At 37.9% G+C, this 144,179-nt stretch overlaps 1 protein-coding gene and 1 pseudogene across 3 annotated transcripts; both read right to left on the bottom strand.

The window, feature by feature from the left end:
• Positions 1-14,007: 14,007 nt before the first annotated feature.
• Positions 14,008-15,581, bottom strand: LOC119231347 (beta-enolase-like; annotated as a pseudogene).
• Positions 15,582-68,504: 52,923 nt separating this feature from the next.
• Positions 68,505-131,312, bottom strand: CFAP95 (cilia and flagella associated protein 95). 3 transcript variants are annotated; one of them, XM_037494414.2, is made up of 6 exons: positions 130,994-131,311; positions 108,928-109,036; positions 103,754-103,872; positions 102,815-102,883; positions 88,624-88,681; positions 68,505-68,835 (listed from the first exon to the last, which is right to left on the bottom strand). In XM_037494414.2, exons 1-6 carry the CDS (start codon positions 131,140-131,142, stop codon positions 68,647-68,649), a joined length of 693 nt encoding a protein of 230 aa, XP_037350311.1. In that variant the 5' UTR covers positions 131,143-131,311; the 3' UTR covers positions 68,505-68,646. The 3 variants fall into 3 exon arrangements, with proteins under 3 accessions (XP_037350311.1, XP_054545118.1, XP_037350312.1); XM_054689143.1 differs by lacking the exon at positions 68,505-68,835 and adding an exon at positions 72,143-72,225 and having other exon boundaries at positions 130,994-131,312; XM_037494415.2 differs by lacking the exon at positions 68,505-68,835 and having other exon boundaries at positions 88,625-88,681; positions 102,793-102,883; positions 130,994-131,312.
• Positions 131,313-144,179: the final 12,867 nt, after the last annotated feature.

The following is a 144,179-nucleotide window of genomic DNA, read 5'->3' as shown; positions in this document are numbered from 1 at the left end:
CCTCTCACAGCTGAAGCAGCCCATTAAACACTGATAGCCATTCTCTGCTGCCCAAAGTTCTCCCAATGCCTAGCTCGGCTAATGGCACAAAGACAGCACACCATCAGTCCTGGCTCTGTCAAAATAATCCAGCAGAGCTGATCACAAGCTGAACATAAATTTTGTCATAGGACACATGCCTAGTGAGGTGCTTATGACTAAACTGTTTATAAAACACTACTGCAAATAGTATTCTTAATCACATGGGATAGATAAAAATATCCCTTACTATTGTTGTCTCCTACCCCTTTGAGCAGGAGTCAGTGATGTTTCCCAGCAGCTTAGAGTCTGGCTAATGGTGACCAATGTGGGAAGCATCCCAGGTATCGCCACAAACTGGCCTGTATCCCAAGGTGCTGGTGGGCTACTAGCATCTTCCGAGAGGTGATCGGGCAGACTTTTCCTGTTCATTCTGTCCCCTGCAGCAGTCTCCCCCATTACCACCTCCAACCTGCCCTACAAGAACAGATGCCTGCCTCAGTGGCCCTGTTTGCATTTAGGTTCTCTTCTGGCTAAGATCCTGCCCTCAAGACCTTGTCCCACTGCTCCACATACACAAAACCACTGACTAGGGAAAGCAAGCCCAGACCAGAGTCCTAAGTAGTGATTTTGGGGATAAATACTCTCAAATCAATCCTTCTAGACTCCTCACCATATACTGTCTGGACACAATACACACAAGACCTCAACCTAGGGAGATTTTGTCTCCATCCCTTACATCCAGGCCCTAATATTCATGGGGTCTGGAGCAGAGTACACTGATGGCTCACATATCTTGAGTGTAACTATTTAAAAATTACACATTAAGTTATTTGACTGTATAAAATAAGTCTATCCTGCCTTGACAAATACATACCTTCATAATGACATTTATTTTTTCATCAGCTGTTCAACTAAACCACACTTCAGATTTTTGTATATTTTTCACGATGTCAACTCATATTCATTCCAAATTGGGTAAAATATTAAGATATAATTTATTCAAAGTATACAGCTCCAGTATATTTAATCAAAATGTTAGATTAAATATTAAAATAAAGTTTTTTCATGATTTTTGAATTTTATTTCCTCTGACATATTCAGGTGATCTATTAAAATTAAAAGGCAAGATACAAATTATAACTAATGAATACAAAAATGTTAAGTTAAACATTTTTAATACTGGAACTATAAAATTTGCTGTTTTTGAAATATTTTAACAAAATTTAACCTATTCAAAATTCTAAGATTCAAATCAGTCTATTTGGTAAGGTAAAGAATGATCACATTTCACACACATGTTATGCCTACATTTACATACAGACACATTTAAGAAAAATGTTTTTTTACTCTTTCCAAGCATTCTGCAGTTGCCATGTGCAACTGCTGCAAATACTACAATAATTTTTGATTATCTTGAGTATAACAAATTTTAACTTGAAGAGAAGCAAGAAGATGAATATTTAGCAATACTGGCAAGTAACAAACACGATTTTTTTGTAGTCAGGCTGTCTATGGGGAGTAATTTGACAAGTTAAATTGTCTTTTTTTTCACTAAGTGTTTCTGCTATTCAATTCCTCTCAATACCCTAAAGTCTGTCTCTAAAGTCATCAGTGGCAATCCACAAATTGTCCTGGCATTCAAATGTTGTCACATTTTGTAACATTTTAAGACCAAGGGGCATGAGATGTACAGAAGCATTTCCCTTGAGGGCTGAATAGTGTAAGTCACAAAATGTGTTTTCCATTATGAGTCCGGCTGTATACTACTGAGCATCAGGTCTCAATCCACAGAGCCCCTGCTGCCCACATTCTCCTAATACATTCACTTGTGTGTTTGTGGGTTCCTTTAAAGCTTATGACCCAGAAAAGAGACCCCTCTTGCCTAGGTTTCTTGCCAGTTATGAAAGGGGTTGGCTTAGCACAGAATAGGCTCTCGAATACAGCTGGAGAAATGTTACATAAATTTTAAATATTTAATATTGGAAATCCTGCTTTCAATCACGATGAAGTAATTGCAACTAAATTTATACACCCACCACAGCTTGTAAACTAAATATACTAAATAACTGTTTTTGATATTAAACAAGAGGATGCATAGTCCTGAGGTTTCTGAGGAAAAGGAAAAAAATGAGGTGAGTTGCATGGTTGCCCCAGCTTTCTGTCTGGAGTCATTTTCTGGAAGCATGTAGGGAGGGGGAATCCAAACAAATACAATAGAACCACTGAGTTGAAAAGACAGAGATTAAAGTTCAGGAAGGCAAAGGCAACTGGGATCTGTATGGTAAAGAAAGTTCTCCAGAAATTTGCCCAGGATTCCTCTTGAATAAATTGCTAATATTAAGTCACGAGTGTATAGAGTGAAATTCCTCTAAGTCGGTCTTAAAGACTGGGAAATTGTAAACTGAACAATTCCCAGAACTCACACAGGATTGGGAGATTTTGAAGATCTGATCAGTCAAACTGGAGAGGACTCAAGATATTTGATAGAAACCCCAGAAGTGTCATACCATAACAATAAAATAGTGTAGTCCCAGATTAAATTTTACTCCAAACCTGCCCCAACAGAACTTTTAAATAAGTCTAAAAATAAAGCTGATCAGAATTAGTACTTACTAGAACAGAGTCTAATACTTTTAGAGAAAATCCCCCCACATCCCAGTATTCAACACCCCAAAATTTACAGTGTACAACATTCAACAAAAAATTACTAGGCATAAAAAACAGAAAATAAATAAATAAAATAAATTACTAGGCATAAAAAACAGAAAATAAATCATAGAAATGGACCCCAAAATGACATAAATAATGGAAGTAACACAAAAAGATATTAAAGTACTAATTTTCATAAAATAGAAACATATTTAATACTCTATTTAAAGGCAACTTATTTCGGGTGTCCCCTGGTGGTGCAGGCGGTTGAGCGCCACACTGTGAAGCTGTCTGCAGCCTCTGCAGCATGGGTTGATCCCTGCCAGCTGGCGAGAATCTCACATTGCACAGCAGACCTCTTCTCTCTCGCCCACTGCTCCCCTTAGCAGTGTATTTCATCAGTCTGCCTGTTCTGTTCCCCACTCTGTCTCTGGTGAATCCTCTCACCTTCCCACGCATCTGGCCTATACCCCGGTTCTTGTATAAAATAAATAAATATATCTTTAAAAAAAATAATTTAAAAAAATGAAGGCAATTTATTTCAGTAAAGGAAAGGATACTATTTTAACAAGAATACCAATACCTTAATTTACTTTTTTTTCTTTCCAAATTATGTTTATTAAAGTAAAGTAGGTTTAGGGGCCTCCCTGGTGGCGCAGCGGTTGAGCACTGGGTTGTGAAGCTGCCCGCAGCCTCTGCAGCACCGGTTTGATCCCCGGCTGCTCCCCGGCCACGGGAGGCGGGTCCCACATGGCACGCAGACCCCTCCTGCCGCCCGCTGCTCCCCTCAGCAGTGTACTTCGGTCCTTCTGCCTGCTCTGCTCCCCGCTCTGGCTCTGGTGAATTCTCTCACCCTCCCACGCTTCTGACTGTACCCAATGCTTGTATAAATAAATAAAAATAAATTTAAAAAAAAAAAAATAAAGTAAAGTAGGTTTAGCTCTTTGTATGTGCTATAAGGGTTATAGTTCTAACTTACTTTTTGAAAATCAGAGTTTTTCTCTCTACCCCACAGGTACTGACCTACCCTGTTAGGTAGGTACAAGGGAGCCCCCAGGTCCCCTTCCTTTTCCCCATTCCTGGTGTAGCTATTGAAGCCCCAGCCAGCTCCATCTCTGTCTGGACCCACCAGCTGGGCCACCTTAGTCCAGACTCTATTTCCCTAACCCCATATCAGGCCACGCAGAAGCCATGTAGCAGAAGTCTCATGTAGGAGGAGAGGACTACCCCTAGGCCTCTGGGTGGAGGGAAAAGGAGCAGAGACCTCTGAGGCCTGACAGCCCCTGTAACATTTTCCTAGTGAGAAGCAGGTGGGTCCTGGCCATGTCCCCCTACACCCACAGGGAGATTTACTCTGGCCACAGGCACCTGGAAGCAGGCCACTGTGCCAGGACCCAGGTGACAAGGGTTTCTGGGACATTTTGGCTACAGCTACCACCTAACTGAAAGAACAGAGGACCTCCCTTGCACACTTCCATCCATCTTTGGAGCTGCTCCTCAACTCCTGCTGTAAGGAATGGGATTCTTGGCCAGTAAGAAGTAGATTTCCTCTTTTGTATAAATGGCAGGAGAAGTTACCTCCTTTCCTCTGATGTATATGCTACCTCTGCTTCAGTTTCTTTCTCACCCTTTTTGTCTTTGATCCTGGAGAAGGCCCACCAGATTTTCCTTGTTTTGCCCCAGGGAGGCGGGGTATTCATATCACCCCCTTTTACTTGTATTAAAAAAATATGGGTTGAAAATGTAGTGAGGAAATATGTACTTTTAAAATTAATGAAACATTTAAAAGAAATGAAAAATAAAATCAAGGGTTTTGGGTATGCTGAGTCTTCTCAGATCAAATGGGCAACTAAATGAGGCAGTTGAAAGAGAAAAACAATATTTAGCTGTGGGTGTGGCATTAAGTAAGCATAGAATGTTCCCAATTGCAAAAGGTTCTTGCAATTTTCTCAATCAATTGCATTCTCTAGGTAAGAAAACTGAAGATCAAATGACTCACTTAAGGTTTATCAGAGGCTCACTAAGCGTTAACCCTATATTAAATGATTCAGTCATAGTTCTCAGTTGTCTGACTGAAAAAAAAAAAAAAAGAAGCAGAACCCAGCCATTCTGCTTCCCACTCAGCCTCATTCTCTCCTTCTGACTTGGATTGAAAGGTTTATTATGTGTAGAGAGAAAAATAAAGCCACACTGCTGCTGCAACTTTTTGTCCTCTGGGGCAACTTCACAATTTTATGATTCTATATCATTACCACATCTCTTATTTTTTAAGACTGTTATCTAAAAGGATTCATTGTAAGATCAGGAGGCAGCCAAAAACAAAAACTGTTATTGGCTCCCAAATGGCCAGGGAGTATAGTAATATATCTTTATCAGAGGAGATAAATAATGCGAAAAAAAGAAATTTATCTTCCAGAAAGCAATAAGCTTTTTAAAAAACCCACCAACCCAGTTTTCTTTCAGTTCTGCCAGAATCTATCAAATATGGCACCTTAAATTGGGCCAAATTTCACAGATACCAGGAACCACAAGTGTGATGTTTTCTAAGATGCCATACATCTCCAAAAGCACATCATTTTGCTCCAGCTTCCTCTTCTGTGGAAGCTGTTTAACTTAGCTTCTTGTCATTTCTTCTCAGAGATTCCACATACATCTCTAGTTCCAGTAATGAACCCTTTGTTTGAAAGTGCAAAAAAATACATTATGTGAGAATTGAGAGAGAGGGAGAAAAGGAGAGAGGAGAGAGAGGTCACACACCATTCTCAACACCCATTCTTCTTTTCTCTGCAAAGCACATAGAGTTCATTCATAGATAGGCACACCAATTTAGATCTCAGTGTTTGGGGGCCTCCCTGGTGGCGCAAGGTGTTAAGCACCACACTATGAAGCAATCCGATGCCTCTGCAGCATGAGTTTGATCCCCGGACCACCCGGGAGCAATCCACATGGCAAAGCAGACCTCTCCTGTCTCGCCTGCTGCTCCCCTCAGCAGCGTATTTCAGTCTGTCTGCCTGTTCTGCTCCCCGGTCTGACTCTGGTGAGTCCTCTCACCCCCCGCGTTTCTGGTCTGTGCCCCAACTCTTGTATGCATAAATAAATAAATCTTAAAAAAATAAATCTCAGTGTTTGGATTACCCTTTGCTCTCCTTCCCCCCTTATCTAGAAAACATTTCTTGCCAAAAATGTTTTAGATTATTGTGCACACATAAGTAACATGCTGGTCACCCAAAGAGACGAGAAACGACTGCTTTAAAAGAGAGTCTCCTGCACTGCTAGGCAAACTGGTCAACCACTATGGAGAGCTGTGTGGAGTCTGACCTACAACATAGAGCTTCCATATGATAGCAATTCCACTCCTAGGTATTTCAGAAACATCAATTCCAAAGAACACCTGCACCCCTATGTTTATACTGTTTCAATATAAGCTGAAACAGCCCATCCTAGATGACTGGATCAAGAGATATACCATGGATTACTCAGCATTAGATACATGCAATTTACATGGAGCACTGAAATCATGCTCGAATAAGCCAAAAAGTACCGGATACATAGCAGGACTAGCTTTAAAAAGAATAACTATAAGGAAGTGAATTCTATGAAAGAGACACTTTTAAGGAGTCAAATTGCAATTTATGGGATAAATTTTAATATTTTTAAATTAAATAAATATATTTAGAGAGTTCCTAGCTAACTATTAGACATATCTAGATCATTGCCTAAATTTTAAATCTTATGTTAATAGCAAATAAAGCATTTTATGTTTCATTTCATAAGTATTTTATAAGTTTTAAAAGCACTTTAAAAGCATTTTAAGTATTTTTAAAGCATTTTATAAGTTTTGACTCCCTCCAAATTAACAGTCTGCCTTACTGATAACACAAATCTATGCTGTTGTGGTTGTGGTTGTTTTGAAATACAAGTGGAGTCTCCCTTTCACAATTTGTTACTGAAATTTGCTCCTTCTCCTGCCTCTCTCTGAGTCCCAACAGATGAAATAAACACTGAATGTAGTCCATATGTTATGAGTATTTTTACACCACCACTGAGACAAATCAGATTAAGCACAAATTTTTTCAAAAAGGTACCATAAACTCTAGGATGTTATTATTGATTTGTTGGCCAATAATGAAGCAATGCTGGTTTTAATTAGCTTCTCACTGAAGTGTGTTCTATTTCTAAAAGACAAGAGATTCATTTTCCAACATATGTCTCAATACTTCAAAAATCCTGCTAGAAATTTACCTTTTGATTTTAAATCTGCCTAAATGACAAATATTCTACAGTTTGCAATAACCTCAGGAATTTTCATATCTATGATATGTGTGGCCTTTATATTTAAATCTACACAACAGTGTCAATGATTATGTTATTTTCTTAACTGAAATCCCATTTTAAGAAAAGAAACTGATCCAATATGGAAACAAAATGCATAATTTTTTCCACAAAGAGTGGACATCTACTTCTTGAATTTATTTAACTTGGAAAAAGGTTGCAAACTGCGGTGTCATTCCTGGTAGGGCATTTTAGCATTTCCCTAAAGTTATTAAGACTTAACATAACATTTTATAAAATAGTAATTCCATGCATAGCAACATTTCTCTCCAGAGAGTGAAAGTCAGTTGCCTAAATTGACACAGCTTGCTGATCACAGGAAAAAAATGGACTTCCCAACTTTTTATGTAGTTTCAAAGTCATATAAACAGAGAAAACAGGAAAAATAAACATTCCTTTCACTTTTTATTCTTTTGCTCATGACTACTGTTTTGAACCCAGATGAATTTCTATTTTCTTTTTACAACTTAATTTTTAAAGGAATTTTAAAGTACTCATTAATATATGTTCGATGATAACTTCAAAGTTTTAAAAATTATAACTGATGCTGTTAATTTTAGGTACATTAAAGCCAATGTTGTCTCTGTTTTTTAATTCAGAATGACAGTTTTTCTGTTCTTCTCCTTAGTTCAGATGTAGGTTACATATTTATTCCCATCTACTTCAGCATCTCTAAAAATTAATACAAATGTGGGGAGTTTTAATTGTTCATAAAAATTAATTTATATGCAAACAACTTATAATCTATTTTAATTCCCTAAATTTGCATTTTTACATATCAGATTTACTTGTGCAGCAATAAAATGTGAAACCTGATTGCTTAATGCTTAAATATTAGGCTACAGACCTAAAAATTTTTTCTTAGAACAAGTGTGGATTCAAAGAAGCCTATTCTATGAATGTGGAAAAGTGTTCAGAAGAGAGCCAGCGTTCACTGGGGCTTATTCAAAGGTGAATAATGACAAATGATATAAAGGTGACATATTGCTGGCAATTCATTCTTTTCACTCAATTTCTGCCATGACCCATGGTTTTCACTGTGTACCTGTGTACATACCAAAATGTAAATAATAGGGTGGTATACAATTGTGTTTATTGTCTTCCTTCTTACCTTCAGAATGCAATTTCAAAATAGCCCCTGAGAGGCGAGGCCCTTCAGACAGATTTAATGATATCCTGAGTAGTAATCATTGTAAAATTCTGATACCTCATGCCAGTTTTCAAGAAGAGGATCATAGAATTTAAAGCTGGAGGGAAGCTGAAATTTATTCAATTTTCCTATTCATTGTACAGGAAAGAAAGCTAAGGCCGAGAGAGATTAAGGGCATGCCTGATGTCACATAGCTAGTTAGTAACAAAGATAGGAAGATAACCCAGGTATATGGTTTCCTAGACCAATAATTCCTCCCCAACCCCTCTCCAGGATTTCATTTTAACTTCTGCTTTGTATCTTTCATGTAGGCAATCCCTATGTTCTGATACTATAGCCTAGCAGATAGTTGCTGTATGACAGCATGATAAAGGTGAAAAGCTTAAAGGGGCAGCACCCTGATCTCTGAAGCACAGGATTTTTTCTATTCATCAGACACCATGATCAAGTTTTTCAGCCTCACTGAGCCTGAGTGTCCTCAACTGTAAAACAGAAAAATAAGGGCTGGGGGCAGTGATGACCAATGAAGCGATGTGGGGAGAATCCACATAATGGTATTCAATAAATACAATGTGAAGACCTAGAGGTAAAAGAGTTCAGTGCACTAGAGGAAATGAAATTGGTTGGTTATGCGCTGGTTAGAATGTGAGACTTGAGTTTGCAGAACAGGCAGGAGCCAGTTTATGCCAGGCCAGTTTAATTTATTTGTCCTAAGAGCAATAGAAAAATGAAAAAAATTTAAGTAACAAAGTGAAACAATCATGTAAATGACTTCTTCAATGAGGAAATCAGATTTTTAAAAAACTTTGTAGGCTTCTTTCAGTGTTTAAATAATTCATTCTCTTTTCCCAGAATCCATTTAAATCATTCCTCAAACATAGCCATTCCTGACGGGATGTTATCTTTAAAAAAACAAAAAAAAAAACTATATAGGCAAACTGATTCTACTCAAAATGACAGCAGGGACCACAATCACAGTGATGGAATGGGGAAAAAAGTGGAATAAATACATGAATTGCAAAACCACAGTTAAGATTTCCAGCATTTCATTATTAAGAAAAGATAGAAATGATTGGGATAGAAACCAGGGTGAATGATTGAAATGAAATGTAAATATATCATACTCTAAAACTGTGAGCCTATTAAAATCACCACACCCAACCTGTTTGTGAGATGCAGGCCGCTCCGGAAAGCTGGAGCACCACTAACCAGCTTTGCCAGATAAGCCAGATCATTCCAAGCAAATGGGGCCCTCAGTGGAAAGAAAATATATTTGCATTTGCCAAAAGTGATGCCATGCCCAAAAAACTTTTCCTGAACCTCAGCCTAGAATTTGGCTCTGCTAGTGCACCCCAAGGCTGAGCCTCGTGAGTTAGGCCAGTTCCTATGCACTTAGGGTCAGGAAAGACACCAGCTGTTTATATAGAAATCTTGTGAACAGGGGCCTGCACTGTCAAGGGATCCCAAAATTCTGTGGGTTTTGTTGTCATAAAATCTATAAGCTATGTTGTAGGCGGTTTTATTTGAACATCTTTGACACACTTAAGAATCATAATAAGACAGAGAGAACCAGCAATCATTTGTTCCTACAGAGTATTTTTCCTTCTAAAAGGCCAAGGCTTCAGAATTTGAAAACAATGATCTCTGGGACAACCATTCCCCCTTAAACTGAAGATTTTATTTTATAAAATAGAAGAAGTTATGGGCTTTAACCAAGGGGGGTGGCAACAGATGGAGGGGAAAGAGCTGAACATTAGGAAGCCTTCAAATAGAAATGGGAATAACTGGGGCCTCCCTGGTGGTGCAAGGGGTTAAGACACAACCTATGAAGCTATCCACCGCCACTGCAGCACAAGTTTGATCCCTGGCCAGGAAACTAACAACATGGCGCAGCAGACCTCTCCTGATTTTCCCACTGCTCCCCTCAGCAGTGTATTTCAGTACATCTGTCTGTTCTGTTCCCCACTCTGTCTCTGGTGAATCCTCTCAACCCCCACACCTCTGTTCTATACGCCAGTTCTTGTATGCATAAATAAATCTTAAAAAAAAGAAATGTTAATAACAAAGAGTCCTTCAGGATAACAGGCATAAGGGAAGCAAGCAAGAACTCTGCAATTTCTGTAAGTTCTAACTTCTAGCACCTAATTGTATAAACCACATAGGCAACACATAACTTTTTAAACATGATGTATAAAGCACAAGTCTATTGCCCCCAAATTTGGAAAATACAGAGAGATGAAAGTGAGAAAATATAATACCAGCACTGAAATATTATCACTGTTTAAACTTTGGTACCTCTCTTCTCAAATTACTGTTGTTCTGGCTCTCTATTTTCTCTTCATATATAACTATACACCCATGATCTCATGTTTGTAATATGTAAATTTGTATATTCACATATACTTTTAAAATAGGATCATATTGCACATATCATTTCAGATTTTGATTCTTAACAATCATGAACATCACCTCCTAGAATAAAAGATGAGTGTAAAGATTTTGCTAATTCGTTGCTGTTTCAATAGCATCTAGAAGAGTACCTTCATTTGGGCAGCTAACAAATACCTATTGACTGAATAGTGAGTGACTATTATTCCAGGTCAATCAGATATGGATATTTATGCATGCAGCATATTAATATATAATATGTATGGGAAAACATGTACAATTAACATTCTATCACTGTCATCTGCATATACTCTTCCTATTTATCTCAGATCAAATACTGAGGCTGTTTCAAACCCACTTCAATCTTCCCACTTACCCTCAAATCCCAGCTTTTTTTCCTCTGACTACCATGGAATGTTATTTACCTCTTCTTGACACTTAGCTCTTTTCATTTGTTTGATAGATATTTCAGCCTGTTTCTATCTCAACCCAGTGCAGCTATAGGATGATCTTCACATCTAGTTTATCTTTGTGACAGTAATAGCAAAAAAGTCCTAAGCATATATTAATGATTTTATTGTGTCAGGGACTATACCAAGTTGTATAGGTGCATTATATGATTTACAAAGTATAATTGTTCACTTTAGATGTATTAATTTGCTAGGGCTGACATAACAAAATGCCACAGACTGGGTGGCATAAACAAAAAAAATTAATTTTCTTACAGTTGTGGAGGTTGAAATGCAAGATCAAAGTGCTGGCAGGGTTGGGCTGCTCTGGGGCTTCTCTCCCTGGCTTGCAGTGGCTTCTTCACAGATCGCCTCTTTGTGTATGTGTGCTCCTGCTGTCTCTATGATGCCAGTTATATCGGATTAGGCTCCTTCACAATGACCTCATTTCAATTTAATTACCCCTTGAAAGGCCTTATCTCCAAATATATGGTACTGGGTTAGAGTTCAAAATAGGAATTGGAGGAGGAGTGGAGAGAAGCATAATTCAGACTTTAACAGTAGGTACTGGATTATTCTCACTTTTACAGATAAGTTCTCTGAGTCTTTGAAAGGCACGGTGACTTGTCCAAGGCAAAAATGAGCCTTGCACTCCAACTTATACAATTTCAGAATCTGTGCTCCAAAGTGACTGTTTCCCCTGTAAACTCCCCTCTCACTTCCTATCACAGTTCATTTGCAGCAGTGACTCATACATATAGTAGATACTCAGTGGGTTCTTATTGAGTGAATAAATTAAATGCAGATAATGCAGATGTCCAAGTGGCTTGGTTTGGGGGCAGGAAAGTGAAGATTTAGGGACACAGTCCTAGTGGCCCATCTAATCTTCTATTCAATAGCTGGACACTACAGACAAAATTAAGGGCAATTTAGAAAGATGATTCCAGCCCAAATAAAAGCAATGATGGTAACAAGAGTCTCTCTTCAGACAATAATGTTTGGAATAACAAATAAATACAAAATCTGGGATTTAGAATAGGAAAGGTGAAAGTGACAGTTAAATCAGAAAATAACTGCAAGTGAGAGTATTTGGGATATTATCAAAAAGAAGGCAACCACAGGTTAATGTCTAGAATCCTGAAGCTGTGAACAGAAACTGCTGCACTATCAGAATGAGTCTTCCTTCGCAGTAAGCAATGGAGAGATTAAAATAGTAACAAAGCTCTCTCCAATTTTCCTTGCTTTGAAACGGTAGCAGACACTTTAAGTGCTCCACCCACATCTACTTGGCCCTAACCAGTCAGTCTGACTTTTACATGCCTGCCCAGCATGCCTCAGGCTGTGGGCTTTCTCTAACCCCTGGAGTCTGCTCTGCTCACGTGGGTAACAGACCAGAAGTGGTAAGGACTTAAAAGGAGCAGCCCTTATCCATCCTCTGGCAGGAGCTGGTGGATAAATGTCCCAGATTCCTTGTTTTTTCCAGAAGAATAACTAAAGTTGTAGAGAGTTTACACTATGTTCCAGAGACCCCCCAAAGTTTCAATCGCCCCCAATGGGAAATTGCTTGATAATACATTATTTATTGGCTATCTTATCTTCCCAGCATCATTTTCTCACTCTGGCATGAATGTTTCCTGGACTCACTTTCCACATAAATTACTTGCCCTTAAATTCTTGTCTCAGAGAACTGATTCTGTACGAAGAGGTAGGCTCATCTAATCCAGTAACTCTTTATATTGCAGGCTCCTACACAACATCTCTGCATGGAAATGTTAGCAGAGAAAGACAGTTACGGAACTAGTGCCTTGAAAATACTCACAGAAGATGAACTTTCCCAGTAAAACTCAGTAAAAATGTTTTTTTCCCAGTAAAACTCCCTCCTCTTTTAAAAGATAAAACCCAATTTGGGTCCAATATACAAAGGCCTCAATCATAACGTAATTTTTTTCAATATAATTTTTTTTTAAAATAAAGGTATGCCACTAATGGATACACAAAAATGTTCCAGAGACTTAAAAATCTGGGAAATACTGGGTTAACCAAAGTCAATCAGGATTTTTATAGCAAGAATTCTTCTGACCTTCAGTTTGCTATGGGAACCTAAAATACCTGACGAACGCATATGTGGAACAAATCGCCTCCAAGATTACCTGTCCATGAGCCCCCGAGGGGCTAGACGTCCATACAACACACAGGAAACCCTTCCACAGTGCAGTCTTGGCCTTTCTCTTTGGTCTTATCTCCCTCTACTTTTTTCTTACCTGCCCCATCTGCTGTCCATGCTGCAACAACAGTGATTCTCAGAAATTTCCAAACACATCAAGTTAGTTCACACCTCTGGAGCTTTGTGCATGCCAAGACATTACTTCCTTTGGACTACCTTCTCTCCCAGCCCACAGCTTATTCATCTTCATGCTCCCAGAATTTTGTGTGGAACTCAGAACCTACAGAGCAGGCACTTGTATGACTAAATCCAAGGAACATATGAGTGAAGTGAGGTAGACGTAAGGTAAGTGACGCTGGGAAACTCATAGACCTTTGACACCAAATCAGGGATAGCACATAGGCCTCTTATGCACAGTCCATGTTCACTGTACCTTCTCTGACCATATCCTAGAAAACAGTGATATTATTCAGGAAAGTTGACAAGACTTTAATTGTTGTGAAATTCACATGGCCTAAAATTTACCTTCTTAACCATTTTTAAGTGTATAATTCAGTACTGTTAAGCATATTTATGTGACTGAGAAACCAATCTCCAGAGCTCTTTTCATCTTTCAAAATTAACACTCTGTACTCTTTGAATAATGACTCCAAATTTGCTCGTCTCACTAGCCCCTGGCAGCCACAGTTCTACTTTTCATATTTGACTATGAAAGCCAAATATGAATTTGACTATTTTAGGTTCCTCATAGAAATGGACTATACTGTATTTGGCTTCTTGTGATTGGTTTATTTCACTTAGCATAATGTCCCCAAGGTCCATCTATACTGTAGCATGTCACCAAATTATTTTCCTTATTTTATTTCACTAAAAAATCTTCTTTGGTTGGTACCAGTGTTTAAGAGGAAAGAGCTTAAAGGTCTGGATCTTTCCTGTGGGGTCCTGAGTCCTCCAGCTTCTAACTTGGCCTCTGGGTTATGAAATTTGCATCCAGCAAAGACAGCCTTATCTCTGAGAGCCTCCTCAATTCTAGTAAGTTGGCTATTTTTGACCAAACAATCTGAGCAGCAGTGGGCACCAGTCTTGATCTGTCCCAAATAGAGCTCCACAACGAGGTCAGTGATGAACATGTTCTCATTCTCCCTAGATTGGTGGCTCACCATCAATCCCCAGTCATTAGACTGAGTCAGTTTGCAGGTCTGCATGGATTCAGTCACTGAGCCAATGTGGTTGCTCTTTAGCAGCAGGCATTTGCAAGCCTTCTCAATGGTCTAGGCAGTCTCCTTGGGGTTGCTGACTGTGAGGTCATCCCCAAAATCTGGATGTTGACCCTCAATAGAAATGAGGTCCAGATGGCCCAGTGTTTCTGGTCAAAGGGGTCAATGGAAACCACAGGATAATTCTTGATGAAACTCTTACACAGCTCTCCCAGCTTTCCTCCAGTGATGTGCCATGCGGGGTTATCAGGTGACTTAATGTCAAGATGACACTTCCCATTTCAAAAGAACCCAGATACCATCAAGTCCATACCAATTACTATCTTGCATGGGTAACCAGCCACCTGGTTGGCAGTCTGTAGCAGTTTCAGGGCATCAGGATATTGGATGGGAAACCTCCCTCATCACCAACAGTAGTGGTGTCCTTCCTATACTTTTTTTTTTAAGATTTATTTATTTATGCATATAAGAGCTGGGGTACAGGCCAGAGATGAGGGTGGTGAGAGGATTCACTAGAGAGAGTAGGGAACAGAACAGGCAGACTGAAATACACTGCTGAGGGGAGCAGTGGGTGAGACAGGAGAGGTCTGCTGTGCCATGTGGGTTGCTCCCTGGCAGGTTGGGGATTGAACTCATGCTGCAGAGGTTGCAGATTGCTTCATAGTGCGGTGCTTAACCCCTTCTTGGTCTTGATGACACTCCTTGAGGTGATGCTAGACATCAGCACCAATGTGCATAACTTCTTTGAAGGAGCTGGTTCCCACAGAATCATGAACTCATTACCAGCAACTTATTACCAGCATTGGAGCCCCCATTGACATTGAAGGCAGGGACTAAGAGGACCAGATCCAGGTTCCTTGAAAGATCTGCAATGTATTTGCAGAGGGGACCATCTTCTTGGCTGCTCCAGCTTTGCACACAGTCAAGGAAACACCCAGGATGGCATTGCCCCAAACACGGACTTACTCTCAATCATAAGTTTCTCAACTTTTTCTTGATCCACACTTATTTTCTTTTCCAGTAGACCAGGGCCAAGTCTTGTTGATGTGTTCCATGGCTTTCAGGACTCCTTTCCCCAGGTGGTGAGATTTGTCCCCAGCTTCATAGATACTGGTAGAAGTTCTGCTAGGCAGAAAATTGGCCCTTGGCAGTATTCTCCACTGCAGGGTAGCCCAGGAATCCAGGTTTTCCTGGGCAAAGATTTTCTGCATGGCTGGGGCTGTGATGATGTCTTCTCTGGGTTTTTGGATGACCTCCAAGTCTAGGTGGTAGCTGGGACAGGTTCAGTACATTGTTTTTTTAAAGCTGAGTAATATTCCATTGTATACAGATACCACAATCTATTTTTTAATTGAGGTAACACTGGGTTACATCATTATTTATGTTTTAGAGGTACGACCTCCCCCTTCAGGTGTTGTTACCACACTCACCATCAAAACACCCACAGTCCATCCCTATAGTCCATTGTGTGCCTTCCATACTTTCTTCTTTCTTCCCCTTCCTTTCTCCCTCTGGTAGTCTCATTCCTATAGTGAGATTTCTAGAGTTTGTTAGTTTGACTTTAGCTGACTCTTTGTTTTGTTTCTCTATATAAATGACCTTTCTCATTCTGATTTATTTCACTTTGCATAATCCCTTCTGGTTTCATTAATGTCATTGCAAATGGCAAGAGTTTATAATTTTTGATAGCTGAGTAGTATTTCACTGTGTATAGTATATACTATAGTATATACTCATAGTATATATTCACAGTGTCTATCATCCTGATCTACTCACCTATACGAGCACTTAAGTTGTTTCTATAGCTTGGCAACTATAAATAGTATTGCAACAAACACAGGGCTGTATGTTTTCTTCAAATTTAATGTTTTTCTATTCTTTGGGTAGATAGGAGTAGAATTGCTGGATCATACAGTAGATCCACTTTTAATATTTTGAGAAACCTCCATACTGTTTCCATAAGGACAGAACCAGTCTACATTTTCTCTAACTGTGTACGAGGGTTCCTTTTTCTCTACATCCTCATCAACACTTGTTGTTTCTGGTCATTTTATATGAGCCATTCTTACAGGTGTGAAGTGGTATCTCATTTGGCTTTGATTTGCATTTCCCTGATGAATATTTTTTCATGTGATTGCTGGCCATCTCTGTGTTTTCTTTGGAGAAATATCTATCTCTTTTGCTCATTTTTTTGATTGGGTTCTTGGTATTCTTTTTGTTGAGTTGTATGAGTTCTCTTTAGGCTGTGGATATCAGTCCCTTATCTGATGTTATTTTGGGTGTATTTGATGATTTTTTGAACACACTGAGGTTTTGACATTTTCCTTATGGTAGGAAAGGCACAAAATAATAACTTAGTCTCATGTTAGCAATCACTAGAAGCATAAAGCCAACAATTGCCAAAGAAAAACACTGTGCCAATTCGAACTCTTTGATTCCCTATGATGGAAATCAACTTTCACCAGTCTAAGCTGATGAGAGGATTTACTGGAATGGTGTTACAGTGCCTGTAGTACCCAGTGAAGAGTTGCTCTCACATAAAAATTGGCACCACTGGACAGTAGGAACAAGTGGAATCAGAGTCCAAGAGCCCTCAGGATCCTCTATTTCTGTATTTCCATTCCCTTGCTTTCACAAGCCTACCCATTTTTACCTCATTAGTATTGACTTTACACCTGGAAGAAAAAATGGCATCTAACTCACCTTACCTTTACATCTATGACTCCAGCACCTACTTTCTGTCAGCTGAAAATCCAAAATCCTAGGGAAGAGTGTTTTTTGTAAACTCCCCATCTCATTGATAAAGTATGGTTATGATGGCATCATTAAATTGTATAAAATGTCTGGTTTCATTGCAGTGATGTGGGTATGTATGTTGAACTTCATGTGTTCACAATGATAGTAAGACTACTAATACTTTAGTAAACAGACTGCAGATTAAAAGGCAATAGGATAAAAAATATTAAACCTTCCCAGCCCTAATGAACACTTCCATTGAACTAAGGGGAAGGGGCTATGTAGGGAACAGTGTGTTCTGAAGTGGAAAAATACTTCAATTGAAATCCTATCTTACCAACCAAATGAATTTGCAGGTAATGAGGCCTACTAGCTCTAAAATCTCTTTAAGCAAGTTTTTTTTTTTTTTTTAATGCCGCAGCACACTTGTCACTAGCAAGACTAGTGAAAGGATAAGAAAAAGTAGGGTTCCTGCAATATAGAGTCCACAAAAATGAAAAAGAGATTGTAATAATATCCAGAGAAATCCTGGACTATACTATTTCCAGGCAAGAACACCCAAGTTCAGATACCTCCCAGGCATCATATTTGATAATTAGATGGAGAGAGATACAGTTGGCCAGAGAAAGCAGAAAGAAGAGTATAACACTGTCACTAAGAATCAAAGTTAATCCTTATATCATTTGTGCCCTGCCTCTGGTAAGACATTTCTCCGGTTTGTTCATTGATTCTGAATGTTAAGTAAGTCTTTCCAGCAGTGGTTCCATAGTGCTGGAGCAATGAATCTCGAGAGCAAGAGAAAAATGAGGGCTGTAAAGTTCAGGGAATAATAGAAATTTAAATCTTAACTGAACTGCTGTAAATATCACAGCCAGAAAATAGAACACATCAGCAAATTGTGCTGGGAGTGAGGGTAATGAATTTCTTTTTTCCACACAAAATTATCAGTAGGCATAATAGGGTATTCTGAGATTTGGACATGAGGAAGTGGGTGACAAGGAGAGAGGAAAAATGTGGTGTTTGTAAATTAAAATATCTCATTATTAAAAACACTTTTTATCATAAAGTCAACGGCCCAGCTCAAAGGACCCTCTTAGAGTAACTCACCTAATACAAACATTCACAGACCATTAACTGCAGCTCTTAGACGGTACTCATCATTTTAGGGTATCTGCAGTAATTTATGAGCTTGCCTTAATTCCACAATGAGATTATAAACTGCTGGAGAGTGAGGAAAAAAGACTTGTTTCCTTTGTTCAATCTTTCAATGTTCAACAACTTCCAGAAGAACTAATATTTTTGACTGTCTCCAACATGCCATGTGCAAGTCATGGTAATGTCATCTCCCTTTGAGGTCTTCTCAAGCACCCTTCAAATTGAGTAGGGCCACCATTTATTATAGAAGAGACTAAATTTCAGAGTAGTAACTTACCAAAATTCATACCACAGCAAAACAGATTGGAACCCAAGTGTAACTAATATCAAAGCCTATACTTTTTTCCTACTTACTGCATATACTGCCAAGTACGATTGTTAAGTAGCTGAACTATTTGAAATAAAACAGCAATTATAGATTCAATAATCATGCCAATAACATGAAAAAGAGCTATCGTCCAGGATTTTTTCTGAGCCAGGTCCTGCAGTAGATGCTTTGCATGTGTTATTATAATTAATCTTCCTCACTATAAACCCTAGAGTTTGGTAGTATTAATATCACTATTTAATAGACAGGAAAACAAAGGCATCAGAGGGGTTAATAAAATAGTAATCTTGTAGTAACTATGTGCTCTCAATAATTATGCTATATTTATTTCAAAATATAAAAATAGGCACACGTACAAACTGGCCTAAATGTTTTGGGCAACTATTCTGCACAAGATTCTATGAATTTTATAATTTAATTCTCACTAAAACCCTCAGAGAAAAGTATTCAGGAAATTTTGTAATGAATAAATGATTTAAGGTAAAAATAGAGCACAACTATCACCAATTGCTAAAGTAAAAAAAAAATTCAGAAACTCCTCTGTGCTTACAATGTCAACACCATGAGTGCAAGCTATGGAAGACTAGCAAAAACATACAAGAATGAGAAACATGAATGAAATTTAGATAGTAGAAAGAAAAGATTTTAGTTTGAAAAGTGAGTGTTGCAAAAACCAATAGTGATCCACCCAGTATGAAACAGGACTCCTTTTTTTGCTATAGCATCATAAAAGAACTGTCCTAGAAAATCAGAATTCAAAATAATACAGAGGGCTCCAACTGAATGTTAATTTTATATCAGAGGCCTCCAACTGAATCTTAATTTTATATCACAAATACAACACTCTTAAGCTGATGACAAATCTTTTGTGGGATACATCCAGATGAATTAGATTATACGATAGTCTTAGAAGAATAAAGAGTATTAAACATATTTTTAAATGGTTTGGTTCAACTTCTAGCTTTTCCAGCTTTCTTACTCATTTGTGTTACTCACCAAATATTTCTCTACCACCCTTGAGGGTAGGCATGTATAAATGACTTGCTTTGGTCAATGAATTATGACCAACAGTCCCTTTCAGGCAGAAACTTTAGAATCAATGCATAGTCTACAATGTTCTCTCTTCTGTCATGGTGACAGATGATGTTCTAGAAGGCATTTGTCTGTCACCATGAATATCTAAGTAAAAATGGCACAGAATAGTGCTAACCTACAGTGAAAACACAGCATGAGTGAAAAATAAATATGTTGTTTTAAACCACTGAAATAGTTGTTTGTTACTACAGCATAACTTAGCCCAACCTGACTGATATATCAACTAATGAGTTGTGCGACTCTGGGTCAGTCATTTTACCTGACTGGATATCAACTTCCATATCTATTAACCTAAGGGATTAGCCTAGAATAGGGAGGTTTAAATCTAAGGTCCCATAATGGACTTCAGGATAATAATGAATCCCCAAAATTATAGGTGCATGCATATATGTGAGTATGTGTGGAAAGAGAAACAGAGACAGAGAGAGAAAGAGATATCTCATTTTTCTGGGGAGGGTGTTCATAACTTTCAAATTTTAAGAAGGACTGCATTACTCAGAATGATGTTAAGAATCTGGATAATCTCTAAACCTATCTTCAGTTCTAATGTGCATTTGAGCATTGAGAGTGGGGGGAAAATTAGCTAATTAGGTTCTTCTCTGATCTGATATTTCAGGACTTGCCTTGAGTCACATTTTATTAATGTTTTCTAATAAAAAAGTTTAAGAGTTCAGTTTAATGGGATTGCAATTATAAAAATCGCAGGAAGTATTTCTAAGTGAAAGGAGGGAATTTAGAGTAATCAGAGATGGGAAGGTTCTTGGAAAATTGAAAATAAGGATCCAGATCACAATTGGTGGGGTGGACCAGAGTTGGACCTACTCTGGTGGGAAGATGAAAGGTTCTCTCTTCTAAAAATACATCCCCACAAAGGAGTTAATACCTGAGAGGTAAGAGTGTAACACTTCAGTTGAAGGCAAAGAGCTCTCTTAAATATGCAGATAACTAGGTAGACTATGTTAGATCAGTGCTTGAATTTTAGAGATGGACAATTTGGGTTAAACATGTTTGTTGGGCCACAGTTTTCTCATGGATAAAACAGGGACAATAATACTCAGTTCTAACTGGGAGAGTCCTGGCAGCAAATAGATAATACATTCAAATGGTAATTAAAATGGGTTTATAGGGGTACTATTCACAAAGTGAGATCAGGGTTCAGAGCAGTCAACAAGATATGGGAAGCACTCTGGGATGGTGAAGACAAGGAGCCCTTTATTATTCCTTGGTCAAAAGAGACAAGGAGAAAGACTAGTTACCATAAAAAGGAGAGAGTTGTAGCTACAGGAAAAGTGTACTCAGTAGGAGCAGTTGCCTTTCAAGGAAAGCAAGGATATTGTTAATCCCTGGCCCAGCAGGGAGGGAGCCAGAGGAAATAAACCTTGATCTTCCTCTCCTGCTCCTGCCACCCACTGGGCAAAAGCCCAATAAGAAACCAGTAGTCAAGGAAGCTTATTGACTTGATTCATAGAATGTCTCCTAGAGGCAGAGGATAGGCTGCAGAGTGGTAGAGAGAAGTCACTATAAATATTCAAAGAGATGACACTTAGAAGCATATGACGTAACAGTACATTTAATAGTATTATTAAACAAATACTATTGTTTACTCTTCATGTGAATAAGTACCTGTGGGGGCAGGAAGGACACGGTGCAGGCTTTCTGATCCAGCAGACCGGGTAAAGGAGGAGTCTGAGTCCTCAGTGGTTTTGCAGGTCTTTTTATTGGGATTTACCCGGTACACAGCAGGTAAGGGTCCTGGGGGGCCAGGAGGCTGGCAGGCCTCCCAGCCCCCAGCAAGTCTTCATTCTATCTGGGCTCTCCGGCCTGTCTCAGCTTCTGCTTCTCTTGCTTCTCTCTTGGCTACTTTGCTTCTCCTGGTGTCCCTGTGACGCCACCCTTAAAAAGCCCAGTCTTGGCCCAGGTGAATCCCATCTACATCTGCCCACAACCTACTCCAGGTGCCCGCCATAAGGCATGCATTCAGGACCACAAAGATCCATCATCTATCCTGATGGCAGGAAGGCAGAAAAGCCTGACATTTTTCCTTACCCTACAGTCCACCCCCTCAGGGTTTTCTGCCATATAGTCTTCATATATACAATTTTCTTAGCAAACGTAAACAATGCAGCCATGGCCCACAAAAGCAAATACATCACAATATAACAACAGAATACAACAGAACACAAATAAGTCCAGGCAGGGCCCCAACCTAGTGGCAAAAGACAATTATTGGTACCAGCAGATGAGCCACCACATCTGCTGCTGAAGGTACTGCTCATATGAGGGAGGGGAATCACTCACGGCATCTACTGTAACACACCAGGAGCCATCAGGCTTCCTGGCCTTCTCTGGCTATAGTCTCGGCTACAAGCCACAAACCGCATCCACCCCCAGGATGCTCTCACTCTGGGATTGGCGATTCTATACTATTGGGGGTAATCGCCAACCCTCAGGGTTTCTGTCTGCAGTCGCTCCAACATTCGGCCTTCATAGCCACCCATGCGACTCGCAGACCCCTGCATTCAGGCAACCCACTGCACAAGCACATGGGTCGGGGATCCAAACTCTACATGCGGCTTGGGCTCCACCCCAAGCCACGTTCCCCACCCGTCCCCCAAGGACGGGTTCCTCAGCTCCTCACCCTCACTCGACAACGAGCAGGGCATCACCCACAGGTGATTTTACAAGACTCACAGGTCTTCAGCATACTCAGGCTGCTTAACAGCCTCTCAGGGCTTCTCAAGTTAGCATTAGCACCAGCTTTTGCCTTCTCAGTTGGCTTTTCTCCTCCGCCTAGTTGCTGGGCATACACAGGCTGCTTTTGGCCATCCCACTGGCCACCCCAGATTCCAAAAAAAAAAAAAAAAATAACCTGCCAAGGTCCTCTGCCTTCTGGCGGGATTATCAGTCCAAATTCATTAGTTCAAGTCCGTTAGCCTCTCCCTGCATCAGCACTGGTGAGCTCCGAATTGTGGTCCTCTCTTCTGACGATTCTTGCTGCCTCAGGGATCATTGGCTGGTCCTCTTGGGCAACTCCTCCACACGAGTCTCATCCTGCAGCTCCTGGACCTCGTCCATCTCCTGTGCCACCATGATACCTCCAGCGTCGTCACAGGCAAACAGTCTGTTACTCCTTAGTCCCTCCAGGTCTTCGGAGGGCTCCATACCCGTCTGCATGGATCATCTCGCCGACTTACGCCAATTGTAAGGGCAAGAAGGTCACAGTGCAGGCTTTCTGATCCAGCAGACCGGGTAAAAGAGGAATCAGAGTCCTCAGTGGTTTTGCAGGTCTTTTTATTGGGATTTATCTGGTACACAGCAGGTAAGGGTGCTGGGGGGCCGGGAGGCTGGCAGGCCTCCCAGCCCCCAGCAAGTCTTCATTCCATCTGGGCTCTCCGGCCTTGTCTCAGCTCCTGCTTCTCTTGCTTCTCTCTTGGCTTCTCTTTTGGCTTCTTCTGCTCCCCTGGCATCCCCGTGATGCCACCCTTAAAAGCCCAGTCTTGGCCCAGGTGAATCCCATCTACATCTGCCCACACCCTACTCCAGGTGCCCGCCATCAGGCATGCATTCAGGACCGCAAGGATCCATCATCTATCCTGCTGGCGGGAGGGCAGAAAAGCCTGACATTTTTCCTTACCCTACAGTACCTCACATCCTTTGCTAAAACCAGATTCTGAGAGAGAGTCCATGGCCCCTGAGAGAGTTGGGAGATGTCTCATGAACAGAATTCCAGCCTCAGAATGAAGTCATTATAAGCCAGTGAAAACCCCATAGTGAGATGTTGCTAATTCTCTTATATATTTATGTATCTCTACATTTGTTTTTCAAATCTCAATTAGAAGGTCTCAGTGGTAGTGTCTCTTTTCAAATTACTGCCCAAATACCACCTGCATGATAGTCAGTTCTGGAATCATCATTAGAACAATTTAACCACTCATCCTAAGCCCTAATATGGCAAGAAACTTACTTCATAAGGGTTCTTCTGTCCTGTTGATATTTCCCGCATCATAAATTTACACAGGTGAGCACAATTAGGCAGGAGGGAAAGGTAGACTTCTGTGATCCAGAAGCCAAATCACATCAGAGAACTTGTCTTTCTTTCTAAAACAAAATCCTAAATCAAGCAACTCTGCAGCAGAGACCTGTCCCCACCACCAAAATATTGGGTTTCATCTCAGACAAAGGAAATAATTAGATTCTGGCACTGAGCTCTGTGATCTACTGCTGCCAGCTGCATGGCCATAAAACCATTAACTCCTTGTGCAGCATTTTATCTCTACAGGAGAGAAAAACACAGAGCTCAGGAGCAAGTGAAAGGGAAATGTTTTTTTAAGCGACGCAATGTAAATCTCACTAACCTGGCATCCACCTCAACTGGTTTGAAATTATGGCCAGCATTTGAGGATAAAAGCCAGAGAACTTGGAACAGAACAGATTTCTACCTTCAAGAGCAACCCCTTACATCATCCAGAATCTGAAATCCCAACCGAAGTCGACTCTTTCTTTTGACTCTTGCCTTTAATATGATTCACCGAAAGGTCATCACCCAAACAAGTGAGAAGCCAATATCTCTACTTCCTCTGCCTACATTTGCTTTCTACTTAATGGCGTTTTAAATGTCCATGATCTCCTCCCAGGCCAACTGAATGGATTATGTATAGCAGAAATGGTAGGAGGTTGGAAAAATGCAAAGCAGATGCTGCTAGAAGCCTCCAATACAGCGTTTAGAATTAATTAATAAAAAGGGATCTAGATCAGTGGAAAATACTGATGGATAAACAGGTCTGGGGAACCAAGGAAAAAGAACCCTTAGCCTGAAGGTATTTGCAACTTTTTCACAGATGGTAACAAAGCTATAGAAAACTAACTTTTCCCTCAGTTTAAGGATTTAAGGCTCAGTCAGATAGCAGGCTGAGGAGAAGACCTCCAGGGGTGTGACTAACTTTGGGTATCCCTACAAATTCCTTGGAGTCTCCCCTAGCACCATCTGTGCAATACAAATTTGAGCTCATGGAAGTCAGGATTTCCTTTTCCAACAGAACTAACTTCACACAGAAGTAGACAAAAGAAAAGTCAAAGTTTGAGCAAAATAGCTAAAGTCTAAGAAGCACCTTTGAGAGTCTCTCACTTTTCTAATTCAACCTTCACTGCATAATTCTTCAAATTTAGAGAGCATCTTGTCATTTGTTTAAAACTTTTTTTCAACCACTTCTGGTTAAAACCGTTGAGGTTTACTCCTCTGTTTGAACAGCTGTTCACCATTAGCAGGGGAACTATTCCTTTTACACCTGGGGGGATCATGAAACACAGGCTTACATCCCATATTTCCCTTCAATCAGAGTTAATTAACCTTAGCCTTGCATCCTTTTGCTCAACTCTTCCTTCGAGCCTTCTAAAGGAATTTTCAAAACAGATTTCCTTTGGGAGGTTTTCACAAGAAACATGTATTGCTCTTGCAACCCTCTTGGTGTTTGATATCTGAATTTAACGAATTTAAAAGGAAAGGAGCTTATAGTTGAAGAACTTGGAAGCCAGCCTCCAAATGATCATGTTATGTCAGTGAGCACCAGTCACCATTAGGGATTTTTCATAATCACTATGAAGAGAACCACAAAAGTTGAATGTCAGCCAGGAAATTTGTAGGTTACATCTGGGCAGATGGTTAATATTAAGGGAAGGGATATTTGGATTCATGATTTTCTTTTTCCTTAACAGTAATATCAACAAAACAAGGCAACCTTTCTCGGGCATTTGAGGTGAAGAACTATTGGTGTTCACATTAGGCTGGGCTCACGGCTAATTTCTGTTAGTCAACTATTGTCTACTGACCATCACTGCCTGACTTTTATTGTTTCTATAACAAGACTTTTATTTTTGATTGATGGGTTGCTTTATTCAGTTACTGGCTTCCCACTCATCAGGGTCATTGAAATTGTTTCATTAAAAATTTAAAGTGAACATTGTATCTGGGTTTGCATATTTTTCTCCAAAGCTGTTTTTCAAATGTTCCCTATGAATTATAATCATGAATAGTTACACAAAGTGTTAGGCTGATACACACACATACACACACACACACACACACGTCTACCTACTAGACCTAACAATTCACTAATCTGCTGATTGATTCAACAATTCATATCTGCTGCATAAATGAGCAGTCTTTCTAGGATATAGTTTGCATTCTACCCCTGCATGGATATTTGGGGGTAGTATAGAAAGTGGAGGCACCTTTTGAAGAAGAGAAGGGAAGATTAAAAAGAAAGAGTGAAGGGGACTCATCCTCCCTTTCACCTTTGCACTGACTTCCAAACTGGTAGGAAAGGCATCTTCAAAGCCAACTGTTCATTTAGATTTGCCAAATGATAGATGATTTTTCCCAAAGGTCGCATTAAAAAATTATCAGCCAGTGAGCCATGAAACACTAAAGCACTCACCTAAATTCATTGGCATTCTACCTTAGTGACATATAATTACAATGGGATTCAGTCATGTATACTGTAAATATGCATTCACATATTCACAGTACTCACTTTGGAAAAATTCAGACAGTACCATCACCACCACATTACATACTCAGAAAAGCATAATTTTTGGTGCAACATGCCCTCCAAACACAAGGCAATGACTTCATCTGTGTTCAACTTAAGATCAGTTCCTGTGCACTTGAAATACTTACAAAGAGATATTGAGGTTTAAGTGACTGATAACGGTAATTTTGTATACTTTAGATTTCTGCCTTAGTATCCTTGGAGCTTAACATCTAGTCATTTGTGACTTTACCACACTACAAAGCTGAAAACATACACTTCAGAAGCTAATCGACTCTCCCATTGTGCGTCACTCTTTCATCACAAGCACCAATATTTGCCACATAACATATGCTTGGAAACTTGGAACCATCATTAACTTAATCAATTCCTTTATCAATCATATTCAGTTTTGGAGCATGCACCACATGCAAACAACAGTGATAGGTCTTGTAAAGGATAAAAGGAAATATATAAAAAGTGCCCTGACCCCAATAAGGCTGAAATTAAGTAGAGTGAGATATGTGTACACAGGAGAAGATAACTAAGGGGATAACATGTAAGAGCAAAAATGAAATCCCTATGGAAATCCCTCTGGGCAGGGGTGAGGGAGATGACATCAGGCAGCAAGGTAGAGTGCTGTGCAGATACTGCCCTGCAAGCATGATGGGAGCAGAATTTGGAATACACAAGAGAAACCAGATAGAAACCCAATAAGCAGAAAGACGTTTGGATTTTGCCTTCATCACGCTCTATGCAGCTGTTCAAGCACACATTCCAGGCTAGAACTGTAATCATAACTACTTGCTAGTATTTGTTCAGCATTGCTATATGCCAGGAACTATTCCAAGTACTTCATACATTTTAATTATTTAATCCTCATCAGCTTTGTAAGGTAGATACTATTATATTTCACACTTTACAGATAAGAAAACAGAGGAAGAGAGAGAGAAAGAATCTTGCCCAAAGTTAAATGTCCAATAAATTGACCAGAATTCTACCCCAGTCTCATTTTTCTTTCATTGTCTCTGTGTCATTAAAATGTCAGATCTGGGGCCTCCCTGGTGGTGTAGTGGGTTGAGCACAGTGCTGTGAAGCTGTCCGCAGCCTCTGCAGGGCAGGTTCAATCCCTGCCGGCCTTGGAGCAACCTACATGGTGGACAGACCTCTCCTGTCTCACCCGCTGCTCCCCTCAGCAGTATATTTTGCTCATCAGCCTGCTCTGCTCCCCGCTCTGTCTCTAGTGAATCCTCTCACCTTCCCACGCCTCTGGCCTATATCCCAGCTCTTGTATAAAAATTTTAAAAAAGTCAGCTCTAACCTCAAAAATATAACTCATTCTCTCCCACTCAAAAATATTTAAAAGGGCCTCCCTGGTGGCACAGGCGGTTGAGCACAGCGCTATGAAGCTGCCAGCAGCCTCTGCAGCGCTGGTTGGATCCCGGCTAGTCTCGAAGCAACCCACATGGCAAGCAGACCTCTCCTGTCTCACCCACTGCCCCCCTCAGCAGTGTATTTCATCAGTCTGCCTGTTCTGTTCCCCGCTCTGTCTCTGGTGAATCCTCTCACCCTCCTGCGCCTCTGACCTGTCCCCCGGTTCTTGCATTAAAAAAAAAAATATTTAAAAGCTCCTCATTACCTAAAAGATAAGATTTACCATCTTTAGGATGAGAAATGAAGATTTTGCCTCAGCAATGGGCCATAGCCTACCAATTGGTTCTTCCCATGTCTTCTCCTATGAGCGCCCTCCACTCTAATCATGCTGATCTACTCATCAGTCCCAGGAGACCCTCTATGCATTTTTAGGTCCCTTGATCACAGATTTGTCTTCCAGAGCCCTTCAAATTATTCCCTGCTGGTTTGCTAAACAAATCTAGGTACCTACTCCAGTAGCAGTCAGACCAGGGCAGATCTGAAGCACTGACTTCGAAATATGCAACCCCAAGATAAAATTGCAGTTAGACCACATTCTTCTTGGTTCAAATTCCATTCATCATCAACCCAAATCACCAAGTATTGGCTTAAAACAATACAGAATTGTTACTCTGCAGTCCTGGAATTAAGAATCCCCAAATCATTATCACTGGGCAAAAATCAGTGTCAACAGGTCTGCATTTCTTCTGGAGTCTCTGAGGGGAGAATCCATTCTCTTGCCTTTCCCAGTTTCTAGAAGCCACCCACATAACTTGGCTCATGTCTCCAAGTAGGCAATCATATCTCTCACCTTTGTTTCCATTGTTGTGTCTATTCTTTTATCTACTTTATTGTCTCCCACTAATAAGGATCCTAGTAATTATGTTGGACCTACCCAGATAACCAGATAATCTTTTCATCTCAAGACCTTTAATTTAAACACATCAGCAAAGTCCCTTTGGCCACATATAGTAGCATATTTACAGGTTTCAGGGATTAAGTATATATTTTGGAGAAAGCCACTATTCTTGCACACCACCAGTCCCAAAATGATCACATCAGCAAGTTGGCTCATTATCTTTGGCTTCATTATTGAAATGCACTTAACAGTGAATAATCTTACTATATCTCTATTCTCTAGGAGTACACTTCTCTGTAACTTATTAGCCTTTTCTCATTGAAAAATCCTTTTCTTAAAGAGGGAAGAGGCAGGCAAAAGTGGCATTTGAGGAGTTCTGTGTCTGTTATTTAACTTGACACCACCTTCCCCAATGACCTCGTCCTTCTTTGTTCATCTTTTTGCTTGAAAAAATAAGTTTTAAAACAACCTTTGTGGTTTTGATGTTTTCTCAAATGTCAACTTATTCACAGTTAGCCTTCAGAATGTTGTATTTGTGTAGATTTGTGCCATGTCCACGGTCCTATATGCATCCTTAAGTTTGTGCCCTGCCTCTGAGATTCTGTTTTTGCTCTTTCTAAATCTAGACTTAGATTGCTCTTTAAGCATGTTCTATTTTTTAAATCTCTCTTCAGTATCCTTCTCATTAGGATAACCAGAGATTATAGAGTAAGCATTCCTTTTTTAAAAGCTAGTTATTCTTTTTAAGTGATAGTTCTTTTAGAAACTATGGACTCATTTTACCTTTCTCTGATTAAAAAAAAATACACTGGATATGTCTGAACATGCCCATTTGCTCCCTTCCCTGCCATTATGAATTCCAAGGTGACTCAATCACTTAAACCATGTATCCACATCTTCTGTTTCACCAACTGGCTTTTCCTTTCTGGTCAGAATTCAGTGGGAGTTCTATTTATTTTGTCCTCTAATCAGCTGTTCCACTTTTAGCAATTGGAGCCTCCCAGCAGATGTTTGGAGAGTTAAAGTCATGACATCACCATGAGATGACTTTATGAGGACAAGCAGTCCTCATGCCCTCACTTCTCTGCATCCTTTCATCTCTACTCACATGCATACACACACGCTTCTGGAGTTACCACAGGGTGCTTTGTTAACATCTAGTGCTCTGGCTTGAATGGAGGACTGGGGCTTGAAAGGCTAGAGTACCAGCTGGACATAGGTTTAGGCGTGAGTCAATAAGTGGGGTCCAAACCAATCTGCAGATCTTGCAAGCACATGAGCAAAGGGCAAACAGTCCTATTTAATTTAAAGGAGTCATGTGGATTCAGGGAGAAATCCCCCTCCTCTGCTATTGTAATGGAGCATGTGACCAAGGCTAATGCAATCATGACATCTCATCCTATAACCATTGTGATTGGTTCAGACTAAACCTAAGTCAGGTTCACCAGAGTAAACATCAGGACTTTGGCTGGGAATGTTAGGATGGAGTCTCTCTGTACTTTAGAAATGAAGCAAGAAGCCAGTATGTCAGTAAGCTTCTGATAACCATCTTGGGATGACAAGATTTAGTAATTTTAGATGAAGTTGATACCATGAAAGGGTAAACAGACAAAATAAAAGAAATAAAGTCCTTAGTGGTACCATTAAGTCACTAACCCAAACTTTCCCTGTGGCTAGTCCTTTAGGATTTTAGCTCTTTTTAATGTTGAAGTCCATGTGAGCTGGACTTTCTAGTCAACAGTGTTCTTCCATTTCATAACATGATTTGAAGTCTGTTCCACCAAGTTTCAACAATGACTTTTATTATTTTCCAGTCTTTCTGTGCATTAAACCTGGGCAAAAAGGTTTGGGCAAAAAGATGGTTTTGTAGATTAGAAGATGACAATGGAGAGGGACAAAATTAACATGCAAGATACATAGGATTATTAAAAGAATGGGAACTAATTTTTGCTGGGGGCATGGAATTTTGGCTGCAATGGAAAGGTTTGAAGAGATATAGAGAAACTACCAGGAGATAATGTTTACAAAGAAGAATGGGTGACTTGGCTCAGGGGTGGGAGGTATTCAGGGAGATGTCGCTGGTAAGGAAGAAGGGTGGGATAACTTGAGAACTGTTGGGGGTGGGACAACTACTGACTTGAAATTCAAGTCTAATGGGAGTTAAGTGGAGTCAAAAGAGGACTGAAAAAAAGATTAAAGAATGATCAATGGAGAGAGAAGGTGAGTGTGCAGGAATGAAGAAGTAAATAATTGGAGGGGACAGGTATGGTGAGTGAGTCACTGAGTTCTAGCTATTTAAAGGCATCTACATCTTGTATTCTCTGCCTTGCCTCTCTGTACACCACAGAAAATTCAAGGTTTTCAAAATATTGCATTTCCTTTTCAGATCACTGTCTTTCCCCAATGCAATACTTCTCCCTCCACCTAGATTTCAGTCTGAGGCATGAACATGTCACATTCAGGCAGTTGGTGGCAGCAACTGGATCACTCTGTGAAACATCAATGATATATGTGGAATTCCACTCCTCCTCCCCACCCCTTGCGTACATAAATATCCCTTATTCCTACAAACTTAAAATAAACCCCTAGAATATTCCTTTTCAGATGCCAGGAGTGACCCTATATCAGAAGGAAGCATTTACTAATAAGCTTTATAGTTCTCTTCCTAAGACTTTCCTCCTTTATTAAATCAATTCCATTTTCCACAATAAGAGAAAAGGAAACTTGTAAAATCCCCAAATCACCATAAAAATGATCAAATCCACTTTCCTCCCTTTTGAAATCTGAGAAATGGAAGCCCAGAAAACTGTACTCATATTCAGCTAGTGGCCAAGCTGGTGGGACCATGTCAGTATACAGGTCTGTTTCCCTACATGACAAGGGCCTCTTCACCTCTGAGATACTCAGCTCACTGTTCCCATCAAAAACAAACAAACAAACAAACAAACAAAAACCACTTTGCTTAAAAGGACACAGAAACACATAACATAGGGGCACCTGCACACCTATGTTTATAGCAGCACTATTTACAATAGCTAAGCTATGAAAACAACCCAAATGCCCCAAAATAGATGACTGGATCAAGAAGAATGGTATATATATATACACAATGGAATATTACTCAGCAATCAAAAAAAGATAAACTCATGCCATTTGCAGCAACATGGATGGAGCTGGAAGGAATCATGCTCAGTGAAATAAGCCAGAAAGAAAAAGAAAAATACCAGATGGTCTCATTCATAGCAGGAACTTAGAAAACCTAAATAGGGGACCAGGAAAAAGACTAATTATAATAAAGTAAAAATCAAAATCAACAAGCAACTATAAACCAGAGACACACTACAGAAGTGGGGGGAGGAGGGAGTAGATCAAAACAAGGTGGGGGTGGGAATTGTATGGGGACTATAACCAAGATGAAAATGCATATTGTACATAAATGAAAAATGATGTAAAAATATAAAAAAATTTTAAAAAGGGAAAAAAAAGCTGCTTAAGATCATCTTGTATGCCAAAATCTATCCTTGCTTCAACCCGGTTCCTGTTTATGTATAGAGATGTGTGTGTTTCTATTTATCTTAGTCTTTTTCACCTATTAGAGTGTATGCCCCTTCAGGCATGGACCACCTCTCTTTCACATTTTTTCTGCCTCTACAATAGGTCCCTAAGGGGTAGGGACTGTATCTTATGATCTTGGTGTCCTCAGCTGCTTGAAGAGTGCCAGGGTAAGCCCTCAATAAAAGTCTGTTTGATAATAACAGTTGTGAACCAGCACAGCTCATGAACACAAATATTACTGTCTGCTTATTTCATATTCTGTATCATAAGCTCCCTTAAATAGTGGAAGAAACTGGCAAAAATTAAATCCCAAAATGATTGAGGCAGTTTCTCAAAAAGTTCAACACAAAATACCATATGACCCAGCAATTCCACTTGTAGGTATACACTCAGAAGAATTGTAGAGATACACCACTCTTTGTCTTTCCATTCATTAGTTGATGGGTACTTGGGTTGTTTCCACCTTCTTTGGTTATTTTGAACAATGCTAACTGTAAACATTCACATGTAAGTTTTGGTTTATGTACCATTTTATATTCCCACCAGAAATGTATATAGGTTTCATTTCTCCATATTCTCACTAACACTATTTTCTCCTTATTTTAATTATACCCATCTTGGTGAGTATGAATTATTATCTCCTTGTAGTTTTGATTTGGATTTCACTGGTATCTAATGATGTTGAACATCTTTTCATGTGCTTATTGGCCATTTGTATATCTTCTCCAGAGAAATGTCTATTCGGATTCTTTGTCCATTTTCAAAATTGGGGTTATTTGTTTCTGTTGTTGAATTATAAGATTTCTTTATTTATTCTGGATATTAGATCCTTATCATGTATCTGATTTGCAAATTTTTTCCCATTGTATAGGTAGCTTTGCATTTTTTTGACAGTGACCTTTGACACATACAAACTTCTAATTCTCATGAAATCCAATTAAATGTTTTCTTTGATGGCTTGTGTTCCTGATCGATAGTTTTGAATCCCAGCCCCACCCTACCTACTAGATAGTGTCACTTTTCTTACTAGAGAACAAATCAGGTCAAGGAAGTTAGTCAAAGATTGGTTTCTGTTAAAGATTGGGCAGGTGAAGGGATTTGATAAGCGGGACTAGTGGGGGAGTGGGGATCACCTGGAGAAATACAACAAACAGGTTTAGCTTTCAGCAAGGGTAGGGATGAGGGATGGTTCCAAAACAAAGAAATCACACCCCCTAAGCACACTGTCTGCTGTAGCTGATCTGACACCTGCAGCTGGCTGCCACCCAGTGGTGGAAACAGGCAAGGCTTGGAGGTAGTAGTTCACAGTTACTAGTTACATAGCTACAAAAGCATTTTGCTTAAAATTTCAGGTAGGCCACTTTTTGGGGATAGGATGTGTTTGGCTTTGGATTGTTTGTTGCTCAGTTGGGTTTAAGTGAAATACAGGCTTGTCTTTGCAAGCTTGGCAATGCTACGCTGGTGTGCTGCTTCCATAGGCAGAGTGTCACATCCCAATGGGAAGGCATCATTGTTTTAAGTTTGCCTGGTGATCCACTTTCCTTCAGTTATATTTGACTTCTACTTATAAATTTCCAACCTGAGACCAGTAGGCCCCTTCACTTGAGGAGATTTGCCAGCAGTGCAAGATCTGTTAGGGTGAAGGCTGTGGCTATGAGTCAGAGCAGATGCAACCTGTTTGCTGTAAATTTGACCTCCTTACCCCAAGCTCTAAGTAATAAAAACTAAGTAACCTCAAACCAGAGGAGAGAAAGGAGAATATACTTACTGGACTAACTGTTTAAAAGTTGTAAGTCAGACCTCCCTGGGGCCTAAGGGGTTGTCTCAGTCCTATCACCTACTGCTGAGGCCTGAGTTTGATCCCTGGCCAGGGAGCTAACCCACATAAGGTGCAGCAGACCTCTCCTGTCTTACCCGCTGCTCCCCTTAGCAGTGTATTTCAGTAAATCTGCTCCCCACTCTGTCTCTGGTGAGTCCTCTCACCCCGGCACCTCTAACCCTATACCTCAGTTTTTACATGCATAAATATGTAAAAATACATCATTAAAAATAAAAGTTGTAAGTCAGTAATAATAATTCTGAGGAACTCTATATCCCAATTCAACTTTTGATTTGCTAGTGGCAGAAATCATCAAGCAGAAAAAAAATATCTCTCATTTTACAAAGAAAAAAAATGTGTTACAAAGAAATAACTTGTACACTGAAATCTCCCCTTTATTCATCACTGTTAAGTGTGCTTGTGTTTTATATTTTCCATAACAAAGTCCCCAAGACCACATAATAGGCACCCGTCCAATGCCCCAGGCATGGGATAAAGAGGAATTCTAATACATTCCAACTAAGGCTAAAGAAGCTGCCTGGCACTTCTCAACAGAGACTCCATGTATGCAACCTAAAGGGAAAAGATCAAAAATAACGTCCACATAAAATTCACAAATAGAGGAAATTATGGAATGTCAGTCAGATTGGAGAGTTTAATTTATACTTTTTTAAAAAATAAACGCCCTTATTTTTTCCTCAGTATAGGATTTTCCCATCAGGTGTGGTCAACATAGTTTTCCCACCACCAGTGTCCACAGTCCTCCACACAGTCCACTGCACTCTCCTTTACTCCCCCCTATCCCTCCTTCTCCCCTTCTCCTCCTGAGAGTCTCAGATTTGTGGTCTCCTTTCCAGGGTCAGTCTTACAGGATGTCTTTGTCTGATCCTTTGTTTGGTTTCTCTAGATTCCACATATAAGTAAAACCATCTAGAAATTAGAAACCATCTTTCTCCCTCTGGCTCATTTCACTTAGAATAATCCCTTCCAGTTCCACCCAGGTTGCCACCAATGGCATGAGTTTATCTTTTTTGATCACTGCGTAGTATTCCATTGCGTAAATATACCACATCTTCTTGATCCACTCATCTGTTCTGGGACTTTTAGGTTGTTTCCACATCTTTGCTATTATAAATAGTACTGCTATAAACAGAGGAACGCAGGTTTCCTTTGAAATTAGTATTTTTGTTCTCTTTGGTTAGATCCTAGTAATGGAATTGTTAAGTCATATGGTAGATTCATTTTTAGTCTTTTGAGGAATTGGAGAGTTTAATTTAGCGACTCATTAATTTGGTAGTGTAAAAAGGTTGCAAGTGTACATAATTGTTGTGTATATGTGCATATGCATGGTTTCAGAAAGTTCCTGTTACTTTATTATTTGGAGCAATTTTCTTCATCTTCTGAACTTTTCCCATATCACCCAAGACGAGAAAGATCTTGCCTTGCACATTAGGAACATTATAGCGATTTTCTTAGAAATGTATAATTAGAAAAGGTCTACTACATTAAAAAATTTCAATCATTTTAGATTCAAGATGGAATTTTTATATGCCTGTCAAAAGTGATTTTCATGACCAGGATAGAATAACAGCCTTCCAAAGATGTATGTCCTAGTCCCCAAAACCTGGAATTATGTTATATGTTCCCTTATATGGCAAAAAAGATTCTACAGACATTGAGGACGTTGATATTAGATACTTTCACTGGATTATATAAATGGGAACAATCTTAGGGTTCTTAAAATTTGAGATCCTTTCCCAGACATGGTAAGAGGGAGATATGACCACAGGCAGGTCAGAGAGATGTAACAGCGCAGGCATTGAAGAGAGAAGAAAGAGATGCCACCTACCCCATTAGCAACTTCTGCTGGCAAAATATGAAAGGCCTAACAAGAAAAGAAGGTAGGTTGTTTTAAAACGCTTCTTTTCAAGTATATGCAGGAGGGTTATGGATCCTTTTGCTGGTCTCAAAATAAGCTGTTTCATTATACTTTCTCCTGCATACATCTCAGGAGGAAAAATAAAACAAGAAATCAAGTACTTTAGTCATTTACCAAAATGGTTAGAATTGGGAAATGAAAATAGAAACTCTTACTAGTGGACTAAATCATACAAAGGACTGCTACACACCAGAATTTATGTGATGATGAATTGAAACATTGTTTCTGAAATTAAAATATGCATGTTCTCCCTTCCCCCAAAACACACAGCACAGTGTCCCTTTCTCTCTTCCTTCCCCCTAACTCCTCCAACCCTCTCTCCCCATCCCACCCCCTCTCTCTCTCACACACACACACTCTTCACTCAATCTTAGTATCTCATGTCATATTCTATCAATTCAGGGATAAAAAGAGACTTTCTGAAATCACAGAAATAATGACATGATAGAGTATCAAAACCAATATAATACAAAAGCTGACCTGAGCTAATATATGGCATTAAGCCAAAGTGTGCTTTATGAACTGTTGGTTTCTGGCACCATCCCAAATAGATAACACTCCCTGGGCAGTTTCTCTAACCTCTAATTTTGGCCACTTCTCTTAGCTAACATATTTGCTTTAACTGTCCTAATGAATTTATTCTACACAAAGCAAACATTGTGTCTTGTATAATTTCAATAACATGCTGTGTTATTAAGAAATTTATAATAAGAAGAAATTAAATGTGCCTATTTTTTTAATGTGTCAGGAATGTTTATGCTCTAGAAGAACTGAAGATTCTAGATCCCAAATTTAAAATATCTTCTTCTATATATGTACACTTTTCCACCTAAGCAAGAAGAAATTTATGAAGGTAGGGGACACAGTGGCAGGGGACACAGTGGCAGAGTTGATGTTTAAAATTAGTCAAAATTCAAATATTTTCATTTCAAAAATATTTACCTAGTATAGGTCAAATTACATGAAAGCACTGCTAAATGCCTGCCATGTGGTTTCTGAACATATGATTTAGAGTCAGGTAGAATGTGCTTTCAATACTAGCCACACTATTTACCAGCTACGTACACATTACCTATGTTCTCTATACCTAGTTTCAACATCTGCCCAATGGGGAAGATAACATCAACCTGTGGCTTGCTTTATGAACAAACTCAACTTACACCCTACTAGTAAAGGACAAGGACAATCTTCTGGGGAACCAACCATTTCTTTTTTTCTCTCTTCCCAGAGTTTTTCTAGGCCAGGCTTCCCTTCCCTGTGAGGAGGCCTAAAGAACTGCCCCACACAAGGAAAGAAAGTTATTACTCAGGTTATTACTTCCAAATGGAAGAGAAAGAAATCTATGGATGCGATAATTTCTTTAATTCAGACTTATCTGAATTGTAGAAGAAGAATGTAGAAAGCTCTTCCCCCACCTCCTGCCCTGATTTTCACAAAAGAAACAATATGAAATATTTTACATTTGTCTGCAGAAACAAAATGAAGCAAAAGCCTATCCAACTCTTCCTTATTCATTCTAGATCTGGAGATTTGTCAGGACTCATAAAATATGTGTTTAAATTCTCATTTTCACCTGCACTGATGTGCCCTGCCTTTCTGACCCTTCTTCCCTTTGAAGATGAAGTAAGAATCATTCAGAGGGCCATCTGGATGCTTCTGGCTTAGCGCAGACACTTACCTAAGTGAGCAATGACTTACATCAGAAGGGGGGAGACATGACGTCTCCCACTTTGTGTAATCTTCACATCAATCTTGCACTGAGGTTGTTATTTTACTTGTGAGGGATAAAGGATCATTGGCAAAGAAAGATGAACAGCTTTCTTTTTTTTATTTTAACAATTATCATTTTTTACATTTTTAGACAATATTTGCTTCCCCTCACCCCCTCAGATTGAGTCCCCATAGAATTTCCTTCCCCAAGACACCCATGCACCATCACCACAGTCCCCTGTGCTCCTCCCTCCCTCCCTCTGATCCCTCTCCCTCCTCCTCCCCTGCAGTATGTCTCTGGTTTGTAATTGTCTGTTTTTGTTTTGTTGTGTTTTGTACTGTTATTATTATTATTTTTACACTTATTTGTCTTATTTGTTTCCCTATATTCCTGTTATAAGTGAAACCATCTGATATTTTTCTTTTTCCTTCTGGCTTATTTCACTGAGCATAATTCCTTCTAGCTCCATCCACGTTGCTGTGAATGGCATGAGTTTATCTTTTTTGATTGCTGAATAATATTCCATGGTGTGTATATACCACATCTTCTTGATCCAGTCATCTATTTTTGGGCATTTGGGTTGTTTCCAGGTTTTACCTATTGTAAATAGTGCTGCAATAAACATAGGTGTACAGGTGCTCTTTTGAATCACTGTTTTTGTGTCCTTTGGGTAGATCCCTAGTAGTGGAATTGCTGGATCGTATGGTAGCTCCATTTTTAGTAGACTGAGGAAACTCCAGACAGCTTTCCACAATGGTTGGACCATGAACAGCTTTCTTAAAGCCCCAAGTCTATTGACTTCAGAACATCCTGCAGCCAGAGTAGATCTCATAGAGTTATCCTCTATGCCACACACCATGCCACTCTTTGGGGAGAAGTTTTCCAATGGTTTCACATAATACTTTCGATAAAATCCAGACTCCTTCCCATGATCTGGCCCCTGACTTTTCCTCCAATACTGTTGGAGGAAAGATGTTGGAGATCAGGAATGCCACCATGAATCTTCTAGTAGGAGGAAATCTGATTGATAACATATCAGGTAATAATGTACTGTTTGGGAAAATTTTTCTATAGGGCACAAATCCCTTGTCTCTACAATCTTGCCCTGGGCCAGAATCATTTCTGACCCCACATCATCTATCCCTATGACATGATAAAATATCCAGTCAATGGAAAGACAACCAAAGCTGTCACTGGTATGGAATCAGCTAGTCTACAAAGTATGCTACAGGCAATGCCCAGCACTCCACTGAAAGGACATTCAGTAATCTCCTTCACATATTTTTAAATCTTTGACAATTTTTTTCCTGACAGTCAAACATCTCCTGCAAAAATCTGATGGGTGAATTTCAGACATCAATTCTTCCTCATTGTTTGTCTATTAATCAAAAGCATAACCAACCAAAGATAGGAAATCAAATTAGCAAATTCTTGGCAACAAAAGAAAGCAATGATTTTTTTAAATAAAAATCATTTGAAAATGGTGAATGCTAAATATACACAAAAGAATACATGACCAACAACCATCAACCTGCAGCTAATTCTTTTCCTTCCACTCTCCCCTCTGACATTATTTTGAAGCAGATCCTATATATGATAGGAGGAAAGAGAGTCTTCCTCTACCCTCTTAGGTTCAGAGACTGCAAGATCTATAAATTAACCTGCCAAAAGACTGATTCACAGGGGGACGGGAGGCATAAGAATTTATTAATTTTTAATTTTACATGCACAGAAGCATCACAGAAGAAATTGGATACCCACAGGAGTGGAGAGATTTGAGAGTTTTGTATACCATCTTGACAGGGAGAGAGGGAATATGGGGACAGAGGAGCTATTTGTTCTAGGAGAACAAATGCCTTCTTAGAAGGCTTGGAGAAAGGGCAGTTATGGAAACACAAATGACTCTTTGGAATGATAAATGTGCCCTTAGGAGAACAGATGGGACATATGATAGCTTGTGACAATGTCTATCTGGGTGTGGAGTCAACTTCTCTCTCCGAAGAGAAGATTAGAACTGTTTCTGGAGAGAGGGATTTATGGCAATTGAATTCTTTGGGGAGGCTCTACTTTTAAGCAGTTAAGGGATTTCAGGAACCTGTATGCCTTCAGCTAAAAATAACTTATATGAAAAAGTGGCAGATTTTGGAGTGGTATATACTGGTCTCCTTCAGCATCATATCACTTCATCCATCAATAAAGTTAACTATTTTCAAAAGATCTGTTGAAAGAAAATGTAAAAGAGCAGCATAAAAGAAAGTCTAGACCTTCTTGGAACTAAGAAAGCAGAAATAGTTTTAAGAACATCAGTGCATCTGCTATGACAAGCTCTCAAAAAACATGTTGACTGATATGTGACCTATACAAGATTACAGCCATACACTAATTTTTTTTTAAAGATTTATTTATACAAGCATTGGGTACAGTCAGAAGCACAGGAGGATGACAGAATTCACCAGAGCCAGACTGGGGAACAGAGCAGGCAGACTGATGAAATACACTGCTGAGGGGAGCAGCGGGCGTGGCAGGAAAGGTTTGTGTGCCATGTGGGACTCTTGCTGGCGGCTGGGGATCGAACTGGCGCTGCAGAGGCTACAGGCAGCTTTGCAACCCAGCACTCAACTTCTGTGCCACCAGGGGAGGCCCATACACTAATTTCAAGTTGGGGGTTAAAGTAGTACATGTGTGTGCACACACATTCACACATGCACACCCACACACACTAGCTCTGTAAGTAAGAGAAACACCAGAAGGCCAAGGATTGTCTAAAGGAGGGTCAGACGCCAGTGTTGGACAATGCAATTCACATTAAGTGATGGAATTCAGGACATACTACCCCAAAATATGGCACCTTTGCCTATTGAATACTTTTAAGCTGATAGAGTTTGAGGATATGGCAGATGAAGGAAGATGTCTCTGACCTTCCTCTGTCCTTCTTCCCTGAAATAGATCATAAGAGCCTCCTGTGAGGGGTGCCCTCTCTATACCTAAAGGAAAGGCACACCTTATCCCCAAGACAAAGGGGAGAACCTGAATGAACAGGTCATGATAATTTCCCCATTGATTGTATCAGCCTTATATCCTCTGTCCTATCATATTTTGCACAGCTGTCTATTAGAAGAGGCAACGGGATAGCCACACTGGCGGTCCCCTAGACCAGCACTAAGGCCTCAAGAATGAGCACCATCTGCCTTGCCCTCATTTCCACCCACTTTGCACTGCAATTCTTGTTATGCTGAATGGGGTGGGGTTGTGTGGGATGGAGAGGCTGCTTGGGAACTAAAGGCAGAGCTGAACCACCATGCTGGAATTAAACACAATGGACATGTGCAGCCTGCTCTTTTTCTAGCTATGTTCCACTCTCTTCAGAGACTATCTATGGCAACCACTCTCTTGAAACTCTTGTGGATTCAGCTTGTGCAATACATTCTGAACTTTGTTTTGTTTTTTCTTCTCTCTCAGGCCCCTCTGGCCTTGCCTAAACTCTTGCTAATGTTTCCTATCAGGAGGTACCTTGAATTTGTTTTCCTAGTGGCCTTGCTTTCGGGCATTGACCACCCTGCCCTGGTCCTTGCCTGCTTGGCTGAACTGTGACCAATGACAGATGACTTCAGAGTTTGATAGGGAGTGTGTATTTTGAAATATTCCTCCTTCTTACTCCTCTCTCTTCCCTTAACCTCTTGCTGATTAAAAATCTTTGAAGAGAAAATCTCTTTAAATCTAATTTGATTACTTTGCTTTTGTCATGTGGGTGGCAACATGGGTATTTTCCCTTAACAGTTTCAGGGTCCCTGGGTAAAAGGTCGATGCAGCGGCCAGGAATGAGGAAGCCCACCTAGGAAAAAACAAGATGGTCCTGACACCGGTACCACTGATACCATCAAACGTAAACTGAAGCCATAAACAGGAGAAAAACAACTCAGTTCCATGAAAAACAACTTTGTTCCGCCTAAACCTGCTCCCCCCTGCCAACCCAGTTTTCCTGCCTCACCTCTCCTCACCTATAAAAGGAACATCTCTCCCTACAATGGGCGCGGCTTCACGGACCCCACCTTGGGTCCGCGAGGTCCGCCCAGGGCGCAAAAAATTTTCCCTTCCTTTGAGAAATTTAGCCTGGCTCTCCTTTTCTTTACCGTGCTGAACATTTCATCGGGCACCCCCTCAGTTTTGCCAGTTATCAGTTTTGGTACATTGACCAGGAACCCCTTGGTTTTTCTCAGAGTATGTCCATTTCATCAAAGCTAGCATAAAAACACTCAGGTTTAGTCATTTCTTTGCCTCTTCATTTCCTTCTGAAGGCTCCTGTGTGACAAACAACTATTTCCTCTTTTACATAAGCCTGGGATTTCACCGATACTACACACACACACAGTGCAGTAATCAAGTATTTTTTTCAGTTGTTTAATTGGAAGGTACATTTATATCTGACAGACCACTTTCATCTTTCTATTAATTCTTCCCAGAGGTTGGCTTCTTCAAGAAATGTAATCTGAGTCACAAAGCACCTGGGACAGGGTCCTCCACAGCACATATATTTGGGAGTTTTCCCTGTCTCGCCTGCCGAAATGTAAATTTAGTTGAAGAAAAGCTAATGATTATTCTAGTGCTGTTCCTAAAGAAAGGAAATCAACTCAGAGACTTGTGCACAGAGTGATAGCTCCTTTAAGGAGAGCTGAGACACCAGAGAAGTGAAATCCTAGGTGGAGAGATGTAGCTAGAATTTTTCAGCAAATTGTTGGATTAGTGGTCATAAAATGGAGCTGACTCCCAAAGTTGAGAGTATGTAGAAGGGTGGGTCAAGCTCAGTGTAATCGCAATGAGTAAATACTTAGCTGGTGTAAGAGGCAAATGCAAATGAAAAGTAAGAAGCTTATTCTCCCTGTTGAAAATAAGGAAAGAGATTTCCCCTACTTTCCTCCCTTTTCTTTTAGAATTTCTTTCTCTACCCTTTTCAAAGGTATGTAAATCTTTTTAATGGTTAAATAAGCCTCTTGCTAGTCTCACAACTTAGGAAAATTTCCTCAAGGAACTGACAGCCATTTGGATACATTTGAAAGTAATCATTAAAGAAAAACAAGACCTTCCCCCAGCATCCTCAAGGGTCTAACTTGCCACCTGACTACAACAAAAGCCTATTTTACTTATCCACCACCCTACTATATAAAAGATAAAGGTTTCTCTGTGTCTTTGCAATCCTTTTAGTGGCTTGGATGTAATGCACATCATTTTCTGGTTAAATGCTTACTCAATATTAAAATTGATTCTTTCTCTTCTACCTTTGTAGAGGTTTTCTGGGCTGGGAGGAGAGTTTAATTTTTTTTCTCCTACAATTGCTTGAAACCCAGAGAAAGGGATGAACTTGGGGTCCAAGTACTTTTCCAGAGGCCAGGAAAATGGGAACGATTAGCTCAGATTTTGACTGGAAAGTACAAACAAGACAGATAAGGGAAACAGCATGGTGTGAAAACAACATCTTAGATTTGGTCTTAGATTTCCTCAGGTTCAGAATCTAGTTTAATTACATACTAGGTAGAGCAGCTACCTAGTATGTAATTTTTAAGTCCTTCTTAAAATCTCTATTTTCATCTTCAAAATAGCTATAAATAGTTCTTACCATGGAAATATTGTTATTTATTTTTAAAGATTTATTTATTTATGCATACAAGAACTGGGGCACAGGCCAGAGGTGTGGGGGGTGAAAGGATTCACCAGAGACAAAGTGGGGAACAGAACAGGCAGGCTGACTGAAATACATTGCTGAAGGGAGGAGTGGGTGAGTCAGGAGAGGTCTGCTACACCATGTGGGTAGCTCCCTGGCTGGGGATCAAATTCCTGCTGCAGTGGCATAGCTTCATAGGTTGTGTCTTAACCCCTTGCGCCACGGAAATATTGTTATTGATCTAACCGGGTCCCCTTGCATGCTGTCAGAAAACTGGACTCCGAACCAGTTTCCCCAAAGGAAGCTCTTTATTAACATGTAGTGCCACCAAGGAGAATGGTAATGCTCTAAAAAGAGCTTCTCCTCAAGGGACTAGTGAAGGAAGGTTATATAAGAAAGAAAGGAGTTTGAGAATGAGGGAAGGGTTTTTCATTCTCAGTTCTGCAGAGGTACCCAGCAGTCTAGGGGCAGCTACAGGATTATTGAATGACCTTCCTAAAATAGTTCTCTCTTCTGTGTTATCAGTTTAAAATGACTGGCTGGTGTCCGTCTGGCATTGATGCTATCAGCATACCAAGAAGGAACAAAATATCTTGCTACGTATTAAGCAACCCATTACCATGGCCCTGAGGAATGTGACACAGTGTTAAACCGAACTGCTAGGCTGAAGGTTAAGGAAGAGGTCAGATCATGTTCCTTTGCTAGGACTCATCCACAATATTTCTTGAGAAGAAGATAATGTAATCAAAGCACTTAGTCTAGATCTCTTAGCTATTTATAAAATATAACCTCAGTTATCTATGATAACTTCTAGGAGTAATAATAAAATTTGATTGATGTTTAAATCGGCGCTTAATACATTTAGAAACTAATGTCTGTTGAATTGCAACACAGTGCTTTGTACATGGTTCCAAGGTCACCTGGCCCTGCATTATATCACACTGGGCCACATGAGAGGTTTAGGAGACATGCAAAGGATTATAGGCTGGGATTTTAACAGAATTGCTCTTGGAAATTCTTTAAAAAACCTGATTGATTTACCAGATGAAAGCAGTAGAAAAATATGCATGCATTGTAAAGTCTGCACAACAAAAATTCTGCAAACCTGCCAGTTTGAGGTAACATATTCTTACACAGAGCAGGGAAAATTTTTTTTTTTCTTTCTATTTGTCTAGTTTGTGGCAGTGGTCCCCATAAGGAAAGGCATATTAACAAGAGAAAAACAGAAATATTAATATGTATATCTCTCATACACATGGGAAAAACTCAGAGATGAGTAAATTCAAAAAGATGGCGAGAGCTTGAGCTTAAATACCATCTTCAGCTAAAACAAAGAAAGAAGGGTGTGGGGGAGACATTATTGACAAATGACTGGAAAAATATGCCAAACAAGGACAAGGTTTATTATGCAGATTTAAATGCTTTCTCCATTAATAAGAGTCTCTAAAGTTTAGAGTTATCTTTGTCTTCAGAGAGGGAGGCACCCTTACAAATGGTCATTTTCTTTATAAATGTAAATTTTTCTTTAAAAGGGCAACCTCTACTTTGTTTTTAGAACTTCTTCTGTGTCTGTTATTTCTCAAAATAATTCATATGCCAAAGGGGTATATTTAAGGTAACATTCTGGCCCTGTGCAGTTATATTTCGGGGTAGCAGGTAGTATATTCTGGTTTCCTATATCTACTTTCCATGGTCATCTGACATATGTCAGGATACAGTAATTGTGGACTCTGGTGTGGTGAGTGAGCATCACCTATGCCCAGAACATCCGGCTCAGTAAGTTGAAATTGGCTTTCCTTTAAGAGAATGTACCTGCCTAGGGCATGAGACATTTCAGTGTATTTTCAAATATAACTAACAGTCCTACTCATTTCTGAAATGAACAAGTGGGTATATATGTATTTTTCCTATAAAATAGGTATTATTTCTTGGAGCTGTCTTCAAAGTTAGTAATGGCAAAAGTTGGCTATTGAGCCATAGAAACCTCATTGGGAAGTCAGGATGTCTGGTGAAAATGCTCAGAATGGTTGTCAGAGCTCCCAAGAGTTGATGAAAGAAACTCTTGGTGCTGGTAGATTTCTCCACAGTCCAGAAGCCCTGAAACAAAGCTAGCTTTGTAAGAGGCCATAGCTCTGAGGCTGGACCTGCCAGGCCAACTTTCAGTCCCAGAAGTGAATGAGTCCCAAACCTGACCCTGGCTGAAAAAATGGAATGTGTTAGAGCTGAAAAATCTGGAAGGAAGAAAAAGGCAACTCATTAGATTGCTTGCCACATAAAACACATAGTTTTAGAGATAGGGAGGAAGTATAGTTTCTCAGATCCAGAAATAGTGATTTCAAGTGTGTTCATTATAAGGGATCATCTGCTTCAAAGTTGGAGGACCGATTCTCCACTTCCAAGAATTCTGCAGGAAACATATGTGCACAGATGCCACGCACATCTGTTATGAACTAAATTAACATGTTCAAGAGCAATGAAAATGTAAGGCCTCAAAAATAGCACCAGGGGATAGGAGGGCTATCAAAGGGGGATTTTTATTTTTTTATTTTTGTCTTTTTTTAATATAAATTTTATTTTTATATTCCCCATACAATTGCAACCCCCTTATTTTGACCCCAATCCCTCCCCTCCCCGCCCCCCACCCCCCATAGAGTGTCTCTGGTTCATAATTGTTTGTTGACTTTGATTTTCACTTTCTTATAGTTATTCATTTTCCTGTTTTAAGTTTTAAGTTTTCTAGATTCCTGCTATGAGTGAGACCATCCGGTGTCCGGAGCCGTCGGGAGCATGCGCCGTGTTGCGCATGCGTGCGATGAGTTAAGTTTCGCTTTACCATTTCGCCTTCTGAGAAACCACTGCGTTTTCCTGTAAATCACGTGAGACTGGGAGGTACGATGGGAGGAGCTACCAGGGTATAAGAAGAGAACCACAAAAGAGAGGATAGGATACTGCAAGAGGATACTGCGAGAGGTTACTGCGAGAGGAGCAGAGAGAAGGCCAGGGAAGGTAGAAAGACAGGGAAAAGAAAGACATGGAAAAGTAAGAGAAGGTAAAGAAAAAACAAAGAAGCAACCGCTAGCGTCAAGTTGTCTCAAGCCCCTCATTTCAATCCTCAGCCCTTCTCTTTTCATGCCTATGAATCCCGCAGGTTGGGACAATCCGGTATTTTTCTTTTTCTTTCTGGCTTATTTCACTGAGCATGATCCGTTCCAGCTCCAACCATGTTGCAGCAAATTGCATGTGTTTATCTTTTTTGAATGCTGAGTAATATTCCATGGTGTATATGTACCACATCTTCTTGATCCAGTCATCTATTTTTGGGCATTTAGGTTGTTTCCAAAGCTTAGCTATTGTAAACAGTGCTGCTATAAACATAGGGGTGCAGGTGCTCTTTGGAATTGATGTTTCTGTGTCCTTTGGGTAAATCCCTAGGAGTGGAATTGCTGGATCATATGGAAGCTCTATTTTTAGTAGGTCAAGAAATCTCCACACAGCTCTCCATAGTGGTTGGACTAGTTTGCACTCCCACCAACAGTGCAGGAGAGTTCCTTTTTCTCCACAACCTCGCCAACATTTGTTGTTGCTAGTTTTTTTAATATGTGCCATTTTCACTGGTGTAAGGTGGTATCTCATGGTAGTTTTGATTTGCATTTCCCTGATGACAAGTGATGTTGAACATTTTTTCATATGCCTGTTGGCCATTTGCATTTCTTCTTCAGAGAAGTTTCTTTTTAGCTCTTCTGCCCATTTTTTGACAGGATTCTTTTCTTTGTCGTTGTTGAGTCTCATCAGCTCTTTGCAGATTTTTGTGATCAGTCCTTTATCATTAGTGTTGTGTGCAAAAATGTTCTCCCAGTCGGTGGGGTTTCTCTTTGTTTTTGTTATTGTCTCTTTGGCTGTGCAGAAGCTCTTTAATTTGATGTAGTCCCAGCTGTTGATCTTTGCCTTCACAATCACTGCTTTGGGTGATGTGTCTATAAAGATGTCTTTGATGTGCATATCACGTAGTGTTTTGCCTATATTTCCTTCTATGTATTTTATGGTTTCAGGTCTTATGTCTAGTTCTTTAATCCATTTTGAGTTGGTTTTTGTGTATGGTGTTAGGTAGTAGTCAAGCTTCATTCTTTTGCATGTAGCGACCCAGTTTTCCCAGCACCATTTATTGAACAAACTTTCTTTGCTCCAATGCATATTCTTTGCTCCTTTGTCAAAGATTAGTTGACCATAAATTTGTGGGTTTATTTCTGGATTTTCTATTCGATTCCATTGGTCTGTGTGTCTGTTCTTGTTCCAATACCATGCCGTTTTGATGATTATGGCTTTGTAGTAAAGTTTGAAGTCTGGGAGTGTGATGCCTCCATTCCCTTCTTTTTTTTTCAGGAGAGCTTTGGCTATTCGGTGTTTTTGGTGATTCCATATGAATTTCATCAGTAATTGTTCTATTTCTTTGAAGAATGACATTGAAATTTTTATTGGAATAGCATTGCATCTGTATATTGCTTTTGGTAGGATGGCCATTTTAATAATGTTTATTCTTCCAATCCATGAGCAGGGGATGTCTTTCCATTTCTTTGTGTCTTCTTCTATTCCTTTGAACAGTGTTTTATAGTTTTCTTTGTATAGGTCCTTTACCTCTTTTTTTAGATTTATTCCCAAGTATTTGATTTTTTTTGTTTTGATAATAAAAGGGATGCTTTTTTTGATTTCTTCTTCTTCAGATTTATTGTGTATAGGAAGGCTACTGATTTTTGCTTGTTGATTTTGTATCCTGCCACTTTACTGAACTGATTGATGAGTTGAATTAGTTTTTCTGTGGAGTTTTTGGGGTTCTCTATGTATATTATCATATCATCTGCAAAGTGATAGTTTGACTTCTTCTTTTCCTATTTGGATTCCTTGTATGTCTTTCTCTTGTCTTATTGCTCTGGCTAGGACTTCTAGTATTATACTGAAAAGCAGTGGTGAGAGTAGACATCCTTGTCTTGTTCCAGATCTTAATGGAAATGCTTTCAGCTTTTCACAAAGGGGATTTTTAGATGCCTGGGGTTGGAATTCTGAATCTTGGGCTGAAAGAAGATCCATTGTTCATTGCACAGCTCAATCTGTGTTGAACTATGAATCTTAATGGGATTCTATCTGATGACCAACAGACATAATCTAGTCTATGTCATTTTGGCCAAAGACACAAAAATAAGAACCTTTGCTTTAGTTCTACATTATGCAACTGATGAAAAGTATTTCATTTAAAGAAGCATTTGAAGAGCCTAGGCAAGTATTCTCCATAACACTGAATTTGAAAATACTTTTTAGTGCATGGCAACATTTACTAGAGTTATTATACTTGTGACTTTTTTTTCCAAACGGAATATAAATATGAAAATTCCCATGAACAGGAAGAGGCTTATGCTATATTCTGGACAAAACCCATGTCCAGGTGATAATTATTCTTGCTTTTCATAGATATGTTTTCACATCATTACCTAATGATGTGAGCCTACAAAGCACACAACTGTTAAAAGTACCAAAGACTTTTTAAATTCTTACAAAAGGCAACCAAGTCTCTTCCTAAAGTAGGAGTACAAATAAACTGTCAGGATGTTGGTAATAGCCTTTAAGTTGCTGTTAAAAGGTATTATTATTATTAAAATCCTATTCTCACTGTACTTTAATTTATTCATATTAATGCCCTTCTTTTACTTTATCAAAGGCAGTTCCCACTGGATTTTTTCCATAAATCATCCTCCAGGCTTTTAACATTTCAAAAAAAAATATTTTTAAACTTTTGAGTAGTGAGTTTGGCTTTCATAGCTCCTGAGTAGAGAATAATGAGACTTCAAACATGTATACCACTCGATCTGCTCATTTGGAGCCACATGATCCTTTCATTTGTAAATATTCTGGCCTTTACTGTTTTGGTCACAGTACAAGGCATCACAGTTTAATAATAATTATTTGAAGCTATTAATTTATATCAATGCATTTTAAATTCCAGAAAGATGATAGGTACACTTAGAAGGAATTACTAAAGCAATAATTCAGTGTCACTGTTATATCAATACCCATTAAGGCTTAGAGTCATGTTCTTGCAGTTTATAATTTCAATTGAGTCCTAATTGATTGATTATAACTGTTCAGTTTGATCTTGACTGATTCTTTAAAATTATATTTCTTCAGCTCTAAACCACAGTCTCAGCACATTTAGAAAAATATATCCTTATCCACTTGTTACAATTCTTTTTTAAAAGAAATAAATGCTTTGGGGCTACAAAATTTAGTTATCAATTTGCAAAGTAACATAGAAAGGAAACGATAAGAAGTAAGGGAAGTTTGAGCAAAACTATGAAATGGCTTTACTTATTAAAATTAATTCTCTTGTTTAATTTCTTTTAAGTGCAAATCACAGAAAAAATAAAAAAAGCACATAGCAAGAGACCCACGTTTGAATCCTGATTTAACTCTTCGCTAGCAATGATTGTCATTTACCAACCATCAGACACTACATATGTATTATTTCTAGTTTTCAAATAACTATAATATTTATACCATTTATACATAGTAATACTAAGCAAAAATAACTAATAAAACTAATGTCAAATATACCTAAATAAAAATGTTACAAAATTGTTTTTAAAAAACACACAATTTTTACTATAACAACTTATTTTGTGCTAGGTATCATGTATCATGTCATCTCAATTTATTACCTCATTTAATCTCCAGTTAAAAACTTCTATAATCCGATGTTTTAGATATGAAAGCTGAGTCTCTGAACTTAACTTACTCAAGGTTGATCAACACATTTTTTAACCTAAATCTCCAGTACGTTAGTGCTACCTCATAGCTTGTTCTGGAAGTAGAGAAGACACGATTCAAGTGGTTCTTTTTCTCCTGTTTTCTCATCAGAAGGCACTGATTCTATATAGATTAGGTTATACGGATTCTTGGTTAATGCACTCCACTCTGCTGTATGCAGGTGTGACCATCAATGAAAGCATTAAAAACACCCAGAAATGCCATTTGAAACATGCTGAAACAGAGGAAAGAGAGAGCAAAAAAAAAAATCACAGAATAATTACAGAAATCTAATCTATTTTGCTGGAAGGGTTAGAAGAACACTCTGGGGGTTGTCTGTTCACTCTTTTCTAAAATCTTGCCCTAACCACAATCCATGGCATGATGACAAAGCTCTCCCTGAAGTCATTTTGTACAGTTAAATCCTCTACCCATTCTCTTGCCCCATCATTGCCTGACAAATCAGATACTTTCCTCATATTTGGGATTATGGAAAATTAATTCTAATTTCAATTTGTCTTATCTCTTGAGCAAAAGGAAATTAAAGTTGGACCTGTGATTCCTGTATTGCAGAAATTGAAGACGTCAGTATACAGCTAGAGATAGCACCAGAGAGAAAGAGACACTGGGAGCAGTAAAACAGAAATCCAGAATAGAACAAAGCTGTGACATGAAGAATCCTGTGGGCATATTTATTGACTAAGTGACTGGTTTCAGTTTGTTTTTGAGATCTGATTATTTTCTTTTTTTTTTTCTTTTTTTTTTTTTTTTAATAGAGGCATGATTTATTTATTTATTAATTTATTTGTTTGTTTGTTTATACAAGCACTGGGTACAGTCAGAAGCGCAGGAGGGTGAGAGAATTCACCAGAGCCAGCGTAGGGAGCAGAGCAGGCAGAAGGACAGAAGTACACTGCTGAGGGGAGCAGCGGGCGGCAGGAGAGGTCTGCGCGCCATGTGGGACCCTCCTCTGGTGGCCGGGGAGCAGCCGGGGATCGAACCGGTGCCGCAGAGGCCACGGGCAGCTTCGCAACCCAGCGCTCAACCGCTGCGCCACCGGGGAGGCCCCTGATTATTTTCTTTGCCTTGGATTCCATGAGCTATCCCTTTCAGCTTTGAAATTCTTATTTGTTTAAATGTTGCACGCTGAAGCTTTATAAGCATAGACCTTGAGTGAATCCAGCCAGGCTTTAGAAAGATTAACACAACAGTGGCTTGTTGGAGAGAATGGGGAATTAAGAGAGGAGAGAGGAGAGACTTGGAGCCAGTATTAGAGCAGTGGGGACTGTTAGAGTGATTATAGCATTTCCACTTGGGGCCAGGCCTTTCAAACCTAAGACGGTTAAGATAGAATCTTTCATTTTTTTCTCACCAACTATGGTCTTCCCTTAATCTCCCCCATCTCAGTAAATAGCTGCACTACTTTATCCACCCCGTTCCTCCAGTCAGGAACTGGAAGTCAGCTTTGATTTTTCCCCTTCTCCTACTGAGTGTAACTTGTAAGTCTTGACAGCAACTACTCTAAAATGACATCCCTTATCCAATTGCTTCTCTCCATTTTCTCTGACAAAACCCAAATCTAGAGCACCACACACCTTCACCTGAATAGCTACCACAACCTCCTGAATGGTGTCCCTCTGTTCTTATTTTGAAATGGTGATCAGAGGGATCTGCCCAATGTGTAAATCAAATCTGATCAGTCTTTTTAAAACCTCTAATGGTCAGCATTGCATTACAAATAAAATCCAAACTCTTTATTTAAGACTAGAAAGTTCTATATTTTCCGCCCTCTGCTTCACCCTCAGATTTAACCTTGCTCTTCTTGTTCATGATGTGTTAGTCTTTCCTTCAATCAGTTGACATACCAGGCTCATTCCCACTTCAGGGTCCTTTTAATTCTGGGTACTGAAAGCAAAAGCCAGTGGGGTAACAGCTGGGCCTCGTTGTTTCATGGGAATTTTTACAGGGCAGGGATGACATCTCACTCATTAAATCTATACATAAGCTTTTCAACAACCACATATAAAGATTTTTTGGTTTGTGGTTGCAGCAGCTATTGCAGAAATTGACTCTAATAAAGAGGGTCATCTTGTGGAGAGACCTCAGATAGAAGACTCTCCTCATTTCCTCCCCTTGACTCTCTTTGATGACAATTGGTTAACAGGTCAAAGGTGGCAGCTTGAAGTGACGGGAAGGGTGAAAACCCTAGAATGCCTTCCATGAAATTTCATGGAGTCTTCCCATCCCCAACTCCAACCCTGCTCCCTTTCTACATAAATTTCTCTGTAGACCTTGTTTCATTCAAAGGGGCTAAGTTTTTCTCACTGCATGTTGTTGTAAGGGACTATATGCGCTCAAACATGTGAGCATCACCTCTCTTTTCTTTTTTTTTTTTTTAAAGATTTATTTTATTTATACAAGAGCTGGGACACAGGCCAGATGTGCGGGAGGGTGAGAGGATTCGCCAGAGACAGAGTGGGGAACAGAACAGGCAGACTGACGAAATACACTGCTGAGGGGAGCAGTGGGCGAGACAGGAGAGGTCTGCTCACCATGTGGGTTGCTCCGAGGCTGGTGGGGATTGAACCGGCACTGCAGAGGCTGTGGGCAGCTTCACAGCACTGTGCTCAACAGCCTGCACCACCAGGGAGACCCCTCCTCTCTTTTCTTACCATATCTTCTCCAAATGACATTCCCAATTAAACCCATTCTCAATACTTTTAATATATGTATTCAGAACATTCTCTCTGCATATATACATTATTTACTAATAGAAAATTATTCCAAAACTTTGTGACTTGAAATGATCACATCTTTTTTAAGCTCAGAGATTTTATAGTCAGAAATTTAGTTAGTCCAAATGACTCGTCCCATTGTGCAAAGTCTTAGTCTCATTTGGTTTAGTCAGCAAGGTTCTGATTCGATGGTTGAGGTTAAAATCATCTGATGGGTCATTCACTCATATTCTGGGATGTGGGATGACTACAAAGTTAGGATTGTTGCTATCATTCAGCAGTTTGGAGTGTTCCCTCTGCTGAAAACAGCCTAGGTTAAGCAATAGGAACAAAGGTTGGGGCTGTACACCAGGCAGAAGGAAAAGCATGCACCTACCAAGATTCCTTGAATGGAGAGGACACAAAACATTAGAGCCACAGAGAGAGAGAGAGAGAGAGAGAGAGAGAGAGAGAGAGAGAGAGAGACTCCCAAATGTGGGCAAATGTGGGGACAGAGCCCACATATGCCTTTAACGGGCCAGCTTTAAATTTGTGTTTTACCTCAAGAGCAATGAGAAACCGGTTAATGTCTTAATATCTTAAGCAAAAGGGTGAGGAATTGTGGGGTTAGGACTCCAATATGTATTTTATTTGGAGGGGGAAAACATACAACTGAACTCATAAGAGATACTAACAACATTCTACTGTTGCTAGTCCCTGGACACTACACCATCTTTGACAGATTATCTTGAGCTTTCCCACACCTCTATAAATGATCCCGTCATTAGTTTCTCTTAGGTTAAACTCTTCAAGTATGCCAAGAACTACTCTAGAAGTCACAAAAACATTTGAAGATCCGTGTCATAACAAAAATTGATAGGATTTGTTGATGGGTTGCATGGGTTGGGAGGGGAAATATCAAGTATAATTCCCAGGTTATTATCTTGAGAAATTTCTGGGTATGGGGCCTTTCACTGAGATCAGGCATGCAGAGGTCTATTGCAAAGGAGACACTATGTGTTGAGCCTTCTAAAGAATGTATAAGCCACACACACACACTCACACCCCAAAGCCTGTGTATTATAGAGACTGTGCTCTAGACATGTTAAGGCACACTGCATGTACTCAGATCCTCACTCTGTTACTTACTAGTTGAGCCACTAGGACAAAAAATTTCATGTTTATACCCCAAAATGTTCAGATGGGTCATTTAACCTCTCAGATCTTATCCTCATTTTTATCTGTAAAATGGACACCATAATCCCACCACATAGTGTTGCTGTGAGGATTGATGAAACAAATCATGTGAGCATTTGGCAGAGTTTGACATTTACTAAGGGAACAACAAATGCCAGTATTAGCCAGTGTTACTTTTACACATTTACTTTCCATTTGGAGAAAATCAACAACCATAAAAGTTTTGAAATGATCCATCTGAATGTGGTCTAATTCCTATTCTCTAGCGCAAATTTAAAATTATTTTAAATGCAGAGCAGGATGAAAATAAAGTTGCTAGCAGGCTTGTTTCTTTTTTCTACTTTATTTTGAACTCAGTAATCCCATTTAAAACTTTCTAACCTGGATGCTGGATATCAATTGGAAATGTGGATACATTTCAAAGCAACATAGATGTTTTAGGATGTCAAGAGGGTTTTGAAAAATTAGGTTGTCTGACCTCTAGTTTTCAGATGAGGATAAGACCTGAGAGGTTAAATGACCCCTCCTGAAGCCTGACCACTCCAGGCAGAACTGGAACTAAAAGTTCAGACTTTGGGACTCAAAAGCTTTGATCTCTAGCATGACAGCTTCCAGCAAAACAGTCCAGAAAAATGTTGATTGCACAGATTTCAAAATTTATATAATGAACCCAAACCCTTTCTAAAAAAACAAACAAACAAACACAAATTAAATTGAGGAATGAAGAAACAAAGTAGCAGTTAAAAAAAATTACTGGATTTTTACAAATCCACTGAAATGATTCTTCCAGAAAAAAATAGAATGGTGATTTAACTAGCATTTAAATTTTCAAACATTTATGTTCTTAGCTTGATTTCGGACTACTTTTGCTCAGAGGAATAGATTTCTCTCACACTCCTGAACAATGAGTTGCCACTTTTTAGTTTTATTTTGAAGACTTGTAATTTTTTCCTCTGACAATCAATTAACATAACGCTTTGTTCAAAATTATAGCTCCTAAATAGATTCTATGCTAAAGAATTCTTACTCTAGGAGCCAATGGAATGTTGAGAAGATGATTATATACCTCTTTATAATAATCAATCTGGTTTTTGAAGATTGAGTTTCAAACACCTAAGCACCACACTTGGCTCAATCACGGCATCATACTTGTAAGTGACATACAGAATCACATTTAGCAGGTTTCCTGCTTAGACAAAAGGAAAGTCAGAGATCTAGTTTATTTCTCCATATTATTTTTTCTAGTCTAGGGAAGAGAAGATATTGGGGGAAAATCTTCAGGAAAAAAATTAAAATAACAGACTTCCTGATGGGGAAAATGAATGTATTTTTTTGTATTGAAAAAAGTATATTGGGTAGACAATATTACAGAGAAAAACCAATTTAACTGAACTGGATTATGTTAAAGAGGTTTTATTACCTCAAAGACATAGTATCCATAGCAACTGAGACATCTCTATCATTAGTATTTCCATCCAAAATGAGGGATATAACCAACCGATGAGTTGCTATTTACTGATACCATTATATCACAGCTAATAAATTACTATTTCACTGAGACATCTTAACAAGCTCTACCGTTGTTCTACTTTTGTAATAGGACCCAGATAAAAAGAGAAGAAAATGTAACCGAAACACAGGAATAAGAATTCAGCTCACAAGGGAGAGCACATCCAAGGAGAGAGGGAATGACTCTCTGATGTTGGCCCCAGATTGGCTGACCACCAAGTTAGAGGAGTAGGTTCCTGGACTTCTGCCAAGCTACAGGTCACTTGCTCATCCATCCATGCAGATGCTGTTGGCTTGAAAGGGAGTTCAGACCAAGACAGGCCAACCTCAAAGAGTCCAGAGATATTCTAAATAGAATGTCCAACCAATTCCAAGTGTGTGCCTTATGCACACTTTCATTTTTGTTTTATCCCTTTGCAAAGTGATAAAAATACAATTGATTTGCATCCTGAAAATTTATTAATTCTAAGTTTAATGGATTCCTTTATTATCTTCTATATACCATATCATGTTATTTGCAAATAGATATAGTTCTACTTCTTCCTTTCCACTCTGATTGCCATTTATTTATTTATTTTAGTCTAATTTTACTGGCTAGAAACTCTTTTACAAATTGAATGAAAGTAGTGAGCATGGACATCCTGGTCTTGCTCCTGCCTGTAGGAGAAAGTATCCACTCTCTTATCACAGACTATAGTGTTAACTGTGAAGTTTTCATAGATTCCCTTTTTTAGGTTGAGGAAGTTTCCTCCTATTACTCCTTTGTTGAATGTTTTTGTCATGAAAGGGTTTAGGATTTTGTCAAATGCCTTTTCTGCATCAACTAAGATGACGGCATAATTTAAAAAATTCTATTAATATGATTTATTATATTGATTTTCAGATGCCGAGCAACCTTGCATTACTGGGATAATGCTTACTTGGTCATGGTGTATAATTCTTTCTAATGATGCTGTATTCTGTTTGCTGGTATTTTGTTGAGGATATTCACATCTATGATCACAAAAATTTGATTCATAGTTTTCTATCTTGTGATGTCCTTATCTGGTTTTGAGTCAGGGTAATACCGGCCTTGTGAAATAAACTAGTTTCTCTCTATTCCTCAACTTGCTTAATTTCTGCTAATCTACAAGTCTGCTAATTCTTTCTTCTGCAAGTTCAAACTTAATGCTGAACACCTGTAGAGAGTTTTTAAATTGTTGAACTTCTGGGGTAAGAATACAGGTCACCAGTATTCTTAGCATGCACTAGTACTATGCACAAGCTACAGTCACAATTCCTTGAGGAGGGGGTGAGAGAAAGGGTCTCTCATTTATTGATTTTGTACTTTCCCAGATGTTAGCCTCAGTTGAGAGGCAAATGAGAACTGCTGAAGCCCTGCACCTACTGGGAAGGAGCCCTTCAATTGGAAACTGGTGGGAGATGCTTTAATTTTTTTAAAAATTAATTTTTGCTAGTTTCTCTGTGAAGCAAGGCAACAGAACTCCTCACACTATAACACAGGACATCCAGCAACCCTTCATTTTAATGTGTTTATTATTGCTAACTTACAACAGAATGGCTACAAAATGGCTTTACACTCACTAATACTATATAGATTTATAGCAGCTAGTGACATGACATGAGACCCCAAATTAATAGTGACAAAATGCTTATGTAGAAACCATGTTTTACTCTGGCAAGATTACAGGAACTAAGAGAAATTACTCATAGAAAGTGTTTGCCAATGATAATATGACACGATATAGCCACACAAATGATTAACCATCTAAATGCTAACCTATTGTACAGGTTTTGAAGAAGCTAGAAGCCAGTTAGTTTTTTTAACTTTCAGAAACAGCCTGGAAAACAGGATCTTAATTCAAGCTCAGCTTGATTTCTGGGCTGTACAAAATAAGAGATGTTAGTGGTATAAAACAGGAAACAGTTGATTAAGTCTCATCTGAGTTTTAAAAGCTAAATGCCTGGAAAAGCTTCAGTCATTTGCAATAATCACGTTTACCTCTACCTTGATGAAAATGAGGTACTACTAAACCTCAAAATGATTCTGAGCTCTGGAAGGTATTTCAGATTGTCTGAAATCTTCAGAGAGGAACAGAGTGAAGCAACTGCTGTTACATTATGAATATTAAGAACACAGAATCCTTCTTTGTTTCATCTCTTTGATGGTAATTAACACCCAGCACTCAAGAACTACCAATGAACTTGAGATGGAAGAGCCTGTTCTTTAAAGATGTTTCAGGAGAAGATACTATGCTTACATGCTCAAATATATAATATTTGACTTGCGACTCCACCTAGGCTTCCTTCTTCCCCTTAATGGACTATAAAAGATCATTTCCACAATGCTTTCATATTGCCTAAGCAGAAATTATGGTAACGGCAGGAGGTTGACATTTGGTTCATTAGGTTAGACCTGAGATTCTCCCTGGTGTCTGTGGTGACTGAAGAGGCTCTCTCTCCAGAGAACAATTCCCTTTACATACATGTGTGTCCAGAGCCAGCATGAAATGGCATTTATTTAGTTGAGTGTCATTTTACAAATCACACTTTGAGTCCTTTCTTAGAATTGATAAACATCATATTAGTTTTCTTTGCACATGCAAACAAGTAATAATGTAAGCAAACACATGTACATACCCACTATGTACCATGATCTGTTCTAATGGCTTCATGTATATTAATGGATTAATCATCACAAAAACCTAATGAGGAATGAGAGGTATAAAGAGGTTAGGGACCTTTCCCAAGGTGGCACAGCTTGCAAATGGCAGAGCTGAAGTTTAAAGCTCTGGCAATCACTATAAGGTTCCACTTCCATATTAGTAAGTCAATATTGTTTCCTGGACCAGCACAATAAAAAAACAGCAGTAGAGTGGTCCAAACAAAGTCAGAAGGGCTTGAGTACTCCCTTCTCTGTTTATTAGTTCATACTTAGGTGAAGGCCAAATCTGCAGACACATATGAATGTGTTAGAAATGTGTTACTCCAACTGGTGGAGAAGTCACAGTAGTCAGAGAAAAGAACCACTTAGAAAAGGCTTGTATGGGCATCTTAGCATTGCAAGATAGACACAAGGCTGAGACAGCTGGATCAATAAATAAAACCAGATACTCAGACATGCTTCTCAAGGAACCAATAAATTTGCAGAGAGCCTAACATTTCCTTTAAAAAACAGCATTAGATCATTCACTAGGATAACCCAAGGTCATTTTCTACATAAAAAAACTTTTTGTACCCCTACTCCAACACAAATATTACTCTCCCCATCAAAGTCACTAATTTCCAGTTCAGAATAGCCAGTCAAATCCCAAAGCTACCTGTGTTAGAGTTAATACCTAACCACAGAGATTAATAGCTCGTGCAAAGAAATTATCTGTCAAGAATTAGTGCTTCTTAATATGAAAAAGGTCATTTAACTGGCCATTTGGTGTACAGACCTGGCAGCTATGTCTAGCGTGGAATCATCACTCATATAATTTCATTAACAATATACTCTGAAGAACACAGATTATGTCTTATACAACTTCATGTATCTTTTGGAATCTGACACGTAGTACACAATAAAGAAACATAAACTTGATTTGAGCCTTAATCACTATAAAATGTTCCAGAAGTGTATCATATGTAATTGGTTATATATAAAGTTCTCCTAGCTGCATGATTTTGGGAAATCACTTCTTCTCTCTGCACCTATGCTTTTCCACCAGGAAAACAGAGTTGAATTAGAGGAACTTTGGGGTTCCTTCTAGTACCAAAGCCTAAATGAAGACAAGAAACCTATGTTCTAGTAGGGAGAAGAATGAGTGTTGGGCCCAGTAGGGAGGAGAATGAATGTTGGAGAATGAATGTTCTTGATGGCTTTAGAGACTGAATTCTATGTGCGCTCTCTTTGAAGTGGAAGATGGGAGTCAGTGGTGGCTGATTTATAGGTAGTGAGCTTAAAATTGTTTTCCCCATTATAAGCCACAAATTGATCAATGCAGTAACTTCCATAAACATGGGAAGAGTGGAAACTTTAAGATATGAACTCCTGTCCTGCACATGCTTCTTGAACCTCAGATTAAAAGGAAGGGAGGAGGGCCTCACCTGGTGCTGCAGCCTCTGCAGCACCAGCAAGATCCCCAGCTACCCGCAAGGGCCCCACCAAAAAAAAAAAAAAAAAAAAAAAAAGGAAGGGAGGAAAAGCATCATATCCTCCAGTAGAGGGAGCTAGATTTTAAGAGTTAAACAGACTACAATTTATTCCAAAGTAATGTTTGCCTCATCTAGAAAGGGAAAAGCACTTTGATACTGACTCCTTATTTCTGGGTCTTATATAATTGCTTAAAACTGCATTATATAAAGACCAACATTAAATCTTCAAAGATGAGATTTTTCCTAGTAAATATTTTTTCTCCACTTTTTAAAAATTATCAATTTCATCAGAGGTGAAATTGAAATTTTACATTTTTTTCAATTTGTGGATATCCGAGCTTGAGTTCAAAACTTATAGATCTACAAATGTGTCACTTTAGTTTTGTATTTTCATTGTTGTTACTGTTTATAGGTAAAAAGAAAGGTCTTAGTTTTTATTGAAATACAACTGACATAACACACACAGTTTCAGGTGGACAACAAAATGACTTGTCATATGCATATATTATGCTTACCACAATAAGTTTATATAATGCCCTTCATCATATAGTTACAATATTTTTCTTGTGATGAACTTTCAAGATTTACTTCTTAGTAATTTAAATAAACAATGCAGTATTGGTTAACTGTATTTCACCAAGTTCTACATTACATTACACACCAGCTCTACATTAACGAGCGCCACATACATATTGTAGGATATGATGTCTTTTCCTCCCTTCCTTTTAACCTGAGGTTCAAGAAGCATATGTAGGAGTTCACACCTGAATGTTTTCCATTCTTCCTACATATATGGAAATTGCCACATTGACCAACTTGTGGCTTGTAATGGGGAATAAGTTTTACCTGTTTTATACCTGGAAACTTGTAACTTTAGACCATTGCACTCATTTCTGGCAACCACCAAAGTATTCTCTGTATCTGTAAGTTCAGGGCCTTTAAAGATTCAACAAATAAATGAGATCTTACAATATTTTTCTTTCTCTTTCTGACTTATTTCACTTAGCATAATGCCCTCAGGATCCATCCCTATTCTCACAAATGGCAGGATTTCCTGTTTATAGCTGAATAGCATTCCAGCATATCTGTGTGTATGAACAACATTTTCTTTTATTCATTTTTTCAATGGATACTTAGGTTGTTTCCATGCCTTGAAACATAGTCAATTGATGCTTTAGTGAACATGGTGGTACATATCTCTTTTTCAAGATAGGAAACACTACTATTTTCCACAGAGGCTATACCAATTTTCATTTCTACCAGCAATGCACAGGGCTCCCTGTGCTTCACATTCCCAACAGCATTTGTTATCTATTGTCTTTTTTTTAATAATAGCCATTCTAATGGGCGTGAGATGATATCTTGTTGTGATTTTGATACTCAAGGCCCTGATGATTATCAATTGAGCATATGTTATGTAACTGTTGATCATTTGTGTGTCTTCCTTGAAAACATGTCTATTCAATTTCTCTGCCTACTTTTAAATTCAATATTTTGGGGTTTTTTTTTTTTTGTTTCTTCTTGCTATTGAGTCATAAGAACACAATTAAAAAAAAAAAACCCTAAAATTTGCTTACAGGGACTTTCAAAAGTACATCACTGAGGTGGGGTACTTCCCCCAGAGATTTTACATTGAAGTTGGTGGTTTGCTGTGGGTACAGGGAGAAGAGAAGAGAAGGGAATTGTGGCCAGGGTAATTGCCATTGCATTCAGCAGAATAGATTGGTACAGACAGTGTGGTACATGGACCAGGCATGGAGGATCTTTCCAGTGAAACTTTTCAATGAAGGAGTAGCACAGAAAGGTGTGCACAAGCATGGGGACTCTTGTTAGTTTCAGAGAATCAGGCTGCCTGCGGCATGAGTGGAAAGCCACTGCCCTCCTCCCAACTGACAGATCTGAGAGAGACATACAGTGCAGTGTAAGTGAATGGATTTTGAGGTGATTCCATCAAGTGAAATAAGTAAGAAATTGAAGGACAGTCACTGGATGATTTCATTCATTCGTGGAGTATAAATAATCAAAGAAAACAAATGAGCAGAAAATAATTCTTAGACTTAAAAAAAAGAAAACAAATGGGCAGAAAATAATTCTTAGACTCAAAATTATACTCATTACCAGAGGGAATAGAGGTGAGAGAGAAGGAACAGGGGGAGGAAAAGCATAGGACATTGGCCCTGAAACTTTGGTGCACATATGGACCTGTGAAGTTGTATTCCCAACATTACATAGCTATGTAAATGATTGACAAATGAGTCAATCTCTTTAGATGAAAGTCGCTATCTGCTGGTCACACTTAGCAAATTGGGAATAATGCTAATGCCCTCAAATTTGGAATATCTACATAAATTGTTTGGGATCCTTCTGCGAGGGAGATTTTTTCTACATTCATTTATATATTTATTTAGTCATTTATTTTTTCACGTGTATTTTATTTATACTTTGGGTTGTAAATCAAAACATTTTTGTTTTGTTACTTACTTAGATTGTATTCCAGCCATGGCCATTTAGAACTTTTTCAGTTGATTCATGTGTCATTTTGATATATCTGCAATACTCTGTGTGTGTGTGTGTGTGTGTGTGTGTGTGTTTAACGGCTTAGCAATTGCTTACTTTCTGGAACTATAGATACTATAGATTCATCTTGTATATTCTGATGCACCTTAGCATTAACCATTTCTACAAGAAATCCTAATGTCACAAATACTTCTAAGTCCAACACCACTTCAAGATGAATAGCCAATGTATATACTTCCTTACTGTTTAGTTCTAAAAGTCTGGAAATCTTTTAAATTTTCATAGTTGATTTTTTTTCATGAATAATCACCACTTCTACCTCTTTTTAACAGCATTTGAAAGGTGAGATAACCGCCTATCCTCTACTCAGTAAAAACTTGCCTTATTCCAAGACGTCAGTTGAGGCAAGCCCATATTCAGAGAAATCCAAGATTCTTTAGCAAACCATCTGCTTGGCAATCTCTTGAGATAATTTTCTTTGCCTGATTTCTCTGAAGTGAGAGGCATTACTTTTGCCTCCAAATTCACTTCATCTGCTTTATCATCTTATGATGCATTTCAACTACTCATTTCTCTGAGTGATTTTTTCACTCACAGCCACTGTTTTGCTGTTATTCAATAAAATCACAAATGCCAATAGTTTCTTTTTCATTTTTCCTGCTACATTAGAGAGCTTTTTGCATACTCCACTGGACTTCACACTACTTATGAGAAAGAGGGATCCTGAAAAAAATGCTCGTTATCATTTCACAGTGTCCTTCTATTTATTTTATTTGAATAGAAAAGTGCTCCAGATCCCTATTTTTGCTTGAACTTTTAAGAAATATTTCTTTGTTTGATGTACTTTTTTAAAAGTTACTATATGCAGGCCTCCCTGGTGGCGCAGGCCGTTGAGCGCACTGTGAAGCTGTTGGCAGCCTTTGCAATGTGGGTTCGATCCCAGCCGGCCGGGGAGAAACCCAAATGGTGCAGCAAACCTCTCCTGTATCACCCGCTGCTCCCCTCAGCAGTGTATTTAGCCAGTCTGCCTGCTCTGTTCACCACTCTGTCTATGGTGAATCCTTTCACCCTCCCGCGCATCTGGCCTGTATCCCAGTTCTTGTATCAATAAATCCTTAAAAAAAAAGTTACTATATGTGCTATGAATTTTTAAAAAGTAATTATTAATGACTTTTCTGTGGACAACTTGGGTCCCATAAAAAATGTTTAGTCTACTCATTAATTGCTATTATTTTACCAACTATCTTATCAATATATTACTTGAATTCAATATACTTGGAGTTTGTACAATTTAAATAAAAATGTGAACTAAATTTGTCAAAAGTTACAATATTAAAAAACACTCTCACTTATTCCATTCTTTCTCTCTCCCCATTCTCCAGTCACGAATTGAACATCTCTTCTCCCAAACATTACCAAATTTACTTTATGTTATCTCCTTCAATTTGTTGTCCTATATGGTTATTCTGCCCATTTGTATAGTCTTTAATTAAGTTTAATTATATGCAATTTCTTCTGATGGTTCTTGAAGTTGGGCTAAGAACATACAGAATCTCACTGGTGCATAAATGAACATTTGTTAGGCGCCTATATGAACAACACATTAAGGGCTAAGGTAAAATGATTCCTGTTAAGTCCTTAGTCTGGTGGTATAATACAGAATAAAATAATTACAACCTACAAATACTGGATTTTGACAATCATAAAATGAGAGTCGAAACCCAAGGCCCCTAATGGTATTTAATGAAAGTCTTAAAAAAATATGACACAGGTATTTTTAAGAATATGAAGTAAAAGTTAGTCATTATCCATTGTTTAGAAAGATAAGGAAGAAAGTGTAGAATGTTTGCATTCCAGTTTCCATAACTTTTAAGGTGGACCTATGCATATGCATTACCTCATCATCATGAAGTTGGATTTATGTCTAAGTCTGTTTACAAAAGATGTACTTGGCTGCTGTTGTTTTTTCCCTTAGTAGTAGAACTGGGATAAAAAGGAAATCTACTTTACCTATGCATGTGGTACTTTCTAGACACTCAATGAATGTTTTGTCACCCACCTTTATTTAGAAATTGCTTATATTTATGTTTTCCTTTTAACTCAAGATATATTAAAGTCTCTGCAAGAAAGATTCTATAATGAAATAAGCCTAGGAATTCATGAATTAAATAAGGTTTAACTGCCTTCTATTTCACAGAATTCCTCAGGGTCTTCAGTGTTTGAAAGAACAGTGTAATGTTCCACGATAGGGATCTGGTAGACACATTTACCAAATGCATTTGGTTATACAATACTTTATATAAGGGACACCTACTAACACTCCAGACCAAATTTTGGGAAATGTTAGGATAAAGTAAAGAGCAAAGGAGAGGGCCTCCCTAGTGGCGCAGCGGCTGAGCGCTGGGTTGCAAAGCTGCCTGCAGCCTCTGCAGCGCCAGTTCGATCCCTGGCCACAGGGCCAGGGTCCCACACGGAGCGCAGACCTCTCCTGCCGCCCGCAGCTCCCCTCAGCAGCGTACTTCGGTCCTTCTGCCTGCTCTGGCTCTGACGAATTCTCTCACCCTCCGGCGCTCTGACTGTACCCAGTGCTTGTATAAATAAATAAACGAATCTTTAAAAAAAAAAAAAAGAGCAAAGGAGAAAGGAACTTTATAATGACTGGTGGAAGGATAGTTATGTATTATATAGTCAAAAACAACAGGAAGCAAGACCAATTTACAATGAAAGATTAATTCAACTTTGAACATAGTGAAGTTACTTTACTGCCTGGGATATGTGAGTGGTATATATAAGACTCAAGCTCAGAAGAGAGGGCAGGCCAAAGATTACAGATTATTATTGACTGATCAGAAAGTTATCACACAGCACTATGTTGTTATAATTACTTGTGACATCTTTTTATTAATATTAGTTAAGATACCATGTTTGCAAGAGATTTTCTCTTTCAAAGAAAATAAAGGCCATTACAGACTTCTCTACAAAACAAAGTGAAGAAAATCTCTTTCTTAGTAACTGGTGAATGAAAATATACTTTGATAATTTCTCTGAGGGTGGAGACTTACTTCCAGTTTCTCAAGTTAATAGTAATAGGTAGAATTTCCCCACCTGAGAAAAGGAAAAGTGTGTGAGTTTTCTCCTCAAATAAAGAATGGGAGAGAAGCTGTAAGTGTCAGAATGTGAAGGTTTGGATGAACAGAAAGATGGATACCAGAGAGGAGGAAGAGGAAGAAATGAAAGAGCAGAAATGTTTAATGGAGTGTTTTCAAGTAAACTGTCTCATGCTGTGTGATATACCTCATTTCATGCTCCAGAACTGAGGTTTAAAAAAATGGAAAGAAAAAACAACATACTCATTGTGATTTTTCCTTTTTTTTTTTTTTTTAAGAAGCTGATGTTTTATTTTACAGAATACATGACAGGTTCTGTTTTCAAGAAAAAATGGGGCAGCCAACATCCACATGACCCCTTTAGTTTACTTTGTTGGCTACCAGCCCAAATCTCCCTGCCTTTTCTCAGGTATTCGTTCACACAACAGGAGACAGAGAAACCTAAAACCTTTCTCAGCTCAGAAGGAGATTCTGCTATATGTAAGACAATCATGGCATTCTCCTTACCAGGATTGCTTCAAGAATGTACACATGACTCGATTCTGGCCACTGGGATTACACGGAGAAGGCATCCACGAAAGGTTTCCCAGCCCCTGAGAAATGCTCTCAAAAAGTGACAGCCATTCCTTTCCCCCTGGATATTTTCATGTCTGGAAAATCTGGAAAACCTCTGCATAGCTTTACCCATCATGCAGCCAATGTGAAGAGGGAAGAGGCAAGAGAACCATGGAACACAGACATAGAGATAGGGGGCAATCATAAATGTGCTTATTGCTTAAACTGGTTTAATATTTTTGTTTCCTACAGGAAAATATACATAAATTAATGTAAACCCATAATAGCATCATTCTAATTAGCCTGCATTTTGAGAATTTTGCTAGGGAAGAGAAAGCAATGCAGTTAAACCAACCCTAAACAAAACTCTGTGTAATCTGCAGGTAATCTAATCCATGCCATACACTTTTGTAAAATGATTTTCTGACTATCATCCCCATCTTCTTTGCCCTCCCACCCCAGCATTCAATGTACTATTATATTAGGGTTCTCCAGAGAAACAGAAACAATAGGATGTTAATATATCACGTTTTCTCTCTTATATATAGGGTTAGATAGATGTTGATGGGGGAGGGGGAGGGGGAAGGAAAGGGGGAGAGGGAGGAGGAGCAGGAGGGACAGAGAAAGATAGATACAAATGTTGCCAAGTTTAAAATCCACAGGGTGGACCATCAAGCTGAAGACCCAGAGAAGAGTTGATGTTGTAGCTGAAGCTATAGAAGGAAGTCTATTTCAAAATTCCTTTTTGCCTCAGGAAGCTCAACATTTTTATTATTTCTAGACCTTCAACTGATTGGATAAGCCCCACACACATTATGAAAGGCAATCTTTTTTATTCAAACTCCACCAATTTAAATATAAATCTCACCCAAAAACACCCTCACAGAAACACCCAGAATAGTGTCTAGTCAAATATCTGGACAAGATGCCCAGTAAAATTGACACATAAAATCAATAATCTTTTCACAATTATTCTTCTATTTCCTAAATAATTTCTTGGGATCTCAGGACACTCTGGGCACAACCAAAAACGTTGTGTCATACATCTGAGATTTTCTCTGATGGGTGTTATGGTAAATAAAAGAAAAAAATCACAGTGCTACATAAAGATGATAAATTTACAACAATGTATTAGCTATAAGAGGAAGAAGAAGAGGAAGAAAGCCATGCCAGTGATGGAGCATTGAAGAGGGGAGGGCAGTACCTCGATGGCTCACCAAAGGAATCTCCAGCCAACACTGCTAAAGCTATGGGAAACTGAAAGTGTCAGGGTCCAAAAGACATTTGTGATTAGGCCTCAAAAAGGTCATTTGTTTAGGGGTCCAATCATGAAGTAGATAGCATGCTCAATCTGAGTTATTTGAGAAGCATTTAATAAATATGCTATTCAAAAGGTGTGGGAAGTATGAAAAGGAAGTAGAGAAGTGACAAGGATCAAGGTAGTAACCAGGTACTGTGTTAAGGAGGGTCAAAGAGTATGGATGTTAATGTATTTACCTTCTTTTTAAAAAATAGATTTATTTTTATTTATTAATGGATACAAGAACTGGGGTGTAGGCCAGAGGTGCAGAGAGTAAAAGGATTCACCAGAGGTAGAGTGGGGAGCAGAACAGGTGGACCTACTGAAATACACTGCTGAGGGCAGCAGCAGGTGGGATGGGAGAGGTCTGCTGCGCCATATGTGGGTCCCTGGCCTGGGATTGAATTCATGTGCTGCAGTGGCTGGCATTATCTTGATAGTGCTAAGACTTTAACCTCTATACCACTAGGGAGGCCAAAAGTGTTTACCATCCGTAGTTAAGAAGAAACTTGGGAAAGGAAAGGTTTCTGGAATTCAGGAACAGAGAGAACTTACCTTCTGTCAATGGACAAAACCAGCCTGTGTCAACCAGTCAAGAAGGCACAAAGCAGGAAAATACTCTGACTGCACTCTCATTTCTTAAATTACCTTCTCCCATTGACTAAACCAAAGGGAAATTAGAGTGGAGTTGCCAGATAAAATACAAGACACACAGTAAAATGTGCAATTCAAACAAATCTTTATATGGGACCCTCCCCAGTGGTGCAAGGGGTTAAGATGCAGCACTATGAAGCTATCTGCAGCCACTGCAGCACGAGTTTGATCCCTGGCCAGGAAACTAACAATATGGCGCAGCAGACCTCTCCTGACTCGCCCACTACTCCCCTCAGTAGTGTATTTCAGTCAATCTGCCTGTTCTGTTCCCCACTCTGTCTCTGGTGAACCCTGTCACCCCCCACACCTCTGGCCTGTAACCCAGTTCTTATATGCATAAATAAATAAATCTTTAAAAAATAGTCAAACAAATCTAAGTATTCATATTATATATGGCATGGGGCATACTTACACTAAAAATTACTTTATTTTAGCTTTCTAAATTGGCAGCTCAAAAATAATTTTTAGAACACTATTTTGAATAATATACATTGCAGCTAGACACCATAGATAAATCCAAATCTATAAATAGACACAGCCCTCTGTCCCCCACTGTCATACTCACTATTATTATAGGGACCACTGTTACCCAAACTTTGGCCATTTAAGTTTCATGTAAAATATGAATACTTCCTATTTTTATTCATTTAAAAGTAGAATTTAAATTAGTTTACTTTTTTAATTAGCCACACAATCAATCATAAGGTTGACTGTGCTAGATTAATGAATTTTTCTAGTAAAAATAAAATACACAGTTCATAAAATAACATTCCAACAACTACCACCTAAAATTGTGCAGTATACCTTCAGCTGTACACTTACTAAACTTTGGAAAATACCAGAATGTCTATAAAAAGGATACACACATTAATATAGAATGTAAGATTTTGTTTTTATAATATTTCCATTTCAAAGTACCGTTTCAATACCGCAGTTATTAAGACACACATCATCAATTGTTACATCCATTATTTCTTCAATAGAGAATCTGACTCCTTTAATTATTTTAAAAAGGGGACAATAGGACTACCCGTTAATGGGTAGAGTTTTTGTTTTTCATGTGAGTTAGCATAAATCCCACTCTCATCATGCCAAGTGTTGATACCAAATCTTTTGGAACCATTTAGATCTGTGAACTGAGAACGGCATTTTCTGTGGACTATTGAATAATCATCTTGACAAGGATAATCCTATGGAGGGAAAAAAAAAAGAAATAATATTGAATAACTGAAATATGTAAAAAGGAGTGATTCCCAAAAGGTAATCTTCAATGAGTTAATGTTACTATGATAAATGCTAATTTTTAAGCAACTGATTAATTTAATCTCTCAAAAATACATGCCTCAATGAAAAAAATTCACTTAAATTTTTAGTTGCTTCTAATTCTGAAAGAAGAATCTAGTGCATGGTTGTTTTATTTGTAAAACTAAAATGATGTTATTACACATGTAAAATTTTTCTGATCTGTAAATGCATGGTTTAAAGAACAATTTATTTTTATGATTATCTATACATAAGACCAAAAGTATTACAAATTAAGTACCATTCAATACCTTTTTTAAATTAATGCAAGTTACAATTATTCCAAAGAATATCTTAAATTATATCTTTCACACACACTGTCAAGTCATAGTTCCCAATGTGTTTGCCAAGCTCAAAGATTCACTTTTACCAGAAATTCACCTTAGCATATCCCAAATAATGTTTAAGGTATTTATCATTAGTACCTTTAAAAGCTTCTATTGGAATAAAATAAGACACTGTCATTGACCAGTTCCCAATGAAAATATTGATTCTTTCAGATTATATAAAAGTTAATGACAGACATGGAACATAAAGCCCTTGAACTGATTATATAATTCCTTCTTGAAATCGGTACTAATTTTAAAATACTAGGACAATCACCAAAACAATTAAACAATGAAAGAACTCCAATCATTCTAATCTTAGATTGGCTTTATTGAAAATTTTAATCATAACAATCATTCTAGTGTCTATGTATTTACCGAGTGCCTATTATGAGTTGGGCAAGGTAGTTGATTATTTATGCCTTTTAATCTGTAATAGCTCTGAAGTAGGAATTATTACTCCCATTTTGCATATAAGAAAAGGTGGTTTGCTTTAAATCTTAGAATTTTTTAAAATACCAGTATTAAGGAATTTAGCCAGAATTCCAACTAACCATGAGACCTACTTTTCCTCCAGGACCCTCATGACATTTTTAATAAGTAAGAGATTAAAAGAAAATGAATGAAATCTAAACAATTAAGTCCTAAATCCTAAAACTATATAATATGTGTCATTTTCTAAAAAGGATTTGGCTTTTGTTTTTTGCCACTGGGGTCTACTGGGAAGGGAGGGTGGCTTATTATATTGATAGAAACTCTTTAAGCAAGATTTGAGCATCACTGGCCCAAACTGCCCTCTCAGAGGAAGGCAGGATCTACTCATTTCTACCCAAGTTGTGGTCAAACTAAAAAAGAGGTAGAGAGCTTCAACATAAGGGCAAAGTCTTCCTTTAGTATATCCTATCCAGACAGGAAGGTTTATTTCGATGAAGTGACAGACAAGGTTAAATATGTTGTTTGAGAAAAGGGATTCTGGCATCAGAAGGTACTACAGACTAAAGTTAGGAAGTACTACATTCTAAAACTGTGATTAGAACTGGATTTCAGCAACTCACATGTCATAAATTCATGGATGAATAAGCAAATGTGGTCTATCCACACAAGTATTATTTGGCAAAAAAAGGAATAAAATATAGATAGCTGCTGTAGCATAGCTGAATCTTCAAAGCATCATTTATGCTAAGGGAAAGGAGTTAAACCAAAAAAACCATACATTGTATGATTTCTTAGATGAACTGTCCAAAATAATCAAGTCCATGAGACAAAAAGTAGCTTTGCCAGGGGATGGAAGAGAAGGACGAATAAAGAATGACTATTAATTGGTGGAATAGCTAATTTTATGTTAAACTTGACTGGATCATGGGACACCCAGATATTTGGGTAAACATTATTTCTGACTTGGTCTGTGAAGGTGTTTCCAGATGAAATTAGCATTTAAGTTGGTGGACTCAACAAAGCAGTTTGCCCTCCCAAATTTGAACGGACAGCATCCAATCCATTGAGGGCTTGAATAGAAGAAAAAGGCAGAGGAACTAGGAATTTGGCCCTTTCCTGCCTGACTGCTTGAGCTGAGAAATTAACCTTATCCTGTTCTTGGTACTTCTGATTTTCAGGCCTTCAGACAGACTGAATTAATTACTCCACTCACTTTTCTGATCAACAACTTGCAGCAAGCAGATCATGAGACTTCTCAACCTCCATAATTGCATGAGCCAATTTCTTATAACAAATTGATCCATAGATAGATAGATAGATAGATAGATATAGATAGATAGATAGATAGATAGATAGATAGATAGATAGATAGATAGATAGACAGACAGATGGATATCCTGTTGACTGGAATAGACACCTCACAGGAAGGACTTCATGGACCTTCTGGCTAACTGGGGATAAAGAATCAAAGATGCTCCGTAGCTTCAAAGCTAGATGGCTTTGGGAAAGTTTAACACCACTAAAAAGAATGAAAAAAGACAGGGAGATGGGGGGTTAGGGGAGGAGGTACTTGTTATAAGGATGGGCGTGTGTATAATGAATCATATTTTAGACAATTTTAATCTGAGATGACATCAGTACAAAATGTTTATTTGGAAGGTAATGCTGTCAGACAGATGGCCTGGAGAGATCAGTGCCCCATGCACAGCAGTAATCACTGGGAAAAACAGCTATAATGAACATCGTTGGGACTGTGGATGATACTTGAATGTGAGCTGTATATTACATAATTATACTGTCAATTTTCCTAAGGTTGAAAATTGTACCACAGCTATGTGACTTTGTCCTTAGGAAATACACATTGAACGCTCTGGAGAAAAGGGGGCACAACATATGCAGGTATTCTCACATGGTAAATATTTGGTAAGTCTGGGTAGAGATTACATGGGAATTCCTTGTGCTATTCTTTAACTTTCCTCTAAATTTGAAATTATATAAAAATAAGTGACCGAAAAAAAGTGATAGTTGAGAAGCCAGGGGAGTGGATGAATTCTCTGAAATTATGTAAAATGACAGGGTCAGGATTCTGGGGCTCAATTCTTAGTTGGGTTGGGTCCATAAAGAAGTCATGAAGGACAGAAACAGAGAGTAAGAGTTATCACCATGTAATATTTTTGGGAGGAGGAAGAAGAAAGTCAGACTGTGCAGTGATAGACCAGTGAGCAATTGCTTACTTCTAAATGAGAATCACACAGGGAACACTCTTACAACTCACAACCAGCAATAAGAAACACTGGTCATCTTTGAGTGTATTGTTTCAGGGAAGGGAAAAAGGTTGAATGAAGCATTCTGATAAAATATGGCAAAAAAAGAATGTCAAAGGAAGAAAGGTAAATGCAAATAGGCCTTACTGTAGACTCAGGAACCACTGAAGATGCAGCAAGAAAATCATTATCAGGGAAATTTTGCTTTAAGGTTAAAAAAGCTTTGCACTCATTTTCCCTCTTTCTTTTCCTCCTTTTTAACAGAACAAAGAAAAGCAGGTTAGAATGTTACAGGAGGGTGCTATATATTAAATGGTTTCCCCAGGGGACTTTTCTCATTATGAAATACAAACATGAACATGGCATTTTACCACTCATGTCAGTGACCTGTGTCAGTGTTATCTTTAAGTGATGTGTTGTCTTATTCTTAGTTCTCCATTCTCTTCTTCTTCTTCTTCTCATGCCTATCACCTATCATCTTTGGGTGATATAGTCTTACTCTAAGTACCATTATTTCTTGAACCTTTTTTCAGGTAAAATAGCATTGCTGTTTCTTAGTCAACTGTACACCCAGTTTCCCCTGCCCCCAATTTTTCAAGGGGCTGGTCTTTGGTTTTACTTATTCTTATTTGATTTCACCATTTTTCTTTAGGACCTTTTGTTTTTGCGTTTTATTTTCCAAGGTCATTTTTAGTTTTAGACCTGCTTCCTAGAACATCAGTAACTCTGCCTAATTTAATATTATAAGATAATTTGAAAGCACAGTCTTCATCCATAAAAATGCATAATGGGTTATGTTTCCTGGCCAAATCAGTCACTGAGAACTAACCTTGTGTCCACCATTACAGATAGCTATTTGCCACCTGGCATTCATACAGCAAAGAACATTTTCCCCGAGCATGCCCATAAGTATGCTCATTTGGGGTACTCCATTTACTCTTAAAAAGGTATTTGAGGCAGCAAACTTATTTATGTGAATGTCACATTGGATGGAATGAAAGTAGATATTAAAGTAGATTACTATGAAATTTTGTTTCATTATTTTCAGTATACATCATGTATAAAATTCCTTACCACTTTTATGCACTTGTCTTTTGCTAATAAGATTTTCTTCTAAGCATACAATGCATTGATGTGGGAGGAAAAGAACAATTCTCCTATAGCCAAATTTACTTTGTCAACCTACGGGGTTGTGGATTACAGGCATCTCAGACAGACCCCTTCAATCATTTTCTCACTACATTTAAAATTATTTCATTTCTATTGGATATTTTTTCCTCTCAAGTTCATTAAGGATAAGTCACAGGGCCTCCCCCGTGGCGCAGCAGTTGAGCGCTGGTTTGCAAAGCTGCCTGCAGCCGCTGCAGTGCCAGTTCGATCCCTGGCAGCTGGGTGAGGGTTCCACATGGCGTGCAGACCTCTCTTGCCGCCCGCTGCTCCCCTCAGCAGTGTACCTCAATCCTTCTGCCTGCTCTGCTCCCCGCTCTGGCTCTGGTGAATTCTCGCACCACCCCCCACCCCCCCGTGCCTCTGACTGTACCCAGTGCTTGTATAAATAAATAAATAAATAATTTTTTTTTTAAAAAAAGAATAACTCACAAATGCAGCTATAAAAGTAACACTCAATAAACATTATTTGTCACTTCTTCTCTCCCTTCTTCCTTTCCTCCCTTCCTTCCTCAATGGGCAACTATATAGTCCACCCAAACAGTCAAATCCTATTGTGTCTCAGTGAATTGAGGCAACTGTATAAGCCCCGTGGAGTGATATAAGCAACTGCTACCAGATCCTGAGGTTGAGGCTGTGGCCTAGGAAATATGGCCCCTCAATGCTGACAGAATGTTGGCTGAGACTAAGAACAAGAAGTGTTTACTGATAAGCTCAGTACACTTCTATGTATATGAATGAGGTGAGCACACATCGTACAACACACACTGAAATCTTTCAGGCAATGTATTTAGGCTCAAAAAGATACTAGCTCTTTCAGAACCCAAGTAACAGAGAACAGTTGCCATGGTTAACTAGCAGCAGCACTTTGGAACATCCTAACACGGATCAAAAGATACTAGATATGACCACATGACCCTTTCCCTCTTCCCCAATTCCATCCCCTACCACTAACTCATTTGCAAACGACTCTGAAACTGTCTCTTAATTTCATCTCAGTCAATAGCACATAATAAGATAAACAAGCATATCAAGCAAATGACCATTATTCCTTTGTTAGTAGATACTGAGTCAGAATATTTACAGGACAAAAAGGATATATTCAGAGGGTATATTCAGAGGCAGTACCAAGAAAAGTAACACAGAAAAGTCGTGATGACACATCATGAAGCCTAGAATATTAGCTAAATTTCAGTTTTAATTTTCTAGGTAAAAGTTTGGCAAAGCCATTTTATTCTAAAGTACAAAGCTTATACATGATTATTTCGCATGGCCACCCATATATATTGTACAACTTTTAAAGCTATTCTTTTTCCAAACAGAACCCTCCCCCCCAAAAAAAAAAAAAAAAAAAAAAAAAAACACAAAAAGGAAAAGGATTAAATACTGGTTCTAAAAATTTCTAAGAACTTTCCTTTGAAGGAAATTTGTATACAACTATAGGAGAAAGGGTGTGCTGCTGTCCATAATTAATTGCAGTCAGTTTGAGTTTAGAAAGTTTGTGAACTCTGCTAGAGGGACTTTCAGGCTGACACTAATTTCTGTATTGGTAATCAAAGGCTGGGTGGAAAGCTCTGGGAGTGAGTGTCATGGCAGCAGATTGATGCTCAAGGGTTGGGGGCCTCAGAATTATCCTAGTACAGAACTAAGTGGAAGTACTTTATTTAGAAGCTTCAACTGAGTACAGGAAGGTTCTGTGCCTTTACCATTTAATTGTCTACTCATTTCCTTCCTTGTCTAAGAGGCTCATAAAAACCTTTAAAGTATAGCCAAAATGTTTAACTATAATAGCCTATTAATTAAGAAGTAGGGGAAAAGCAACCAGACACTGGATACATCCCATTTGGTTGCAAAATAAAATTGCAGAAGATAATGGTGTGGACATGTTATAAAACTTTCTGGGCCCCCTCACATCAGCAAGTATCTTCAGAGATTTAAAACCTGAATAAGCTCCACTGTAGCCTATGCAGGTAAAGCCAGTCTTTTCACATCCACTGATGGGACAACTCAGATCTACAAGTCCTTCCTTTAAAGAATAATTGCATACTTAATGTCAAAGACTTACTGTTCCTATCTATATAAGCTAAATTCAAACTGTTTCTCGGAACAGCTTTCTGTGGATTATTTCCTGGGTTGAATACTCACTTTATCTTATAAACTCTAACTCTCTTTGAGACTATTTCTTGCTAAAAATGGACATATAGGACCTCCCTGGTGGCACTCCCGGTTGAGCGCTGTGCTGTGAAGCTGTTCACAACCTCTGCAGCGCCGGTTCGATTCCCTGCCAGCCAGGTAGAAACCCACATGGCGTGGCAGACCTCTCCTGCCTCGCCTGCTGCGCCCCTCAGCAGTGTCTTTGGTCTGTCTGCCTGTTCTACTCCCCGCTCTATCTCTGGTGAATTCTCTCACCCTCCCATGCGTCTGATCTGTACCCCAGTTCTCATATAAATAAAAATAAATCTTAAAAAAAAGGGGCATATAGAATGGATGAAAAATACAAGACAGAGCCTTAAAAAGAAACAGGACTTGAATGCTAATATAAAGCTTAGTGCCACTAAATTGTACCTAAAACAGTTAAAATAGTAAATTTTACATCACATATTTTACCACAATAAATCAAATGATAGAAACAGATACAAAAGCCAGGAAATGATGCTGGTACTATGATATTCAGAAACAATTTAGCTGAGAAATCAATGGCAGCCATTATTCAGAAAACTTTGCTTAAAATAGAGGTTTTTTCCAGAAAAACAAATGAGTATTGTATGCTTTAGTTTTGTGTAAACTCAGGAGGGTTAACAATAATACCGTTATATAACGTGGTCATAAAATATAATATCTAAGTCATAATTTGGCAAGGATATACTATAAAATAAGGAAGAAAAGAGGTGTAACATTTACAAAATACCAATAAGAATATCATCTAAGAAATATATTTCTTTAATAAGACTTTAAATCCAGAAAAAAATAAGATAATTCAACTTGGGTTATAATTGTCTTTAAGTCAACACAATTGTATAGTTTAATGTTCTTGGTTTTTTTATTTTATTTATTTATTTATTTTTTTTAATAATAAATTTTATTTTTATATTCCCCATACAATTGCAGCCCCCCCATTCTGACCCCAATCTCTCCCCTCCCACCCCCGCCCCCTTAAAAGTGTCTCTGGTTCGTAGTTTTTTGTTGATTTTGATTTTCACTTTCTTATAGTTATTCGTTTTCCTGGTCCCTTATTTAAGTTTTCTAGATTCCTGCTATGAGTGAGACCATCCGGTATTTTTCTTTTTCTTTTTGGCTTATTTCGCTGAGCATGATCCCTTCCAGTGCCATCCATGTTGCTGCAAATTGCATGTGTTTATCTTTTTTGAATGCTGAGTAATATTCCATGGTATATATGTACCACATCTTCTTGATCCAGTCATCTATTTTTGGGCATTTGGGTTGTTTCCAAAGCTTAGCTATTGTAAACAGTGCTGCTATAAACATAGGGGTGCAGGTGTTCTTTGGATTTGATGTTTCTGTGTCCTTTGGGTAAATACCTAGGAGTGGAATTGCTGGATCATATGGAAGCTCTATGTTTAGTAGGTCCAGAAATCTCCACACAGCTCTCCACAGTGGTTGGACCAGTTTGCACTCCCACCAACAGTGCAGAAGAGTTCCTTTTTCTCCACACCCTCACCAACATTTGTTGTTGCTAGTTTTTTTAATATGTGCCATTCTCACTGGTGTAAGATGGTATCTCATGGTAGTTTTGATTTGCATTTCCCTGATGACAAGTGATGTTGAACATTTTTTCATATGCCTGTTGGCCATTTGCATTTCCTCTTCAGAGAAGTTTCTTTTTAGCTCTTCTGCCCATTTTTTGACTGGATTATTTTCTTTGTTGTTGTTGAGTCTCATCAGCTCTTTGCAGATTTTTGTGATCAGTCCTTTATCATTAGTGTTGGGTGCAAAAATGTTCTCCCAGTTGGTGGGGTTTCTCTTTGTTTTTGTTATTGTCTCTTTTGCTGTGCAGAAGCTCTTTTATTTGATGTAGTCCCAGCTGTTTATCTTTGCCTTCACTATCACTGCTTTGGGTGATGTGTCTGTAAAGATGTCTTTGATGTGCAAATCACGTAGTGTTTCGCCTATATTTCCTTCTATATATTTTATGGTTTCAGGTCTTATGTCTAGTTCTTTAATCCATTTTGAGTTGATTTTTGTGTATGGTGTGAGGTAGTGGTCAAGCTTCATTCTTTTGCATGTAGCGACCCAGTTTTCCCAGCACCATTTATTGAACAAACTTTCTTTGCTCCAATGCATAGTCTTTGCTCCTTTGTCAAAGATTAGTTGACCATAAATCTGTGGGTTTATTTCTGGATTTTCTATTCGATTCCATTGGTCTGTATGTCTGTTCTTGTTCCAATACCATGCAGTTTTGATGATTATGGCTTTGTAGTAGAGTTTGAAGTCTGGGAGTGTGATGCCTCCATTCCCTTCTTTTTTTTTCAGGAGAGCTTTGGCTATTCGGGGTTTTTGGTGATTCCATATGAATTTCATCAATAATTGTTCTATTTCTTTGAAGAATCACATTGAAATTTTGATTGGAATAGCATTGAATCTGTATATTGCTTTTGGTAGGATGGCCATTTTAATAATGTTTATTCTTCCAATCCATGAGCAGGGGATGTCTCTCCATTTCTTTGTGTCTTCTTCTATTTCTTTTAACAGTGTTTTATAGTTTTCTTTGTATAGGTCCTTTACCTCTTTTGTTAGATTTATTCCCAAATATTTGATTTTTTTTGTTTCAATAAAAAAAGGGATGGTTTTTTTGATTTCTTCTTCTTCAGATTTATTGTTTGTGTATAGGAAGGCTACTGACTTTTGCGTGTTGATTTTGTATCCTGCCACTTTACTGAACTGATTGATGAGTTGAATTAGTTTTTCTGTGGACTTTTTGGGGTTCTCTATGTATATTATCATATCATCTGCAAATAGTGATAGTTTGACTTCTTCTTTTCCTATTTGGATTCCTTCGATGTCTTTCTCTTGTCTTATTGCTCTGGCTAGGACTTCCAGTATTATATTGAAAAGCAGTGGTGAGAGTGGACATCCTTGTCTTGTTCCAGATCTTAATGGAATTGCTTTCAGCTTTTCACCATTGAGAATGATACTGGCTGTTGGCTTGTCATAGATGGCCTTTATGATGTTGAGGTATTTTCCTTGTATCCCAAGAATTTCAAGGGCTTTTATCATGAATGGGTGTTGCACTTTGTCGAAAGCTTTCTCAGCATCTATTGATATTATCATATGGTTTTTATAATTCTTTTTGTTGATGTGTTGGATAACGTTGATTGATTTTCGGATGTTAAACCATCCTTGTGTCCCTGGAATGAATCCTACTTTCGTGGTGAATTATCTTATGGATACATTGTTGGATTCTGATAGCTAAAATTTTATTGAGGATTTTTGCATCAGTGTTCATTAGGGAGATTGGCCTGTAGTTTTCCTTTTTTGTGTTGTCCTTGTTCGGTTTTGGTATTAGTGTAATGTTGGCTTCATAGAACGTGTTTGGTATTGTCCCTTCCTTCTCAATTTTTTGGAAGAGTTTGTGAAGGATAGGCACTAATTCGTCTCTGAATGTTTGGTAGAATTCATTTGTAAATCCATCAGGTCCTGGGCTTTTGTTTTTGGGGAGGTTTTTGATTACCATTTCAATTTCGCTGCTTGTAATTGGTCTGTTTAGGTGTTCTATTTCTTCTTTATCTAGCTTTGGGTGATTGTACAGTTGTAGGAATTTGTCCATCTCCTCTAGATTGTTAAACTTGTTTCCATATAACTCTTCATAGTAGTTACTAATTATTCTTTTGATTTCTGCTGTGTCCGTTGTGATTTCTCCTCTTTCATTGATGATCCTGTTTATTTGTGCTTTCTCCCTTTTTTCCTTTGTGAGCCTGGCTAGGGGTTTGTCTATTTTATTGATTTTTTCAAAGAACCAGCTCTTGGTTTCATTGATCTTTTGGATTGTTTTTTTAGTTTCAATTTCATTTATTTCTGCTTTGGTTTTTATTATTTCTTTTCTTCTACTGGTTTTGGGTTTTTTTTGTTGTTCTTTTTCTAGATCTTTGAGCTTCGAGATTAGGTTGTTTCTTTGAGTTCTTTCTTGTTTCTTGATGTGAGCTTCTATTGCTATATATTTTCCTCTTATTACTGCTTTTGCTGCATCCCATACATTTACGAAATTGGTGTCCTCCTTGTCGTTCAAGTCAAAGAATTTTTTAATTTCTTCTTTGATCTCCTCATTAGTCCAGTGGTCTTCCAGTAGTGTGGTTTTTAATCTCCATGAGGTAGGAAAGTTCCTTGCCTTCTTTTTATGGTTTATTTCTAGTTTGATGCTTTCATGGTCAGAAAAGATGGTTGATATGATTTCAATCTTGGTGTATCTGTTGATGTTTGTCTTGTGCCCCAGTATGTGATCGATCCTGGAGAATGATCCGTGTGCGCTTGAGAAAAATGTGTACTCCGTTTTTTTTGGGTTTAGTGTTCTATAGATGTCTGTTAAGCCCAATTGCTCTAGGTCCTTATTTAGAGCTTTGGTTTCTTTACTTATTTTTTGTCTTGTTGATCTATCCATTGTTGATAGTGGTGTGTTGAAGTCTCCCACTACGTATGTGTTTTCTCTGATGTCTGTTTTCAGAGAGGACAACAGTTGTCTGATATATTTTGGTGCTCCTTCGTTTGGTGAGTATATGTTAATGAGTGTTATTTCTTCTTGAAGTATTGTCCCCTTGATCATAATGTAGTGACCATTGGGGTCTCTTTTTATCTTTTTGAGTTTGAAATCTGTTTTATCTGATATAAGTATAGCTGTTCCTGCTTTCTTTTTTGGTCCATTTGCTTGTAGGATTGTTTTCCATCCTTTAACTTTGAGCCTATTTTTATCTTTTGTAGCTAAATGTGTTTCCTGGAGACAGCAAAAGGTTGGGTTTTGTTTCTTAATCCAGGCTGCAACTCTGTGTCTTTTTATTGAAGAGTTTAGTCCATTTACATTTAGAGTTAATATTGATATGTTAGCATCTGTATATGCCATTGTGTTTGTCTTTCCTTTGATTTTATTTATTCTTTTAATAACTTTTTTTTTTTTGGCCCTCTTTCATTGTTTTTCGTCCCTCTGAGGTTCTGGCTTTAGGACTCCTTGTAGTATTTTTTGGAGTGGGGGTTTAGTTGTAATGAAATTCCGGAGTTTCTGTTTGTCTGGGAAGGTCCATATTCTTTCTTCAAAGAGGAAGGAGAGCTTTGCAGGATAGAGAATTCTCGGTTGGCATCTGTTTTCTTGGAGTCTGTTGACTATGTCCCTCCACTCTCTCCTTGCCCGTAGTGTTTCTTCGGAGAAGTCTGATGTCAGCCTGATTGGGTTTCCTTTGAATGTTATCTGTTTCTTCCCTCTTGCCAGCTTCATTATTTTTTCCTTGTCCTGGATTCTTGGGAGCTTTACTATTATGTGTCTTGCTGTATTTTTCCTTTCGTCGTGGAAGTTTGGTGTTCTTCTTGCTTCTTGTATATCAATTTTCAGCTCCTTCTTCACATTTGGGAAGTTCTCTTCAATTATCTCCTGGAATATTTTCTCTGTTCCTACATCTCTCTCCTCTCCTTCTGGTATTCCTATAACTCTTATATTTCCTTTCCTCATGGAGTCAGATAGTTCCCGAAGTCTTTCTTCGTTCTTTTTCCTTTGTACTTCTCTTTCCTTTTCTGTTTTGGTTCTTTTTATTTCTGTGTCTTCAAGATTACTTATTCGTTCTTCCATTTCATCTATTCTGCTTTCATTGCTTTTTCCAGAATTCTTTAGTTCTTCCATTAATTCTTTGATCTCCTGCATTTCTTTTACTTCCCTCTTTAGGGACTCAATTTCATTCTTCTGACCATTGTTTTCCTTCTCTAGGGACTCAATTGCATTCTTCTGATCGTTGATTATTTTTCCCTTATCATTGTTTTCCTTTATGACTTCTGTCAGTTTTTTAATCACGGCAATTTTAAATTCTCTTTCTGGAAGGCTCAGAAGTTCTTCCAAGTTACTGTCGTTGCAATCTGGGGGCTGCTTTTCTTTTTGTGGTGTGCTTTTTCCCTGGGGAGTTGCTAGGTTGCGTGTGGTTCTTCTCCTCCCTACTGTCTGTTTTCTAATTTGCCGTATGCGTTGGGACACTGTGTAGTTGGGACTGGCCGGCATCTTGGGTGAGCTTCTCTGCTCTCCTCTAGTTCCTCCAGGAGTCATCTGTCAGTTTCAAGCAGTCTTTACTGGAGAAAGGTCCCTGTTCTAAAATGCCGATGTGGGGACACACTCCCCTGTGCGCCTGGTCTGCCCCAGCGGTGGGTTCCGGCTCCCCCTCTGGGGTTGGACTGCAGGCCAGAGGGGGTGTGGCGTGGGCAAACTTCCCCCGCTCACCTCTGGCTCCTGAGGAAGCCTTCTGCAGGTAGTCTTTACTGAAGAAATGTCCCTGTTCTAAGATGGTGATGTGGGACACACTCCCTGCACGTCCGATCTCAGGCACACTCTTCTGCGCGCCTGGTCTGCCCCGGCTGTGGGTGCTCGCTCCCCCTGTGGGCTCAGACTACTGGTCGGAAGGGGCCCGGCGTGGGCTAACTCCCCAGCTGGCCACTGGCTCCTCTAGGCGCCTCTGCTGGCTTCAAGTCGCTAGGTGGCGCCAGAAATCTCTCCTGGAGCCCTTGGGGAGCTGGTTTTCCACCCCGTGGGACAGGGAATAGAGCGGGAATGGGAGGGTAAACCTCAACGGCTTTGGGGTGCTGTGTCTGCCTTGTGCCCCACTGTCGTGGGGAACCCACACCCCTAATTTCGTGTCCCGGGTTTCAGTTCCAAAGCCCTCAGTTCCAGGACTCAGGCTGTAGCCCAGTTCAGTGGCGCGGGAATAGCGCCTTTTGAATCCCGCTCCCGTGCCTGGGCGCCTGGGCCTGCACACTCAGTGAGGGCCTCAGCGCGTCTCCCCGCAAGCCTAGGTCACAGGCGCAGGGACCTGGGCAGCTGCGATCTGGATCCGCGTTTGCTTTTCAACTGCACTGCTTTTCCGCGCGCGATCCCGATTCCGATCCGCACTTGGTTTTCCAGCGCGCCGCTGTTCCGCGCAATCCTGACCCGCGATCCGCGCCTGCTTTTCCAGCGCGCAGCTTTTCCGCGCAGGCTTACCGGGCGGCTGGGGCTGTGTGCTGGTGCTGGCCTCCTCCCAGGGGGCGGGGTCTCTCTTCAATGGCGCCCGGAGCTCAAGTCCGTGGCGGATCCTGCAGGGTTCTCCACAGCTCCCGTTCACGGGGTGTGGTGGCTGCAATAGTTCCTTTCCACTCACAGTCCCGCTTGCTGCGTCGTTTGTTCTTGTTGGTCGTTTTAGTGTGTTGTTTCCCTCCTCTCTGCCGGTCGGAGAGTGCCGCCTCTGTGGGCGGGGGAGGGGAGCAGGGTTCTGCGCTTCCCTCCCTTCTAGTCCTCTTTTATGGTCACTTTCTTCTTCGGGCAGTTTGCTGGCGTCACCCGTTTATCTTCCGTGTCCCAGTTCTCACTGGGACCTGCCGCTTTTCCTCCCTATTAACTTTTTTTAATGGGAGATCTTACTCGCAGCGTCTCCTCGCCGCCATGTTGCTCCGCTCCCCTGTTCTTGGTTTTTTTAAATGGCAGGAGTCCATGACAGCAAAAGCACTTAGGGCCAGGAAAGTCATAATGCAATCCTGAGTTCAAAGAGTCCAGGGGAGGAGCTAGGGCTGCTCAGGAGACTGGGTCGCAGGGGGACTCAAGCTCATAGCTAACTTCCAATCAGCACAGAAATATCAATATTTTAACAACGTTTTATGTTACCAGTGCATAGAGTTCCAATGATAGGAATGGCCAATCCTGCCATTGTTGGAAATAATTGTTAAACAAATACAACCTCTTCTCTTACCTACTATAAAATACTGATTTTGGAATCTTTGTGGCCAACCTGTCAATTATGAAACAGTTCTCTATTAAAAATTTCTTCAACTTTCTATCCCTAGGTAACTAGAATATGCAAGATTTTTTGGTTTATAGGTGCTCATATGCTTGGAAAGAATTCAATGGACAGCACTATAAAGGAATACAAATGGTACATATATCACAACTGATTCTGACCAATCAGCTATACCTAAATGGCAACTGCATGGCTGAAGGAACCATTTAATCTCCAAAGTGATCCCCCAAAGTTTATTATGGGCTTCGTGATCTGGCTTAGTCTTTGATCCCACCATTTTTGCTACTATGTAGGAAGATTTCCAACACCCATATTTAGCATTTAGCCAATATTCTGGCTTACCGATTTTTCACCTTCTGAAGTCAAATGCTTTGAATCCATTATAGAAACTCTCTCCCATTTCCTTGGACTCTATAATTTCCCAGAATTGTTCTACTTCTGAAATTCTAATAACTTCTAGTACATCCCCTTTGCTCATTATCTCTAATTCTAACTCTCGCTCCTACACTCCTGCCTTACTTATTCTTTTTCTCAACATTTTTTGACTTTTCAACTTCCTGAGTTTGCTAGTCCCATTCTGAGCTGAGATACTTATTTTCTTTACTCATCCTGAGTGTGTTCAGTTGACTCTCCACCATTATGTTCAGCTTATTTGTCTCCTGTCTAAAGGTTCACCTCCCCTACAAATAGTCACCCTTGGGAGAATCCTCTAACGTACCATTTTTTTTTAACTTTTCTTTTATCTTGGTTCTTTATAAGACAGATAGGGAAGCTTTTAAGAGAAGGCATTTTTCACTGAAATTGGGATGAGCCATAAGAGGTGTTGCTCTCACAATTATCTTCCATTTTTCTTCTTGAAAATTATTTCATAGCTTCCTACTACTTTATATCACCTTATTTACATCTAGAGCCATGTGACAATAACTTGCATTCCATTTTGAATCCCTATAATGCCAATCCACTCTATACAAATATGAATTAAGCAAATAAAAAAGACCATAATATAAAGATTAATAAACTCTCAATTCATGCACAAAATTTGAAATATGAAACTAAATAATTTAATATTTCCTCAAGAATTGCATGGTTGCAAAGATGGTTGCCTGAGTGAATGATGAATTGTGTTTATGCTAAGGCCAAATGGTGAAGTCTCAAGCAAGTGAAAAATATTCTTTCTTTGTCAGAATTTCATGAACCATACATTTTGTATGAATGGTGACTTCCATGTCAGAGTTTAGTCACTAATCTGCTGTTATTTAACCATCCACTATTATTATAATTTAAAATATTTATACATCTTATAACAATATAATGCAAGCATTTATTAAATGGGGGTGCAGAAAGCATTGCAAAAATCATGCCTCAAAAATCAATTATTTTGGCATGGAAGTTAGAAATTAATGAACAAAACTCTAAATAAAACCAAACAACTGCCAGGGCATGATCTACTACTAAAGTGGAAATAAACAACATGAAAAATATTAGAAATAATGCTTAAAAATTAAAAGCATGAGTATATAACACAACAGCTAAAGATTTATGTGCTCTGAGAATAGTCCACATTATTTATATTTATGCCTATGGGAAAATCAATCTTTTAAATTTTGTGAGTTTTTCCACACTTATATGGAAAAGTGTTTTTCCACACTCCTTTGACAAAGGAGCAAAGAACATGCAATGGAACAAGGACAGTTTGTTCAATAAATGGTGCTGGGAAAACTGGACCACCACATGTAAAAAAATGAAAATAGATCACTACCTCTCACCATGCACAAAAATCAACTCAAAATGGATAAGAGAACTGGACATAAGACCTGAAACCATAAAATATATAGAAGAAAATATAGGTAAAACACTACAGACATACATCGCAATAACATCTTTAAAGACTCATCACCCAAAGCAAAGAAAGTCAAGGAAAAGATTAACACCTGGGATAACATCAAGCTGAAAACCTTCTGCACAGCAAAAGAGACATTAACCAAAATAGAGACACCCCACTGATTGGGGAAAAATCTTTGCACTCCACTCAGCTGATAAGGGACTGATCACAAAGATATACAAAGAACTCACATGACTCAACAACAACAACATCAACAAAAACAATCCAGTCAAGATATGGGCAGAAGAACTTAAAAGACATTTCTCCAAAGAGAAAATGCAAATGGCCAATAGGCATATGAAAAAATGTTCAACATCCCTTATCATCAGGAAAATGCAAATTAAAACCACATTGAGATACCACCTTACACCAGTAAGAATGGCACATTATCAAAAAAACAAGCAACAACAAATGTTGGAGAGGATGTGAAAAAGGAAATCTTCTATATTGCTGGTAGGAATGCAAACTGGTCCAACCACTATGGAAAGCTATCTGGAGCTTCCTTAATCTACTAAAAATGGAGCTACCATATGACCGGCAATTCCACTCCTAGGGATCTACCCAAAGGACACAAAAACAGTAATTCAAAAGAGCACTTGTACACCTATGTTTATTGCAGCACTATTTACAATAGGTAAAACCTGGAAACAACCCAAATGCCCAAAAAATAGATGACTGGATCAAGAAGATGTGGCATATATACACAATGGAATATTAGCAATCAAAAAAGATAAACTCATTCCATTTGCTGCAATGTGGATGGAATTAGAAGGAATTATGATCAGTGAAATAAGCCTGAAGGAAAAAGAAAAATATCAGATAGTTTCACTTATAGCAGGAATACAGGGGAACCAAACAAGACATCAATGTAAAAAAATAATAACAGTACAAAACACAACAAAGCAAAAACAGACAATTATAAATCAGAGACATACTGCAGGGGAAGAGGAGGGAGAGGGATCAGAGGGAGGGAGGGAAGAGCACAGGGGACTGAGGTGCAGGACCATGATGGTGCACGGGTGCATTGGTGAAGGAAACTCTATGGGGACTATACCTGAGGGAGTGGGGGGAAGCAAATATTGCTTAAAAATGAAAAATGATGTAAAAATGAAAAAAATAAATAAATAAATTTTGTGAGTTTTTAATTATGTATCTTGCAACTACATTTTGCTTCAGAGATAGAGCCAAATCCCATGTACATAGGAAATGAGGTTGAGTTGCATTTTTAAAAATAATACATTTTTGTGTTTTTTCTAATTATTATGCTTATTGGATCAGAAAATCATAAAAAGAGTAAAGAAGAAGAAAATTACCTAGAATTACATCATTCAATGACCAATTTTACTAGCATTTTGTCAGTTGTTCAGTTTTTTTCCTCTATATTTTACATAGTTTACATTAAAACATCCATATGATTTAAATATATTTATTTAATGCTACCCTAATATTGAAACATTAACTACTTTCCAAGTCTTGCTATTATAAATAATTCAGTGATAAATTATTTAATTTTTCCCTTTCAATATAAATTTTATTCCTATTTTGAATTATTTTTCTTATGGGAAATTTCTTAGAAGGTGAACTATTAGGTCAACTAGTATCTTGAAACATATTGCCACATTCCCTTGCTGAAAGATAATTTATAATCTATCTGACAACATATAAAAGTACCAATCTCACCCCATCTTCACCATACTGAGTATTATTATTTTTTTGAAATACTGGCAATTTTGTTGGCAAAAACATTTTCTTTGTGTTAATTCACATCTTTTATTATTTGTTAAATGGAGATTCTTGGGGCCTCCCCGGTGGCGCAGCAGGTTGAGCACCGTGCTGTGAAGCTGTCCACAGCCTCTGCAGCACCGGTTCAATCTCCACCTGCTGGCGAGAATCCCACATGGTGTGGTAGACCTCTCCTGTCGTGCCTGCTGCGACCCTCAGCAGTGTATTTCTGTCGTCTGCCTGTTCTGCTCCCTGCTCCTTGCTCTGTCTCTGGTGAATCCTCTCATCTTCCCGTGCCTCTGGCCTGCACCCCAGCTCTTGTATAAAAAAAAGGGGGATTCTCCCTGTATTACCAATTAGTTAATCATATTTCCTACTTTGTAAATTGTGTATCTTTGCCTTTCACTCACTTACTGGGTCTTAACACTCTTCCTACCAATATGTATGAGCTGTTTATATATTAAGCATACTGGCTCATGAACTATCATATTTTCTTGTTTTCTAAGATTTGAATGCCATTTTTAATGAGAAAAAAAGAATTTAACATATCATGAAGGTAGTAAATACTAAAATGGGTAGTGAATACTAAAACACACTCTTTCAAAATACTTCAAATTATTCTTATTTGTGTATTCTTTCAAATAATTCTCAGAGTTCTAATAGAAAAAAAACCTATTGGGAATTTATAAATGTAATTTATAAATAGTTTAATTTTTCAATTCTATAAAATGGTATTTGTTCCCTTTTACTTGATATTTCTGGCTCAGTTATCTTTGGAAGTATATTTTTTTTAAATAATGGCTACAAAAGTGATTATTATTATCTTCTTGTTGGTCTGCTGGATTACTGTTAGATGGCAACTCAACCTGGAGTTCAGGGAAGCTAGGCTCTCTCACCCTAAGGTAATCTTGTCAGAGTTCCTCCTCAGGCCCATTTCCTCCAGTAAAGTTCACTGGATTTTCTATGGTGGCACAGGGCTCCAAGAGTTGGAAGTAGACTTCTTAATAGGCAGGCCTAAAACACACAGGGTCACTTTTGCCATGTTTTATTATTCCCAAAGCAGAGGGGCACTTACCTCTTGCTGGGGAAGTAGCCTATGTAAATAATTTGTTCAAAGTGACAACTTTCTTCTTTACTGATCATGGTAGAAATCTCCTTACAAAAATTTTTCAGTATTTGTTGTTGTAAGAAATTCGTATGTTTTTTTCTTGCATGGTTTACTAAACAGTTAGTGCTGATATGAAGGGAAGCTATTGTCTTTGACATATTTATTTGTATTCGATCACCTTCTTAACAGCATTATTTATTCTAATTACCTCTTAGTTTTGTACTGTGGTTTTCCTAAGAAGCTAACTATACTAAGTAAAAGTGAAGATGATTGTTTTTCTCCCCCTTTTCAATAGCGAAACCTCATCTATTTCACTAGTTAAGACTTCCACAACAAGGCTAATAGGAAGCAGGCTTGTTTGGTTTCTGCTGTATAATTTTTTAAGTATAAATATATTGAAGTTATAAACTGGACATATTTTATCAACATAGGCATTTCACAGAACTAAATCAAGCCACTTTCATGTTTTGATGCAGTACAAATGAGTAGAAAGGTAGATTCTTACTCCAGATAAAATGAATTCAGGGAGGATACAATAAAACAAGATGAGGAAAAAAGTAAACATATTTTGGACACTGTAATATTTTTCTCCCTGAAATCTATAAGCTTCCTGAAATAAGTCATGACCACAAAACATTCCATTGACATCCACAAATAGTTAATATTCAAATAAATGTACAATACCATAAATTTGAGTAATTTCTCCTTTTTCCCCAAGTTTGACTAGTTATACCAGAGGTAAAAAATCATTTTAATCATATAAATAAATATTGGAATGAGGTTTTTCAACCTTCTTTTACTCACAAGTGGTTGATAATCATATGGTGGAGCATATTCTTCAGCATATGTTGTCAACGTACACCTAAGAGAAATAAGTCAATATTTAAGAAAAGAACAACTCAAAAAAAAAAAAGGGATATTTAAAAAAATTTAGTGGTATATACTCATATGTTCTAGATTCTGGGATTCTTTTTATAACCCACTTCCTGCTTCTCAATTCTTTTGACCTTGTGCCCTATGTTCTCTGTTAGATGATAACCGAAAGATAACCAAAGACAAACAGATGGACTGGGATTACAGTTTCCCCAAACTCCACCCCATTAAGCATACAGAAATGCTGGATGAAATATTTTCTCCCTCCCTAAATTAACAATATAGTCAAGCTCTAAAGGAAGTCCTGAGGGGACAGAAATGAAAATGATATTTATTAATTAGAGTGGGAAGCCATAAACTGATGTCCCAAGTTCAGGTGCTACAGTTTGAACATCATATCAAAGGCAGGAGACATGGCCTTGTCTTCACTAGAGTCAGAGAGCAAAACTCTTTCTTACAGCTATGGTTCTATACAAGTTATACCTTCATATAAAGGGATCACAAAAGCTCATCACCAGTCCTGGCAAATTTGCTCTGGTTGGTGTCAGCATGAGGGAAAATTATTCTCATACAAGATATTAAATCTCCATTTCTTTTTGTTTTTTAAAGATTTATTTATTTTTATACAAGAGCTGGGGCACAGATCAGAGGCGCACAAGGGTGAGAGGATTCACCAGAGTCAGAGCAGGGAGCAGACAGACTGAAATACACTGCTGAGGGGAGCAGCCGGCACAACAGGAGAGGCCTGCACACCAAGTGGGAATCTCCCTGGCTGGCCAGGAATCAAACCTGCACTGCAGAGGCTACAGACAGCTTCTACGGACAGCTTCACAGCACTATGTTCAACCCGCTGTGCCACTGGGGAGGCCCTTAAATCTCCATTTTTATTCCTGGCAATGTTATAGAGCTATATGGTTTAAGAAATTCCTCTGAGTTACATACCTAAAAATATTGAGTAAAAGGAAAACTGAATGTTTTAATGCAAGGCTGGGCTGGTGGGAAAGTAAGAATTCAACAAGTAAAGAAATTTCAAAACACAAGAAAGTCCAACTCAGAAGGATGTGCTAATATTTTCCTGGTGATAATCACCAACTTCTGATGGGCTTTTGTGGTTTCCAAAGTAGCAGCATCAGCATCACCATGGAACTAATTATAAATGGAAATTCTTGAGTCCCAAATCAGACCTACTGAATTAAAAACTCTGGTTGGCAGCAATCTGTGTTTCAACAAGCACTCCAGAAGATTCTGATGCACACTAAAATTTGAGTACTAACACAATTGAAAGAATAAAAATTAGAAGTATAACTTTCAACCAGCAAATCAGGTTTTTAAGAAATCTACTAGAAAGTAGGAGAGGAGATTAATAGGAAGAAAAGAAAATAATATCTGTGCATAAGTCAACATCACAAAAATAAACCTATATGTTTTTGCAATCACAATGAAAGCAAAGGAGTTAAATGCATTAGGAAAGTATTTTTCTCAAATTTAAGTTGAACAGGAAATTGTATTGTGTAGTTCAATTTTAAGTTTTCATATCTAGAATAAAATTTTCTTAGTAAAAGTATAGCAAAGGGTATATCTAGCAAATATTAATCCAAAGCAAGTTAGTTGTTCTTAATATTATCTCTAATAGTCCTGGAGTAAAAAATCATTAGTTATAAAGATCATTATCTATTTATTAAAGGAACAAATCACCAGTAAAATAAAATAATCCTAAGTCAGTAAATCTAAATCAGTAAACCTAAACTAACAACATATAGAGTATGCAAGGCAAAAAACAAACAAACAAACAAAAAACCACAATATAATCACAAAGGTAAGAGAACAACTCCACATGGAGTGAGTTTTTAGAGTTTGTTTCCAGTATCTAAATTTCTACATACATTCTCCAAAATATCAATAGCAAAACAAATAAAATCACACAATTGCCCTAGTATAGATTTGAAAATAGAAAATACTACAAACTTTGGTTACATATTGTTAAGAGAATATTGTTCAGTAATACAGCTAGATCCAGAGCTGTGCTAGAACAAAATCAAGTGGGGATTACCCTAAAGCGAGGAGAGGGTGGCAAGTCCCTGTGGGGACAGAACAGAAAGGAATTGCCCCCAGAAGACAGCATCCTTTTCTGATGGAGGGATACTGACAACAAGTCTAAGTACCTAAATACTAGTTTTTGAAGAAAAAGGCTTGGAAAGTATACAAGACCAGAAAGGAAGTCTTGGGAAGGCATTATTTCTGGTGAGGAGGGGGACAACCAGCAAAAATATGAATAGAAAAAAAGCCCAAAAATTAAGGGATCTAAAAATAAAAGGCAAAACCAGTACCATTCCAAAAAGATTGCTTTCATGAAATAAATTAACTTCATTGTTCCAACAGAGGAGGGCGCTCTTGAACTAAGATATTGAGGAAACTGACCAAACTTCTCATTTTTCCCCCTCCTTAGAATGATTGTCACTAGTGTGGGGAAATCCAACATAATTCAAATGAACAAAAAAAGGGGCGCTATTACTCTGAGAAGAAAACAGTAAATGAGACTCAAAGCTCAAATGATGAAATTGCTCCCCAGAAATATTCCCAGCCACAAGAAGTCCTCCATCAGCATTTCTATTCAATGATACACAGGAGATATAGCAAATGCAGTAAAAACAAGAAAAGAAATAATTGGAATGAGGAAACAAAACATTCATCTTCCACAGATTAAAGACTCTCTACATTAAAAATCCAAGAAAAAAATCTGTAAGTCATGAAAACAGGTAAGTTTCAGGAAGGATGTTGGATCCAAGATCAATATACAAAATAACACACCCATATGCCAGCAATAAGAAATTAGAAGATATAATTAAAATAGAAAAATTCCATTTATAATTACAATTAAAATCTCTAGGGATTTTACAGAAATAAATCTAACAGACTATTTCGAAGACCTTTATGGAAAAAATTATAAAGTTTGTTGAAGGATACAAAATACCTTCTTTATAGAGATGACCCAATATGATGGCAATTACTCTATACCTAACAAATAGATATAAATGCTAGCAATCTAAATACCAACAAGGTATTTTTCCTGGAACTTGATAAACTTGTATTAGATGACTCCAGAAAGTGCCAAGAAAAGAAAAGACAGCTTTGAAAAAGAAAAGTAAACTTATTATACCAGATATTAAGGCTTACCATAAAGCTTTAATAGAACAATGCTATATCTGTGTAGGTATTTACAAATAGAGCAATCATGTAGAATAGAGTAGAACAGACTGGCTTGAATGTGGGATATTAGTGCATGATGAAAATGATTTCATAAATCAGTGATAAAGGGGAAGATTAATGGTACTGGACTAAATGGTTGGTCATATAAGAAATGTTACATATATGCATATATAAATAATTTTCTTTCAAGAGTGAAGCACATATGATATTTTTTTTTTTTGTGGGACCCTCGCTGGTGGCTGGGGATCTAGCTGGCGCTGCAGAGGCTGTGGGCAGCCTTGTAACCCAGCGCTCAACCACTGCGCCACCAGGGGAGGCCCCATTTAGTAAAGATTTTTAACAATAAAACTGGGTAGTGAGTAGATGGGTGCTTGAAGAGTACACTATATTTAGAAATATTCCATATCTTAAAATGTTTAACTGTTAATAAATGATAATGAACTGCTTCCCCTACCCTAGTTTCATCCAAAGTTGTAATTCAACTGAAATAACTATTAGTCAAATATCAGTGTTACTTTGGGCAGACTGACCTTGCAAGGAAAGGTCTCTGTACTCATTTATTTATTTATTTTTTAAGATTTATTTATTTATTTATTTATACAAGCACTGGGTACAGTCAGAATCGCGGGAGAGTGAGAGAATTCACCAGAGTTAGAGCAGAGAGCAGAGCAGGCAGACTAACGAAGTATGCTGCTGAGGGGAGCAGTGGGTGGCAGGAGAAGTCTGCGCACCATGTGGGACCCTCACCCAGCGGCCAGCGATCGAACCGGCGCTGCAGAGACCTCGGGCAGCTTCGCAACCCAGCGCTCAACCACTGCGCCACTGGGGAGGCCCTCTCGTACTCATTTAAAGCAGATAAAAATCCATTCTACCCATATTCCAGTCCTTCTCCCTTTCTTTATTTCCACCTTCAATCACAGGGTAGGCACAGAAATACATTTACTGAATGAATAAAATTGCTATAAAGAGACTCAGATTTACTAGAAAGATAATTCCATGTAACTGGAGGTTGAAGATTAAAATATTCAGCTATCATTTTGAAAAGGCAATGTGACTTGACAAAGTAGAAACTTATAATACTAAATAATGACTTTCCTATAAACTTCGTGATTCTGTTTCTTTTTAAATCTGAAGACCAAATGAAGACCAAAATCAAATATGAAATACTATGGTCTTTTGAAAAGAAAAATATGGAAGATAAATCTAGCTCTTCCTCTTAGATATCAACCTAAGGGTGTAGCAGAAAGGTAAGGAAGGTATTGGTTCTAGGAATGGTCTTGGGGAAGAAGTAATCTGGTTCATGAATAAACCTCTCTGGTCTGGAAGCAAAGCAGGAATGCATCAGCTGGAGCTGGAGTGCTCCAATCCAATTTATGGCAGCCACACACACAATAAATTTAACTCATTGTCTGGAACCACCAATATCAATCTTATGCCGCATGACTCCACTGCCTATAGCTGATAGGTCCAAATATCAGCTGCCAGTCCATACCCACTGAGTCAAGCCCCACTTTTCAACAATTATCATTTCAATTGTGTTTCTGTCCAACCAAAAGAGTCCTATTAAAATCAGAGTCTAAGACTATTGATCATTGTAGTCATATAATTCACTCTCCTGACACTAACTTCCAATACACCAAACATTCTGATTATAATTTGGCTTCCCATATGGTTTTTTACTGAGAGGATGCTTTTATTGATTGACATGACTGGTGGGCTTGAATATTTTATTTCTTATAAATTTACTAATTAGAATTCTCGCTTTTCTTGGAGTTTAATGAATATAAGTCAATCTCTATGAATCAGATAAATTCTGAAACATGGATAAAATGGTCTTTCTGAAAAGGTAAAGCTGAAGGCCAATTGTTAGTGAATTCACCAAAATAAGGACACTTAGAAGTTGGACAACTGGTTTTCACCCAGCATCACCCACAATTTGCCACCAATGCACTCTTCAACATTTAATAGTCATAAGGTAGAGAATTCAAGATGTTTTATAAGATGAGGATACTTCAATAATATCTGCTATTTGAAGTTATTGGTAAACCCCTGGTATATGTTGAAATATCTACACCAGCACTAACATTAGTAGTAATGTGTGAATCTATGAAAAGATGATGTACCAAAATACACGGGGATCAGTTTCCTTAAACTTAGAAGGACTTTAAAGATCAACTGCTTCATTTCTAGTTTTGTCTGGAGGAGGTGCAGATTTTTTCTTACCCAGCTTGTTGGCAGTCAAAACAAGGGCATCTGACATCTATCTATTCAGCAAACTAGATGGTCCTACCTCACAGTCGAATCTGAGTAAGTGACTCAAAGAAGCAGGGAGTTAATTAGGAATTAATCCCATTGCTGGCAGCAGAAGCAGAGGCACCCATTATTTAGGTTGAGAATAACCAAAAAGGGTGATGGTGTCTACTGACTCTGTGTGATAGAAATGAATGCTTACAACCACTCTGGGAAATTCTCATTCTGAACAGCAAACATCATTTAAGGAAAAACACTCACATTGAACTGAAATGAATATCCCTGCCATTTCTTCTTTCTTCCTTTTAAATAAAATCACACTCACCAAATACAATGTTCCTTCCACCATTGATGAATATCATGCCTAATTTTTTGAAACCAACTTCTAAAAAGCTAATGAACAAGAGATGGAAAGATGAGCTATCTGAATCTGCTTTTACTCCTGTTCCAAGTCAGCACTTGATAAGTTCACTAGCATTTTAGAAGCACTTCCTTCCTCTCAACAAGAACACAGAGGTGTGAACCCAGAGATTCTACCACAGTTTCTGCTTTACAATCAAATAGCGATGGGGCCTTGAGTAAGTCATTAAAAACCCTTTGCATCTTAACCCCCACCCCCATTAGTATCTGCTCCATAAATATTTACAAAATTGATAATTAATTAATGAGGAATTAGAGTCTTTGATTATCTCTGAGCTTTGATTTCCTTCTCTATACAATTAAGAAAATACCACTCAAATGACCTTGCATGATTGCTAGAAGGAAAGGGATAGTTGTTAATGCATGCGAAAGTACTTTGAAGCATTATATACATGTAAGCATGAAAGACAATGTAATATCATAGTTAAAGACACGGGCTTTGTAGCCAGACAGACCAGACATGAGTTAAAACCCAGCTTTGGTGCTTAGTGGAAATGAACTTTTTGAAAACATACTTTTCTGGTAAACATACTTTACCTTTTTGATGGATATAATTGCAGTGTTTATCTCAAAGAATGAGAATTAAATGAAATAAGATACAAAAAGCCCATAGCTTAGTGCCACACTCATAGTATGTGCTCATTAACATTAGAAGAAAAAAACAGTACTGTAATGATATTAATTAAACAGTGACAGGACTTGGTTCTCTCTGCATTTTAATTGAAATATTCAAGCTGCAGGGTGAATAAAGGATAGAAACAGACAAGACTAGAGGCAGAACAATTAGTTAGGATACTTATATTAGCAATTGGGACTGAGTCAGTGACCTCTCTCTCATGCCCCAGTTTCAAATATTCACCTGTAATCTGACATTTGCTCTTCCTTCCATCTTCCTGGCTTCAATGAATGACCTCATCAATCCCCAGTAGCCTATGCCAGAAGTCTGGAAATCAACCTTAATTCTTCTCTACCTTTATAATTATTTGATCATCAAGTAAATGTCTCTTTCTCTCTCTTAACATGTCTAAAATCTGAACCCTTCCCTCCCTCCACATCACTACCACAAAAGATCAGGCCCTTTCTATGTCTTGCCTTAATTGGTTTAATAGGCTTCTGACTGCAGTCTCAGTTGCCTACCAATTGGTTTTCTGCTTTCTAAACACAAATCAGATCATTGCTTGGAAGCCTTTCATTTTTGCCTCCATATTAAATTCTGAACTCCTTAACATAGCTTCAGGCCCTGCTTGCCTTGACCCCACGTCTGTCCAACTTTAGTTGTCACCATTGCAAACTTGTATTCTATGAAGCAGGCATGCCCTCATAAATCTTGCTCCTCCCATCCTTTGTTGTTTTTTTTTTAAAGATTTATTTATGCATACAAGAGCTGGAGTACAGGCCAGAGGCATGTGGGGTGGTGGTGAGAGGATTCACCAGAGATAGAGTGGGGAACAGAACAGGCAGATTGACCAAAGTACACTGCTGAGGGGAATAGCAGGCGAGTCAGGAGAGGTGCTGTGCCATGTAGGTTGCTCCCTGGCTGGCCGGGAATCGAACTCATGCTGCAGTGGCTGCAGATAGCTTCATTTTTCATTTTTGCACAATGTATGCATTTTCATCTTGGTACCTCTTCACATTTTTTTTATTGTTATCCTTTTCCTCCTTGTCATTATAGGGCAATTTTTTTAAACTTTTTTTTTCTTTTGGAAAAATGTTCAACAAGTATGAGGTATTTTAGCAGGTGACATGCCACCACACAAGTACCTGAGTAGAATAGAAAGTAAATGCCTTGCACTGTACTTCAAGAAGAAAAAGAAAAAACCCTCTTAGTATTCATATGCAGTCCTGCTCCTCCACAAGAGTGCCAAAGGTTTTACAAATGCTAAATGCCCCAGTGAAAGGAATAAATTGAAATAGTTTAAACTGTGGCCTAAGCTTGCTACTATCACTGTGAAGTAATCACCCTACACACATATGGATAAATGCTCAATGCCAACAATGAAAACTTAACTACCTTAACTACTTTTTGGCCTCCTTTAACATGTCCATTTATGCAAATACAGATGCCTTTCTCCTAGAGCTATAGAATTTTAGAGTAGGAAAGGATTTCACAGATCATTGGGTTCAATCCCCTCATTTTCCAGGTGGAAGCAACTGGAGCCCAGACAGGGTTATTAGGCAGCATAGTCACACAGCAGGCTCAGCGTAGGTTCAGAAGTAGAAGCCGTGTCTCTGATTTTCCTTTGCTGTTCCCTGTCTGAAAACCCACATTATGTTAAAAAAATACCTACTGGCTCAAAACACTACTAATTTCTTTCTTCGTGGTCATGTGGATCATATAAGTGTTCAGATGAATTCTGGAGACAAGACATATTAGTTTCACCAACATATGGTAATCACTACCAGTAGGAGACAATGAATTTTGGTAAAATCAACAAGATATAGTAGTTATGGCTGACTTTGTGAGAGATCTATCTTGAGCACTTCTCCATCCTCCAGTAATGGTCAGTGCTCCTGGGCTTCCCTCAGACTGACCCAGGCTCCCTTAATACACTTCTTACTCAGCAAATACTCTGTGCCAGAACTGGCTTTTCTGTGTCAAAAAAACCCCAAAAAACCAACTTCTGTGCACCATTATCCCAGGACAATGCACAGTTAAATATGCATATTTACATAAGGGTTTCTAAGAAATAAGATCTTAAAACTATATTTATACTATATCTCACTTTCAAAATTGTATCTTCTTGAGCCAAAATTTTCTTGCTTGCTTTTTTGTTCTGCTGTTTTGGGTTTCTGGTTGTTCATTTGTTTAATGGTTACAGACACAACTTCACGTCTTAGAATGAACCAGCTATAGCATTTCGTTCTTAAGAAAAATCATAAAATGACTTATTAGATAATCAGGTATCCAGGGTCTTTCTGATAATTAGTTTTCCATGCTTCATAAAGAATACATCCAAATTAAGTGAAAGTTCCTTGAGGATTCTTGAGAGCAAGGTAGGAGGGCAAAGCAAGACTCAAATTTAATTTACTAATTATATTCATGTTCCCATCCACTTTTCCTATCTATGTTCCTTAAAGGAAATGTGTCTCATTACTTCTGTATACTTTTAGTGTCTCTATCTATGTAGTAAAAGTTGTGTATTGTAGAGCCCTCCTACATATGCTGTTACATTCATTTGAGACCGTACAAATGCTGTTGTCATCTAAGAGGTCTCTGAGCCTCCTTGACATTTGCTGCTTCTGTCACTGCCCAGCCAATTCCAGTTTCTTAGAAACTCACTGATGCAAATGTGAACTCTCAAGAAAGAACTACAAACCATGATTAAATGAGCTCAATCTAGCTTCAATAGATATAAATCTTATTTTTTAAGTTTAAATCATTAATATCAACCTATCTCCTATAATTTTTTAAAATGTATTTCAGTCTCTGACATAAAGGGAAGGAATTGCCCATAGATATATTTTCTCTAGTTAAAATCAGGAGTGCTAAGTCCAATTGGTATCAAATAGTCCAGTCATTCTGATTTTTAATATGTTCCAGAAATGTGTCCTGCCAGATTAAGGAGGAAGGCATTGTATTCTTAATATCCCTCCAAAATAAAGAAGGTATGCTATCAGTTGAATTGTGAGGAAAAACCAGAATGTCAAATGTAATTACAACACAATAGGTGTTATCTGAAAATTTAGAGAAATGCATTTGAACGTCTTCTTAATAATAAAGCAACACCTATATTATTATTTTTAAGAGGTAACCTAAAGTTTAAATTTACATTATGATTACAGTTTTTCTTTCATAAGCTGAAGCACATTATTTTGGTCCATTGAGCAAACTCATTCTTATTCATTGCCTTTTAAAGTTGACATTTAACTTCCAAAGCCACACAGTTGACAAGAAGCAAAAGAATATTTAATATCTAAGAAAGCAGATTCTAAAAGGCCACAGTATTCTATTGTATGAAGAGCCCTATAATTAGTGTATATTGACAGAAAGAAAGAACTACAAATGGAATTTATGAAAGACAATTGAAGGTACCCATGTATCTATTTCTTTGCTAATTGTCATGAATCAAATAAAAAAAGGCAAGTAATTCTAGCAAATCAAACTTAGTAAATGCTTATTTTCTAGGAGACTGTGTTTTTTAATGTATTTACCAGAGTAGAATCAAGAACAACTCATTTCTAAACTCTAGAAGCCCTAAATCAATAAAACAGAAATTAGTCAAATCCATTTCACATTATAATTTGCTATTCAACATAATAATTAATTCATTCATTCCAAAAATAACTATTGTGCATCTGCTGTAGGTCAAGCTCTCTTAAGTTAAGCACTGGATAGAGAAAGAACTGCAACAGTATTGACTTTCAGAGCATTGCATTTAACAGGAAAAACAAACATAAATGTAATAATTTGCAAATGTAATAATTTGCAACCAAGATGAAAAGTATTTAGATAAAAGAATACAGCGCTACAGATATATTCAAGGAACCTGCAAAGTCATGGGTATGGTGGTGCAGTAGGAAAGAAATGTCCTCTGGAGGAGGTGACATTTCAGATGAGCCTTGATGACTTCAGAGTTAAAACTGAAAACATACTTTGCATTTTGCTTCCTCAAAAAAACTCCACTGAAACTACATTAAAGAGATTTTAAAAAAAATAATAAATCCACAACAACAAGGAAAACAGGAAAATGGGCCAAAAAAACCCACAAATATTGGAAGCTCAAGAGAAGATGGACAAGTGATCTCTGACGTAGCAGAAAGCTGAGTAAATCCTAAATTAGCATGGAGGACTGGGAAAGAGCAGGAAGCTAGAAAATTGTTCACTGGAAAGGGTAAAAGAGAAAGTCCCTAATCAAAACACGTTCATTGACTAAACACAAAGAAGGATTAATATTGATGTTCCAGCCAATTGCCTTGCTTGCTCCAAAACATAAGTGCCCGCCCTTCACTCTACAGATGGGAGATTAGAGGAGTCTCCTCTGAGGAATCTGACCAGCCCACAATGAAAACTAAAATACTGACATGAGGGCTTCTGGGGCAAAAAAATAAAAGAATCCCTTAAATTACTCCAGTAAAATTCTACATCAGCAAGCCTTACAGATTCTGAGTCTCATCTCTTAATCATGAGCAGAAAATAAAAGGTTGATTACCAAACATTTGAGAAAAACTGCTAGCAAAAAGGTAGATATCATACAAACATAGAGTAGGGTGGGAAACATATTGGAGAAAAGAGAGAATATGTAGGAAAAATACATTTTAAAAAAGCAAATTATTATCAATATCCCCAGATAGATAAATGAAAATATTGCCGTTATGGATTCAGAAAACAAAACAAGAATTCAACAGTGGGGTTTATGAAACAGAGAGAAAAGAGGAAAGACAAAAATAAAATAGAAAAAAGATAAGAAAATTAAAGGACTAGGCCAAGCAAGCAATCCAACATCAACAAAGAGGATTTTGGGGCCTCCCTGGTGGCGCAGGGGTTAAAGCCTCAGTGCTATCAAGCTATTGCCAGCCACTGTGGCAAGATTTCTTTTTTTTTTTAATAAATTTTATTTTTATATTCCCCATACAATTGCAGCCCCCTTATTTTGACCCCAATCCCTCCCCTCCCCGCCCCCTACCCCCCATAGAGTGTCTCTGGTTCATAGTTGTTTGTTGATTTTGATTTTCACTTTCTTATAGTTATTCATTTTCCTGGTCCCTTATTTAAGTTTTCTAGATTCCTGCTATGAGTGAGACCATCCAGTATTTTTCTTTATCTTTCTGGCTTATTTTGCTGAGCATGATCCCTTCCAGCACCATCCATGTTGCTGCAAATTGCATGTGTTTATCTTTTTTGAATGTTGAGTAATATTCCATGGTGTATATGTACCACATCTTCTTGATCCAGTCATTTATTTGTGGGCATTTGGGTTGTTTCCATGGATTGGAAGAATAAACATTATTAAATGTGGCAAGATTTCAATCCTCAGGCAGGGAACTATTCCACATGGTGAAGCAGACCTCTCCTGTCTTGTCCACTAAGCAGACCTCTCCTGTCTCACCCATTGTTCCCCTCAGCAGTGTATTTCAGTAGATCTGCCTGTTCTGCTCCCTACTCTGTCTCTGCAAATCCTCTCATCCCCTGCACCTCTGGCTTACACCCCCGTTCTTCTATGCATAAATAAATAAATAAATAAATCTTTTTTTAAAAGAAGAGGATTTCAAAAAGGAGAGAACAGAGAAAATGGAAGGCATAAAACATGAATGAAATAAATCAAGACTATTTCCCTGAACTGATATGAGTTTCTAGACTAATAGGGTTCACCAAGTATCTGACTTGGCTGACTTACACAGCACTTATCACATATGTAATAATTACAGTTATAATTATTTTACATATATTAACTTGTTTAATCATTGCAACAACATAATAGTTATTAATAGTTATTATCTCCACTTTACAAATAAAGAAACTGAGGTACAAAATGGCTAAGCAACTTGCCCAAGACAACACAGTGAATAAGTGGCAGGGCCAGTATTTGAGGGCAGATGACATAGCCCCATAGCACACTATACGATACTACCCCCAGGAAGGAGGACCACTGTGAAATTTCGGAATGCACAATAGATATTTCTATTTGGTTTTATGAAGCCAGAGTATGTACTATTCTGATTGTATATACAGAGCCCTGTCCCTGATCAAGAACCTGAAGGGAACTCCATGCAGACTTCTGTTCTCATCTCTACACACAACTTCCTTCTTTCCAGTATCCTGAATTCCTCTTCCCTCCTCCTGCTCAACCAGAAAACTACTGTACACTTGGGATAACATCCTTGTGCTGGGTAAGTCAGGGAGAAGGTGATTACCTCCTTCCTCCCCACCCCCACTATCTAAAGGAACATAGTGCTACAGTGGTTGTTATCCAACACTTGACAATAGTTGCCTTATTTTGCCTACTACAATAGTTATTTGTGGCAGGATAGTAAGTCTAAAACCAGTTGGTGTATGCTGAATATATCAGTATTTGACATTTCCACTTAAATAATTCTAGGATCAAAATCCTTCAACATTTTAATGTTATATTCTTGCACATCCAGTGTTGTTGTTGAACAGTTAATGCCAATCTGATTTTTATTACCTTGCCTTATGTTTGCAATTATTTCACTTCCCTGGGTAATAAAACTTTAAATTTCTGCTTCATTGGTTTTAAATTCCTGTTCCATTTGTTCCATCAGGTCTGCTTCCTCTGGTATAGGTTGCCTATATATTGTCATTCCTTGTGATGCTTTTATTCCTTAATGGGCCACGATTCTTTAAAAACTAGAACTTTATATTATCCTTGAAACTATAAGTAGCCTCTGATCTGATGACTATATACATTACCCACTGAAAAGGGAGGCTCAGCTCCTGTCTTTTTTGTGAAGGTGATATATCTCTTAAGGTACATTGCAACCTTCTTGGGATTAGGACACTAAATAGCACTTTAACACCAGGGGGATAATTCAAACAGCAAAATCACCAGCAAAAATTACAAAAACTGGCACACTTGCTTACAGTATGAGAACTGAATCGTGAAATTAGAGCCTTGCCTTGTCCAGCCTTAGATAGGGACATGTACATTGGCTAGCTCAAAGTTTTCACTGTTCTAATCATGTCTGTGTATGACTATAACAGCACTCCAGTATTGATTTTGAAATTACAAATAAAATTTAGAAAGCAGAATTTACAAATATGGAGCCTATGAATAATGAGGATTGACTATATTATTATAAATATTAATATTACTGTTAATGCTTGTATATTAATTGAAAAAGAAATCTTGGGGCCTCCCTGGTGGCACAAGGGTTAAGATGCAACCTATGAGGTTGTCCGCAGCCTCTGCAGCACGAGTTTGATTCCCTGCCCTCCAGGGAGCAACCCACATGGCGCAGCAGACCTCTCCTGACTTGCCCACTGCTCCCCTCAGCAGTGTACTTTAGTCAGTCTGCCTGTTTTGTTCCCCACCTCTGTCTCTGGTGAATCCTCTCACCCCCCCCCTCAACCCCGCCACCTCTGGCCTGTACCCCAGCTTTTATATGCATAAATAAATAATTTTTTTATAAAAAGAACTCTTGTTAAAGGAAAGAAATCACTAAAGAGATGACATGGAAAGGGCATCTTTTTGATCTTGGGACACCCCTCACTCTTTCAAGCCTGCAAACAAACCTCCTGAATCATTAAGAAAGATTCTGCATAACCTGTAGCATTTTCAGGACTAACATTTTGTCATGATCTGGTGGGTGTCTAGCAAAGATTGCTCCAAAGCCTGTTGCAGGCAATCCGGTGTCCCTGGAAACAAGATATAAAAATTTTTAGAAAATACGTCAGACTGACACTTATAAACTTTTAAGGCCATAAAAAATTAATTTGGGGCTGAATTTTTGTGGGTATTTTTAAATGCAAAATAAATGATCTAACAAATAAAAATTGAAATTTCAGTCTTTTGCCATTACTTTGATTGTATTTTCTAATAAACACAGTAAAAGACAAACTATATGTTACAAACTTCCATGGAAGACATTGTGCCAGGTCGCAGGGCTACAGCTACAACTAAGAACAAGTTTCTGCCCTCAAGGAACTCTCTTTCCTGAGGGAAACTCATGCATATAAATAGTGAATGTAAGCCCAACTGCTATATAACACATAAAATGCTCAGATGGCAAGGATACAAGAGCAATTAATTTTCATTACTGATGACTAATCCTTATATATGTCAGGCAATATTTCTATGCATATGTCATTTATTATTTCTTATAAGTTTCAGAACAGTCCTTTGAAAGTGGACACTTTTGTAATTCACATTTTACAGGCAAAGAAATAGGATTACAGACACCAAGCAGCCTTCCCAAATAAATTGTCGAAATGGAGTTCAGATCTAGACAGTCAGAACTCTGATCCAAAAAAAAAAAAAAGTGTAAAGGGGAAATGACATTTTAGCTGGCCCCCAAAAAAGTAGTAGTGACTGGCAAACAACTGAAGGGAAGGGAATACCAAACGGAGGTTAAAGCACAAGCAAAAACATGGAAGCTTGAGAGGTGCTCCTGTGCTTGATGTCTTCCTGTACCATCTAGCTAGGACCACTCTACCCTTCACCACTTATATAAGTCCTTTCCTGCATATGCTTGTTCTATAAGTTAAGGAAAATAATAGTAAAAATACCTTTCAATAATCCCAGAGCTCATTGTTTCCTCATTCAGTAAAGCCTTACTCTTTATTTCAGCCAATTCTTTGTTTAAATAAACTTGTGACATCTGTTCATGTGTCTCTGATATCCAAATCTGGAAAAATAGAAACCATGTATAAGAAGAAAAAAGTTGATAGCCAAAGATGGTCAGTGCCTAAAATAAATTTTGGTTGAAGTACAGTCTAATTTTAATAGTTGACTCCACTGACAAAAAATAAGCAATATCTTCTAGTAGTCAGCTACTTCATCAGAAATATGTTAAAATGATAGTTCCTTACTATGTATTGTTGAATAATAAAAATCAATTTGTTTCTACGAAGTGGAAGGTGCTGCTTTCAACTAAATACTGTCTGCCCTCTATTTCTTTCTCAAGGTTAGGAAGTTTTAACTACTCCAAGAAAAACATTGTTTGTAGCAATCATTTTGTAAATCACATAGGACTTCAGATACCATCATCGTTATCCATTCTCTATAACAGAGTTTAATTCAATAAATTATCAAGTAATTACTACTATGAGTAAATCCTTCAAATAATAAGATATACTTGACCACATTTCAGAAGTATAATGGGGATTTTAGGAACAAAAATGGATAGCAAAAAATAACTATTTTTTCCATATAAAACTCTGGAAGATCATGAATTTCGAGATTCACAGCAGAGAACTAGAACTCACCACCACTAAGAGAACCCATACTTTCCCCAATCAATGAAATCTTAGTTAATACTAATCCCCTGAATTTTCTACTTAAAAAGAGAGGGAATTCTTTAGGAATTTGGGACATCCAGCTTCAAGGGTGCCAAAGCTCTAATTAATTATATGACTTCGGTTCACTTCAGGTTAGTACAATACGGTTTTGCCATCACTAGGAATTAACCCTTGAAAATTATGGCTGTGTTTTCATGTTTAGGCAAAATCAGTAGTGCTATATACAGATTATCTAAGGGAGCCCAGAGAAATAGAGAAGCCCCCTCCGCACAAATATACCAATCACTATTTTGAACAACTGAGACTCATGGGGTGCAACCAGAAAAATAATTTTATTCTATTTTTTTCCATTGCCTTTTCAAGTCAGCTTTTATGGAGTGGTTCTTTCACTATCTCTAGAAGAAATAAATCTTGCCCAAGTAAGTACCACACTTGTTTCTGATCATTATGAGATAACAAAATCACTTATTGTCACAAAAATGGCCTCAGTTAAGTAATTGATATTAGTAGAATAATCACAAGAGGATCATTTAGTTATCTAGTTGCCTGAGAGAAGAGAGGAGCAAAGTACAGAAATGGAAAATAGGTTAAACCTCTCGCCACACACACTTCCCTCTGCAGACTTCCTTGCCTGAAGGAAAGAAAAAGTTTTAACCTCAAATGAAATTCATCATTTGGGGAAGATGTTTTAATTATTGAAATGTGCTCTATAGATTTTTTTTATTATCTATGAGTGACCACAAAAATTATGGGAACTGCCAAGATTTTATCTAGGAATAGAGAAAGAAGTAACTCCACAAAGTAGGGTAAACAGACAGTGGAGAAAAAGAATATAGTGTGTGTGTGTGTGTTTGTGTGTGTGTGTGTGTGTGTGATTGTAACTTTGTTAAAATCCTATTTACAAGTTCTTTGTTCACCATAAGTGTTATACCTGATTAAATAAACTAATATACATGAGAAATTAAAATTCAGCTTCTGTAAAAGTTCAATTAGGGCATGATTATGATATAGCAAGAGTTGCGTGGGATAGTGATGGGATCAAAATAATGACTGCCTACTTTTATTCCTGTTCCAAATCCTTAGAAATGACTGGAAAGATATTCACTAGAATAAATAAACCCACAGCTGCAGAAAACAAGGAAAGCATATTCAGTATGCCAAACTTTACACAAAATTCCTGAAACAGGCAGATGTAATTGTACTGATATATAAGGCAATCCAAAGTAGATCCAGAGCCATACTATTAATAGAACAATGGCATCAACTCTAAACTCAGAAATTATGGAGGCAGAAAGCAAGAGGATACCCTACTCAATAGTCCACTATCCCTAAACATCTTTGTAGTAGTGGTTCTCCTAAAAAAACAACCAAACGAAAACACTTAAATACATTCCATTTACAAAAATTTCATCCATATGCATTTCAAATACTTAGATCTGAATGCAAGAAGCCTCTACAAGATTACAGTGGTGAAAATATCATTCTAAGTCAATCAAAGGAAAAAAAAAACCCTAAACCAATTAAATAAATGATAATTGAATTTCTCAGATCCAGGATAATTATATCCCTTTATATGTTTTTTACTGTCAGTAATTTTTAAATATCTTACTGTCATTGTCTGAAACAGCCTATATTTGAGGCCATTGAATTATCTTTTGTCTATTTATAAAAGATAAAAGAATGGTAGTATACTTTTGTACTATTTGTTTACTTGCCATTTTAAAATCCAAAATGACTGTGATGTCCTTTAGTTCCAAAAATCCCTTGGCATTGTTCCATTAGCTGCATAAGAAACATCTGCTTAATAAAAGTACTCAGGTTTTCTTTGTTCCTCACATAGAAGGGGAGTTTTCACCTTCTATGACACAGCATCCAATCCTCTCTATAACTTAATCCTTCTGAGTTTAATGGGATTCAATATGCACCACTTTCTCAGAAGCAGTCTTAAGTGATTGTGGAAGGGTTTATGGTAATGTTATAAGGATCCCTGGGTGAAGAACTTTATAAATGAAGACACAATGGTTAAAAGTATGCCTGAAATTTTCAGCTTGCTTAAACTCACTCTGCTTCAGTTAAGTATCACCTGAATAAAGTCAAAATAAAATACCAAAAAAACACAGTAGTTTAAAATGCTGTTTTCCATTGTTTAGATTAATAAGATAATCTAACAAACTCCAGTGGCTTGAATTAGTTTCCTTGTGAATCTACACCTATACCCCCTCTGGCACTACTCATTTCCTGAAGCTGGAGAAGATCATCCAGATTCTGCCAAGAGATGGTCACCTTAAATTCCTTTCACTTGGGAGTTTCACTTTGATGATCTCCACAATGAAGCCAGCTCTGACCCTTTCCCCTAACCCATTTCAGTTCAGTGCCCTTCACAGCACCCTGATCTTCTGCCTGTGGGTATGCAAACTGGTCCAACCACTACGGAAAAGCTGTGCGGAGGTTCCTCAAATTACTAAACATGGATCTACCATATGACCCAGTGATTCCACTACTATAAATCTACCCAAAGGACACAAAAACATTAATTCAAAAGGAAACCCGAACTCCCATGTTTATTGCAGCACTATTCACAATAGCTAAGATATGGAAACAACCTAAATGCCCAAAAACAAATGAATGGATCAAAAAGATGTGGTATATTTACACAATGGAATACTGCAGCAATCAAAAAATAAACCTATGCCATTCACAGCAACATAAATGGAGCTAGAAGGGATTATGCTCAGTAAAGTAAGTCAGAGGGGAAAATAAAAATATTGGATGGCTTCATTTATAGGAGGAATATAGGGAAACCAAACAAGGAGTCCAAAAAAAAAAAGAGAGAGAGAGAAAACTTGCAGGCAAACTATAGAGCTGAGGCATGGGGGGGGGGGTGGAAGGGAGAGGGAGAAAGGTCAAAACTGGAGGGAAAAGCACAACGGACTATGGTGATGGATCACAGGTGATGTAGGGATAGGAGATTTATGTGAACTACACCTGAGGGGAGAAATCAAATATTGTACAGAAATGAATGACAATGTAAGAAAATAAAGTTTAATAAATTGGGGGGAAAAAGTACCATTTTAAATCCTTTTACAACTAAGTGATGTTCACATTAGCCTCAGCAGCAGCATTAAGGAAAAGGACACCTTCACTCAAACAGAAATGCAGTTGAACACAAAAAGCTACCACTCAGCAGCAATCTTGCAAACATACAAAAATATGAAAGAAGGAATTTAGGAGAGAAATATGGGATTAGGACTACAAAGCACAAGTGTGGACATAATTTTGGAAACAGTAAAGAGGCTATAGCTAAGATGTAAGAAAGGAATGTCCCCACATATATTCAGTGAGATGTACACAATACCCACAATAGAATAAAAATATAATTAGGTTGATTTTCTGGAAGAAGGATGCAGTGTCAGGAGGTAAAACGGCAACTGGCCTGGGAGAGGAATCTGCAGTTTGGGTTAAGACAGTTTGGAAAAATATTTAACTAGACTTTTGGAACCAGAGGAAAAAACTGGATTTTAATTTTTAATACATGTTCTAACTAACTTTGAACAAGAGATTAAATTCACTTGGTCTGAATTTCTTCATTTATACAATCAGGTTCCGTATGGTACCTACTTGAAGAACTGTTCAGAGGATGAAGTAAGGCACTGCCCATGCAACTGCCTTATGGAACAGTTCTATTGCATCAATAGGATGTAATCATGTAGCAAGCCACCCACCTGGATGACTAGTTCTTTCTTTTTGCTTAATGGAAATTTCAGGCAAGACCCAGAGCTTTGCATGCCCCTTAATCTCAAGAAGGACGTCATTCTAGTTATGAAATTCTTCAGTCCAGTGAAATAATGAAAATTTCCAGGTATATTATAGTGAAGTTTCTTACCTTCCCAATTCAGTGCAGCTTTAGGTTTGGGAGGCTGCAGTAGGTGTGCAAGGCCATGTTCCACTGCTGTTTACCTTTAGGGTATCTCTCTCCTACTCCCCACATCCCCCACAGGTCCCTCCCAGGTCTGACCGATGGGGACAGGTGGAATGAAAAAACATAGTATGTCACACAAAGTGATCCTCACTCTCTTGATCTGTGCTCATTTCTCCCCACCTGAGATAATAATACATATTTCACATGGTTATCATGAAGGTTGAAGGGGACATTGAGCAAGAACATCGTCCTCACAACAGTAATAATTTCTTAAACCCTTACTATGTGCCAGGTATGGAAGCAAGCACTTAACTTGTTTTCTCTCACTTGATTTCCGCAGTAACCTTAATGAAGTGTATACACATTATAGGTAAGGTCACTGAAGCACACAATGACTAAGCCATCTGGCCAAGTAAGTGACATAGTTAAAAGGGGGGCACTGACAAAGAGTTTCTCCTTTTCTTTTCTGTGTTTTCACTAGGATGAAGATTCTATACTTAAAGAGCTCATAACAAATACTTACTGGGGGTTCCTCAGTTCCAAGTCTACAATATGTTGAACTGCACAGATTTTTTACCTTCTCAGGACCTTCTATGTCATAATCTTTGGGATAAGCTTCTCTGTCATGATGCCTTAAGGAAAAAAAAAATTAGAATCTCTTAAGGGATAGTTATTTATCACACACACTGCAATTATATTTCTAAGAAAATATCCAATGAGAAATGACTATATTTGTGACATATTTTAATTATAAATGTACTGGATTGAGGGTATCTAAAGTGTATTCCATCTTTTTTTCAAGTAATGCTTAGGCAACATCCTAAAAGCAAATTAGCACATGTTATAAAACTAATAATAGGGCCTCCTGTGGTGGCACAAGCGGTTGAGCGAGGCGCTGTGAAGCTGTCCGCAGCCTCTGCAGCGCAGTTTCAATCCCAGCCAGCCGACGAGGGTCCCATATGGCAAGCAGACCTCTCCTGTCTCACTCGCTGCTCCTCTCAGCAGTGTATTTCATCAGTCTGCCTGTTCTGTTCCCCGCTTTGTCTATGGTGAATCCTCTTACCCTCCCGCACATCTGGCCTGTACCCTGGTTCTTGTATAAAATAAATAAATAAATCTTTTTTTTTAAAAAGTGTACTCATTAAAAAAAAAAAACACAACACAACAATGCTTACCCAACACAGCAATTAATCAGACTCCAAAGATGTTATCTAATTTAATAATGTAGTTACTGAAAATAAATTCTAAATAAGACAAGGTAATATCTTAGAAATGCAACTTGTCACTTAAGAAATTTTTCTATCATGAATTGTAATTACAAGTTTTTTTCAAAATGAGAGAGAAGTATTTGCTCATATGAATTTATAACAAATGCCTCTTGCTTCTAAAGAGGGTCTAGAAGTTAACAGTAGACATACTCTAGAAAAGAAAAACAGTTCTTAAAATATATAGAGAGAAGGGGAAAATATTTCAATTATCTTGACTAAAAGGGTCATTAGACATAATAATAGAAGAGGGGTTGAGAAATAAGGAAGGAATAAAATGAAGTGTTTTCATAAAACTTTCTTGTAAAGATAAAGGAAGCTGAATTTGAGAACTCCCAAATGGGACCATATTATTAAAGGATACAGTTTAGGATTATGTAAAATACACTGAGGTAACCAAGAATTCATCCATCCATCCATCCATTGAGCAAATATCTTTAATTACTCCATGCGAAGTATTTTGCTAGGTACAGGGTATATGATGGGAGCAAACCTGATGTAGTCCCTGCTTTCAGTTGTTTACAATATGAAGATGTGCAAGTTGAACAAGAAAACCTCCAGTTTGGTTAGTGTGAGCACAAGAGTGGGTAAGCAAGATACCATCCACTAACCTGGATGGAGTCTACAGTTTTGCTCTCCTTGCTACCCACACTTAGTTACAACTTGCCATGACTTTTCATTGCAATAAAAATTCTTTATGAGGAAAAAATAAAGTAAAATTTACAATGTCTCTGGAACAATAACTTTCAAGTTTTTAAAACATAACCTCAAGCAAAAAAAAGTTACATCTTAGTCCAGAAAAATGCATGTGTTTCCATGTATAAAATTGGAACCAAAATTTTATAAAACACTATTTATCCTTGCATATTTTCCATTATCTGATATTTTTTTTCTTCAATGCTGCTATCAACCTGCTAAATTGAGTTCACAATGCATTAATGTGTCAGGGTCACAGTTGGAAAATTATCAATCCTAGACCAGTGTTTATCTGGTAGGGTGAGAGGGTCAATTTACCTGCACTCATAAGGTCTGGAGACATTTTAATGGTTGCATCTGGGTTCTAATAGGTAGAGGACAGTCATGCTACTAAACATCCTACGATTATGGGGTGACAGTCCCCTCAAAACAAAAACAAAATATCTGGCTTAAAAAGTTGTAAGTGCTGGGCCTCCCCAGTGGCGCAGCGGTTGAGCGCTGGGTTGCGAAGCTGCCCGCAGCCTCTGCAGCGCCGGTTCGATTCCTGGCTGCTCCCCGGCCACCGGAGGAGGGTCCCACATGGCGCGCAGACCTCTCCTGCCGCCCGCTGCTCCCCTCAGCAGTGTACTTCAGTCCTTCTGCCTGCTCTGCTCCCTGCTCTGGCTCTGGTGAATTCTCTCACCCTCCCGCGCTTCTGACTGTACCCAGTGCTTGTATAAATCAATCAATCAATCTTGTAGAAACAAATAAATAAATAAATAAATCTTTAAAAAAAAAAAAAAAAAAAAAGTTGTAAGTGCTAAGGTTGAGAAAACTCTAAAGAATAGTTGTGTATCAGACTGTTAGATCAGTGGTTTCTAAACCTAAGCATTTCATAGCACAACAGAACATTCCTCCCACCAAATTTGTAAGACCAAAATAAAATTGCCAAATTTTTACCTTGACAGGAACATTAAAAATACCGTAGTTATCTGTCACTCTTAAGATGACTTCTAACACCAGAGGAGTAAAAACAGCCTCAGAGTCCTTTAAATCAAATAAATCTAGCTACCTGAAAAATCTTGCTACATTGTTTTTCCAGTTTGTACATCACCTTTAGTAGACCAAACTGGTCTACAAACTGGTTTTCACATATATTTCCCCATTCATGAATGAGACAGCAGCTAATCAGCAGTCATTTCAAGGTCAGAGCAGCTTGAATACAGGTATTCTGTGCTACTGACTGAAAGAAGAGCTGTGTCTTTGATGACAGGCATGTAGGTCGAGGTTGACATCTTTGTTGGGAGGAGGAGCCACAGGGTTTCCTGCCAGCAGAACTGCAAGCAACCTAGTTTGTGCTCAAGACTTTATTCTATTAAGAACAGAGCTGATTGCTATGGCTATTTCTTTATGTAAGACATCCTTAATTAAAAGAAATGAAACATGCTTTCTTTTTAGAGGAAAGAGTATAAATATGAAAAGAGAATTAGGAATGGGTTGAGGACCAACAAGATCAGATTTGTCAACTGAATAAAAAGGTCCTTGTAACCAAGATCCTGTTGTCAAAAATGTCACTTGGACTTTTTTAAAGAGCATTAGTGGTCAATAAAATCCAGTAGGGTAAAGACCAGTGTGAGTAGGTCCACTCTTTACGTATTTGGTAGGTACATGATTTTCTGCCACCTTCCCTACTATCAATTGAACCGTCTAGCTCCTGTCCTTCCTATCTCCTGAAGTCCCAAGTCATGTCTTGTTAGGAGGACCTTCTGGGTCTGTTGCTGGGGCCCTTTGGGAGCTTGAGTTTCCTCCTGTGAGAGTTGGATGATTCCATATCAATTCAGATTTGTAAGCCCCCTTAAGAAAACAAATGCAAATTCCTGAGTGACTTACAGGTTTTAAACAAACTCAAGTGCAGACCATACTCAGGGAGGGAACTGCAGCTCCCTTCAGAATATCCTAAGTCATAGCTAATGGCCCAGTTCCCAGTGGAGGAGAGGGTGCAGTTAGGCCATAGAATTCTCTTTGTAGGACCAAGTTACACTTTAAGGTTTCAAGTGGAATTTACAAAGAAATGATATCGTTTTTGTTTGTTTGCTTATAGAAAAAAAAGTTTATTAAGGAGAAAAGGAACACAAATAAAGTAGGACTCCAAGGCCAACGGAACCAGACCAGGGAGGGGCAAGGAAACCCATGAAATGATCTCTTTATTACAGCACTGCCTTTCACATTGTTTCATAATTATTCATCAATGAATCTGCCTTCATATTAGATCAAAAATTATTTTTTATTCATCTTTGTGATCTCAGTGCCTAGGATACTATAACACACTGGAAATGCTCCTTAAATCTTAAATCTTGAATGAGTGAATGTTTGATTGAATGAATGTTACATTTTGTTACTGTCACCTTAATATAAATGCTAAAAGCAAATGCTTTCAAATGTGTCCATAAAAAAGGAGTATCACAGTTCACTCTTCAGAAGCACACACAAAGAGGGGATGATTATATGCATATAGAGATGCTAGTCCTTTGCAACAAAAACTTGTCTCCAAAGGAATCATAAATCTACTTGTTGGATGGGAAGACTCTCCACATACATATGCATAACACTGATTGCAAAGGGGGTTTGAATTTAAGCGTATCTGACATGAAAACAATGAAAATCCAAGTTGAATTCCAGCTTCTGTTGACTTGACAAGAGACACATTTTCTTTGTGGACTTCAAAGATGTTAAGATCATTTAGTTAAGACTCTAGATGGCAGAATATATTAATTTTAATTTTAGAATTATTAATGTAGTTTACAGCTACTCTGTCAGCCATTATATTTTTCTGATGTAAATCTAATCCAAGTGAGAAGAGAAAGATACCTTTCCTATTTGGTTTTGTAATAATCTGCTATCTAGGATTTTAAAAGAAAATTACCCCTGAGAGTCAGCTATATTTCTTGACACATTAGAAGCATAAAACCAATAGAATCAAAGGCTACAAAGAAACATTTGACAATTCTCTTTAAAGATTTCATGGGTAAATGATTTATATGCCAAGGTAATGTTGCTTGGTGGCATATTCATCAAACTGACAAATGAAGACTTTTAGATGTATTTGCAGAGTCATAAAGAAATTCTACATCCTTGGAAGAAATGGTGACATTCCTGACTTATGAAGAGTTTGTTTTCAATGTGTCTCAGGCTATATGTGATTTGTGCTTCCATAATTATGAAACCACAGAATGTGAAGCCTAAATTTCACTCAAAAGAAAACCATATGATAAGAGAGATAAATTGAGTAATTTTATTCATAATATATATTGAGTGGCAATGTAAATAAAACCCATCATCATTTTTAATTTTCTTCATAGAAATTTTTCAAAAACAAGTGGCCCCATGGAGAATATTTGAGAGAAAACAAAAGAATACTGCAGTGGGAGTCTATGTCTATCTTAACTGTATAAATGTTAAATAAATGCTGTCTGTCTGATTAATGGTCAAACACATGACTTGGAAAAGTGCTGAAGGGGCAGCATGTATTAAATAGAGTGGTTATAATTCATCAGCCCACCTGAGACACTTTCAGAGGGAACTGAAGGGAGACTAGGAGTAATGAAAACAGGACTGTCCCAATCAAGTCAAGAGCAGCGCATTTCTGTTACCATTTCAACAATTGGAGATCCATTACCTTCAAATCCTAGAATACTTCTTTTTTAAAAAATTACATTTAATTATATTTAATTGAGATACTACTGGATACCCCTATCAGGTATTACCACTGTAGTGTACCCACCACCAAATCACCCATATTCCACCACCAGAGTCCATTCTTCTTTGTTTTTAATCCCTTCCCCAGTCCTTCCTCTCTCTGAGTGCTTCTGTTCTGTAGTCAGCTTTCAAGGGTTAGTTTTTTAAGCTTGTTTTTATCTGAGTCTTAGTTTAGTTACTCTATAGTCCACAAATTAGTGATTGGTATTTATTTTTCTCCTTCTAAGTTATTTCACTTAACATTATCCCTTCCAGATCCATCCATGCTGTCACAAATGGCATTAGTTTATCTTTTTTTGATCCATTGTGTATATATACCACATCATCTTTACTCATCTTTTTTTTGGGCACTTAGGTTGTTTCCATAATTTAGGTATAATAAATATTAGTGTGATGAACATTGGAGTGCAATTTTCCTTTCAAATTAGTGTTTTTTAATTTTCTAGATACCTAGGAGTAGAATTACTGGGCCATATGGCAGATGCACTTTAATGTTTTGTGACACATTCACACTGCTTTCCATTTGGGGCTAGTCCAGTTTGCATTCCCACCAGCAGTGTAGGAGTGTTCCCTTCTTTCCATATCCTCACCAGCACTTGTTATTTCTGGTCTTTTCAATATGGGCCATTCTCACAAGTATTAGATGGTATCTCATTTCATTGTGGTCTTGATTTGCATTTCCCTAACAATAAGTTACTGCGGCAGCCTCTGCCGCTGAACGCCAGTGAACTTACTGGAAAGAGGGAAGCTTTCACTCAGACACATCAGAGTGAGTAAGACCCCCTTCCCCTGTGCGCTGGACTGGACAGTCAATGACGGGTAAGATTGGGGGCAGACTAAAGAAGGCACTGGCCAGCCTCATGTCTGTGACTCCTGACGACCTAAGACAGGCGCAGTCCCCGAGGGGCTTCATCATGATAAACTTTGGCGTTCAGATCAAACAAGGCACACATGCCTATAAGCCTAATTTAGGCAACAAGCCCGCAGTAATTAACCCCTCCTTTGATGGAAACAAGGCTGCTAAGAACGTCACCTGCAAACAAGCCTGATGGAATTACCTACAAAGCAGTTTTACCATTAATCAAATAGCCATTGTTTCAGAATAAGTAGCAACCTAGCAACCTGTCTATAATCATACTACTTTTTCACTTACTTTGCTTTTTCCTTATATGTGTACAATCAGTTTCAGGAAATGCATGATAAAGAAAATAGTGTGTGGCAATGGTAGTTTTATAATAATCATAATACTTCTCACATGAGACAACACCATAAAAATCAAAATGCTTATGTAGAGAATATATTGCTCGTGATTACTAAAAGTAGGAGGTGCCAGTAGGTAAATATTAATGCTTTCTGATCATTGTGGTTTTGGGATACGAATCAAGAAAAGCTAGCTTAAAGAATGCTGTTCGGTGTAGGCAAAAACGATTGTGTAGATTCAGTACCTGGAGATTGTTTACTGTGCCATGTCATGGAACAGCGATCACATGCACATGAATAATGAAGTAGATGTCTTATGCCTTACAAAGTATTTTATGCTGAGAAAGAATTAAATTGTATGAAATCATCCATTGTTAAAATAGGTATAAAAGTGTATGATGATTTTGAGCAAATTACATTCAGATCTTCACTCTTGAAGTGTGTCTGTTTGTCATTTGTGTGTCTGTCTGTCATTTATGCGCCGATTCCTTGAGCATCCTCACAGTTTCTCAATCCTGAGACAGTCCTGCAAGTCTACCGCTGCGTTGGTCCGCGGCAAGTTACGGTGAACATTTTTTCATATGCTTGTTTGCAGTTTATATGTATTCTTTAAAGACATGTTTGTTTAGTTCTTTTAGTTTGGTTCTTTTAGTTTCTTTTAGATTGGGTTGTGTTGTTTCTGTAGAGTTTATGAGTTCTTTGTATATCTTTGACATCAGACTCTTGTCAGATGTATGGTGTGCAAATATTTTCTCCCATTCAGTAGGATGTTTTTCATTTCAGTTATGGCTTCTTTCACCATGCAGCAAGTTTTTTAGTTTGATTGTAGTCCAAGTTGTTTATGTTCTCTTTTGAAATTCCTAGGATACTTTTTAGTGTTTCTTTAATCCTACCTCCAGAAACAGATTATATCGACTGGCCAAAGACACTGGGTGATGGAACCATAGGACTAAAGAGAGATAGAGTTGTTTTTTTTTTTTTTTTTTTTATTTATTTATTTATACAAGCACTGGGTACAGTCAGAAGCGTGGGAGGGTGAGAGAACTCACCAGAGCCAGAGCGGGGAGCAGAGCAGGCAGAAGGACCGAAGTACACTGCTGAGGGGAGCAGCGGGCGGCAGGAGAGGTCTGCGCGCCATGTGGGACCCTCCTCTGGTGGCCGGGGAGCAGCCGGGGATCGAACCAGCGCCGCAGAGGCTGAGGGCAGCTTCGCAACCCAGCGATCAACCGCTGCGCCACCGGGGAGGCCCAAGAGAGATAGAGTTTTAAAAGTATATCATATGTTAGTAATCTCTGTAATCAAGCATCTCTGGCATGAGAAGCATGAAGACCAATTTGCCTCTTTCAAAAATAAAAGCAAACACATAATTACCAGTGTAAGCTCCTATGCATAAGGTCTTAATATTCTGGTTTAAATAATTTGAAAAATATCATGAGTATATCATGTGAGCTTAAGACCCATTTTAGTTCACACTGCCTTGAATCCATAAGCAATGCATATTGAGTAGATAAGTGTCTTTGGCTTCAAAGCATTTCATTCATTCACATTAGAAACAAATGGACAAGTCTTTCTTCACGAACAGACTCTAGAGTTAATGGTCTTTCATTATGAACATAGCTGTTGAATGAGCATTTTCCCCTTTTCATCCAAGGAATCATTCAAAAGCAGCAAAGAAAATGGAAAAGTAAAAAACAAACTAGATTTTTGGCAAAATCAGAAGTCACAATTCCAAAATTAGTACTGAAAGCAGTGAAGATTCAGGGAGAGACAAATGGAAAAGGCTGAGAGATGATCCTGTAGTGAGAAAGCTCAGTAATGATATTGCCCAGAGAGGGGAACTATCGGAGTGTCAACAAAATTATAGTCTCCTGGTTATGCAGATAAACCCTCTCATTGAAAACTATGGAACATGATAAAATACACAACTTTCTTAAATCTAACACTTTGGAAGTATTTAAAAGCTTAAAATCTAATGGAGAATTTCCAAGCCAATTTTTGGACAAAAGTTTGTACCCAAAGGGGTAAGAGGGATTTCAAAATTCCAAATCTACTGATACCTTAAGGGTGTTTGCCAACATTGCACATGGACAGTGGTTTCAGGGTTAGAGGGATGAAAGGCTAGACCAAGAGATGAACTAGGGGGTATGTTTTACAAGAAAGTCTTCCATGTATAATAGACTTTGTGCTCAATAACACAATTTCTCCTTATTTCCTAGGAATATAAGAGATTAAAATTCTCAGCTCCCTTGCAGTTAGTGGGGCCATTTGAATGAATCTGGGTAATAAAATAAATATGAGCCAGGCCTCCATGGTGGTGCAGAGGTTAAAGACAGCGCTATGAAGCTGTTACCAGCCACTATAGCATGAATTCGATCCCCGGCTGGCCAGGGAGCAACCCACATGGCGCAGCAGACCTCTCCTGTCTCGCCTGCTGCTCCCCTCAGCAGTATATTCAGTACATCTGTCGGTTCTGCTCCCCACTCTGTCTCTGGTGGATATTCTCACCTCCTGCACCTCTGGCTTACACCCCAGTTCTTACATGCATAAATAAATATATCTTGGATGGTATCACTCATAGAAGGAATTTAGAAATCCTAAATAAGGGACCAGGAAAAAGACTAATTATAATAAAGAAAAAATCAAAATCAACAAGTAACTATAAACCAGAGACACACTATGGGGGGCAGGGGGGAGGGAGAAGATGGATTAGGGTCAAAATAAGGGGGGTGGGAATTGTATGGGGAATATAACCAAAATGAAAATGCATACATTGTGCAAAAATGAAAAATGATTTAAGAATTATATAAAATAAAATAAAATATTAAAAAAAAGAAAAAAATGAGCAAAACTGTGTTGCTTCAGGGCTCAGACAGTGAAAGTTCTCAACTCTTTCCTCCCCTGCAAGAGCAACTGATGCTAAAGACTCAGTGAGTGACTCTGAGCCCCACATTATCTATGTGAAGGAAAGCCCATCTGCCACCAAAAATCTATGACATACTTTGTGTGAGCAGGAAACAAATCTTTATGTGTTAAGCCACTGCGATTTTTGGAGTTGTGTGTTATCATAGTTTATGTTCTAGTCTATTCTAACATAGAAATTCATACAGGAAGTGAAGAGAGTACTATTATAACAAAAATCTAAAAGACAGGGATTGGTTTAGAGACCAGGCAGAAGACAACAAGGAAACTGATACCAAAGGTTAAAAAAGCCAAACATTTGATAGCCAGAGTAGGTAAAAAAAAGTCTACTTGGGAAGATTGGCAGAGACTGGAAAATAGTTCATCAGTTCTGTGTGTGAATTTTTATTTGTTGTTTTGCGAAGGTGGTGGGGTGTTGTTGGGAACTGGCTATCTTACAAGATTATAAATAGAAGATTTCAGAATGTGGATCATTGTAATTCTCGAAAAGTCAACAACTTTTATATCCCAAACAGTAAGAGAAAACTGAGAAAGACTGAGTCAAAGTCCATTAAAGTTCAGTCTTGCAGCAAAAGTCATCCTATTGTTAGATCTTTCCAGTAAATTAAGCTGCACTGGGGCAAATATCTGCTTAGAGCTAGCCAAAGAGAAATATCTAGAGATTGTGATTTCTATAACTACAACAATTTCAAAGTGACATTCAAGGTGGTGTGAGGAGAAAACAATAAAAATTCCTAGTCTGAGAACTATGTCTAGAAAGAAATGAGAGGAAGGTTAGCAACTAACTGAATGAAATAAATAGGAAACTAAATTTTTGAGAACTGTATTTCCAAATATAATAGAAACCCTCATTTGAAAATAAATATTTAAATATTGTTCAATATTTAAAGTATCATTTGACCTCCAACACTTTGGGGAAGAGGAAATGAACTGAGAAAGCCAACCATCTTGAATGTTGATTCAAGAGAGTATATTCTACAATACACATTGCAGGTGTGGCCAAAAGAATAATTGTAAAGATCACATATAAAGCCAAGGAATATAAAGAGCAATGGCAAATATACAGACATTGATGTCTATAGATAGTATACATCTATAAGATTTCCTCCTTCCTAAGGGCAGAATGTGTGTCTCATTCATTGTCATATCCCAGGCCCAGCTGAGTACCTAACACAGCAATGGCACAATAAATAATTTTTTTAAATAAATGTCATTCAAAACAGAGCTCTTCATTTAGAAAAATAGTGATTAAGGGGACAATACTTCAAGAAGAAATAACACTCATTAACATATACTCACCAAACGAAAGAGCACCAAAATATATCAGACAACTGTTGTCCTCTCTGAAAACAGACATCAGAGAAAACACATATGTAGTGGGAGACTTCAACACACCACTATCAACAATGGATAGATCAACAAGACAAAAAATAAGTAAAGAAACCAAAGCTCTAAATAAGGACCTAGAGCAATTAGGCTTAACAGACATCTATAGAACACTAAACCCCAAAAAAACGGAGTACACATTTTTCTCAAGCGCACACGGATCATTCTCCAGGATCGATCACATACTGGGGCACAAGACAAACATCAACAGATACACCAAGATTGAAATCATATCAACCATCTTTTCTGACCATGAAGGCATCAAACTAGAAATAAACCATAAAAAGAAGGCAAGGAACCTTCCTACCTCATGGAGATTAAAAACCACACTACTGGAAGACCATTGGACTAATGAGGAGATCAAAGAAGAAATTAAAAAACTTTTTGAATTGAACGACAAGGAGGACACTAATATCCTAAATGTATGGGATGCAGCAAAAGCAGTAATAAGAGGAAAATATATAGCAATAGAAGCTCACATCAAGAAACAAGAAAGAACGCAAAGAAACAACCTCATCTCGAAGCTCAAAGATCTAGAAAAAGAACAACAAAAAAACCCCAAATCCAGTAGAAGAAAAGAAATAATAAAAACCAAAGCAGAAATAAATGAAATTGAAACTAAAAAAACAATCCAAAAGATCAATGAAACCAAGAGCTGGTTTTTTGAAAAAATCAATAAAATAGACAAACCCCTAGCCAGGCTCACAAAGGAAAAAGGGAGAAAGCACAAATAAACAGGATCATCAATGAAAGAGGAGAAATCACAACGGACACAGCAGAAATCAAAAGAATAATCAGTAACTACTATGAACAGTTATATGGAAACAAGTTTGGGCCTCCCCGGTGGCGCAGCGGTTGAGCGCTGGGTTGCGAAGCTGCCAGCGGCCTCTGCAGCGCCGGTTCGATCCCCGGCTGCTCCCCGGCCACCGGAGGAGGGTCCCGCATAGTGCGCAGACCTCTCCTGCCGCCCGCTGCTCCCCTCAGCAGTGTACTTCGGTCCTTCTGCCTGCTCTGCTCCCCGCTCTGGCTCTGGTGAGTTCTCTCACCCTCCCGCGCTTCTGACTGTGCCCAGTGCATGTATAAACAAAACAAACAAATGAATAAATAAATAAATAAATAAATAAATAAATAAATAAAAAAACATGCCTCTATTAAAAAAAAAAAATATGGAAACAAGTTTAACAATCTAGAGGAGATGGACAAATTCCTACAACTCTACAATCACCCAAAGCTAGATAAAGAAGAAATAGAACACCTAAACAGACCAATTACAATTAGCGAAATTGAAATGGTAATCAAAAACCTCCCCAAAAACAAAAGCCCAGGACCTGATGGATTTACAAATGAATTCTACCAAACATTCAGAGACGAATTAGTGCCTATCCTTCACAAACTCTTCCAAAAAATTGAGAAGGAAGGGACAATACCAAACACGTTTTATGAAGCCAACATTACACTAATACCAAAACCGAACAAGGACAACACAAAAAAGGAAAACTACAGGCCAATCTCCCTAATGAACACTGATGCAAAAATCCTCAATAAAATTTTAGCTATCAGAATCCAACAATGTATCCATAAGATAATTCACCACGACCAAGTTGGATTCATTCCAGGGACACAAGGATGGTTTAACATCCGAAAATCAATCAACGTTATCCAACACATCAACAAAAAGAAATATAAAAACCATATGATAATATCAATAGATGCTGAGAAAGCTTTCGACAAAGTGCAACACCCATTCATGATAAAAGCCCTTGAAATTCTGGGGATACAAGGAACATACCTCAACATCATGAAGGCCATCTATGACAAGCCAACAGCCAGTATCATTCTCAATGGTGAAAAGCTGAAAGCAATTCCATTAAGATCTGGAACAAGACAAGGATGTCCACTCTCACCATTGCTTTTCAATATAATACTGGAAGTCCTAGCCAGGGCAATAAGACAAGAGAAAGACATCCAAGGAATCCAAATAGGAAAAGAAGAAGTCAAACTATCACTATTTGCAGACGATATGATATTATACATAGAGAACCCCAAAAACTCCACAGAAAAGCTAATTCAACTCATCAATCAGTTCAGTAAAGTGGCAGGATACAAAATCAACACGCAAAAGTCAGTAGCCTTCCTATACACAAACAATAAATCTGAAGAAGAAGAAATCAAAAAGACCATCCCTTTTGTTATTGAAACAAAAAAAATCAAATATTTGGGAATAAATCTAACAAAAGAGGTAAAGGACCTATACAAAGAAAACTATAAAACACTGTTAAAAGAAATAGAAGAAGACACAAAGAAATGGAGAGACATCCCCTGCTCATGGATTGGAAGAATAAACATTATTAAAATGGCCATCCTACCAAAAGCAATATACAGATTCATTGCTATTCCAATCAAAATTTCAATGTGATTCTTCAAAGAAATAGAACAATTATTGATGAAATTCATATGGAATCACCAAAAACCCCGAATAGCCAAAGCTCTCCTGAAAAAAAAAGAAGGGAATGGAGGCATCAGACTCCCAGACTTCAAACTATACTACAAAGCCATAATCATCAAAACTGCATGGTATTGGAACAAGAACAGACATACAGACCAATGGAATCGAATAGAAAATCCAGAAATAAACCCACAAATTATGGTCAACTAATCTTTGACAAAGGAGCAAAGAATTTGCATTGGAGCAAAGAAAGTTTGTTCAATAAATGGTGCTGGGAAAACTGGGTCGCTACATGCAAAAGAATGAAGCTTGACCACCACCTCACACCATACACAAAAATCAACTCAAAATGGATTAAAGAACTAGACATAAGACCTGAAACCATAAAATATATAGAAGGAAATATAGGCGAAACACTACGTGATATGCACATCAAAGACATCTTTATAGACACATCACCCAAAGCAGTGATAGTGAAGGCAAAGATAAACAGCTGGGACTACATCAAATTAAAGAGCTTTTGCACAGCAAAAGAGACAATAACAAAAACAAAGAGAAACCCCACCAACTGGGAGAACATTTTTGCACCCAACACTAATGATAAAGGACTGATCACAAAAATCTGCAAAGAGCTGATGAGACTCAACAACAACAAAGAAAATAATCCAGTCAAAAAATGGGCAGAAGAGCTTAAAAGAAACATCTCTGAAGAGGAAATGCAAATGGCCAACAGGCATATGAAAAAATGTTCAACATCACTTGTCATCAGGGAAATGCAAATCAAAACTACCATGAGATACCATCTTACACCAGTGAGAATGGCACATATTAAAAAAACTAGCAACAACAAATGTTGGCGAGGGTGTGGAGAAAAAGGAACTCTTCTGCACTGTTGGTGGGAGTGCAAACTGGTCCAACCACTGTGGAAAGCTGTATGGAGATTTCTGGACCTACTAAACATAGAGCTTCCATATGATCCAGCAATTCCACTCCTAGGTATTTACCCAAAGGACACAGAAACATCAATTCCAAAGAACACCTGCACCCCTACGTTTATAGCAGCACTATTTACAATAGCTAAGCTTTGGAAACAACCCAAATGCCCAAAAATAGATGACTGGATCAAGAAGATGTGGTACATATATACCATGGAATATTACTCAGCATTCAAAAAAGATAAACACATGCAATTTGCAGCAACATGGATGGCGCTGGAAGGGATCATGCTCAGCGAAATAAGCCAAAAAGAAAAAGAAAAATACCGGATGGTCTCACTCATAGCAGGAATCTAGAAAACTTAAATAAGGGACCAGGAAAATGAATAACTATAAGAAAGTGAAAATCAAAATCAACAAACAACTATGAACCAGAGACACTTTTAGGGGGGCGGGGGTGGGAGGGGAGGGATTGGGGTCAGAATGGGGGGCTGCAATTGTATGGGGAATATAACAATAAAATTTATTTAAAAAAAAATAAATAAAAAAATAAAAAGGTAACGCTTTATATATAAAAAAAAAAAAAAACCCTGAGCGTGAGTATACCAGTGCCCATTGACTGAACCTCTCCTTACCAAAATGTCACTAAGCCCACATTCTTCTCATATCCACTATCCATGCCTCCCACATCCTTACTTAGATCATTAATAAGAGAAAGAAAGCTTGGTGAAAAAGTGCTTATATTTATCTTTGAAAGGAAAGACCACAGAAGCATGAGAAGGAGGAGGGGGCTCTGATGCTCCTTTGGCTAGTGTGGGACATGTTTTCAATGGTACGGGGCTGTGTCAGGTGAGAGACTTGTACACAGCAATAATATTTCTAATCCAAGTGCATCCATACAGAGAAATGCCTGTTCTGTAATGCCTACCTTAATAGGATTCATTTTGCAAGCAAAACTGTTTCATTTTGGCCAAAGTCAATTAAGTTGAGCAAAATCTCATACAAAGGTCAAGGCACAACAATTCTATAACCACTGCTTTTCAGAAAAGGAATTTGATTGAATTTCCTAAAAGAGAATAGCATTGAAAGAAAAAATACAATCAGAATAAAAGGTTAGAGTCACCTGGATTTCATCTTGAAAAACAGAAAATAGGTGCTTTCCACCCCTATCCCCAAACTACTACATTCAAAAGCAGTTGTGGGTGTGTGCGTATGTTGAGGAACAAGACTGTAGGACTAGATTAAAAATAACCATCGCGCAGGATCTACCATTATAGAACACAGACAAGAATGAAAGGGTGGTTAAACCAAACGAATGTGAATAGCATCACCCTTTTTCCCCAACATAAACTAGCAATTAAAAAGATATTTTAAAAAGACTCATAATAAACCATTAAGAGTGACTCAGACTATGAGAGAGATGAAGTATTGTGTCTAAATTCTGATCAGAGAATGTTTGGGGAAAAGCTATAGAAAAGGATGTCAAAATTTTTGAGTATTTTTTCTTTATTTTTATTGTAAAAAAAATCACCACCCATTATGGAAAATGTAGAAGTGGAAAAAAAAGAAAAAAAGGAAAAGATCAAATAATTCATAAATCTATCACTTAGTAATATATTCTATTATATGGTAAATATCATCCTTTAGGTCTTTTTTCAACATATATAAACATAATGTTTAACAAAAGAGAGCCCATTACACTGTACTTTTCTCTTTTTTATTTATAGTGAGACTATACTTTCAGATATTAATCTTTGCACTTTTCTTTATTGAATTCCCTTTAAAATAACCAGCCACCTTTGCTTTGAGAAGTATTAGTACTTTTTTTGCTAGAAGTATGAAGAAAAATACAGCATTGCTGATTAATTTATGTCTATCAAAATGGAGTTTTTGGGTCATGAGAGAAATATTTTTGTTGAAATTCAGGCATTGTAGGGCCTCCCCCGTGGCGCAGCAGTTGAGCGCTGGGTTGCGAAGCTGCCCGCAGCCTCTGCAGTCCTGGTTCGATACCTGGCTGCTTCCCGGCCACCAGAAGAGGGTCCCACATGGTGCGCAGACCTCTCCTGTCGCCCGCTGCTCCCCTCAGCAGTGTACTTTGGTCCTTCTGCCTGCTCTGCTCCCCGCTCTGGCTCTGGTGAGTTCTCTCACCCTCCCGCGCTTCTGACTATACCCAGTGCTTGTATAAATAAATAAATAAACAAATCTTTAAAAAAAAAAAAAAGAAAAAAAAGAAATTCAGGCATTGTTGAGAAGTAAAAGGTTGTCTAAATTTCCAAAGCTTCCATAAACAAGTCCCAGAAGCTACTATATATAACACAGGAACAGCAATCTTGTAATTTATCTTTTAAAGCAGGATACTTTAGAAAGTTAAAGAAGTGCCATTAATAAGTCTCAGACCAATGTGAATAAACTATCCTATACACACCCAGCATATACTCACCCTTACTAAGAGGCATTGATGGGAGCAGAGCTTAGTGTCCATGGATCAACTGCTGGGAAGCCATAAGGAATCCCTATCACAGTGGTTGGGGGTGGCCAACACTTCATGGGAATTTGCATGCCATAAAGAGCCAGAGGAACTGAGTCTTTAAGCAGAGATTTTAGGTCCTCAACAAGTTGATTGGACTAATCACAAATTCACAGCTGGACAAAGTATGAAATGAGCTAGAACAAGGACCCACACATAGATTATAGGACCTCACTTCCCCACCACCAAAATACCACATAACCTCAGTCCCTCATGCACACACAGATGGAGAGTGAGCACTATTCTGAGACTATTTTAACTTTGAATCAGCTATTTAAACTAAAAAAGATAGAAATACCCTAAAATTGGCATGTTTCAAGCTTTCTCCAGTAACCAACTATGAAAAAAGTTCATGAAAATCAACTTTACAAAATGTTATTATGCATCTGTGTTGTATGCAAATTTCTAGCTGCTGCTCACTAGAAAGCAGTGACACTGGTCTACTATTACCTCATCTTAATGGATTCACAATATTATAAGGTTAGAGACTTTTTTCCTTTTTTAATATGAGTTAGGAAATAAAAATGCCTCTCTAAATTATAAATATTAGTTCCTATATAACTCAAAATCCTTACTACCTGTCAGTTCCTGGTAAGTCACTGCAAATAGAAAGAACACAAGTATAGCTCCTACTTTTATATTCTCTGTTATTCTGACCAGAAGTCAAATGTGTTAGACCCTTCCTCTAAGTTCACTTACACTGAGGCAAACAGACATGCTTCAGTGTCTTCTTGTTGCTTTAGGAGCATGGCTGTGAAAATCAATACTGGCTTTACTATAGATTTGTGCTATCCTGCAGTTCTTACCTCAGGATCTTTATAAAGTATAAAATATAAAGTGCTGGTCTGCAGTGCCTTTTTGTTTGTGTGTTTTTTCTACCTGCTCATTTCTCTGATAAGCACTGACCACCCACTGTATCCTTAACCCTTGTCCTGAGATTTTCCCTTTTTACTTCTAAGAGGCTTCAGCAACAAGTGCTGGTAAAGGTATGGAGAAAAAGCAGTCATATTAAACTTTTGGTGGTAATGTGGTCTAGTCCAGACCCTATTGAAAGCTGTGCCGAGGTTCCTCAAAAGACTGAAAATGGGTCTGCCATACAATTCAGCAATCCCACTCCTACATATCTACCCAAAGAACACGAAAACACTAAGTAGAAAGGAAGCTTGCACTCATGTTTATTGCAGCACTGTTTACAATAGTTAAGATATGGAAACAAACTAAGTGCCCAAAAAGATGAATAGATCAAGAAGATGTGGTATATATACACAATGGAATACTACTCAGCCATCAAAAAGATGAAAAAGATCATGCCATCTGTGGCAACATGGATGGAGCTGGAAGGGATTATGCTAAGCAAAATAAGCCAGAAGAAGGATTAATACTGGACGGTGTCACTTATTTGTGGAAAATGGAGAAATTGAACAAAGGGTCAGACAAAGAAATTTTAAAACAAACGATTGAAAACTGACCATAGTTCTTCAGTATCAAAGAGGGAAGGGGGAGGAAGGAATGGGGGGTGGGGGAGGAAAGAGCACAATGCATTATGATGGAGGACATGGGTGTGTTGGTGGTGGGAGAGCTATGGTGACCACACCCGAGGGGAGAAATCCTATGTTGTCAAAATTTTAACATGGGTAAAACAAGGGTACCTCTAATTAAAAACAAACCAAACTTATTTAAATGTGCACAAAATAAGAGTACGTTTTCAACTGAAAGTGTGAACTATTAAAGGGAGGAAAGGCTTCTATGTATTTCAATAAAGAGGCAGACTGTGGCATATAAACTAAAAGGTATTCCCTTCCTCTTTGGCTTTGTGTCCTGGGTTTTGAGGTTGTTGGAGATGGGGGAAGATTAGGTTGCTGGGAGAACATCTATGTAACTCTAGCTTGGTCTTCAGAAGGACTCAAAATATTCCAGGTTAGTTCCCAAGACAACTGTCTATTGAATGTAGAAACAATAGTACAGCAAATTAGAAAATTCATCTCTATTTTCTTTTTAAGTGCAATGTAATGATATTCTGGTGCCTTGAAACTGGGTTCTCCTTAGAATCTTGAGTGCCTGAAATACATATGAACTCCCTGTTGAAATAGCACAGGAGGGTCTAAGTCTGAAGAGTGTCCCAGAAAGCTCTTTAGTTTCTATCTTCCTCGCAAATGATTTTGTATAAAGATCTTTAACACTGTGAAGTTCCCTTTCCAAAATTAGCACTTTTATTTTTCTTTCTCATCTCTTTCTGTTTTTTTCCTATGATGAGATTCAGTATGGAGGACAGCAAAATGCCCAGACTCTTTGTTTTAGGGCTTAAGGAGAGAAAAATAATTGAAATTACAATTAAATAAAATTAACCTGAGCCCTTAAAACTCTAAGTGTCACCATGGAAACCAGAGCATGAAATGTCTCCATGGAGATTTGAATTAATTTTTTGCTTTAAACTATCATCACTCATTACCAGATGACAACTTTGCCAAGGAAGAGATGAGTAAAAACAAATAAACAAATAAGTAAAAATATAAGAACTAGACTTACACCGGAGAATTTGTTCAGGGAAAGTCTAACTGTTCTGGTTCATAGAATTCCATTATTCCAGTGAATGGCAAGATATCCCAAAGAATATTTTGACTTGATTCAGAATTTTTTTAATATTTATTATTTTTGTATAGGTGTGGAGGTAAGAGGATTCACCATAGACAGAGTGGGAAGCAGAACAGATGGATCTACTGAAATGCACTATTGAGGGGAGCAGGGGGTGAGACAGGCAAGGTCTCCTGCACCATGTGTGGGTTAGCTCCCTGGCATGACTGACCTCAGGCCATAGAGGTGATAGCACTGAGACTTAACTCCTAGGCCACCAGGGAGGCCCTTGATTCAGAATTTCTAGTGGAACCATCTTATGGTACCATAAATACTTTAGGATTGAATAGAGAAAGATAATGTCTAGAAGAGTCTCTCACTCAGAAACATCAAGGTGAGATGAAGCTGATATAGTTCTCAATCTCCCACTCCAGCTTCAGAGAAAAGATGATTCCTTGGTAATGGACCAGAGATACTTCTAACAACTATTTTGAGTAATCAGACTGGTATTATATGCTACATAAAGAGAAAGACAGGTATCACCCAAATGTTTAAACTACTGGGTTGTTGGAAAAGTCATGATATATTTTTTTCAGAAAGAGCTGTGAGTATTGATTTGGGCAAGAAATAAATTCTAGGATGTAGGTGAATTCTCAAATTCATAATCCATGAACAATGAGGATCAATTGTATTTGCCAAATTACACATATTCCCTGTAGTGCTATTTCCTACTTCATTGTACTTGCCTTTTCTCTTTTGTATACCTATGGAGCTCCTATTCTTCCCTTGAAACACACACACATACACATACACACACAAACACACACCTCCTTCTCCTGCCTCCACTTTATACAAATCAGAGTATACTGAATTTTTTGACATTCTCTTTTATTGATCTACAGAATTCCTTGAAATCAATGACAGTGTGTGTGCATGTGTGTGTGTATATATCTTCTTTTCTGTGCATGTTATGTGCCAGGTTATGCTAAAAAAAACTGTTTCACATACAATACCTTGTTTAATCTTACAGCAATCCTATTTAGCAGTTGTAAAACATATCTAGAGCAGTCATCATTTAACACATCACATAGCTACAGAGTTGATACCCCAAACCAACAGCCCAAACTTTTAAACTCTGTTATCCTAAATAAATAACATTAGCTACCATATATTGTTGACTGCTGACTATGTGCCAGGCTAAATGCTTTATTCAAATTATCATCTCTGTGTCTCCAACATGGAGCAAAGTGCACGGCACGTGCACATGGATTGCATTTAATTCTTCCTCTTCCCAAACCTTCTTTTTAAAACCAATAGCATGAAAACTCTCTCCAGAATGGCTTTCAGTTTTATACCACCCTTTTCCTCTACCAAGTTCCTCATCTCCTCATTTATGCTCTTCTGTGGTTTTGCCATTGATGTCTACAATATCCACATGGCAACTTCCAAAGCAATAGTGCCAAAGAAAGTAGAATCAATGTCTGCTTGAAAATGGTCTCACTCTTCAATTTCTAGTATATTCATATTATTTACATTTACATTATGACCTAAATACTTATGGAGTAAATATTTTCGCTTAAGGGTATGAGTAAACACTGTATGGGATTTAAAGAGAGTTTTCTGTTTCCCAATGTACTTTTAGGTGCTAAATCTATATAACCTCACACTGAGTTCAAACTATTCTGAGTCAATTTTAGAAAGGAAAAGTAGAAGTAAGGAGTGGACTTCTAGAAAAGTGTGTAGACGATAGAAATTTTGTAAGACAGAAGCTTCAGGGCTCACATATATTACACGAATAAATGACATCAAATAGTAGGCTTAGTCTTAGGGTAAGAGTCAAAATCATCCGTTTTCAAAGACAAAAGTATAAATGGGACCAGAATAGAGACTTCATTTCTCTCCTTCTTCCCCAGAATCATCCAAATACTCTAAAAATAATTGTCAACAGTATAGCGAAGAAAACTGACCAAGAGGAAAACATTTTAAATGCCCTACAAGTCTCCATTTTTCTCCCAGTTTTATGTCATAGTTTTGCTATTGGTGACTGCATTATTTAACAAAACAGAATCTCTATGGGAATTCAAAGCCCAGGGTCTAAGGGAGAGGAGATAAATCAAATGCCCCTTGGGGTCAGGCAAGAACTTACATGAGTGAAATTACCGAAAGAGAACTCTCATCTTAAGGTCTCATCATTTAGCTCAAGTACATTCAGTTGCCCGAAGGAATAAAAACTTCTGTTGACAGGCATTTCAACTTTTCAAGAGAAGATGCAATCCTGGATTTTTATCTGAAATCTCCTGGTTTGCCCACTGAGACAATAGTTTGCTATCTCTGGCCAGAAAAGTCCCTAGTAGCATAGGATTTGTTTAGGAAACTTTTCCAAGTCACTCAGTGTGCCCCACTGCCCCACCCTCCACAAGAAATGGAAGCCCCAGTGACCATTCTCTGAACAAACATCTTGCTGTTCCCCTTCCTTTTAGGACTAAATACTTATCTCAGAGATGTGATCTTTAGGCCTCTGCAAATACCCTCCACTCTGTCCTCCTCCGTATGGATGGATCTATGATCTCGGTGGCCAGGTTACTGGCTGCAGCAGGTCTTAGTGTCAGCTTGAGAGATGCTGTTGGAGGGTTCTCCTATCTCCTTACTGTTTCAACTTTTTCACTCCCACCCTCTCTATCTCTTTGAAATGTTTCCTTTTCATTTTTCTCTCTCGTCTCCTATCCCACTTCTCTCATCTTTTTCTTACTTCTTTTCCCCCTTCTTGCTCTGCTTTCCCTTTTTCTCATTCTCTTCTGCTTATTCTCTGCTCGCTACCTTTTCCCTCATATTACTCCCCTTTCCTCTACTTCCCTATCTCTTTCCTTCTCCCTCTCCCAGCTCCCAGGAACTGCGGAGAGCTCTCTCACCAGGAAGACACCAACACAGGCTTCGAGTATTTCTTGTGATGGGAACGAAGGGTCAGGGAGCCCTTACGCTCCAGTAAGTCGGTAGGTCCAAGCTCAAGCCAGTATTGATTACTGCTGCACCATTCTTGGCAGCTGTCATAATTCTCCATGGCGGTTTTCCAGGTAAAGACCTCAGAGGATTTCCCTCTGCACTTGTGCTGCTCCAGCTGCCAACACTAACCAAGATTCTGCGTCTCTCATCTCCTTAGCAACCCAGGGCGGGGTTAATGGAGAGGGCGGGCCGATAGAGGGTGTAACCCTCAAACCTAATGGGCGTGGTTTCCTAGACAGTGTTAATTATGAATTCGAAAGAAAATACACTTCCCAGAATGCAATGAGGAGATGACAGAACTAAGCAGGTGCCAGGAGGGAGCGATGCATCCTGGGATCTGTAGTTTTTTCCCTTCTAATGCTCAAAGTGATTGGGAAGAATTAAACGGAAACTTGGTTCACCTAAGGCCTAAGGAGAACGGGGGCCTGTTCTAGGAGGCTTCCTTGAGGACCTAGAGGACCTTGCTATCCATCATCTGTTGTCATCATTCCTTCTGCGTACAAGTTATTTAAGTTTGACTAAAAGGGTACAAAATAACATTCCTCAAATCCTAAAATAGTCACTTCTATACAGCTTTCCTACCTGAGATAGGGATAGAGGGGAATCATTCATTAAATCCTCGAAACGTCTGAAGATAAAAAGAAAGCCCTGGCTGCTTCAAGTTTCATGGGCTCGCTTAGATTTACTAGGCATGAGTTTCTTCCTCTGAAAAACTATGGGAAAATGGACTATGAAGAGGGGGAAGAATATGAGGTGCCTTCAGTCTGTGGCACTGAAGATCCAAACTCTAGGTACAGTTCAGGGCTCCGAGTCTTTCAGTTCTCCAGGAGTTGCAAAGTTCTCTTTATTGTAACATTTAATGTTTTGTGACTACACAAATTGCTCACATTTGTTATGAGTTACATGCAAGGAGTTTCTTTAAAAGATTATGGCATCACCATCAAGAAATTAGAGAGCTGTCTTATAGAAGGAAGGTGCTTGTTTCATTTTTAAAGTTTTGAGAAAATAATACTCAACACATTAGGATTATCTCCAATCTTAGCTGAGCACTTACAGGCAGTAATGGACTCAATCAAGGACATCCCTCTCACCGAGCATAGTGCTTAGCACTTGGTATCACTCAGTGTTGAATGAACAAATAAATGAATATTATATTTGATTATCTTAGATTTACCTGGGCTTCCATAAACTCCAAAAATATCTTTTTTTTTTTTAAAAATAGAGGCATGTTTTATTTATTTATTTATTTGTTTGTTTGCTTGTTCGTTTATACATGCACTGGGTACAGTCAGAAGCGCGGGAGGGTGAGAGAATTCACCAGAGCCAGAGCGGGGAGCAGAGCAGGCAGAAGGACCGAAGTACACTGCTGAGGGGAGCAGCGGGCGGCAGGAGAGGTCTGCGCGCCATGTGGGACCCTCCTCTGGTGGCCGGGGAGCAGCCGGGGATCGAACTGGCGCTGCAGAGGCCGCGGGCAGCTTCGCAACCCAGCGCTCAACCGCTGCGCCACCGGGGAGGCCCTCCAAAAATATCTTACTTTGAAAAGTTCACAAAATTCAAATTTAAAAACAGACAAGTTAAGACATATCATTAGATTCTCTGGTTTGCAAACGGTTATAGCACTCCTATAAATAGTGAGACACTCTTGGTGCTTAGTTTTCACAAATCTGATTATCACAACTACTAAGTGCTTTTCTGTGGCCTGTGGTACCCGGTATGGGTGCCTGTGGTATGGTTAAGGCTCTATTTTACTGACAGCCACAGTTAAGCCATATTATTTAAAACCAAATAGTTTACTGTCACCAGCTAAGGGCTAGAAGAGTATTGACTGCTTTTTGAGAACTTTTTGTCTTGAAATGAAAAGAAATTAACTTTAAAAAGATATCTAAGATCCATGTTAAATTCATCTATCCAAAGAAAGCATAGCTGCTGTCAATGTGTCAAAAATATTACTACCTTTACTATTATTTCTTCTTAGTGTTTATTTTACTTGTGCTTCAAGCAGTGACAAAATATATACAGGCAATCAAGATGTAAGCTCCCTGCAGTCTATTTGACTCAGAGACAGAAGTTGCCCAAAGCTAAGTCCATTCTGTCATGCACAGAATGGAAAAGTTTAAAAACTTTTCAGTACATCATGTAGTAGTGAGCTAAGAAAATAAACATAGCTTGTTATTTTAGAATCCCTTAAGCCTCACTAATTGCCTATTTGAGTCTATTATGTTATATCAACTTTATAAGCTTTCTAATCTTCAGTGTCTACAAAATAATTTTCAACATCCTCGCATTGGGATGTAGATTTGCTGATCTACCATCCAGTTTTTTTGTATTCTGTTCTCTTTACACACGCAGGTACACTCTGTGGAATTTTTGGTTTGTTGATTCTTTATTAATAAAACAAGACTAAGATGGTTTTTGTTGAAAAGTTTCATGAGCATTACTAAGATAAGAAATATATTGAAAGGAAGTGAATAGTGCCTAATAAATGCTCAGCCCCCAATTAAATTTCAATGTCTACTGTCATTACAGCCTAACTTTGCCCTTATTATCTGGGAAAAGTACCCTAAAATATGGTTATTTTTTTATATGCAGTTTCACAAGTATATTCACTGTTTTCAAGCTTTGTCTAGTTCCAAGGTCTTTTTCATAACTACCTTTTTTTTAAAATGATATTTTAATATGAAATGTAATGGTCTGAGTCTGAAAACAATGTTAGTAAGATATTTGGATATTACCACATTAATGATGTTTTTGTCATACTCTTTTCTCTTCAAGGCCACTAATAAGCTTTATGCTTTATAAATGTGAGATCACTGATCCTTAACACACTTGAGTTATTCCCACTTTCCTCAAACTTTATCAAGCCAATGAAGTGTAGGGTTTAAAGCAATGTCCTCTATTTATATTAATCTCTTTTCATCATAATACCCTTGAGGTGAGAAAATTACAGCCAATGTGGCTGAAATAGGATTTTTCAGATAAATGCAGGCCAAACAACTAGGAGTGGGAATCCTGCCATCGGAACCGACTCTTATATATGTCCTTATTAACATTATGTGATCCTTACAGAATATCTGAGCAAAATAGTAAACCTAAAACAGATATAAACTAGCTAGATGTAAATAGTCACAGAGACAAACTTCTTCACCACCTCCTTTTTCTACCTGTCTAAGAATCCTCTGCTCAATTCCTGGAAAAGTCCCTGTGCAGAAACTTCCAAAGTACCATCAGTATGTTCTCCCCTCAGCAATTAAAATTTTTTTCTCTCTATCAAACATCATTCAACTAGGCTGAAAGAAAAAAACATTAAATTGTGTTTAAAAATTAACTTATATTTTCTCTATGCTGAATCTAGTTTAAGTCAACGTAAATTGTGTAACATTCAAAAGTTTAAAACTAAGTGTTTTTGTCCTAATTAAAGACTGCATAGCATTGTTTTAGTTACACAGGAATGGAAACCTCCTATTACCACCATAGTAAATTTAGGGGTTCACTTTTAAATATTTTATATTGAAAAGTTAGAGTCTACCAGTTATGTCAAAATGAACAAATGGTGTTTGGTTATCCTCTTCCAGGCCCTACTTTTCTTTTTGTGCTTCTCTCCACTCCTTTCTCTCATTGTTCCCCTCTTTCCCTGTTTCCTTTTTTCTCCTTTATCAGTATTATCTGATTCTTAAAGAAATGATATGGAATAATTTTGGAGACAAAATCTACTGCTGAGCACACAAAAAGAATCTGGTACAATTCAAAATTATATGACAAATATGAAAGAAAATAGTAAGACCTAGAAAGAAGGACCAAATGTGACATGAATAAACTCATGTTTAATGACCAAGGAAATCTGAGTCAATTCTAACGAAGCTTCAATCTTCTTTCTTCTCCTTTAACTATACATAATTACCAACTTTTTAAAAGAATGATTTTAACCTTGAGTATGATTCTTCTGTGCTTCTAATTTGAAGTATAAAACAAGGCATTAACTTTCTTTCAAATCACTAGTATTGACTAGCATTGATTAAGTGCTGACATGCCCCTCTACTATCAGCATGAGGATTAATTTATTAAATATTCAATGTATAGTATTCTATAATTTAGCATTTCCTTTATTTTTATATATAATCCAGTCAGTAAGTGAAATTCTTTGGCAGAATTGTCCATAACAATTATGATAAAATTTTAATATTCTGGATTAGTAATGACATGCTCAAACGTAAGTATGGATTAGGGATTTCTTTAATATCCTACAAATTGGAAATCTTTAATTATTCAAAGAATGAGTATCCATTTTCACAAATGATCTAAGACCTTGCATTCTTCCTTTTCTTCTCTGTGTTGCTTTCTTTTTTTTTTTTTATGCTTTCAATATTTATTAACAGCAAGAGTGAGATAATTTTAGACACCAGACTATAGTTCTTGGGGACAGAGCTTGTGCTTAAAATTAAGTTCAGTGTTGTTGTGGCTTTTGTTCTTTGTTCCTCACAGTCTTTAATCTGGATAAAGAAACAGCATTTCACAGGGAAGAAGCTCAGAGGAAAGAAATTGCCTTTGGCTTCCTTTCTGGTCGTCCCGTATCCCCCACAAGACCCACCTTCAGCTGCATGGTGAGCAGGCTGCTAAGGAACTGACTAAAAGACATCTTCCAAAAGGGTAAGGTAATTGCAGGAGATTTCTGGCTGTGGAATGTGTCAAATACACAGCTAAGGATGATTGGTATCATCAGTCTGGGTGAGGAAAGGGTATATAGTTCAGAGAAGAAGATGGAAAATTTTTGGAAGCTTAAAGGACTGACTGAGCTTTGTATGATTTTGCTTCCTGTGTTCCCTTGGCATATGTCAGACTTCTGATGCTGTTTCCTCTGCTAAACAAATCTTTTTCTATAGCATTAAGTTTAGGAATTTTAAAGTAGGGAGGCTATCTCAGAAGAGTAATTGTTTGGAGCATAATTCTTTGAAATTGAATTATGCCCAGGTAAACTCTCCAATGTTCATTCTTGTCCCATGGAAAACACTCAGCACTTTGAAACACTGGAGCACAGGCTGCTTCTCTTTAGACTCTGCCCCAGGATGTCTCTGGCCTTTAGACATTTTTAGAGTAGAACTGGGCACCACATACCAGGTGCTCCAAATCTCTCTGACTTGACTTAAATGGGAACAGGAGAAGAAATGAGAAAACTATAACATTATGCCAATTCTCGTCAAAGAAATCCTCATTACCACTCTCCCTCTCCAGCATCAGTCTGCCCATACTTACATAGTGAGGGTGGTGATGGTGGACCTTTAGCAAAACCTACCAAGCTGGTCTTGCATTCCATTTCAACACTCAGCACAAGTATCAACTTCTCTAGAAAAGTGTATCTTTTCCCCACTAGTCACTCCATATTCTCCAGCTAGAATGGATCACTCCTCTCGGCTCCCACATCTTGGATAAGATTTATGATAGCACTTATCACACCATTAAAAAAAAATTATTATATGCTTATCTTCCCTGCTAGAGTGTTAAGGACACCATCGTATTGGCATCCTCTGTATGTAACATAATGCCTAGATTCTGGATGGTAACCACGATAAAGCAAAAGCAGCCTTCATTAAGTATTTTACTCGGCCCTGCACTAGAGTAGGCATTCGAGCATATATTATCTCATTTAATTATCCAAGCAGTCATATGAAGTTGGAATTATTTTATATCTATTTTAAATGTGAAAAAATACTTAATTAAATTAAGTACTTACTTCTAGTGACTTTCCCAAATTATGCAACCACTAGATAGTGAAGACAATATTAGAAGGCAGACAGTTGGACTCCCAATCCAACCTCTCCTCGATACTGTCTCTCAGGATAATAAAATAAATTAATTATAGCTAAAATTGTGATTTATTTTCCAATTAATAAAAACTTAATTTAAAAATTCCCTACAGTTAATATCATTTGACCATAAATTTTATTCCAAATTTATTTTGAATATTATCTAAGATGTATCAATTATATGAAAACATTTAGAACAATTATCTCTTATCTGAAATTTATAACTCAGACAAAAGAGTTACAGCTTTACTGTGCTACTTTTTAACTGAAATTTACATTTACTTCCATCATGAATGCAGACAACATTGACTCATTTGTAATGAAGGTATCTGCGACGGTCATAAATAGAAATCACAGATATATCTCATTACAATATTGCTTTTGCCTATCACTATTTGCAGATGATATAATAATATACATAGAGAACCCCCAAAACTCCACAGAAAAACTAATTCAACTCATCAATCAGTTCAGTAAAGTGGCAGGATACAAAATCAACACACAAAAGTCAGTAGCCTTCTATACACAAACAATAACTCTGAAGAAATAAAAAACCCATCCCTTTTATTATTGAAACAAAAAAAATCAAATACTTTGGAATAAATCTAACAAAAGAAGTAAAGGACCTATACAAAGAAAACTATAAAACACTGTTAAAAGAAATAGAAGAAGACACAAAGAAATGGAAAGACATCCCCTGCTCATGGATTGCAAGAATAAACATTATTAAAATGGCCATCCTACCAAAAGCACTATACAGATGCAATGCTATTCCAATAAAAATTTCAATGTCATTCTTCAAAGAAATAGAACAATTATTGATGAAATTCATATGGAATCACCAAAAACCCCGAATAGCCAAAGCTTTCCTAAAAAAAAAAAAAAAAGAAGGGAATAGAGCACTTCCAGACTACAAACTATACTACAAAGCCATAATCATCAAAACGGCATGGTATTGGAACAAGAACAGACACACAGACCAATGGAATTGAATAGAAAATCCAGAAATAAACCCACAGATTTATGGTCAACTAATCTTTGACAAAGGAGCAAAGAATATACATTGGAGCAAAGAAAGTTTGTTCAATAAATGGTGCAGGGAAAACTGGATCGCTACATGCAAAAGAATGAAGCTTGACCACTACCTAACACCATACACAAAAATCAACTCAAAATGGATTAAAGAACTAGACATAATATCTGAAACCATAAAATACATAGAAGGAAATATAGGCAAAACACTACATGATATGCACATCAAAGACATCTTTATAGACACATCACCCAAAGCAGTGATAGTGAAGGCATAGATAAACAGCTGGGACTACATCAAATTAAAGAGCTTCTGCACAGCAAAAGAGACAATAACCAAAACAAAGAGAAACCCCACTGACTGGGAGAACATTTTTGCACACAACACTAATGATAAAGGACTGATCACAAAAATCTACAAAGAGCTGATGAGACTCAACTAAAACAAAGAAAAGAATCCTGTCAAAAAATGGGCAGAAGAGCTAAAAAGAAACTTCTCTGAAGAGGAAATGCAAATGGCCAACGGGCATATGAAAAAATGTTCAACATCACTTGTAATCAGGGAATGCAGATCAAAACTACCATGAGATACCATCTTACACCAGTGAGAATGGCACATATTAACAAAACTAGCAACAACAAATGTTGGCGAGGATGTGGAGAAAAAGGAACTCTCCTGCACTGTTGGTGGGAGTGCAAACTGGTCCAACCACTATGGAGAGCTGTGTGGAGATTTCTTGACCTCCTAAACATAGAGCTTCCATATGATCCAGCAATTCCACTCCTAGGGATTTACCCAAAGGACACAGAAACATCAATTCCAAAGAGCACCTGCACCCCTACGTTTATAGCAGCACTGTTTACAACAGCTAAGTTTTGGAAACAACCCAAATGCCCAAAAATAGATGACTGGATCACGAAGATGTGGTATATATACACCATGGAATATTACTCAGCATTCAAAAAAGATAAACACATGCAATTTGCAGTAACATGGATGGAGCTGGAAGGGATCATGCTCAGAGAAATAAGCCAGAAAGAAAAAGAAAAATACTGGATGGTCTCACTCATAGCAGGAATCTAGAAAACTTAAATAAGGGACCAGGAAAATGAATAACTATAAGAAAGTGAAAATCAAAATCAACAAACAACTATGAACCAGAGACACTCTATGGGGGGTGGGGAATGGGGAGGGGAGGGATTGGGGTCAAAATAAGGGGGTTGCAATTGTATGGGGAATATAAAAATAAAATTTATTTAAAAAAATAAAAATAAAGTATATACATATGATACTAACACACACACACACACAAAAAAAAAACTGGCATGGTATTGGAACAAGAACAGACACACAGACCAATGGAATTGAATAGAAAATCCAGAAATAAACCCACAGATTTATGGTTAACTAATCTTTGACAAAGGAGCAAAGAATATACATTGGAGCAAAGAAAGTTTGTTCAATAAATGGTGCTGGGAAAACTGGATCGCTACATGCAAAAGAATGAAGCTTGACTACTACCTAACACCATACACAAAAACCAACTCAAAATGGATTAAAGAACTAGACATAAGACCTGAAACCATAAAATACATAGAAGGAAATATAGGCGAAACACTACATGATGTGCACATCAAAGACATCTTTACAAACATATCACCTAAAGCAGTGATAGTGAAGGCAAAGATAAACAGCTGGGACTACATCAAATTAAAGAGCTTCTGCACAGCAAAAGAGACAATAACCAAAACAAAGAGAAACCCCACTGACTGGGAGAACATTTTTGCACACAACACTAATGATAAAGGACTGATCACAAAAATCTACAAAGAGCTGATGAGACTCAACTAAAACAAAGAAAAGAATCCTGTCAAAAAATGGGCAGAAGAGCTAAAAAGAAACTTCTCTGAAGAGGAAATGCAAATGGCCAACGGGCATATGAAAAAATGTTCAACATCACTTGTAATCAGGGAATGCAGATCAAAACTACCATGAGATACCATCTTACACCAGTGAGAATGGCACATATTAACAAAACTAGCAACAACAAATGTTGGCGAGGATGTGGAGAAAAAGGAACTCTCCTGCACTGTTGGTGGGAGTGCAAACTGGTCCAACCACTATGGAGAGCTGTGTGGAGATTTCTTGACCTCCTAATCATAGAGCTTCCATATGATCCAGCAATTCCACTCCTAGGGATTTACCCAAAGGACACAGAAACATCAATTCCAAAGAGCACCTGCACCCCTACGTTTATAGCAGCACTATTCACAATAGCTAAGCTTTGGAAACAACCCAAATGCCCCAAAATAGATGACTGGATCACGAAGATGTGGTATATATACACCATGGAATATTACTCAGCATTCAAAAAAGATAAATACATGCAATTTGCAGCAACATGGATGGAGCTGGAAGGGATCATGCTCAGCAAAATAAACCAGAAAGAAAAAGAAAAATACTGGATGGTCTCACGCATAGCAGGAATCTAGAAAACTCAAATAAGGGACCAAGAAAAAGAACAACTATAAGAAAGAAAATATCAAAATCAACAAACAACTATGAACCAGAGACACTCTATGGGGGGTGGGGGGCAGAAAAAGGAGGCATTGGAGTCAAAATAAAGGGGTTGTAATTGTATGGGGAATGTACAAATAAAATTTAAATAATTGAAAAAACAGTATTGCTGGGCCTCCCCGATGGCGCAGCGGTTAAACGCTGGGTTGTGAAGCTGCCCGCAGCCTCTGCCGCGCAGGTTCGACCCCGGCTGCTCCCTGGCCACCGGAGGAGAGTTCCCCATAGTGTGCAGACCTCCCCTGCCGCCGATGCTCCCCTCAGCAGTGTACTTTGGTCCTTCTGCCTGCTCTGCTCCCCGCTCTGGCTCTGGTGAATTCTCTCACCCTCCCGTGCTTCTGACCGTACCCAGTGCTTGTATAAATAAATAAATCTTAAAAAAAAAAAAAAAAACAATATTGCTTTTGCAAGTATCCCAAGAGTATTAATACTTATACGATTTTGAAATTCTGGTAGTTATTAAATCCATGCTAGATCTTATTAATTAATATCTTAATAAAAAATCACATATAATATTCTATGACAGATTTGTGAGATTTTAAGTATTTTGATAAGCTACTATGATTAGATCATTTTGTAATCCTATTTATAATTTTTGCATTTTTAAATCAGATAAGAAGTTCACAGACTTTATCAGAGGCTCACACGTCCTATTTCATACATGCCAAAAAAGTTAAGAAGCAATTTACTTTGTTCCTGCACCCTTTCACAAAATAAAGCATTCCTCTTTCCTCTAACTCCAACAAAATTCTTGGGCTATGGCTGACTTGATCCATGTGACTGTTGGAAACAAATCACTAAAGTCAACTCCAGGGTGAGTAGGTATTCATTTGTGTCATGGGCCTTTCTTCATGTATGAGGTATATATCCCTTTTGAGCAATCTAGACTGAAAATAAGGATTGACTGAAAATAAGGATTGGGTTCAAGGGTAAAATAGGTTGCTATTTCCAAAACACAGGCAAACCATACCTGATAAGCAAAAATAACAGATACCTGCTACAGACAGTAGCTACAGCAATAATAATAAGAAATCTCATCCATTTATCATTTTATAAAATATGTTTACATATACTCTCTTACTTGGTCCTCACAAAATTTATATGGTACATATTGTCATTTCTAAGATGAGTAAACTGAATCACATATCTTATATTCTTATATTCTTTTGGAAAGAATGTTCTCATTCTCATTCTACAACAGACACTGTGTATATATAATTCTGTTTGCAAAAATCTGATTTCTAGGACCATAGGATTATTTCCTCGGATTTACCTTTATCTTTATAGCTTTTGCTTCCTCTGGATATGTTATGACTTTTTCACCTAAGGAAATGTTTTTCATCATTAGGTAGCTGTATACTAATATCAATACTATATCTCTAAAATTCTTCCTTTGTTAATTTTCAGAGAAAATGTATCACACAAAACCCTAGGGCTTCCATAAATATAGTTAAATAGTTTGAGTCTCTTGTCCCTTTGCCTTGTCACTTACAATCTAACATCAGTTTTGTCCTGAAGAACATTTGGCTCATATTTTGCCCTCTTTTGCTGTCATTCTCCCTGTGTCTGGATTGATTTTCCTTTCTCTGACTAACTCCATCCCACTGTGGTATATCTGTTGTCTTTGAGAGAACTAGAGGACTTGAATCTTTCTTCCTTCAAGTTCTCAAGTTACTCTAAAATCCAGAGAGATAAAAGGGTACCTGGATTTCTAAAACATTTCAATTTATGCTTTTATTCCACAGTGGAAGGTTAAATACTTCACTTTCCCCAAAGCTATGATTTTAGAATGTGTATGAATTTATTTTTATATAAAATTCCAAGGAAAAAAATACCAATAACTCAGTATGCTCTGATATTCAAAAACTCTATCCAGTTTGATCAAGGATTACAGTCCTAATATTAAAGGAAACTACCTTGAAATGTATTTTAAGTTTAATTTTATAGCACATGCTGTGTCATATTTTCTCATTTGCCAGTGTCTATTTTGTTTAGTTTAATATAATCTAAAATTCTATCTCTGAATGAATCCTAATACCAAAATAATGCATCATATTTTTCCCATTGTATAAAAATTAATTGCTTTTTTTTCTTGGTATGTTACAAGGAGAACTATTTTGTGAGTAAAATATATTAATGATTACTCTGGCTCACCGATTTGAAAGGTTTCTTTGATACTGCAAAACAAAATTTCTTTCCATTATAGTCAGAATATGGGATTTTTTTTTCCCAGTTGGCTGTAATTTCTTATTTTCTACTTAAATTTATAGAGACTCATGGCATAAACAAACCTAGAATCTGAATTCACTCGAAGGAGAATAAAAGCTATTTAGTCAGAACCTTCACCAAAGCAAAACTGCACTCCTTTAAAATACTGCTGAGGATACTTATCCTATCTGCACACGAACTCAGAGGAGGGAGCTCACAGTTAACAAAAGTGGCCCATTTTAATTTCAAACAAATGTACATAATTGTATGTTCCGTCTTATACTGAGCTAAAGTAAAACTTCGTATTAGATCTACTTCATGGGTCTCGTTTGGGAAGAACAAATCTTGTTTTACTTTTTTCACTCTCATTAGATCCTTTTCAGATACCTAAATAAATTACCATGTCTTCTCTTTTTCTAGGTAAACCAAAATTTAAAAAGCATACTCCTATGTCATCTTTATTGTGGCTGATTCCTCTCGAAGCAATCTGAAGTAATGTATCCCCAACTTAGACTAGGATTTCCCCAGATTAAGTTGAACAAACAAGAGCTCACAAGAAACTATTGGCAAACACATAAGGAAATAAACTAGGATGAGTAAAAACAACAAAGAACAGATTTAGGTTTCCACCTCCTTCCAGGGCTCAGATGTTTGAATTATTAGGATGCAGGACATGAAATAAATCTGATGGAATTTCTAAAGAAACAAATCTTGGAATCACAAAACTGATCTGATCAAGGAATAATAAACTATCAAGTATGACCAGAAAAATTTTTATATAAACATGGATGCTTTAATCAGTAGTTTCCCCTCTTGTCATGAAAATTTTCTGAAAGCCACAGAAATGTGGAAAACAAAATTACAAATGTTCATAAAATTAAGAGAAAGAGGCTCTAAAATATTTGCTAAAATATTTTAGCATCTTCAGGATGCATGTTTAGTAAATGGAGAGAAAACTAAGAGCTATGTGGTAGGCAGGATTCTAAAATCCATGCCTCTCCCCTCAAGATTTCCTGACCTAAAAAAACAAACAAACAAAAAGATTTCCTGAGCTAATCCAGGGGAGTATAAATATGCTGAATGCAAACTTACATCTGTGATTATGTGTCATCACATAGCCAATGGGATTCTGTAGATGCACTTCAGAGGCCTAATCAGTTGTCTTATTCCTTAATCAGTTGTTTTATTCCTTAACTATAAAGATATAGTTAAGCTTTGCTTTTCAAAAGGGAATTTAAATCATTTTTTTGGTTGTCATAACAGTTTTTGTTTAATCCAATTACACTATGTTTTTTCTTTTTGATTTTTTTAGCACTTCTTTTATTTCTATGTGCTCAATGAACTATGATTTTTTGGGGGCTATGCTTTATTTGCTTTTATATTTTTCACTGATTTCAAAAGTATAAATTCTAGTTTTAAGTTTACTAGTGGTTCCAAGGAAGCTTTTCCAACATATTTACTAATCTAATCTTCCTTATTTTT

This window comes from Talpa occidentalis, unplaced genomic scaffold, assembly GCF_014898055.3.
Source record: "Talpa occidentalis isolate TD23 unplaced genomic scaffold, MPIMG_talOcc4v2.1 talOcc4.7, whole genome shotgun sequence".
NCBI classification, from domain to species: domain Eukaryota; kingdom Metazoa; phylum Chordata; class Mammalia; order Eulipotyphla; family Talpidae; genus Talpa; species Talpa occidentalis.
This window is presented reverse-complemented; position numbering and strand designations above follow the sequence as displayed.

What these genes read in the sequence shown, in the direction of transcription:
- CFAP95 (XM_037494414.2), bottom strand. Translation starts at nt 131,142, where the DNA reads ATGGAGAATTATGACAGCTGCCAAGAATGGTGCAGCAGTAATCAATAC. An exon ending in AGCTCTGGGATTATTGAAAG is followed by an intron (nt 102,884 to 103,753) that starts GTATTTTTACTA and finishes TCTTGTTTCCAG; the next exon opens with GGACACCGGATTGCCTGCAA. An exon ending in CCACCAGATCATGACAAAAT is followed by an intron (nt 88,682 to 102,814) that starts GTTAGTCCTGAA and finishes TATTTCTCTTAG; the next exon opens with GTGTACGTTGACAACATATG.